The sequence below is a fragment of the Anopheles cruzii genome, chromosome 3 (genome assembly GCF_943734635.1).
Source record: "Anopheles cruzii chromosome 3, idAnoCruzAS_RS32_06, whole genome shotgun sequence".
In the NCBI taxonomy this organism is placed as follows: Eukaryota; Metazoa; Arthropoda; class Insecta; order Diptera; family Culicidae; genus Anopheles; species Anopheles cruzii.
This window is the reverse complement of record NC_069145.1, coordinates 21737168-21852096: the sequence shown is the minus strand read 5'-3', so window position 1 is coordinate 21852096 and position 114929 is coordinate 21737168. Positions and strand designations below refer to the sequence as shown.

Sequence of the window (114929 nt, the reverse complement as noted above, 5' to 3'; positions counted from 1 at the left end):
CATACAAGACAACGCAATTTGCCGATCCGCACTTTCATTTCCCGAACGCACGTCTGCTGTCTGCAGTGTGCTTTACGGTACGGAACGGAACGGATTAAAGACTCACTGACAGTAGGATGAACTCACAGTCACCCATTCAACCGAGGTTCATGCGCTAGAGATACCCATGCGTTTATCAAATACTTCTAATTTAAGTAAACAGCTGACGCGATTCAAAACGTGGTTGATTTTTCGAGGCGAAAGCAAACATTTTTTTAAATTATGTTCAACGATTTATAAAAAATCTTGCCATAGACTGAAATGTGATCGGAGACTAATCAACCTGTTGAGAACGCGACGAATTCCAACATAGCATCACAAGCAATAAAGATAGGCAAGTTCTACGAATTAAAAAAAAACGTTACTGGGGGGCCACACGAAGCGTAAAAACTCGATTTGACACTAATCAGTAATGTCAAATCGAGTTTTTACGCTTCGTATGGCCCCAGCTTTAGGTCCAAGCCGTAGAACACAATCGACCAAGGGGGTTTCAGGAATCCTAAACAAATAGATGTTAAACCGCGCGACTCCAGCTTGCATTCAAGAATGCATTGCAGACGAGAAAGCAATGGGAGCAGTACGATAGATAAGCGTAGGAAATGCATGGCCACAGCAAGGGACCGGAAATAAACCCAAAATTGGGCCGACCAGAACCGATAAGCGATGCTTCGAAAGAAAGAGACGAAGATAGCTTAATCATACTGCCGTGCCACACGGCACGAAACAAACGATATAACAGCCTCCAACCGCGACAATTTTGACAGTAAAGCGATCAGTAGGTGTCAAAAGCTTTGTGGGTCTGCAGACCCTGCAACAGGGCGCATTACAGACGAAAACAGAGGTTTGTTTACAAACAAACGAAAACAGAGGTTTGTTACCCTGCGTCCACACTTACAGTAAATGGGGAAAAATGTATGTAGGCCCAGCAAAATTCACTCATTTTTGTTGGACATCCGTGAGCTACTTTGAGTTGCCGTTGAGTTCCTCTTGCTTATCGGTTATTTGTACCGATTCGGGTTGAGAGGGCATATTTTTCAATTTGACAGTTGGTACGGGCAACTTATTTCGCTGTCCAAATTTTTGGACAGCATTTCGAGAGCGGATCAGATTATGACAAAAACGGCAATAGAAAGAGAAGGAAAACATCATTTGTTATTATTTGTAAACGTAGTTTAGTGTCAACTGTTGTTTACGTTGATTGCAAGTTTGTGAATTTGAGAAGTAAGTGCAAATTGTCCTCGGGAAAGATATGTGCGAAATGCGGAAAATAATTTGAAGAACAATTTGGTGAACAAGAAAAAGTCGTTGTTCATGTTATCCGCAGAAAAGAATGGCGAACCATAACGGAATTGTTGAGGAACCACTGTCCAGCTATAGCTACCAATGGAAGCGGTGCGCCAAAAATCTGTTGCGGTCAATCGGGTGAAATTCCGGAACCCTATTCCATCGTTCAGCTGGTCGATTAAATGTAATCCGTGGTGTGAAGCCTCCGCGAAGAGCTCTCGCGTCCAACAACGTCGTGATACACGCTCAGCATCCAAATACTAAGCGTATGCAACAAGCACAGACGCACCAACTAAACACATTTTTCGCGATTTAGATTTGTTTTTATTATTTTTAAAAGACATTTTAATATTCGAAGAAGCCTATTCGCTGCAAAACTACAATTGGCAAAAGAATGAAATGGTGAACTGCCAAATTAAAAACATAAACAAACGAACTGTCATTTCACTCACTGGAGCTCACAGATTTGACGTCTAGAATTGCTAGTGTGACAGCAAAAAGTTGGCCCAACTTGCTGCAAGTGTGGACGCAGGGTTAACAAGCAAAGATTTTTATTTGTGATGTTATTTTGAATTTTAACTATAAGTTTATCTCCATTTCAGCAATAAAATGGGTAGCAAACCGGAGCAAAAAAAGATACGTAAAACTGGTAAGTATGTTTCGGATAAATGCGTAGTGAGCTTGGTTATCCGGAACGCTCCGGATCCGGTGGACGGAACAATTAGTTATGAACACAACTAGTTGTTTCTGTTGCTGTAATATTAGACCTGCCACACGGCACGAAACAGATTTGACACCAAGTTACATGTTGCGCGTAACTGTTTCGTGCCGTGTGGCACGGCAGTTTTACTATTGGACCGTTTGATCCCGCTCTCAGGTACCCTGTCCGTCCCAGGTCAAAAGAGTCGATTAACAAACAGTTTTAGGGTGTTGACAAAAAGATCAGAACTGGTCAGTGTACGCGAGAACACCTCGGACCACGCTCCTTCGCGCGTTAGGTCCGCTCCGCAACACAACCTAGATAATACTAAACATTCGTACGCAAATTTTCCATTATTTTATGTTAATGTTAGCCAAGATAAGTTGGCGATTACTCTGAGCCGAAAATACGTCTACGAATCAAAACTTGTAATTTAAATGTTTTGTTGTAATTTAAATGTTAAACCCACATTTTCTTAGTGAAACAACGTCTAATATGGAATAGTAGAGTTAGTATAGGTATAGTGTTGCTAAATCGTTCGATCGTTATACAAGAAAATGAGTTTGAAGAGATTTGGTGAGTTATTACGAATGTTCTACAGTTTAAATACTTACTCCAGTGCATCAAACACACAAAGCTAACTCAAAAGGTATGTTTAAACAATTTTATTTGAAAAAATATCAGTTCACAATCAGTTGTTCGAAACATGAGAGCATCAGTTTCATCCCCTCTGCTACGACTCTCACCCCTACTACATTGCTTCTATTGTCTAAAACATCAACAGCAACAATAAAAAGTGTTGTAGTTTTTGCCTCTTCACACACACGCAGATACCCCAGGAGCTACTCCCTAAATAACGCAACGTAAAAAGGCTAGACGCTAGACTCGCTTATAATGCTTTCTAGGAATGGCAAATAAGTACATAATTTTTCCTATCGTTTCCTGCCGCACGTTCTTCTAACTGCCTATAAACTACCTAAAGCTAAGCCTGGCCACTACCTCGCTAGTTTGTAAGTTTCGCACCACATATTGTGAAATAAGATTTTTATAACGTTTAGAAGCAGGAAGCTCTTATGTAAAGGCTACCCCGTATTGTACTGAGAAACGGGAGGTTACAACAAGTTACCGTTGTACTTGGCAAAGGCATCGTCCCAGAACCTTAACCTTAGCGTTTCGGGATTGGTTTTGCTTTCGAGCGAACCTTCGATGTTGAGGTACGGCAGCTCCGCCATCGTGTTCGGCACGACCGATGGCCAGTTGATGCCCAGCAACAGTTCGTCCTCACCGAAAGGGGTTGGATTACTACGCGAGAGAGAAAGAGAGAGGAATGCAATAGCAACGAGAAACAATGAGACTAAATTATGTAAACAACCCACACAACCCCAATTAGATTTCAGCTCTAGGGGGACTACTGGGCGGTACATGCAGGACAGATCGTTAACGACGGTGCACTTGACACCCAACCCATTGTGGCTCAGCTACCAGAATTGATTGGCTCATCTCACACCACGACCTCTTCTGCACCTTCCACGCCACTCTTCGTACCCGTCGGTGCAGTCATTAAACTTTGCAAACATGTGCCCATTCGTATGCACCGCGTCTAATCAACACGTGTGGCCGATGAAACCCGTGGCCATGCGGCCAGCCATCAATCAAAGCCCTCGTTACGGCGGATCCATCGCAAAGCAGCGTCTCGGGGGACTTCATCTTCAGTTACCACGCGCATCCCACGGCTCGGAATGGTGCTCTTTTGGCACGCTAAACGTATCCAAATCGAACGAAGCCACAAGTCTGCGCATTGTGTTTTTCGTTTCTTTCGTTTGTAACACATTTTACGGCGAAGCACCCTTGCGCGGGTTTTTTTACGACATCACCTTTGTGTCCCTGTGGCCGTTTCCTGCTCCTCAAAGCCTGTTAGCACCCGCGTGGACGACGGTAGCTGACAAACTAATCAGAGTGTTGGGCAAAGGCTCCACTTAAACTGATTTCGCCAATTGACCATAGTGAAAATTGTTTAACGTTCCACCGGCGACCTTATTATCCTTTGGCCGCGCGCTAGGCGATGTGTAAATGCGGTTTCTTCTGTTATTTTGTGCTACTGTGGTTACTGAAATCGTAACCTGCGAGAAACGGTCGGCGTTGTGGTATTGTTAGGGGCTAGGAACTACCCCCTGCACATGGCTAGCCGGAAGGGCCAAACGGCTAGAGGGCAGGCTGTTTCGAAAAACACTGCTACGAAGCTATGCTGAGCCGGTTCTACGGGGGACATGGGGAGTGTACAACATTGCCTATTTAGCGAGACGTGGACCCTTTGCGACCCATGGACGGACGACCGCAGTTCGAGGGCGATCGTTGTGCCGCTTACCGCCAAGCCCGTGTCTCGACGTGTGTGTGTCTGTTTTAGCGATCCGCGAACGACGCCAAACACGCGCAAGAGCCCCCCTGTTAAGGTGTTACATAAATGCAGAAACAATCCAAACATTTACAGCACTCTTTCTGCACGCCGGCAATCAGCACCGACTGCACTGGCAAGAAGGTGTCCATTTTTGGGGTCCGTGCGTGCACGGTGCGTACCTATAGTGGCCGCACCGGTGCCGCCGCCGATGTTGCTTTTTGGCGTTCATGTTCGATCTCACCAATCGACCGGCTCTTATCGCCGGCGTACTGGTTCGGCCCGGGGCCCGGTCGCGTGGAGCACTTCTTTGCATAACCATTCAACCCTACACGCAACCGGTGCGCGAGTGATCGCTGGAGATCGCGCCTGCGTGATCTGGATGCGGTTTCGGAAGCGTCGGCCGCAGGCAGTACAATTCAGATCGGCAGGTTTCACGGCTTTGCCTGTGGTCGTTGCTTCGAGACACTATATGGGTGGCGTGAAAAGTCAAGCGCCCTCTTTCTTGGGCCGAAATCACCAACGGGTTGTGCCGCGATTGTTCCCTAGCAGCATCAAATGTGTGTCACGGTGGCTTTATTATGAAGAAATGGTATACGCCTATACAAAAAAGTTATTAATTCTGATGAAAACATAACCAAAACGTGTGTCGTGTAAGTTTTAGTAACTTAAAAACAATTTTTCTCGATCAACTGAACTGGGTTCAAATATGGACAGTAGTAAAACACTTTTTTTATAAAGCGCCTATCGCATCAGCTATGTGACATGCAGCCCAGCAGCATTTGTACCCAGAATTACAAAAACTTCAAATGATACCTTTCTTATAACTTCACGCCAGCAAATACCATTGATATTACAATTTATGTTTAACGGTTAGAGAGTTATATTTCGATTCACCATATTTTCATTTTACTGGCAAACAAATATCCAAAACTCGTGTGAAACAAATGCTTTCCTTTGCGCTGCAGTCGTTTGGATTCTTCATTTGTTTCGGAAATGTTACGCGACCTTAACACTGCTCTGTCCGTTTTAATAATAATAAATAAAATAAATAACGTCGCGCGAAGCCATCGGCCTCTGTTGGACGTTTTGAGGTCTTCAAAAGCTTGTTCAGGAACGCACTTTCACCCACGACCACACGGATACCGAAACCCGAACAGCAGCCCAAGAACTTCGCAAAAATAACCCGGTTGGTTTTATCTTTGCCAAACCCGTCATGCCCCGATTTCCATCGGATTTGAGATTTGTTTTTTGCAAACGCACAAACATTCCTGTCTGTCCACATCCACGGAAGAAGATTAAAATCATCAAACAATCTAAAATATGTTCATTGGACACTCCCGTTATGATAAAGACGGGATAAGGTGTCTTAGGCGAAATACATTCCGGGTGTGCGAAAAGCTATCCAATGAAATTTGTCCGTATTTCAATCCATTGTAAAAGAAATCTATATTTGAATGGGTGGTTTTTTTGAGTATTTAAATAAACTCCGATATCTTTTTCTTCAGTGACCAGTAGTCTTTTTGAAAGTAGTTTCAGCATGCCTCTCGTACAGAAACGTTCGAGCCCAGTAACAAAACAACTGGGACAGTCGGGTCGGGACACACAGGATACACTTGAGACCAATTTTTACCAGCAAAATCATTCTCCTCAGTGAGAAAAAAATTATAATCACGCAATGCCTGTCCGATGTGGCGTTGCTCTGCTGGAGTACTACTTTTCTTCTATTCATGAACATTGGCCACGGGTGGTTCTGGGTTGGGCTCAAGAGTAGGGTTGTTATAATGAGAGAAAGATGGTCCAATCGCTGACAACGCGGGTCAAAATTCAGAGTTTAGCCAAAGAAATAAGTCCGTGTTAGCAACAGATTGCTGTCGGTGGCGATCACCACCGGTCACACGAATCGACCACGATCGTGCTCAGTTGGTGTTGTCGCAAGTGACCCACTGTTTATCACCATTGATATTCTGCCCCAGAAATGCAGCTATATTTTGCAATCCCAACGGGATTCTCACGTCCAGATACTTTCACTCTTGGATTTTCCAAATTGATTTTGCATGATTCCACCCCTAACTGAACTGGTTTTCGGCAAAATGGCATTTCAAAGCGCGGCGCATGTTCAAGCCGTCTAGCTTGCGGTTTCTCCATTTCTGAGAAAAAAACCTATGGAGAAGGTCACCTTTTGTCTTTGCTGGAGATGCGCGTAAAATATCAGTGACTCGAGTAATTCGAAAACTTTCTGAGAGGATTTGGTGGTTAGAAAATCTTAACCACATTTGGCTGTTGGGATAGCAGTGGAATAGGTTAGTTTCATCATTTTTTTGTTGTACTTTTTACAAAAACAATATCAAGTAACATCGAAACTCGGATCGATCAAGCTATCGAAATCCACCTAGGTATCCAAAAGCGAAACGGAAAGTAAGAATGGCACATTTTATTGACAGCAACCTGTAGGCTGAAAGGAGTGAAACGATCGCCGCCGTCGATTGCCGGGCCGATTGCCGGGTGCGAGTCACTCGGGGGGCGGTTTACTTTTGGGACGAAGGAAGGAAAAATGAGGTCACCCTTTACCGGTTGATTACGGGGCAATGGCGGATAATTTATGAAAGTATTCGAAGCTCCAACCGGGGCCGCCCGTTCGCTGATCATAATTTTCTCCCCGGTCCGACCACCGGTTACATATGCACACGGTTCATTAAACCGATGACAACGTCAAAAGCGCGTAACTTTTGCTTGGCATCCTCTTCACCGGGAGCCCTTACGGTCAGTAGGTAGGTCCGCCAATGCGCCCACTAAAACACCCGACCGGCAGCTAACAGACGAGCCCTCAGCGCAATCCAGCGTACGGTCGGGATCGTTAGTTCGGTTTTGTAACTTCTCCTCTGTCGCCGATGCACACAACCAATTGAGGTCCCGCCGCCGGTCGTCGGTTTCGCGCCTCGGATTGCACCATCTCCGGGTCGGGCAGAAAACCCTGACCTTGCGAGACCGCGCTGCAAAGTGATGCAGGTCGTTACGGGCCCAAACGCGCAAACAACCGTTCTGCTGATTAGTATGCGAATTTCGGCCTAACGGTATCTGGCCTGGGCCCGTTGGTTGTCTCCCAAATGTTGAATAATCAGCTTCCCGCGCTGGCTTGGGCGTAAAAAAACCCGACGCTCATTTTATCACAGGGTCATAAACACGATCCAAACGTCGATCGGGGGCCCATAGAGATCCGACGAGAACGCGATGGCCTAGCCCGGTAACCTAACGTCACCAGAGACGCTACTGGTCCGCCTTGGTCCAGCGCCGTGTGGCACCATCTTTTAATCTTTTTTTTGTTTCCTTTCACTAGCCGCATCGCCGGAGCCGTCGTGATCCCATGGCTTGACATTTTGGCAACCGCAAGAGTATTGCAAGAGAAGTGCGCGTTGCAAGAGCGTCGTATACCGAAACGCTCACGTTGCAACGGCAACCCCGTGTTCGTTTAGTTTGCGACCGCGTTTGTAGTCGCCCAGTGTGTGCAATAATGTCTCCGTCTCGGTCGGCACTTACCCGTACTTGGCGAAATTCGTCCACATCCGGGTCATCTTGTGCATCACCTGCAGCTCGGGAGACGTACTGTCGAGACGCAGGTTCAGAAAGCCGAAGTGGAACAGATAGCCCAGCTCGTCACCGTGGCAGGCGCCGGGCCAGTTGATGCCCAGTATCCGCTTGTAGATACCGAGCGCCCCGTCGTACCCGAACCGGAACACCCAGGTCGAATTGAGCCCGTTGTGCGACGCATGCAACCGGGCAAAGTCCGTGATGCCGTGCAGGAACATCACGTCCGACATGAGCTTCAACAATGGAGAAATTTGGCTAATTAATGATAGGTTCGTTTCACAGACGCCAACCCGCCGTGCCGACTTACGTTCATCATCTCCTGGATGGTCTCGTTCGACACGTGCCTATCGCCGAGGTAGAACTGTTTCATCTTGCCCGCGAACTCGCGGCCCTCGTCCGACTCGCGGTCCAGGTGCATGTTGAGCGGGATCAGCCGCTCAAAGTCGCCGTCCAGGGTTTGCAGCAGATTGGGGTCCTTTCGTACTCCTGGGGAACGAGCACGAGTGGGTTATCGGCCTGCGGCACGTGAGGGAGATCCTCCGAACTTACGCCTCAAAAAGAGCATCGCTTCGTGGGAGTTGAAGCCAACCATCAGGGGCACGTGGTTGTAGCGGCCACTCTTGAGCAACTCCAGCGGTTCCTCGGTGATGAGCGGCTCATCACCGTCGCTGGAAGCATCCTCGCCGGTCCAGCTCTCCAGCGACGGCACAAACGGGAGCCCGATGCTCTTGCGCACATCTTCGGCGGTCAGGGTTTTCAGGGCGGCATCCACGATCTTCTGCGGGGCCGCTCGGCGCAACTGCGCCAACAGCTCGCCCGTATCGTTCGTCCGGATGCCGAGCAGTTGGCCCAGGTAGAAGCCACGGGCCTTCGTGTCCCGGGCGATGGCCCACGGGTTCAGGACGGAGCCACTCTGGGCGATCGCCTTGTGGAAGAGGCCCTTCGCGATCGGGGCCAGCGTCAGCAGCTGCACCGACACCGACCCGGCCGACTGCCCGAAGATGGTCACATCGTTCGGGTTGCCGCCGAACGCCGCTATGTTGTCCTGTACCCAGCGCAGCGCCAGCACCTGATCCTTGAGACCCGCATTGCCGGGGGCATCGCGACCGACGCTCAGAAACCCGAGTGGCCCCAGCCGGTAGTTGAACGTCACCAGCACGACCCCGTTCGGCACGAGATAGTCCGGCCCGTACAGGAACGCGTTGCCGGAGCCGAACGAGAAGGCGCCACCGTGAATCCACACCATCACCGGCAACTGCGGATTGTCCTCGCCGACGGGCAGCTCCGGCGAGTAGACGTTCAGGAACAGGCAGTCTTCGTTGCCCTTGAAGTTGTCCAGTATCATGTTGCGGTGAGGGCAGACCGATCCCTCCTGGTGCGCACCCCGGATGCCCTTCCACGGTACCTCCGGTTGGGGAGCCCGGAACCGCAGCTCGCCCACCGGCGCCCGGCCGTACCGGATGCCTTTGAACGCGTAGAAGAAGCCTGCCCCGCCACCCTTCACCTGCTGCAGCCGGCCGTCGAGGGCCCCGTTCTTGGTGAGGATGATGGCACGCGACTCGCGCTTGAACGAGCTGACCACGTCACGCACGAAGCCCATCGTCGTGCGCGGTATGGCCCGGACCAGCGAGTTGATCGAGTCCGAGTCACGGGCGATTCCGGTGAACGTTTTCCAGGCGGCCGTTTCCTGTGCGGGAGGCGGAATGGAAGTTTACGTGTCAACGACGCCGACTTGATTGATCAGTTCACCGGACTCCTCATCTGCCGGCCATAACTGTCTAATGCACTTCCTGTTTACGCCAGCCGGTACGTGAGCGATCGCGATCGCGGATACAGTCACGGTCAAACATTGTACACAATAGGGTTTAGAGGACATCGAACTCCAGCAGAGAACGCATGATAAGGGCAACTTTTTGTGATCCAATTCACGGAGTAAGTAACTTTCTATTGCATTCGGGGCGTTTCGCTGATGGAAATTAGTTTTGTTTATTTAAATCAAAAGCTTGTACAATCACACAAGGGATGAGTTCGAGCCGGTGTGTAATAGCTTTGGGACGCGTGTCAGTCTGAAACCATTTTGTAAAGTGGTGACAAATCTCGCCCCGGAACAACAGTCGTTATAGATGTTAGCGGTGCCCCATCGGAGGACTAACAGGTATTAATTGCAAGTTGGTGGCCTAGACTTTTGGATTAATTGTTTTGATTTTCAAAATGGATGAATAGTATGCTTGTCGAGAGGCGTTGTCGAGCAGCAGAGATTATCAAATGGAACTGCTCCATTATCCAGAATATACTTTTCGATGCCAACCACTGTTGCTGTCATCGCTCCACATAGCAGTTGGTTGTCCTCTAGAGCCGTTTGTCTAAAACTACAAGACATCTGCTTTGGTAATGGATTTTCAGCGAAATTTGGAAGACACCGGCAAACGAGTGCACCTGTCAATAGGTCTACCTTTTTAAGGTACATTAAAATCTGTTATCTCGTGAGGTTTTGCAACTAAATACGTTGTCCCGAATGGTACTATTTACGCCGCTAGTTCCGGATTGACGCCAATGCCACAAGTAAGTTGAAAAAATGTTGATGTAATGATCACTTGCGAGCTTGTAATGTTTGCTAGTGGCCGTTGGTTTGTTGAGCTAGGGCTGATGTGTCCAGCCCGGTAGAGATTTGTTTTGTTCGATTTCACCATTTGCACTGCCACATGCAATTGTGAAAGGTGTGGAAAATTCGCGATGTACTCCTCTCCAAGGAATGCTGTTTATGCTGTGACCGTATTGGAAAATTGTTTTTGATTTAACATCAAATTCGAGGATACGAAAATTACATACCTCCGGTATTATCATTCAATTCAAATTAAATTCCACTTAAATCGACAAAGTTGCTTAAGTATAATTATAAGCAACGGTAACTGCATCTCGACACGATCGTTTCTGATCGGCGAAATCGTGCGGTAAATTAGAAAACCAGTCGCCAATCGGCGATCGCTAATGGTGCGCAAAAATTAGTACGCCACACACGCTTGTGGAAAACATTTTTATGACCCCACAGGCCACCTCACTTTTCTCGGGGCAAACGTTTTCTTTTCGGTTCTTATTCGACCTTGTGCCCGTACACAGCACCTGGTTCCGCGCATAAAACATAATGCGACCAGCAATACACAATTATACCATGCAGGCAATGCATGGGCGCTGCACTCAGTCACCTCGAACTGTACGAGAGCAGAACCAGGTTAACCTTGCCATTGACTTGACGAAGGTTTCTCGTGACTCGGGCGCATAGCGACTCTCGATGGTAATGAAGATGGAAGAATTTCTCTATTTCGGATCAACCGGCGTCCTTGGTGCGTGACGAGTCATTCTTTTTTCCTGATTTGCGAACAATGAATGAAGGAAGATGTGTCGTCAGCCACCAATTTACCGGTACTCGTCTCAGCGGATCGATGCCGTTTGGCCGTTGCGTGTTCAACCGGTGACCCTGGTGACGGCTTAGGATGATGGCACACAAAAAATAAGGCGCGCGGGCGCGAAAGGAACGAGGTGCACTGTGCTCACTAATGTGACTTTCGTGTAGTGGCTCAATTTGGCTAATGTGCGCAAACACCATCATTACCGTGTGTGTTGTCGCCTGTGGCAACGCCGGGGATCGCGTTAACCGTTTAGAGAGAGAGATTAGGCCTTTTTTCATAAGCTTCGCAGTTGAACGCCGTTCGGGAGGCCTTTTAGGTGCGGTTTAAGGGACAAAAAAACTACTTTCGATGGGGCAATTTGCCCTTGAGCCCTCCACATGATCACAATGGGGAGACCCTTCGCGAAGACAAGGTTATGAGCGCGGGCACTAATCAGTTTGAGAATTCTTTGAGCAGCAAGGGCAGTTCCATGGTCGCCTCAAGCCGTGTTACAACTCGCCCTACAACTTCGAAGCCAGTTGAACCCGTGACACGGTGAAGTGGTCTTAATTGATGTCGTTACCACCACGCTAATCTGGCAGAGCGACCTGTGGAAGTGAAAGCCTTCGCACCTTGGGCCATCCGAGACAACCGCCCCATTGTTTGTACTAAATCAGCCGCGGACGTTTGTGTTGGGGATATGTATTCCTGTTTTTAATGTAAATGCTCATATTTGGCCACTTGCAAGCCAACGTATTATTTTAAATTTAAATTTAACATTCAAATGCAGAGACACGCACATGGCCAAAAACACTCAATCCGATCGATACGAGAAGATGTGAATCACTGTCTGGCCGACAAACGAAAAACATCAACGGTCGAGAAAGCGACGAACCTTACCTTCAGTTTGTTGGAAAACTGGCCGGCACTGGCCAGCGCCTCTCCGAACGTTGACGGTGGCAGGGCATAGCTCGAGTGTGCTCCGATCGAAAATAACAATAGAATTAGGGCACGAATCGCGTACATGTTGTACGCGTTATCCGGTGCCGCGGGACGATGATAAAAACTTCGGTTCTCGAAATCGATCGACTTGTGGCGGAATAACTGATTCGTTGCTAAATGCTGTACAAATGGGGCAAAAGAAACATTTATTATAATACTTCTTCACGCGTGTCAATGGAACGCAAGCGATTTCGGACACAGTGTCGAAGATCGTAGCCCCAGCGGCCGGTCGCAAGCGAGATGAGGACACCACGAACCGAATGAGCACACACAAAAACACACAGGGCGCGTGGACGGCCAGAAGGAAGGCCTTGCCGATATCCGCAATTTCGTACACATGTCGCTACCGCGCACCCGGAGTGCCGTCGAGAGCATACGGCATACGTCGCTATCAGCCGTGTCCAGTGTTGCATTCGCGAGGCCTCGTTCCGGCCTGGCACGGCTCGGTTTGCCCTAGAGATCCTCTATCTTTCACGCGTACGATCAAGCACTGGAGCACAGCATCAGCAGCGGAAAAGGTCCGAAATGCGCCACGGAACGATAGACAGTGACATTGAGCCGTCCTTCGTCCGATCGTATAGGATGTTCCGCCAGACATACCGTTTGTGCAACGACCGAACGAATACGACTACAGACTCGAAGTCAATTTGTTTGCTAACGAACCAATCGATTATTTGCCTGTTTACACACTCTTCTCGTAATGTTCGCCAACGCCGAGCCACTATATTGGGATCACGTCGCTTGGCGTCTCTCTTGTTGCGAGTGTTACTCAACCGTACGAACTCGATTTGCCACCGACAACGATTGCAAACAGTGTTCGTTCCCTCCTTTCTGTTTCCTCCTTGTAAACTAGGACCATTGGTAACACATTAATCGATGTCCGGGCTGAATGGGACCAAAAATTCAAATTTAAGCGCAGGCAAATATGAATATTAAACTGTTTCGAGTGGTTGCGGGAGCGGCCATTCCACAAAAATGTGGCCCCTTCAGCTCTACACTCACACCGATCACCGTATCCTGCCACGCGATCTTGCGACACGAGCTGCCCGTTTGACACGCGTAAGGCAACACGCGGCGATTCCGTCGTCGAAGCGAACACCCGAACACTAGCGTCGTCCGAAAGCGACTGATGCTGAAGCTCGACTGAAACTGAAAGCTACCAGAGGAGTTCGCGGCGCCCGATAGTAACCCCTCCATGGGGTTCTGCGCGGCCATTGCATAATGGCGGTGTGGGTAGCGGTGGCATCTGCTAGCCGCACGCTACTGTGGCCCAAAGGGGGGCTCGCTCGTGGGCCACTTGAGAGCCGTGTTCTCACGAACCGACATTTTCCGGTAGCTCCGCACACGAGCTTCACGAGGACGTGAAAGCCAATGAAATAGGAAAAGAATTTTAAAAAGGCTTCGGAATGCGAGAGAAAACACTTTCTAGTCCACCGTAGTTCACTTGTCTCTCAGACTCGTGACTACAATGGCCCAAAAGGGGGCGCGATCGCGCACATGATAGAACTGGTTTCAGTTTTTGACCCGCTTAATGGTGTCGCTGCGAGATGGGCGCTCAAACTGTATCCTCCCGCAGGCTTGGCCCCTTCGATTTCGGAGCCGACCTGATTCGGAGTGATCGCGGGTCGGCTAAACGTGTGATATTTTGGGACTGGTCTGCAAGCGGCTGGTAGACGCGGAAAGAATGATACGAAACGGTTACTTTTAATTTTTACTACATTCATTTCATTTTGTTCGAGGGCTCGCACCAGGCGACTGATGACCTTTACATGGTAGCAAACGCACAAACGCATCCAGTCAAAGGATGTCCGCGAGCCGGTTCTTCGCTTTTTCCTGGCCTGTAAGGGCAGCGGTAACGTTCGCTGACCCCGTTGATCGATCGATCGGTTACGAAAAGTGAACGGTGCTAAAAGATGTTCTCACACTTTTGCCGGTGAACAGTAAGTAATGTTGAATGATTTTTCTTTTATTATACTATATCAGAAAAAAAACCGCTTTTGCTCGTAGGTGTGTGTGTGTGTGTTGGTTCGTATTGCAGATGGAGTGTGAAACTGTTCTCGGGGGAGGTGAAGTCATTCTTGGACACCACTGCGTTGTTCTGCATTGCTTCCGTAAATATAGGTGTTATTTTATGTCTGAGTGTGTGTATATAAATACAATAGAGAATAATCTTCTAAACGTCCGCGGTCTCGCTACGCTTAGTATTTTCAATCGTCAACGCACTCGAACGAGCACGCGCGTTATCTTCCGATTTCCATCCGGCTGTAGACTGAATGCCGCGCCGATGCTCGCGATCGCGATCAAGTTTGTTTAGCAACTTACGCCAATTCCACTTTCTTTTATCGACACTTTGTGCTACCCACAGAGGCTGCTGGTAAGCCTAGTTCCGCTTTCGCGTTCTGCGGGTGGACTTTGCTTGAATCGCGTCGCGCGCAAAGTTAAAATTAAAGTTACTAATTGGGGCACTACCCATTAACCAGTGTGGGCTTTTACGAGGATACAACACGGATGCTCAACAACCCAATCCAGCCGATCGTCCCGACGGGACTGCCCGAGAGTTTGGGGTGAATGAGACGTCCGAGTTGGATAAAAAATAAACGTCCTACGTACTCGTCGTTCGCTAAATGGACGTTCGAAAAATGAAATATAAAACCCCCTTATGCGTTGGATGATTGTTTATATCGTGTATGTTCTTTCGACACATGTGGCTAAATGTTAATTTCAATCGAAGATCGGGTTCCCTACGGTTCCTAGTTTTTAGCCAGTTGTGGGGTTCGTGGTGTAATTTCTATCTTGAGGTGTAAGTCAGCGGTTTTCTTGCTCTTGCGTTCTCTCTCTTTCTCTCGCTCGCTCGCTCTCGGTCTACATGACTCTCGTTTGCTCTTATTGTTTGTATGAAACTGATTTAGTAGTAGAAACGTTCTTAGTGACAAGGGATGATGGTACTACTACTGGCACTGTTTTCTTTGCTACTGCTGATGACGATAGAGCTGTTCAAGGTAGTTACAAAGACACAGAGCCATAGGGTCCATGGTTGATATCGTTGGTGAAGAATTGTGACATTCAAAAGAACGAGCCGTGGGAGGCTCTCTTACTCCACTAGCAATGCGCCGTTTCTTTTTGGCACTCAAAACCTTCTACCGGAGGATGGTGGCCCGTAGCCGGATACAGAGCTGCGGTACGAAGGCGGTGCAGAAGATGCTGCCGACGCACTGCTGGAAGTGCAATAGATAGAGGGAGAGCATGCTATCATCCGGTGCGCCGAGGAGAAGAGGATGGTGGGGCCGGTCCGCTTACCGATATCCCGACGAGCTGCCACCCAAAGCAGGATAGGATTGACTGTAATCTGTACTCTGCCCGGCGGTACCACCATCCACCGGAGCCGAATAGCCGCTAGCGTAGGAACTACAAGAGACACAAAGAAACAACGAAAATGAGAGAAAGGTCGGGAGGGGTCAAGATACCGTAGACGGAGCATCACGTACTAGCTGTCAGCGGCGGCAGCCGACGATGTTGGCCACCGTTGGTAGCTCGACGAAGCTTGGGTAGTATCGTATCCGTAGCTGCTGTAGCCATCGTAGCTCGAGTAACCATCGTAAGAGCTGCCGTATGCTGCTCGGCTTTGATCGGTCGGGTAAGACGGTAGCGTGAAACCACGACGGTCTTCGCTGCTGGAGTGACGAGTGCTACCGTAGCCACCTCCATTGCTGGTGTACCCGTAACCATACGCGCTGCTGGAGGAACTGTATCCGACATCATTCCTGGAATACGAAACATATGGTTTCAATATCAACGGCTCAGGTACACTACCCATTACCACCGGCCTACCTGTAGGTACCACCCTCGTAACCTCGGCTGCCAGTACCGTAGCTTGCACGTGTTCCATAACCTCCCGGAGTGCGTGCCGTTCCATATGAACCGTACGGCTGGGTTCGCATTCCGCCTCTTGACCCACGCATCGGGCCAGCTCCAACGCGGCCGCGTGCACTATCCATACCGACTCCGCCCGGGGGTCTTTCGCGAACGCGGCCCCGCTCGACCACAATCGTAACGCCCTTGAAAGTTGTATTGTGCAGTGCCTGGATGGCGCTCTCGGCCATATCCTGATTCTGCATGTGCACGAACGCGCACCGATTCATGACATCGCACTCCGTTACCACGCCATAGTTCTCGAACAGCCGGCGCACCTCCTCTGGCTTGGTCGCTGGGGGCAAGCTGCCGACAAACACTTTGGTTCTCTGCTTGTTCCCGATAGGGGGGGCACCAGCGCGAACGGCAAACCGGCGGAAACGGATGCGTAGCGAGCCCGTTAGTGAAATCCATGTGGCGGGGCGAAGGGAAATAACAGAATACACACCATTAGCATCTTTTCTGCATGGTTGTGAGGGTGACCGGATGGCACCGGAAATGATACGCCTCACCACAAACAACAAAACAACACTTACCGGAATCATCTCATACGTCTTTTCGGTGGCTCCGGCTTACTGCTACACTAAGCTAAGGCTTACGGTGGTAAACTAAAACAAAATTATAACGGAACAGAACCAGGATGATGGGAAAAAACAAAAATATTTTGCTGTCTCTCCCAGGTTGCGCCAACGTTCCAATGGCGTCTGCGGGGCGAATAGATTTCACTTTTTGATCGATGACAGCGTTTGACGTTTAGGGTGATGCGCGCTAGCCGCTTCTCGTGCATCGGAACTGAACCGGTTCGCTCAACGAAGAACCGGTGCGGTTTGTTCCACATTTCTACCGTGCTGCCCGGTCTTATGCTGGTGTGATAAAACTTAATTTCCAAAAACAAAACCGGCAAATAACAAGTAAAACACCTTCTTCAAGATTTATTTATTAGAACTGCTTCGAAATGTTCAGCTAGTTTTTTTGTCACTCAAATATTGACCGGCGATCTCAAGCATCTACGACGCAATCGACGATACTTTGATATCGAAACTACTAGTACGTAATATAAGTATTAATTCATCAGTATTCCCACATATTTAAGAGATTCAATTCAGTTTCTGACGAATTTGAATGTTCTCTTATTAGCTCCAGCTTAATTCATGCCTTTCCTTCTGACGTTTCTCTGACGGTGCTGAAGCGCGAAATGGCTTGAGAAACACACCTCTTGGTAGTTTGTTTCACGTTGGGTTTATAGAATTCTTGAATAGTTTTTGTATCTCGTAATCAAATACCACGCAGCATACGATAGACAGTCGCCGTAGAATCTTCGCATGCAAAATCATTGGATTACCGTTGCGCGAACAGCTATTACAACCATGGTAAATAAACTTTTCATCGATTTTATCAGAGAACGGAAACGAATTCAAAGATTTTTTCGCATGTTTCAGGAAACGAAGTCTCCTTACTTTTCTCCTAAAAAGACTCGCAATTTTTCTAAACAGCACGGACAGACATTGCTGCAAAAAGTAACCAACCAGTCCAGCAAGATAGCGGGAGAAAAAGACACCAAACCGAAAGCCGGGCGCGTTTCTAAAACAAAACCGGAACCAGAACCGACAGCAACCACGGTTGCTTGTGAGCCTCGTAAAGGACGTAAAAGAAACATTCGCATCGATGCAAACCCCTTTGCGGAAGTGAAAATAAAAGTCGAACCACTGGAAGAAGCGATACCGCAAGTTGGGTTCGCAATCAACGAAAAAACTCCGGTGAAACGGGAATCGACAGAAGAACAATCTCCAGTGAAAGATGAATCTGTCGTAGAGCAGCCCGGTTCTAGTTCAGAGCGCACCATGAAGGAAACTAAATGGGAGCCCGTCGATTGGCGCCAGATGCTTGAAAACATTAGGCAAATGCGCAGAGATACTCCAGCTCCGGTTGATACCATGGGGTGCGGCCAGTTTGCGTTGGATGTGGAAAACAAAATTCCGCGGGAAAAACGCTTTCATTGCCTAGTTTCGCTAATGCTGTCGAGCCAAACCAAGGACGCGGTGAATTATGAATGCATGGCCCGCTTGAAGAAGCATGGGTTGACCCCAGAATCAATCATAGCAACCGATGCCGCAGTTCTGGAGAAACTAATCTATCCGGTTAGTTTCTACAAGGTAAGAATCTTACTGCACTTTTCCTCTTATTCTTGTCTCGAACAATTTATTACATCTTACGTGTGCTACGGAAAAACAAACGCAAAGAAACCACAAAGCAACAGTACACAAATATACACCCGACTTCTATCTGGATTCACACATTTTGACCCTTTTTCGCCAACATTTCGGTGGAAATTTTCTCCAAATCGTCGAGGCTAAGCTGATACAGCATTTTTTGCTCGAAATCGTCCATGAACTTATCGGTAAGCTGTTGAGATTGTTGTTCCTCTTGTAGGAAGCGTTTGAAGTGTCGAAAGATTACGTCCCGCAAGGGATCCGGTTTTTTCACAACCAACGTTAGCTTTGTGCCGTCAGAAATGTTACCATAGGAAGCAACCGTTTTCTCGTCCGTTAGCGCCTTGCCTACGAGCAGCAGCTTCTGATGCTCGACCGGGATTGCACTTTTCTTTTCAATCTCTTCCTTGATCTGCTGTATCGTGGAATCTTCGGTAGTCTGTGGAACGTGGCGCAATGAGCAACAGTCCGCAAGTCATAATTTTGCTTCCGTTTCTTACCTCTACAATGTATTCTTCCCCCTTTAATATTTTTATCGTTAACTTCATCTTGGAAACGAAACAATTGACGATGGAGAAGAACTAAGCTTCTGCGATCGCTAAACACATTTGCTCGGTTTTGATTTTGTGTTTGTTTTGGTCTTTGCATTTGCTGTCATGCGGTGGTGAAATGTTCGTCCTAGTGGTGAAATATACAAATGTCATATTCGTTCGTTAAAAAAGTTCGTTCTTCCGTTTCAGAACAAAACCAAATTCATCAAACGGGTTTCGCAGATCTTAATTGACCAGTATGGCGGGGACATTCCCGATAATATCGAAGGACTGTTGAAACTACCTGGCGTTGGAAAGAAGATGGCGCACCTTTGCATGGGCTCCGCTTGGAACATTGTTACAGGTATCGGTGTTGATACCCATGTTCACCGTATTTCCAACTGGCTCCGATGGGTTCCGCAGGAGACAAAAACCCCCGAAGACACGCGGGTAGCGCTGGAGAAATGGTTACCGTTTGAGCTTTGGGACGAGGTAAATCATTTGCTTGTTGGATTTGGCCAAACGATTTGCACTTCCACCTATCCTCGCTGCAATGACTGCGCGAATGCACCGATTTGTCCAGCACGAGGTAAGCACGGCATCCGCAAAACACCGATCAAGAAGGAGATTAAAGCGGAAGATTTGGAGTTTTGATGGGGCAGCGGCAGTATTGCTTTATTTTCGTAATGCCCATTATACACGGAGAGTACAAATTTTCATAAATTATGTTTGTTTTTGTCATTTTGATGTGAATGAAAATACATGCATTTTAATTTCGCTAATGGTCCGACCAAATGTAAATGATCTTATGGCCTATCATCGTCCTCATCTAACCAGTGCTTTGGCTTCCAGACTTTTCACATGCAAAAATACTTCTTTTGAACAGAACACGGATTTCCGACACGCTACACTCGTTCACACAAAAATCTAGTGACTCTAAGCGCGAAGGTACAACCGTTCCATGTCCATTCTATTTCGCTGCTTGGCAATGCAAACCATCGCCAAGAGGACCACCACCGAAGCGGAAAGAGTCAGAGCGATTCCAACCACAACACCCGGGTTCCCACTGAGATTTGCCTCTACGTACGTCATGGTCAGTATTGAGCGTTTGCATTCGTTCGTCCAATCACTCGGCAGGATGTCGGAATAGATACTGAACATATCATTTAAGTTGCAACGTAGCCCGCAGCCAGGAATGGACAGTTCAAACGGTTCGTCGGTCGTGTTTTTGTAAAACACTTGCACGTACGGTTGTCCACCGTCCGCTGGTTGGCGTAACTCCAGCATAATGCAAGCAGTGAACGGCGGATTGTGTGGTTCGAACATACCCATCGCATTCAAAAGACTCGCCACGGTTAGGTCGTGCGCACTGTAAATCCACAACGACCGATTGGGTTTGAGTTGTCCTCGTGCCTTGGCACGGAACCGTTCCAGTATCTCTTTCACCAGTGGCCCCTTTTTGAGGCGCGCCAGTGTCGTGGTGTTTGTTTTGACGGCGAACGTGTTCGCAGAAACGGTTGCAAGCGGTTCCGGGTAAACGGATTTCGTCCAATCGGGTAGTGTGAAGTTGTTCAATTGCTCAATCGTTAGTACGCTGTATAAGTTCTGAACCATCGTCATAGAATTGAATTTTTGGCCCGTGTGTTCCGTGAGGTAGTCATACAGCGACGCGAGGGATCGATTGTACGATTGGTACGGTTCCGATCGGCGGTACTCTTTTAGTGCGTGTTCGAAAGCCGGGCATCGCTTTTTAGATGCCAACACATGGTCCATGTCTTCTGGGACCGTGTGGACTGGAATCGGTTGCCATGTGATGGCGGAATCCCACACATCCGCACCCTGTGGAGGGTAGAGTCCGGCCAGGTGGGCCTCCGCACTCATCAATGTTCGATCGACATCGGTAGAACGGACGTATATCTCGTCGTTGCTGTACGTTTTCTTCAACAAAGTGTCGTACCGGGCGCAGATCCACTGGCCCAACTGGTAATGGTGCATTTTGCCAGGCTAGACATGAGAAGAAGGGAAAAGTATAACAAAACGATACTCGGGTGCTAGTGACAGAAATCTGCTACTTACATTGGTTAACTCTCCCCATCCGACCGGCCAATGGCTATGATCCTTCCAAGGATCATTAGGGTAAGGATCGATTGGTGTGCGGTCTCCGTGACGGAAAAGCTGTGAAAAAATTAAGCTTATCAATTACAATCCGCCTACTGGCCGCCGCGAAGACTTACCACATGTGCAAAAATTAGTTTGTCTTCTTCCTCCTGGGCGCTGCTGCTGTGGCCGCACAGCAACAGCAATCCCATCAGTACCGCAAGCATTGCGATTGAAGATCTTGAGCGGCCATCACTCGTGGTCACCATTTTATTTTGTTGGAACCGCCTTTTCCAGCAAACTACAGATTCGAGCGACTACAGTTTTTTCTACCTGGCGGCCCGGCTACTTTCCATATGGCAGGGGAAAGTTTTTTCAGCACATTGCACTTTTTTCTGAACCGTTGTCAATTTTTTATTTCTTTAGCAACCGAAATGCGTAGTATTGGCCAAAATCTATCACGAAACAGATGCGAAAACAAAAGGTGATTGGCTCCTTGCTGATAAGAGGACGAGCTGCGATAATTGAACACAGCGGTAACGTCACGTCGTTACACGTTTTACCTGTTGCCGCCTATTGCCGCAAAGTGCAAAGGTATTATTGCCGGCCCAAGACCTCCGCAAAGAATGATTTGCGGGTCTGTATGGGTGAACGGTATCCCGGAGTTGAAGAAATGGCTCCGAGACTCGGGATGTCTTTTCTGCGGACAAAACGTCAAATGAAGTTTTCGAATCGAAATGGGCAGTTTTCAGGAATCAAAAAGCTGGTGGCTTAACAAAATAATTAGTGTATGAATTGAAAATATGTCCAAGACGCGATTGAACCTTATTTTCACGCGAAAAGACACACCAAAACTTAATGCTGTTCACCAGCTCGCAGCTAAATCAGCACCATCTAGTAGCAAACGCAAAGGCGCCATCACGTTTGTCAGTTTGACAGTGCCTGCGCAAAAAAGAACAAAAAGAACAGGAATATTCTTCACTCGGTCTTCGTGGTGCACAAAAGTTCTCTCGTTTGCACATTTTCGCTTCCCGCGTCACCGCTGGTTTGTGTCGTTCCTAGAAGTTTCTTCCTTCGCTGGTGGCGTAATAAATCGCGTAAATCGATGCCTTTGCACACCTTGCGGGCCGTCCCCGGTGGGCTATTGTTGTAGGCAAACGAGGGCTAGCGTATGGCCAGCTGTGCTTGGCTCCGGTTGACAAAACCCATGTGTTGTGGCCCAGAAGTTCCACATCAACGCGTCTGCAGCAGCTGGTACGCTCGTTGCATCGTTGCGAGATAAGCGACCGACAAAATGGCCAACAACACGAACGATGGTAGTGAAAACTTTTGGCCCGCGAACCAGCAGCCACCGCACCATTATCTTCCGGCGCACGCTCAACAGCACCAGCAGTGCCAGCAACCACCGGTGACCCTATTCCCCGTCTCGCAGCACACGCTTCCGCCACACCTGCAACCTGCGCATCATCCCCAGCATCCATACGCGCTGCCGACGGGACCGGCGCACGGCTTCTATCTGAACGCTGGCGTTCCAAACACTGGACCTTCGTTGGGCGGGGAAGGCTTTCCGCCAGCCAACGCTAACAACGGATATGCACCTCACGTCCCTCAGCACCCACCGATCGAGGATGAGTACACGGTCACCGATGCGTACGGTCAGCTACTGAAGGTGGTCTACAAACCACAACCGCAGGTGGCCGGCGGCGGTGGAGGAGGAGGAGTAGGAGCGACAGGAATTGTGCGTCCAACAGAGGACACTAACCATCCCTTCAATGCTCCGCAGACGAAGCAAGAGTATGAGTTATTTTCCAGCAACAACAGCTTCATGTCGGCCGCTCCCGGCTTTGGATTCATATTCCACCACCAACAGCAGCAGCAGCAACAACAACAGGAACAACAACAGCACCAGCAACAACAGGAACTGCCACCGCCGTTGGCCTCGATTGCTCAACAGCCACCGTCGCCGGTACCGACAGCACGCAATGTGGTTGAGAATGGAACTGGCAGCAGTATGTTGATCAACCAGATGGTCGGTAACCTGGTACCGACCATGTCCGGCCATTATTTACCATTCGGTGGAAGTGCTGGACCGTCTCTTATGACCGAAACGGCAACGCTCATTAACACTGCACCGGTGAAAGACGGCAATCTGAAGGCATCGCCCGTCAAAACCGCTAGCACCGTATCGAAACCGATCGTCAACCCAGTGCCACCGACCATTACTAGTACATCCAGCACTGCCGTAAGTGCGCCACCACCGCCACCTTCGTCCTCGCGCCTGTCCAACGGAAACCGAGGATCGACGAACCCCACGATTGCTCCGGTTCCAACGACCTCGACCGCGACGGCCGTCTACAACCAGCAGAACGACGATAACTCGGCCAAGTTGGATCAGAATGTCAACAAAAAGCAGCGCATCGTGGCGGAGGTGAAACCGATGCGCATGTCGTACTCGGATGTGCTGAGCAAGAAAGTGAGCGGTGCTACTCCGGCCAGCAACGGCTTACCGAATGCCGCTTCGAATGTTGTTCCGAACGGTGGTGGTCACAGTAATGCCACCGCGGGCGCTGGCTTACAGAACGGAACGAAAGCTTCAACTGCGAATGGTTCCGGGGGACACACTTTCTCTAAAGGCGGATCAAAGGCAGAGAAACGGGAGGGTAAGAAGTCAAACGGAAACGGCGGCGAGCGTAAAGCGGCGAACATCGCTCCGGGAAATGGCACGAAAGATCGTTCGGGTGACGCTTTGGCTAGAAAAGCGGGCACCAATTCTGCAGGCTTGGGTCTGTTGGGTCCTTCGCCTGGGGATGCCAACAAGAGTGAAGGTGCCGGTAGCGGTATTGCGTCCACGCTTAAGCTGACCCAGGAGAAACCGAAAAAGAATCACGATCACAAAACTATGCTGAAAAAGGATAAAGGCACACGCAATGGAAGTGGCACTGAAGGTGCGGACGTCAGCAACAAGAAGGGCCGTAATCGGCGAATAGATGAAACGAACAGTGCAGACGGTGGCGGTGAACCTTCGAACGGTCCCGGGGGAAGTGATGAGGGTGCCACAGGGAACGACGAAACCGAAGAAGATTTTGACGAAGAAGACTCGGAAGAGTACGAACAGGACAGTGTGGCCACGGATCAGCAGCAGCAGCAACAAAAGTCGGGCCCAAAGGAAAATGGCCATCAGCAGCAGCAGCAGCAGCAACAGTTTGTCTACAATGTGAAGAAGACCGTCGGTGCAAATGACACACATATCGAGAAAATCGTGCAACCCTCGCGTGGTGCAGCGACGACCGCGACATCGTCTGCTTCCTATCGGAAGGCCGGCATTCGCAACAATTCCGCTCCTCACCGCAATGGGCCCGGTAAGCAGCAACAGCAAGACAAGGCACTCGGCAACCTACCCAACGGTGGCAAGCGTTCCGTGCGTTCGCGCAAGAACCAAAAGTACGCCTTTGCCGAGAAGCTGCTGCAGAAATGGCTCGAATACATGGTGCTGGTAGTGCGCTGGCTTTGGTCGCTCGTGAGCGATGTGGTGTACCTGAGCGTCCGGCTGGCGTGGGACTATGCCCTGGCTGGGTACCAGTACTGCTGGCAGCACGCCTGCACTATAAGGCAAGATTTTCGTAAAAATTCTGCTCGCCCGGGCGTCTGGTTGCGGGGCGTTTGGAAGTCGTTCGATGCGCGCTTCGACAAGGAGTCTCGCTGGGCGTTTTGGCGTCACTGTCGGCGAACCAAGGCCACGGCTGAACCGGCCACGGGTCGAACCACGCATCACCATAACAACAAGGACGGTCGACTGCCGTCGACGGCGGACGAAGCGATGTCCTCGCTGCTGAACTGTAAGGGAAAGGACGCGTACAGTATTCTAGGTGTCAGCCCGGACTGCTCGCAAGAGCAGATCCGCAAGCACTACAAGAAGATTGCGGTGCTGGTTCACCCGGACAAAAACAAGCAACCGGGCGCGGAGGAAGCGTTCAAGGTGCTGCAGCGTTCGTTCGAGCTGATTGGCGAAACGGAAACGCGCAAGGAGTACGACCAGAGTCTGGCCGAGGCACTGAACGCCGAGAAGGCATGGTCTGAGATTAACGATCTACTTACGCAGCTGCACACGAAAATATCGGAAGCGGCCAATACGATAAGGTACACCTCGTTGTAGAGTAGTTTGTTGGAAAGTTGTTCACGAATCACGGTGTTCGATTTTTTTGGTGCAGATGTAGCAGCTGCTGCTTGAGGCATCCTCGCAAACCGACCGGTCGGGCGCATTATGCTGCAAGAGAGTGTAGCTCGTGCAAAATCCGCCACCCAGCCAAGGAGGTAAACGTGTAACGGTCAGTCAGCTCAGCGATTGCAACTACAGCCATTTCCTTTGTTCCCCAGGGCGACATTTGGGCCGAAACGAGCTGTCTCGGGTTGCGCTGGAAGTATCTCGCCATGATGGAGGGCAACGTGTACGATATCACGGAGTGGGCCAACTGCCAAAAAGGTGCCCTGTCGCACCTGCAACCGAACTCGCATGTCGTGCAGTATCGTATCGTGCTCGGTAGCAGCAGTGGTAGCACGCAGCAACAGCAACAGAACGTGCAGCAGGACAAAGAATCGCTGGGCCGATCACGAAAGGAACCGACCGTTAAGTAAGTGCGAATTGCACCGAACGAATAGTTGCTTATATTGAAGAGATTTATTGCTTTACTTTAGTGAACCAAATTTAGATGACTTCCTGAACAATATCTACGCCGGACAAAATCAACAAGCTTCGTCGCAGACTGCTTCTTCACGGCGACGCTATCGTAGAAACTAAACAACCCCCGTGCAAGCATTTTGCTTACGTCCGGTTCTTGAGATTCTGTGCACACCGAACCGACAAACACCGTTTTACTCCACTACAGTGGTGCTCCCCGAAGAAAGAGTGTTCCGCTCAACTTTGTGACCCATTTCGCTCTTCCGTTCAAATCTCACTTTTTACTGCAGTGTGAGCACCGTCACTCGAGACCACCATATCTCTACAGTATCCGGTCGGAGTAGAGACAAACAACAGTACCGACGAATTAAATTAGTAGTGCTTGGTCGGGAGATGTATCTCATTTTATCGCCCTATTGGTTTTTTAACAGAGCAAATATGCCACAAACTGAAGAACGAGAAACGAAGGAAAAGAATATTAGTGGAACCAATCGCAGTACAAATCGCGCGACAAATGCGCCATCTTGGCTTGGCTTGGCAATGCTAGAGCGAGGGATAATGCACTAAACCAGCCACGCGCAGGATTCGGTAAAAACATGAACAAAAGCAAAATTAATCTATAACTACTAACCGATTGAACGCCAGAGTTATCCGACAAAAAATCCAATGTTTATCCGTCAGAAATAATCATGATGTCTAGTATCGAGGGCGAATATAAAATTATCCACCTTTTCCCCTATGTCGAAGCGCTCGAAACGAGCCCCAATCCGGGGGACGGGAGCGGCCAACATGTAACACGTAGTTTTATGCATTTTCATCGCATATATGTACCCAAACAATAGAAATAAAAATCATCAACCCTACCTAGACTACGCAACTCGGCATGTTAGCTTAGGTTGATCCTTAAATGGTAAAATAAATGCATTGTTGCGTCTGCCACCGAACGGCGGCGAACAAATGGTTTGCTTTGATATGAAGTTTCATGGGGCGCCGGGTTTTTTTTGCAACGTACTGTGTAAATGCGCTTGTTGACAGCCGCCTTTTATGCCACCTGGGCACATTGCTTGGGCCGTATGTTTTGATTGCGGAAGTGTGCAGTACCACAACAATACGCAGAGGATGGCAGAGGAGGCAATTTTCGAGTTTTTGCATTCCGAAATCGTGAATTACACTTTAAACAAAGAAAACGGTAAGGTATGTGTCGTTCCTGTTTCTAGTGTCACTATGCTACCGGCTCAGTAAACATGTCTCCTTGATCGAATACATTTTCTAGGAAAATGATCTCTCCACGCTAGAATACATCGGGTACACGACCGGTTACCGAATAATCGAACGCTTAACGCGAGAATGGCCCCGATTTAAGGACGAACTCGATACGATGAAATTCATTTGCACCGACTTTTGGAGCTCCATCTATCGGAAGCAGATCGATAACCTACGAACAAACCATCAGGGAGTGTACGTGCTTCAGGACAATGCATTTCGCTTTCTAACCCGCTTGTCCGCTGGTTCACAGTATTTGGAGCATGCACCAAAGGTAAAAGGCTAGCCAGAACAGCTAGAATGATAAAACCTATTAATGAAAATTGACTTTCAGTTTGTAGCGTACACCTGCGGTCTGGTGCGAGGCAGTCTTGCCAATCTGGGAATTACGAGCACCGTTACCGCCGAAGTTCAGACAATGCCATCGTGCAAGTTTCATATACAAGTAAATCGTACCTAGAATCTATCTTCCGAAACAAAAAATACAAGAGGAAAATCTTTAAGAATAAAGAACAACAGTTGGTCCATTTCCTCAAAAAGGAATGTACAGCATTTGTTTTTTGCTACTTTGATGGAAGTATTTGTTTACTGTTTCGCTAGAAACGTCAAATCAGGACGCATGTTTCACAGTGCGCCTACTAAATACGGCAACGAAATGAGCGGATCGTGGAAAAAATATGTGCTTTGGTTTGCCCAAGAACACGTCGACTTTCGCCAAGCGGTAAACCATCATTGTGTAAGCTACAGTTGAATGGAACATTTAATTTAACATATTCGCTTCACAAACCCCTGCAGGAAATTACTTCACTGTTGCGAATATGCAACATTCAAATGAAAACTTGCTCGCCAACCCACAATCCGGAGCGGCCGTTCTGGATCGTAGAGTTACAAAACGACGAAGCGGCACGAAAGCTGGCTTCTCGGTCGATGTCGTTACGATGCATTTTCGAACTTTGGGCCCACTCGGCCCTCGGACTCAACGCATTCCACCAGCAGCTCCGTGACCACATCGCGTTCAATCGGGCACTACTTGAACAACACTTTCAGGCGGACAAAACCTTCAAGGTAACGGTCGAAACGTACAACAAACGCTTTAGCCAACGGGAAAAGGTGGAGAAAATCGAAACAATGAACTACCTGCCCATCGAGGGTCAGGTTGATTTGAGGAATCCCGACGTTCCGTTTTGGTACGTCGAGTATTGGGGCATGGATCCGACGGACGTGCCGGACCAACCGTACGATGTGCTGTTCGGCCGATGGATCGCCGATGGTAGCCGGGATATGATCAATGAAATATCCTTGAAGAAGAGAAAATTCATCGGCAACACGTCAATGGATCCGCAACTTTCATTGCTGATGGCCAATCAGGCATTGGTTCAGAAGGGCGATCTGGTGCTGGATCCATTCGCCGGTTCCGGATCACTGTTGGTCGCAGCGGCAAAGTTTGGAGCTTACGTGATCGGAGGCGACATCGACTACATGATCGTGCACGGAAAGTCGAAACCGACACGAGTGAATCAGAAAGTGCGCGAGAAGGATGAAAGCATTTACGCGAACTTGCAGCAGTACGGCTGCGGCGGCCAATTTGTCGATGTGCTGATAGCAGATTTTTCGCGCAGCATCTGGACGAACAATTTCGTTTTCGACAGTATTATTACCGATCGTGAGTAGCTTCAATTCGGTTATGAAATTAAAAGCTCCGTTTTGAGAGTTGTTTTGTCTTGATCCAGCACCGTACGGTATTCGCGAGGCCACCGAAAGGATTGAGTTCAAAACGAAACGAAAGACAACGGTTATGACGGAGGACGCGGTTCATTATCCTTCAACCTCGCCGTACCAATTGTGCCAGATGTATCGCGATCTGCTACAATTCTCTGCGCAACATCTGAAGCTCGGCGGGCGTTTGGTAACCTGGTTTCCCACACTGAAGTAAGTGATCTCAATATAGAACCGCTTTCGTTGCGTATCGTCTGCTAGGCACGATTTGTATAATGTACTCGATTCGCTTTAGGAAAGATTACAGCGCCGATCTGCTTCCTCGTCACAAGTGCCTCGTGCTGGTTGCAGACTCCGAGCAACCACTTTCGGGCTACAGCTCCCGTCGGTTGCTTACGTACGAGAAGGTATCGGAAGACGAGAATGGTCTGGATGCGTTCGAAATGCCCGGAGCGCTGGTCGAAAACTATCGTGAGCGATTCTTCACTCAGCTGCTCGAGGAAAACGGCACGCGGAAGGAACGTCGCCTTGCGATGCGTGAAGTGGGGCGCAGGGAAGCGATGGAACGAGGGAAGGAGCAGCAACCGGATGGCAAGTGGCGTTTTCCGGAACGGAAGCCGGACGAGTGACGTTTCAGGTAAACTTACACGATCAATAAAAAATAATAAAATTTTAATCGATTAAGGATTGTTGAAAGTGCCTCACAGTTGTGGACAAGATTTGTTTTATTTCATAATCTCTAAGTTGTGCTTCCTTCATCTGTTTGGAGTGTGGTAGCTTTCGTAAGACGTGGATGTGTTCAATTGATAATCATGTCGCTAATGGCGCAAAATTATTCGAAACAATTGATACTAACTTAGTAATTAATGCATTTACTCGATCGACGTTTACAGAAGATATCCATAAACCTTTCTCCCCCGTTCTACATTCTGGCAACGGTAATCTTCTGTCTTGGTACTCTGAAGAAAGAAGAAAAACAAAATCAATGCCTGGTCAAACGGTCTCAGCATAGCATTCACGTACCTGATGTGGATTACCCTTCGCCGATCACTTGGATGAATAAGATCCAGTTTCTGACTCCACTCATACTCTTTCCAATCCTCTTTTCTTTTCTTCCGGTCAAAGTAGGCAATCACACAGCTTACCGGTATCCAGAAGAGTGCCGTGAGCATTACAACTGCCACTGTCGGAATAGGTTGGAAATCACGAATTAGCCACAGTTCCATTTGTTCTCCGCGTTCATGCTACTTACTGACAATGTTGTCACGCAAAAAGCGCAACACCTTGTTGATGTTGATTTCCTCGATAATGTCCCAGAATCGCTCCACCACGTCTTGGATCGTCTTTTCGCACATCCCTTTGTTGCAGAAGCCCTGTATGCAGGGTGTTCCGTCCGGCAGCACGTCGGGAGGTTCAACCGGGAAGCACGTTTCGTTGATGCTCTGTCGGCAGCAGCGTTTACACGCGTCCGCTATGATGTCACACATGCAGCTCTGCAGGCCTTGTGTCTCGCAGTACGGGACGCACTTGCCGTTACGGCATTGGCCCCTCTCCTGACACATCGTGCCATCGCTCATCGGCGGACTTTTCGGACACTCGGCATGATTACCGGTGCAGCGTGCTTCCTGCTCGCAAGTTGCGTACTGTGCCTCCCGGCACTTGACGCCTGCCATCATGTACTGGCAGTTCTGGCAGCAGGGTGAATTCTTGTCGCTGCACACCGCGCCCTGATTGCGGCGTAACTTGCAGTTCTTATCGCAGCATGCATCATTATCCTCAGTCCCCAGCAACCCTGCGTCGCACTGCTCGTCGCCCTCCACGCGCAGATTGCCGCAGAACGATTCCTCTGGCTCCGAGAAGCACCGTCCCGATTTCGCTTGCAGCACCTTACGGATCGAGCGTAGCGAGCATGGCGAAAACTTCTTATTGTTCACATCGTACCCACTGACCGAGTAGGTGTACATGAGGAAGCTGCCCCCTTGCGAGGCGCTCGGGGAGCACTCCGGTATGTCGGGATCGTGCTCCGAGCCCCAATTGTGGCCGAACTCGTGAGCCGTCACCAGATCCGCCTCGCGAGTAATGACACGTTGGCCGTAGTGGTTGCGCGAACTGCTCAGTCCGGAGTTCAGATAGAGGGTGTAGCCATTTTTGAAATATTCTATTCGATAAAAAGAACAATACAAAAAATTTAGGTAACATGTTACAATGTTTAAAATCTCTGAGCTTTGGGTGCGACGGCGAAAATTGGAAAAGAAATTGGTGTTAGTAGCGAGAGAGACCTGGCGTGCAGATGCCTCCGACGGAATTACGGCGCGGCGAACCTACGTAGGCCAGCCCGAGGATGCCACCTTCAAACTTTAGATCCGTGAAAAGGTGAGCCAAACAGAAGTCCTTGTGGCTGTACTCACGAGAGAAGACCTTTGTTTTATTTATTAGTTTGTTATTTAAACCGATTACCGATACCCGTTTTCCAGTTTCGAACGAATCGAGGCAGCATTTTAAAGAGTGAATGCACATTAAAATGAATAATTTTGGGATATTTTTAAAGAATTCTAGTGTGAAAATTTGATGAATTATTTCTAAACTATGCGCAAATCTTACCTCAAGCAAGTTTCTTACATCCCACTTCTCTCGTACCATATTGTAGTGCGCCTCTCCGCCACGCACTCTAGTCGGTTCCGAGTGGACCACGATTTTCTTGATCACGAAACCCATTCCCTTGAAACCTTCCTGATCGGAACGGTCTTGCCAGATGGTATCGTTGTAGATCTTGTGCACACGATCGATGAGACTTATCTAAATTCGGAATAGTAAGTTTAGTATGCTGCCTGCAAGTTATTGGCGTTCACCGATTTACCAGATAGTTGATAGTGGTTTTCGTGTTGCTTCCTCCCATCTCTTGGAAGAATCGGTAATCCGCGACGAGGAGCAACGGGCAGCGGGTTTTCGTCGGAGTGTACTCATACTGGTCGGCCTGTCTTTTGTGACGCTTTAGTTTGCTTTCACGTGGAGCATCCTCCGAATGCCACACCGATTCCGGCGTGGGTTCACTGTCGAATTCACCAGCATGTTCGTCGCTTTCGTCATCCTGTTCGAGCTCCAGTCCTTCCTTTACGTATCCACAGGTCCTCGGCACTCCGCCCAGTTCACCACCAACCGAATCGATGTGGTCCCAGCTGAACTTGATATCCGACGCGCGGTACGCAATCATGTGGCGTCGATCGGTCTGATGTGGCAGATGACGCCAGGACGGTTCAATGTGGTACGTTTCCTCTGGCAGTACGACCGATGCCGTTAGCACACCATCGTCGATGTGGGCACTGACGTGCGATTGCATTTCGCCAAACACACGTCCCTTGAAAAAGTTACTTCGATCGAGGTGTACGATCGATTCGCTGCCGTTACCATCGACTGAGTAGGCGCGAAAGTTGCTGTGCAGCACGGATGCTTGCGGGTGCAGAATGAGACGAAAGTTCTTTCCCAACACCCGAAACTCCACCTCCTTGATGGTGTTGAACGGATGGTTACTGTGCTTGGCGCCGCGCTTCTCTATCCGATGTGACAAGTCGTTTGCGTGCAGCGTTTCGTAGTACTTGAGGTTTTTGTGCAGTTGGCCTGTGGAAGCAGAGGTACACCTTTGAGCAATGGGCTCCAACCATAGTCGGCCATTGTTTACAAATGACTGTGGCACGCAATGATGTTTGGCTGTTCGAGGTAAGGCGTAAACCAACGATTGTTACCTTTTAATGGAGTGATTAACACTACAAACGATACCACAAGCACCACGGCCACGATGGCGCCAGGGGAAGACATCTTTACACGGTCCAAGCCACTGGTTGTTGGCAGAATCTTTTCCTTATTTCCAGATCCTGTGTGCAAAAGCGAAAATCTTTCCTTTTTTGCTTTTACACTGTCAAGTTGACAGTACTTTGTTGATGCGTTGTGTGAGTGGAAGAAAGCATGCCCATTTCCGTCCTGCTCTACGGAGCATGTCAACTGGAATCAGCTGATTTGCGTGGCTGTGTTTTATCTCGTCGATGCACTTATTCAGATGCAGCTCGTGGCCAGTTAATGTGGATTAGCTAAGTTTCCGGTTAGTGATACCCTGCAACCGAGGTAAAATGGTGACACGGTGGATTTTTTCTCGGGGTTTTGCTTCTCAAATGAAGCACTCATTCGTTACTACGCCGATTTTCTACGTGAATGCCGGTAAGTTTGTCTCAGTAAACGGTCAAGACAACGTTTTTGAGTTCTAGTTTTCTTTCTCAACTCCTTTAAGCGCCGCACATTGGGCACCTTTACTCGGCCGTGATTGCCGATGCTGTGCATCGGTTTAACCGCATAACTAGTCGCGGAGCGCCAGAAAGCTGCTCTTTAAGCACTGGGACCGACGAGCATGGGATGAAAATTCAACAGGCCGCTGTGCTGCACTCCACCTCCACCGAAGACTACTGCAATGCAATATCGGCAAAATACCGTGAATTGTTCCGATGTTTCCACATCGATTATACACGCTTCATTCGTACGACAGATGTGGACCACCGGCATGCGGTGCAAGCATTCTGGCGTACTTTGGCCGATTCTGGCAGCATCTATTCGGCTAGTTATGCCGGATGGTATTGCGTGCCCGATGAGACCTTTCTTACCGACAGCCAGCTGAAGGAAAACGAACGTGGCGAAAAGTGTTCCGTCGAATCAGGGCATCCTGTCGAATGGACGGAAGAGCAGAATTATATGTTTCGATTGAGTCAATACCAGGACGAGGTGCGGTACTGGGTGAAAGGCCTTAAGGAACGTGTACAACCGGAAAAATTCCAACGCATTTTGCTTGATTATCTCGAAGACCCATTGCCGGATATATCGATTTCTCGACCTGTAAGTCGCGTTTCATGGGGTGTGCCAGTACCGACGGATCCTTCTCAGTCGGTCTATGTGTGGCTAGATGCGCTGGTTAACTACCTCACCGTGGCAGGGTATCCAGATGAAGGTTTCCGTACACGGTGGCCACCGACTGCACAAGTGCTTGGAAAAGATATACTGAAGTTCCATGGAATCTACTGGCCAGCGTTCTTGATCGCGGCTAAACTGGAACCACCCCACCAACTGCTGGTACACTCGCACTGGACGGTTGACAACCAGAAAATGTCCAAAAGCAAGTTTAACGTGATCGATCCCCACGAACGTGCCGAACTGTACACGCATGAAGGGCTTCGGTACTTTTTGCTGCGTGAAGGTGTCGCACACAGCGACGGAAGTAAGTGTACTGCACATTTCTTTGATGGAAATAATAATAATTATTCGGGCCTTTACAGATTATAGCGATACGAAAGTGGTACGCATTCTCAACTCCGAGTTGGCCGACACACTAGGAAACTTACTTTCACGATGCTGCGGAAAAGCGTTGAATCCGGCATCCGTCTATCCTGCGTTGAATGAAGAGGCTTTCGAGCAACTAAAATCAATTGATATAACGAACCGATTGTTAGAGGTGTTGATGGAAATGCCAGGTAAGCTCGGAATAATGTTCCACCTTAGGGATAACTCACGTTTGCATTTTCTGCTTTCCAGATAAAACGTTTCAACATTACAAAAAGTACAATTTTTACCTAGTCGTTGATACTGTTATCCATTTGCTGCACACCGCCAATAATTTCTTTGAGGTAACGGCTCCATGGAAGCTGAAGAAGAGCGAGAACCCGAAAGATCGAGCCAAACTGAATGCCATCCTTTCTATCACAATGGAGGTGCTTCGTCAAGTAGCCATCGTAACACAGCCCATCGTTCCGGTGCTAACGGACCAGTTGTTGAACAAACTGAGTATTCCGACATCGGCGCGAACGTGGGAACACACCAAACTATCGTTCCGAACACAGGACATCTCTTTGAGTGACCAGGAAAGCATTCTATTCCGACGTATCGTTCCTGCGACCGAAAAGGAAAACCGACAGGAAAAACGTGCGGTTAAAAAACGGTAGCAAACTTCCTCGTTTCAGTGAACAAGTAGAGTAATATTGCCCTGAATTAGAATAAAACCTTCTTGAAGCTCATTTTATCATTAGCCACATTCATTGACGAGAAAAACGGCAATTTGATGCAATTTCCCTTTTTTCCAATTTCCTTTATTCCTCTTTTCACGTACGCAAACGTCAGCAAACGTCAAACGTCAAACCGTGCTCCAAAAATCGGTCATCGAGATTTTGTGGGAGTTTGCCAACCCGTCCATTGCGTGTGGAAATAACAAAATTTGTTTCGGTTATCTTTCCGACCTTGCGATTGCTTTGGAGTAACCCTGTTCAGCAATATTTCTATTGGCAGTTAAAGTTTTGTTTCTGTGAAGTAATCCATTGCATTTTATGTTCTTAACGTCTCCTAAGTTCCGTGTATTGCACAGCCTCTCCCGTACACGGGCAGCACAAAGCGCCACAATTGCATTCAACCACGTTCGAGATTAGGCGAAGAGAAAGTGTTTGATTTACCACAAAAAAGAGAAAATATAGGCAGCTAGTTCCCAAACCGAGTGCGTTGATCGTGCATTTATTTGCAGTGTCTTCCCATAAGCGAACAGCGTAGAGAAAATACAACTCTTTCGCCGACGCAAGGGTTTGTTTACGTGTTGTTGCAAAAGTGCTGGGCGCCGCGAAAGCGAATTGTGATTTGATAGTGTTTTGCATACTGCAGTGCAGAAAGTACCCCGTTTGCCACTGAACGCCGACTCCCGTTTGGTGAAGTGCATTGTGTGACGTGAATTACAAACAATATTTCTCCATAGAGTCTTGCAATGGCTTCCAGTGCGGCGAATGGAACCGCGAAAAGTGACACGTCACGACGACCTCCGGCGATAAAGAATCCACTGCTAAGCTCCCAGGTTACGGGATTAACGTTGGACGATTTTGCACCGGTTGCCGTCCTGCCACCGGCTGCACCCTTGCCCCCCATTGCGAGGGAACCGTCGGAATCAACAGGTCAGTACAAGCCGATGCACAAGGTTCAACTTTTACTTTCAGTGCGCCGATAGACAAGGGCGAAGGTTTGAGGACGTGGACGTATCTGTTATTTTATCAAATAACGTTTATTTTTATCGCGCATATTGAGAACGAGCTCATTATTGGGGCTAATCGCAGTAGCCCTGCCTAGCGTACAACTTGCTTAATCTACGGCGAGGAAACGCATAACAATAGTGAAATCTAACTCGAGGAAAACTTACAAAACAAAACACGAGGACGAAAGGTGGACAACACTTTCTTGAGATATGCCGGTTTGCTAAGGGGTGGTTTCCCATCACTTGGTGCGTCGCGTACTGAGCGGTTCGGCGCCTCGATAAATCGGCAACTCTTTCGATTGCCGTCGCTTTCGGATGCAGTATCGCACGAGCAGGACCAGTAGAATGACTAGGGCAATGAAGAGTAATACTCCGAGCACTACGGCCGCGATGCCCGCCTCGTTGAGCCATATGTCGGTCACATCTAGATTGAGACTGCGAACGTTCCGGCTGACATCGTACGCCGTCACGGTAACACGCGGTTGACAGCAGGAAGCGGTGTAACTGGCACGCACCTCATCTCGCGTACCGGCCGTGAAGGGCGTTTTGTAGAGTAGCCCCGCCGGACTCGAGGAGATGCGCATCAGACCCGTTTCGTAGTCACGAGCCATCACCTCCAGCGTCCAGAACGCTCCGGTACAGGTGGCCGGCGTGGAGCGATACTCGCAACGGCTCGAGTAGGTGTACCACAGCGACGGACGGGTTGTGTCCGCCAGGCCTGCCGAATCCGAAACGGTCACCCAGGCCGACTGCGATACCTGATCGACGCCAGTTGTGGAGAAAGTAACTTTATCGCGGCTCCCGATTTCGGCCGCCGGTGCTACGACCAGCGTGACGATCACGTTAATCGATTGACCGGGGCTCAGTGTTGCTCTGTCCGAAGGAATTGAAGGAAATGATAAATTTTGCCATCAAACCCTTCCGACGTACTGTCCCAATCGACTTACTGTCCGGGATTGAGTGAGCGCAGAAATGCCAGTTCGTCTGTAACGCGGAAAAAATATGTGATCGGTGTCTGGCGGTAGTTGGTCACCTCGAAGTACAGCTGCAACGTTTGGCCTCGAGAACCGATCAGCTGCGAGTTGACACCGACATCCACTTTCGTGATCGCCTGTATTGAAGCGCGCCCACTGATGATGCCGCTGTCCTCGTCCGTTAGCTCGGTTTGCCGAGCGAAGCGGTGCTCTTCACCACTTGATCGCGGTAGTTTCGAACTACGAAGCGAAACACGAGGCAGTGAGTTATTATGCGCAAATGCGAAGAATTGGTTCACTCAAAAATCAAAAATCCATACCTTCCACCGGAACTGCGCTGAAGATGGGTCTCTCCACCTAAATTGTTGCTGAGCAGTTCCGTTCCTTCGTGCTCCCATCCGTGCGCCATAGCTGGGTCAGGTTCGACATCTGCAAACGATGAAATGCGTAATGGATTAATTTGAGTCACGCTCTTTGTTTTGTGTTTCAAGCGAATAGATAGACGCATTTCTCGGTTCCTGGGGTCCGATGAATCATTGCACGAATTGTTCCGTATTCCGTAATCTTCTCCGGTCAAAGGGCACCCGTCTTGGATGTGACCAGCTGCCAGACAATCTGCTCAACGGCTGACTGATATCAAAGTTCATGTGGTGAGACAGCACCAGCTGGGCCATAGTCATAAATATGGAGCGAATGAAAATTATACCACTCTTTGCATGCATCATTGCCACCGTTCGTTAACATAATGCAACATTTTTGTCGTGACCAACAATTATTGCGGGTGGAACCGTTAGTGGGGGGGCTGGAAAGGAACTGCTTCTTTGTCTTCCTTTTGCCGCTGCCACCTACATTTTACGGATCGTCTTATGCTGCTGCCGTCTGTCTCCGAGTGGGCCGTGCGATGAACGCACTGTGCTGTACATTACGCTCTCACTCTCACCCGACAGTGCGAACCGGACACACCGGGGGCTTGGTCGTCTGCGAGAGGTCGGACAAAAAAACATAAACATTTTCTACTCCACCGCTCGCTCGCTCGTCAGTCAGTTGGAGGCAGCGTAGCGAAACGGAACGAAGCAAACAGCTCTCCACGGTGGATCAGTGATCCTCGTAAGCCAGTTCAGTTCGCGATTATTGCTTTTTTTCGACCTCCAGTTACGTTCCCCGTTGCGCTGACGATAACCCCGTGACTCGCGCACGTTGTTCGTCCGCCGTGAAAGGGTCAACTTTAGAGTGTGTACTTGGCCCACCAAAGAAGGTTAGTTAAACGCGAACACAATGTCCCACAAATCTGGTCTTCATCGTGAGTAACGGCCGTCTCGTAGAATGTGTTTTGGGGTTTGTGTTGTGAGCTATACAGTATTGTTTTCTTCGGATTCGGAGGCGGGAACACGGAGGTCACAAATTGCTATGGCCGTTGTGCCGGAAGATTATGCACATGGGAATGGGTTTTACGGTGCCACTGGCGCCATTGGAAAGTGCGTTCAATCATCTTATTGAATATCAATTATTTAGTTCTGTTCCGTCAGCAGGATAGATTTTTGTATTCGTACTAAATTGAAGGATTCTATCGGTTGGCTTTGCTTTGATCGACCGCTGAGGGTTGGGTTTTTGTTTTCTGTTTGTACGGCGCTTATCAGAACGTAGCGCGGACGTCCTGATGATGGATCGTGTGAGTTTTACGTCAACCGCCATGTGCTGCATCGATCACGGACCATCTAAACGGAGGCTCTCTTTCGGTGTACGGGTTAAGGAAGTTCGCTCGCCTCCCGATTCGTGTTTGTAGACCTTTTTTGTGTAATTATTTTCCGTTCGTACGTACCGTATGGAACGATGCCGAGCCAAATGGCTTCTGGTGTTTTCACGGCCACACTGTAGCCCGTGGGATCGTTCGATGATATGTTCAACCGATAGACACCCGGTCCGAGGGTTACGTTCAGGTGGCACAAGTAAATTGGTAGCCGATGGGCGAGTGCGGTTGATTCCGTTGGTTGACCGACGGGTGATGGACTACCGCCCCGTTCTAGCCATTTGCACTTATGTTGCGTACCTTTGCGTAACAAATCCAGCACAACGATGGAACCTGTGTCGTGTCAAAGAAAGAGAAAAAATTTATTATTACGTTTGTTTATTGACGATTGACGGTAAACGATGAAAACGATTCCTGGATGCTGCCGGGATATGAATAATATAAACATTATTCTTAACATTTTCCGAGACCCTCTGCTGCAATCCGACACAAGGTCATCCTGTTTGACGGCTGTAACGTACGTTTGTTACACTTTAAATGTGTCGAAAAGGTCACAGTAAGTCCGCGAGAGCAGTTTGATAAGAGTAATTGAAAAACAAAGAACCACAAATCCAAAGGGTAGAAACAAACGCCTACATCTTGCCACTGACGAAATACGAAAGGGACAAAGCAAAACGGATTGCGTTTCCATAGGTAATGTGTGTGTGTGTAAGTGACCGACAATAAAGAAGCAATGGGAAATGGTACGAATGAGAGTAATTAAACTCTTCCAGAAAACCTACAGCAGAACGGGAAGGGAAGAAGAGAAAACCAGCAACTGAACAGCACTGTGAAGCCGTAGGAGTGTATGGTATGCCAGGGGGATATAAGGGGGAGTGTCGTGTCGGAGGATAAAAACAGCTGGGTTTGTTTACGATCGGTGCACAGTGAGCTACGCGAATGCGAGACGGAGTGAGGATGAGCTGAACGCAACGTGCCGTGAGCAATAGTTTGTTGCGCCCCTTGTGCGTGAGATGAGCGAGTGAGAACGGCGGTGGATTGAGCGTGAGTGATGAGGTGCGAGAGCAACGTGCCAGATCTGCTGCGACTTTGTTTACGTTTCCTTAAAATGTATGCTTTTCGCTCGTTCCTTATAGTAAGGGGTCGTGCTGCACTATGTTTGCTTGCGGCTTGGGACACAAAGGTTAACGATAACCGGTGGTGCCGTTAAATATGGGACCGATTTGTTTACGCCAGGCCCCTCTGCTAAGCTACGCCAAGTGCGGTTTGATAGTGCTTGGAGCGTGCCCTCAAAGAACTCTGTTTCGGTATACCTGGGAGGTACAATAATTACGATTAATATGTAATATTCTATTCAAAATCATAATTAATTTACGCCTACAGCATGCAGCCTCTATAATTGTCGTTCTCACGTTGCCTCAACACGTTTTAAGACCACAGACCGCAAAAAGATTCAATTTTTCATAGTGCACGACGTTTCAATTCGTTGTTCTTTAACTAGAATGCGTCAGCATAATGCTCCTGTGCAATTATGCCTCAAGCGTACTCTCCGGTAGGTGATGAAGATAAAAAACATCTTCACAATTCGGGAATGCCTGTGGTCAAGATAAGCGAGATGAACGGGAACCGGTTTCTCTGGCTCCCTATAGCTGCGCGGGCGTACACACCCATTTCCGCTTCGCGCGAGAACGAGGGAAGCCGGAGAAGTTGTGAAACAGATACCGCCTCCCACTGAGACCTTCTTCAAAAAGCCCTCCAATTGCGTGGGTCGCTATCATCTTCGAAAATGGATGAGTAATTAGTTTTACGACAGTGGGTTAGTGTTACACTCTGTTTGAGTGCAAAACTCGATTGATGAGGTCATTTGATAGTTTATGATTTCACATTAATGATCAAATTGCTGCTGAGAGATGTTTGAGATGATAAGTGAGCCTATAATTTCAGGAAGCAATTGTTAGGTAATAAGAAATTGTCCGTTAAAACCATTAACCTATCGTAATTCTCTACTTCATTGTCAGCATATTTGCTGCACTCCCAGGAGGGGTGAACTGCAGGCGAACATCAAAAGTATAAAGCAACGACTCGCGGCTTCACGATAAGAGCGAAACAAATTTCACTTTCCGTATTACCTCGGCAGCAGCAACATCGGAGTGCGTTGGCCACCATTTTTGATGGTCACTGTTACTCGCATAGCGCGCAGCGTATCTCGTACAGTATGCTGTAGGCGTTTGGTCGATCGAAGCATTGACGCCATTCCAACGAGTACACACGCCTGTGAGCCAAATTCATAGCCATGTTTCGGTTCAGTGGCCTTAAAGAAGTGTGCAATTTCTACGAACGAATTCGCGCCGTCGCTCTTCAGCTTTGGTGGGTGTAGTTTTTTATGTGAGCACGTGTGTGCACACCCCGATCGCTCTGCCGATCGTCGGCACAGATGGTCCGCGTCCGCGCGCTTTTGTTTTCGTCTGCTCCCCACTCGCAGTGAGTAACGCTGACGTCATTTCACGTGCGCGTTCTCCGCGCAATGGTGAGAAACCGTGGCTGGCACAACGCCAACGGAGAAAGCAATAGAGCGCGAGCGAGAGAAACCGAACATCGTGAGTCGTGTGGCGTGAGCTATGCTCGAGCTCGTGCTGTCACAGGCGGCGAAAACAAAAAGGCAAAAGCAGGATGTACAGCGTTTCAGTGATGTTTGCAAGCCGAGAGCGTTAGAAGGTTTCGAATAGTTCGCTCGCTTCTGGCGAATCCGGCTCTCCGTCACAGCTCGGCCCCGACTGGTCAGTGTGTGGGGTTTTGTTTATCGAATCGATTAGTCCCGGACAACAGAGGGAAAATTTAACGAGAAACAGTTTCCATTGTGAATAGTTTTCCATCGGTTCGAAAGGTGACCCGCGATTGATTTTCGCTTTGTTACACCACGCCGAGAGCCCCACTAGGTAAGTTAGTGTGTGTGGTGAACGAGTAACATGTAGCATGTAGCTAAAGGATGGAAAACGGTGGAAATAGAAAAGCGTACATGAATCCGGGGAGTGATACTTTCGTCGTTATAAGTTAGTACTTGGAATTTTGTTGCTTAAGCAATTCTACGATTACGTAGCAAAAGCTCAGAACCTCCTAGATTGATTGGGCAGTAGCGCTGCCCATGGCAACGGTCGCAGTGAGTTGACTGGGAAAATCTATGAAGCTTTGGAAAATTTACGAACCATCTGACAGCTCGGCGATGAGCTCATTTGTTTGACCCGTGGTGAGCATTGTGAGTGAGAAGCGAATGAGAATAGGCGAAGAAGGAAATACTCCTTAAGCGCGCGAGATTTTGCGCAATTTGTTTTGTTCGGCTCTCTTCGATTTCTCTTTCTTCTCGAAATGCCGTGGATGGACGCGAGTGTGGTCAGCGATGAGAGCGAATGTGCGAGAACTTACGTGTACGCGAGTGAGTGGTGAATGGTGGTGGTATGGATGGTGAGTATGGATGGTGAGTATGGATGGTGAGCAGATGAAAAGCGCGTGCGGCATTTTGTTGTTTTGATCCACACCGATGATATGGAAATGAGAACTGTATTTTCAATTAACCGTAAAAGTTCCGTGATTAAAGGTCCGTTCGGCTGATAGTGATCAGGTTAAGGCGCGCTCGATGAAGCGAACGTCAGTGTTCGCAAATGTTGTTTGCCAGTGGCGCCACAGGCGCTGAAATGTGTTGTGTTTGTAGGGCGTAAAAAACAAACACGTGCAGAACCTGTTGGTTGAATCGTGCAAACGCGTCATAGTGAGGTTCAAGGTTAAACCGTGAAACGGATGGGCCAAGCCAAGGGGGCAGGACTATTTAGGAGCGCCGACCGGCTTCACTTACCTCTGCAAGCCGTCGGCGATGATAGCATCATAGTACACTTTGCAGTTTGCATGAGAGTAAAGCATTGGAATGTTCTGTTCGAACTGATGAAGTGGAATTTAAATGTGGATTGAGATAGCTTTTGAAGTGAACATTTTGGTTAGAACATCTGTGATGTTTTCGGTTTTAATTGCGGCAAAAACAACACGAAATTCGAAACACAAATAATGAACGCATTCGCATAACGACGGACGAACACAGGAAGCTGTCTTAAAAGTGAAGGTGAATACGATTAGCGATCACAAACGTAACATATTCCATGAGCAGACAAATCACAAAAACCCAATGAAGCCGGAGCCGGGTGACAAAGATGAATTGTTTTTCTTTCTTTTCTTCAATTATTTACAACAAAACTTATCGAGTAATGTTAACACGTAAAAGAGAGAGGGTTGTCTTACAAGCTATGCACTTCGTTCCGTTCGTTTGTTTCGTATGTGACATGTGGGTTTACTTGTAGTCATTCGCGCGGTTCCTCTCCGAAAGTAGTCGTTGGTGGATGGTATGAAACTTGAGATTAGCGATTGCAGCCCGAAAGAAGGCAAATGAGAAATGGTGTTGAATGAAAGCTTAGACCAATAACGACAGTCGTGTGATTTTGGCTCGATCAACTTTGTCCTTCGGCGCGTGGGACACAGTTTGGCGTTCCGTGTGTAGTATGTACTGTCCTAGGTTTTGCTGCTTCTCGAGAACGGGCGTACCGAACCTAGCTTCCAGTGAGCTTACTTAACGTATAAGATATTTGTACTTGCAAACATGGGAAAACTTGGGTCGGCTAACGAGCCCCGGGAGCCGCCGGATGTTGTCCTCCCGCGGTCAGGTTCTAAAGTGCGCACTTGCAATGGTTTTGGGACAGCCGGTGCGATGTTTTGCGACGTTTTTTCGTCTCGCATTGCCCGCTCTACATTGCGTGCCATCTTGCGTACAACTGCTAGAGCACTTGCACGCAACGCTCGAAAAAAGGGGGTTGTTTGAAAAGTTCATAGGCATTTGGATTGCTGCACCAGGAAGGTGAAATGAAAATGTTCACCAAACTTCACAAAAGAGATGATAGATTCGAGTGAAGTTAGGTGTAGAACGTTCAACAGAACGTCTCCCTCGAGGAGCTTGTGGTTGTATGTGTGTGTGTGTGTGTTTGTGTTGAGTGTGAAAGGGTGTTTAGTCACCGTGTGGAGCTTCCAGGGTGGCTTTGTCCAGATGGCCGCGCATTTTGAAGTACAAACTGCTCACGTCTTCGCCGACGCTGATGGGAATCGATTGGCTACCGTGCAGATCTCGAGCGAACGTAAGCGTAGTCTAGAAGAGACGAGATAAATAATTGTCGTGAGACAAGATGGTTTGAGATGTTAATTCCGACCGCGACTCACCAAAAGTGGATTGTTGCCAAAGTACCGGTCAATGTCAAAGTGTATCACGCGGCCACCAGTCTTGTAGGCCAGCTCGTGAAGGGCCGTTTGGTTGTCCAACCGTTGGCTGGTGTCCATTTCATCGCCGAACCAAATGATGTACAGCTGCAGCGGATACACGATGCGCGGATTAATCGATTGTTCGCAACGGGGCGTTAGATGAAGGACTTACCCGAATTCGCTTTTTGAGCAACGCGATGGCCGCCGTGCGGGCCTGTTGTGGATCGGATGTCGCCTTACTCGTGGCCAGGAAGATGGCACTGTCGTACGGGACTTCCTGAGAGGTACGACAAATCCCGCTGTACTCGCTACCGCCCCGATTATAGATCGGTTTCAGCGAGTTAACCGCGTCCATCAGACTCTTGGTGTTGCGGAAAGCATTCGAGTTGGAGACACCTGAATGGTGATCGGGGAGGAAGTTTCTGAAGAATTAGCACATATGCGCCAGGGTGTTATGTCGACCATCGTTTTATGCGCTCCGTAATAGGTTTAGCAGACACTACGGTTCATGTTTTAGGAAGCGTATCATGAAATGAGCACGCCAAAAGATAACTTCCTCCACGCTGAGGTGTGAACTGTTGTTTTAGTCCACCGCGTGGTGTGGGACATGCCCAAAAAGCGCGACCCACGGCCAGATTCGTGCGGTACGTGCGTGTTGAACCCAAGGGGTTCGCGGCAGCGTACGTGATCAAGTGACCCCGAACGCCACTTCTTGAGGCACTTACCGGTTCCGTTGTAGCTCATTAGAATGGCGTCCAGGGGCGTCTTGGGGACGAGCGACACGTCGAGCACCCGCTTCGTGAAGGCAAGCGAATCGTTCGAAGCGTCGACGAGGAACGCGATCGGCATCCGCAAGTTCCTGTCACCGATCAGCCTCGCCAGGAGCTCGGTTTTGGAGATTTTACTATCATCGATCGACGGGTAGGGCGACGGCTTATGCGGGCCGCTTCCCCCGGCTACAGGAGGCTCTAGTTCCGCCCCGAACGAGGATCCGGTCGTCGTGGCGATCGCTAGCGTTTCCTCTTCCTGCGAGTCGTCTTCCACACTGTTCTCGTCGTCGCTCGCATCGGACGAATCGAACCGCCGGGACACGTCGCTGCCCAACTGTTCCGAGCTTTCGTTGGCCACCTGCCCGTGGTGGTGATGGTCGTCGCTGGTGCCACTGTACAGGAAGTTGGTGGCCTCGGAGGGCGCTTCGTGCGAGTGGTGGTGATGTTCCAATGACCGACTGCCCAGCATTGGTTCCTCTTGCGATGGCCGGTGGTGCGAACGATCGTCGGATGCCGAAGCATCGTCGTTTGGGCGATCGCTGAGAAACGCGAGCGGAACACTGGCCCGTGCCTCGTGGTCCGCGGGCGTCAAGCGGGTCTCTTCCGGTTGGTGTTCTGCGCTGTCGTTCCGTTCCGTAAACACCGCACCCTCCACCGCGCTGGTGGTAAGGTACAGATCGTCACCGGTCACTTCCGAGCTGTTGAAACTGACACCAGCACCGTTGACACGTTCCTCTTCACTACTGCTACCGCGCACCGCCACTGGCGCGGCGTAATCTTCCGGCAGTTCCTTCGGCGGGTGTTGATAGTAGACGGTAGCCAGCAGCACGGCCGGAGCCTGCAGTTCCGGTGCGCCCACCGTGACACCAGTTACTGGCTCTTCCATCGCGCCGGTGCTGCCGTACCCGAGCAGTGACCCGGTGCCGGCGTAGGGACTAGAATAATCGTAACTTTCACGCCCATCCACGTCCTCCTGCAGCTCCAAAGCCGACGTCTGGTTGCAGATGGACACTAACGCCAGCAGCAGCACTAGGATTGGGGGATACATTTTCGGTTCGGTTCGGTTCGATTCGAGGTACGGTTTCACAGAACGCAGTCTCTTTCACCAAGCGCAGGACCCTCGCAGGGAACTAAGGGTACTGTTTTGCAGCTGTCACTTTCCCTATCGTTGAGACTGTGGCATGTGGCTGTGGATTGGTTGCACTACGCTTCTAACGGCACACTTGCTGTTTGCCGGTGACATTAAGCATATCAAAACTGCTCGCTGAGATTCGAGGTTCGCTGTGTACGGGAGAGAGAGAGAGAGAGAGGCGATATTTAGTGTTTGTAAGAGAATACCACAAGATGTAAGGTCCGTTCTCGAACTCGGTCGGTGAAGTTCTTGGCCTGCGAATTCGATCCCAGCCACCGGACTCTAGATTCTAGAACTCGGTGGTTGTGCCGTCGCGAAACCCACTGACCACCGAGGGTTGTGTGTGTGGGTCCGCTCGCTCTGGGAACCACCTTCCGTCAGGCACCGTGGTGTACTGAAAATTAGTTGTACACCTTGAACGTGGTCGCGCCCGACTTGCGCGCCCCAGAGAAGGGTCCGGTTTCGTTCGGCGAATGGCGGTGGTGGCCGCGTGGTGTAACGCGCTGGCCAACTCCGTGACTTCCATTGACCGCTTGCTTTACAAACATAAACACCGCGGACGCTGAGGGAGCCACTGGCTGGTGCCTGTATTTCTGTCGCCCACTTCTCGTCCCCCCGCGGGTTGACTATTTTTATGCGTCGCGTCCCACCTAACCGTCGACTTAATCATATGGTCGGAGTCGCGCGTTGCGTCTGGCGCTAACGACGGTCGACACTCCATTGTCGAAGGGCCGCCCAGGGTCTACGCAGACGCAGGAGAGCCCGGACCGGCCGGTCGCCAACGTGGTTGGTTAATCGCCAGCACTATAGGTGGATGATAATTAATCAACGGCCAACGGTGGCCACCTGCGAGGTCTGCGTCTCGTCTGATGCTGCAACCCGACCGACCGGCCGGCCGGTCGAGGATTTCCAAATGTCGCGATGCTGCCGAATGTTTTGCGTCGCAGAGATTCGGTGGTTGGTTTCATTACTATTTGGTTGCCGACTGCATGGAAACTGCAACACATACCTCCGTCGGTGTAACGGTGAGAACGGTCGCACGTCGCGAGAGATTGAGGAAGCGACCCGTCGAACTCGTCCGCCATCCGCGTAGACGCGGTGTGCCGGAAGTGGAAACAATGCGGCAGTTCCTTTTCACTGGCTCGTTGGGCAACGTAACCCGCCCCCGGTTCGATCTCCGGTGGGCCCGGGACTGCCGCGAAACACTTCCCTGCCAGACGTGTGAATCTTGCGTTGATTATACATGTCTGATATGGCGCTCTGGGTCTGGGTGCACTCTGGCGGCTCTCTCCGGACTCTTGACGCCCCGTGGCTCTGGAGTTCTATTGATCGTTCGTTTCATTATTCATGCACCACTGGGCAGGTTTGACTCCGGTTGTGGCCGCTGTGTGAGACCAGAAAAGGTGCCAACGGTACCAGCTGAACGACGCCTGAACGACGGTACCAGCCCTCCCCCCGTTATAGACCTACAGAAGACCACCCGTGCCGAAGAATTATGTTTTTCGTAATGGGCCGTGTTCGCGATCGTATTGCGAAGCGGCGCGGGGCCGAGGAGGAGGTCACACGTGTGGTGTACTCTGTGTACTCTGGCGCGTTGTTTCACTTTTGAGTTATGTTCTCCATGATTATTGTTATTCAGCCACGGCCAGCTCTAGATCCCCACGCGGTGGGTGGTTTATGTAGCAACTCCTCGGTGGTGCGGTGGCCCTGGAGAACAAAGCGAGACGGGTAGATGCCGCTAGACGGCGTTCGGGGCCATGCATTTGCATTCCACAAAACCGGCCAGCACTCCAGGAGTCGAGCCGGGCACGACGCTTCCGCAAATAGTTACGCTCTCCCGGGCTGATAGTGGTGGTAGGACAACGAGGATCGCGCTGCCCCCTTTACCGTTGATTTGTGTCGCCAGGCGGACAGTGACAGTGGCGCGACACCTGTTCTTTACCGGTGACTTGGGCACATGCGGGCGCGCACGATGTTGCACGGTTTTATGGTGCATTGTGCGGTCGTCCCGATCGATGGGTGTATGCGTATTTGTATGCGGTCGCAGACACGTTGCCATTTCACGTTAACGGATCGGCATAATTGAGACACAGAGTCTGGGCTGGTGAAAGCCTGCATGACTTGACCCTAAGACCCCTGCCCTACGGGTTTTTTGACTATCTTGGGATTATGTTGTTCTTAAAATTGAATGCATCTGTCTCCGGATTCAGCGGACTGCCTACAAGTCCTCCGAGACACGCGACCTACATCTCCGGCCGGCGAGCCGCGGCCGACCGACCGACTGGCTGGTGGCCAGTTGGTGTGTGTAATCGTGATTAACAGCCGAACCCGCGCCCCTGTGAAAGGTGTGACCTTCGCTGTGGACGCAAGCATTAAAAGCGAGAAAAGAAAGGTGGCCGAGCCCCGGAGACGGTCCTAGACCGGACCGGGCAGAGGTGAAGCGGTGGTGTTATCTTACAAACTGCTGGCTATCGGCAGGGTTAAGTCACCACCGCTGCCTCCAGCCGCTCGGTAACATGGTGGTTAAATAATTGACCGTCGTTGTTTGTTTCTTCTTTCGGGTCGATCTGGTTCCAATCTTCTCTTCTTTAATCACAACCCGCAATCTGCGGTGGTCACTTTGGCTTCTGTTGGACATTGTTTTTGCGTCGTTTGTTTTGTGTATTGTGATTTCGGTGTGTAAATAATGCACGGCGTCACCTGTCGTCAGGTGACGTGTGACAGCAGTGTGACAGTGAAAAAACCGGGAATCGGGATAGAAAAGCTGGCCTCAACCCGACCCCACCGTGTGTTGACAGCAGATTTATTGCGTAAGTGTTGCGTTGTGCGCTCTTATAAAAACGGACACTACACTGGCCCATCGCGTGGTCGATTGTGTCACCCGGTGCCTTTGAAAATAATTTGTTTCGTTTTGGGCAAGGAAATAGGAAAGAAACAAGAGTATTTTTGTTTACCACGCTCACCACGGTTGTTGGCCCGTCTCCGGAACCGGAAGTTGGCGGCTCGCCGTTGGACCTTTTTCTGGTCACCCCAACCGGTAGCCCCTGTGCGCGCCGGTTGTTCTCTTCGGTTGGCCATGGTCAAAGCGACCGGCCCGAATCAATATGGCGAACCGCAATCGGCGATTGCCCTTGCGGTTGTCGCATTAGTTTCTGAGCACGCCTGTGACTGTGACATTCTGTGGTGCTACCTGCCCCCAAACCCAACCCGACCAGCTCCGGATCGACCATGTGGCGGATGTACTAATTCTTGTGTCTTTGCGCGCTGGCCGCCACGGTCTGGCGTGATATTTTGCATTCTCACGTTGCCGACGGTGCAGTACGGCATTTGTGGCCGTATTTTGTCGTCAGGACGATGGGGGTGCTTAACGGTGCCCCCCCCCCCACGACCTCTAGGTGTGATGTAAGAAAGGGCTGCAAAAACCCGTCCGCGAGTGGCGAGCGGAATTCGGAAGCAACTCTGTTTATGTCCGATCACCACGGAGCTTGGCAACTTTTATGCTTAAATGGCCCCTGGCGACCTTAGAACAAAGTTGGGAATATAAAATGGTGAATTCGGGTGGCACATATTAGTCGAAGCGCGGTAATTGGAACCACTTAGGTGTCTCAGACAATGACGGCGTAGGCTACAAGAGGGAAACGCCTGAAGCGCCCAATTTGCTGATTCTTACGGAGCGATGTCTTGACGGCGACTTGACAATCGCTGACCGTGAGCCCGCTGTGCGTGATAAAATGGGGCGTGGAGCAGGGCTTTCAAGGGAATGGTAGCGGTGAGTGCCGTCTTCTGTTCTCACCTCGAACAAAAAACACACCCCCGACAAACACGCTGGTGGAGGTGGCGCTTCTGTGGCGTTTATTCGGTGGGCCTTCCCCCCGGGCCGGATGCTAACTAGTTTGCAAACATACCGACCAATAAATTTTGGCAACCATTTGGCTATGGCGTGCACAATTAAAGCCAGCGAGAGGGAGAGAGAGAGAACGACTCCGGCGTCCCCTCTAGAAAATGGCAATGGCAATAATGCGGCCACCTGCCATTGCGCGACCAACACTGTCCACAAGATGGTCCGAAACGAGTTTTTGCTGACGATTGCGCTGAGACGATGCACGGGAGAAGTATGACAAATGCTTGGCAATCCTCGACCACCGGTGGTCCTCCGGTGGACGCGATAAACAACAATGAAAAGTCCCCAAAAACCGGTCCAAACCACGGACATGACGGGCGTGACAGACGCATGCCACCGCAGCCTCGATTCTCGGTCGGTTTGGGTTTTAGCTCCGTGGTTACGTTGCGGGTGTGGCTCGTATTTCGAAGGGTAACATCTTGTGATTGTTAAGGTGTTTGCAATAATTGTTCTGGAATGGCGAAAAGTTCGGCCAACAAGACATCCATCCGGCGTGTTCCGTCAAGGTGAAGAAGCTCCTCTTTTCGAGCACACCTTTATCGTCTTAGGCGCCCGAACACACTTCGAATGTACCGGGTTTGCTACCCCCTTACCCGGAGTGTGTCTATGTTGCAAGTTCTTTATCTGCGCCTGTCATCTGCGCAAGATTTGGCCCAAAGATGGGGGATCTCTGCGCGCGAAAGAGACCCTCTGGTATTTTCCAAACCGCCCGACCCGCTCGCTGTCACTTGGCGTCGCGCTGAGTGGCATTTGAATGTTGAAGCGTTTCAGGTGCATTTCAGGTGGTGCGCGCACCCATCTAAGGCTTCGGTTATCGGGGAAACGTCAATGTCGAAGGTTAGGATGCTATTGATGGATGGTGTGGCAGCTACGGACGGGGCAAGCGATTAATCTTTTGTCCCCCAAGACGCTTGACGAAGGCTGATGCCAAGCAACGTTTGCTCATTGCGGGATCACATTTGTCTTGTTAACCTGCTGACCTTGCCACGATCACGGTGATCATCTGTATAAATCTCCCCAAAATTGTGTCCTTTAAATTTGTGGAATAATGTTGGAATTCCAAAAATCCGTTGAAATCACTTCATAGATCGCCATCATTATCCTTGGCATCGTCGCCCTCTTTTGCCCTCGCTGACACTTTTTGGTGGTTCTTGTGGTTGTTGAGCGAATAGGTATTTCGACACCTCGAACAAATACCCATGATAGAAGTCAACCGATTGGTCGTTACTGAAATATTTCATCAATTCTGACGCGCTCTGGGAACGCAGTGTTTGCGGTCCCAGGTGTGCAACAAACCTGCGCCTGGTTGGCTCGGAACCTGACACTAGAAATCGAAAGTAGGACCGGTGGGGGACCCACTGCTTCAGCTCGTGTTCTACGGCCCACTGTCAGGTGCTTCAAAATGTAAACAACACTCGCGATGGTCAAAGCTCAATGTGCGATCAACGGCGTGTGTGATTAACCTTTCGGCGCGAGGATCATGGGATCCTGGCGACAGACCGCGCCGCACGGCACGGTACGGCAGCATAATCATGATCATATTTAATTCCACACCGGTGGAGATTCGCACACGAACGAACCGGTTGCTCAACCGCGAACCCCGCGGTACATTGTGGCGCTCCACCAGACTCTTAGTCGCGCGCGCGCGCGGATCCCCACGCTCGATGATGCTGCGGGTAGAGGCCAAGATATGACTTGTTGGGTGAACTTTGTAGCCGTGTCCGTCGCGGGCCCGGCCGCGAGGTTCCGCAGCAAAATAATTCTCTCACGAATCGGTAGCCACCGCCGCGGCCACCAGCGTGACCATGCGCACACGCGGTATTTTCGGGGTCTTATACCGACGGAACGCACGGCGCATTTTTCCCTTTTTTCACACCATCTGCGGAGCATTGATAGGGGAATCCTCCGATCGGGGAGTGGTACGTTGGAGAGTTGAGGCGATGCGCCGCTCTCATGGCCCATGGCGTGTAATTGATCTTTTCTTGGCTGGCTCGGCTCGGCCAGAGCCACGGCAACGAACGTCGTCGTCTCGACGAAGCCACACACACACCACATCCAAAGTGCGCGATAGTAATGATCCGCAGGGCACCGCGGCGGCACTGCCTGCCTCTAGACATTACGTAAGGACAAGTGTATTTACCTCGCCCGCACGTCTTGCGTGGTGAGAAATGGGTGAGACCCCGGCGAGAGGGGTGTTGAAAAGAATGTACACAAAATATGCGCGCACCATTCACACCTTGGGAAAATGGGCGTTACAAAGCAAAAGCCTTAACGCAGGCGCAGGCGTGCATCTCGCGCTCGGCCGACGATGTCCTTGGAGAGAAATCCACAGCGTGCGGCACTTTCTCGCGTTCCGCGCGCCGTGAAGGAGCATGAAATGTGGGACGCACTAGTCGAGAGTCCACTTTGCGGTGCGGATTGATAGTCTGAGGGACCACAACAGTAGCCACCAACAAAAGGGCCCGTAGAGCGCCACTTTTGAGCACTTGGCCCCCTTTTTGGGACCTACCGAAACATCCCGCACCCGGATGATCTGCCGGTCCGAGGCCGAGTAGACTCGGGCGCTTTTCGGACTCGTTCTTCTCGTGAGCACGTAAACAACGCGTGGACGACGGGCACGGGAACCGGTTGGTTGGCGTTGGCTTCTACGAAACAATTAACAACTACGACCGCGCACGGGCCGCGTGAGCCGCCGCGAGGGCTTCAAGAGGTCGGCTTCAACTGGAGCAGGGAGTTCGTGTCAATACTCCGTTTCGATCCATATTCAGATTTCGGGAATAGAAGGACACGGCGGCCGGTCAAGCCTGAGGATTGGCGAGTAGCGCACTCTGCGTGTGATCTGTCGCGATCGATCGCCGCATAAGCCGGATCGACAGGTTGGCTGCCAGCCGGCCAGTCAGCCAGCCGGCCAAACCGGTCCCACCGCCAGGGGTTCGCCAGCAGTTTGTACCGCCCAAAAATAAACGCGACCAGTTTTTCGGTCCGCGTTTCTGGTGTGTCCGATGATACCGGTTGAGCGCTGCGCGTGTGTGTGTTTTGGGTGGCCGTTGGGTCGCGCCCGACGAGTTCATACGTTTCCGGAGGCATCCCGCCGCGGCACTGGACGGCCTCTCCCGGTCAGATGCCAATCAAAGGTGACCTTAATTATAAAATCAATCTCCACCAAATGATCGCTCTCTCTCGCTCTCGGTTGCGGAACGAGGTGTCACGTGTGCGCAACCTTTTCTCCGGTCCACGATTGCGCGATTTGGTGTCTACAACACCGACGGAGCCCTTTTGACTGTTGACACTCCCGGTGCCCGGAGGGCACATCACCGTTGAAGGTTCGAGGAGCCGGGCTGTCCGGTTTTTTGGTGAAAAAAGGCGAGCGAATTGCGTGAACACTGGAACCGGAATAGCGGCATCATAACGGACACCTCCCGGCCGATGCGTCATCGTCATTTGATGCGTCCAACTTGTTTGGTCCTTCGACGTTCGCGCGCTCGAACCGGTATTTATTGCGCTCGCGCACGCGCCCAAGGGGCGTTCACCATGTGATCCTCGGAAGGATGTGTCCATCGGCGGGTGTGGTGCGCACACCACCGATTCTTACCTCGGAATCCGTTTCTGCGGGCCAAATTGCGCCAAAGATCCGACGCAGAGGGAACCAGAGAGAGAGAGCCGAAGGTCCCAGTTCCAAAAGGAATGGAATGTACCGTAACGGCGGGGGGAGCGACCCCCCTTTGTTTTTGTAGGCATTTTAGGGCCACCAAAAAACCGTTCTTTTTCTGGACATTCCGTGCCCGGGGCGGGCATTTGGATGATGTCCAAATGGGTTTTTGAAAGGTTTGCCTCGGGAAGAGGGAAGCTGTGTTGTGGTTGGTGTCCTTTTTTGTTGTGGCGCGAAAGTCCCTCTGCGGAGTCGCTGGTGGCCATCATTTACCCACACTGCTGGGTCCGCGGCACTGTATGGGTGCGCGTTTCTCGTTCTGTCCCGAACGCTGTGTGTGCATTAATGATTTCGTTTTTGGCCGATGAGTCGCTCGAATGGCTTTTAGCGCGACGTGGCGCGGGCGCGTGCGAGGCTTTATGTTATTTTTGCGACGGTGCCCTGGGGAGACGACGACGCACGAAGACGTACCGACACATCAGAAAACCGGTCCCCGGCAGTGCAGCGTGTGCCGAGTTTGGGAAAGCAGCAGCAGCAGAGCACGTTGACGAAAAAGATTACACGCTGTTGCTTCTGCTAAACCGGTGCCATCCGGTGTGATAGGGCCAGCGTGAATTTTACGACTTCCCAAATATTCCGCGCTCCTTCCCGAGCGGAGCGACACAAAACTTTCAAAAAAAGGCCACCAAGACGAGACTGGTGCGAATTGTGCAGCGCGGCGCGGATATGTATATATGCAAGGAATGCGCACGGGGACCGACGCGACTGCCCGTGGCCGCGCCACATCCGAAACCGCTGCTCGTGGTTGCCGCCGCCGCCGCCGCGTAGATCAGATCTCGCTCGTATTGCCAATTGTTGTGTGCTGGCCGTCAGCCACAACCGGCAAGCTGCCTTTAAGGGCACCCACGCGACCCATCCACCCACCCAGTGCTGTCAAGTGCGCCGCTCCAACCTGAGACGGATGGAGGACCCTGTTGCGGTGCGGTTTAGAAGGCGCACACCGGTTGCGGCCCACTGACTGGTCGTGTTTTCGATCGATCGGCTCGGCTGGGATATCGATTGCATTCCGATTGCGCGCGCGGTGATCGAATGTGGTCGATTTGTTCGAGGCACCGATCAAAAGCCTTCGCCGACCGAGCTTGACAGCTGTGCGCCCCTTGTGCGTTCTGACCACTGCCCTTCCTTCTGAACGCCCCTGCCACGAGCTGCAGGATGGATTAAACTTAACCACTTTACAAAAAGCCTACAAACTGTACTCAAAACCGCGCACCGCAATCGATAACAGCGCACACACACACCTTGGCACATGTGGCACCTTCATGCCGCCGGAACGCCGTGCTGAATGCTGCTGATTCGTTTCGTCCGCTTCGACAACACGGAAAACACTTCTTTTGCTGCTTTTCGGGGCTGGAATGTGGGGGCCTCTCTTGCTCTGTTACTGCCGTAGCACTTTGACCGCCGGGGCAGCTGTCATTTTTTTGTTTTGACACGCGCCCAATAACACTGACCCAGTAAGGTAACGCTCGTAACGCCCCCCAGGGCGTGACAGGCCAAGATTTGATCTTCCTCGATCGTGCGATCGGATTCAGTTAATCATTCTAGTCAGCGATACAGTCCGTCGCAACACACACGCGGGCACACGGCTTGCGATCGACGTGCACGGTTCGATTTCTTATTCGATCGTCGTCCTCTTTCACCGCTGCTGCGAATGTGCGAGAGCAGCTGCAACCGGGGACCCTGAGTCGCGAGCCGACGATGGCGTTGATGGCGAGAAAACACTTCCACTCCGAGCGGGCGCCAAAATGAAACTGAAAGCGAACGCCGCGATATTGAGCAGGAATTTTCTGTTCTGTTGTTTTGCTTCGCTCGCTCGCGGGCCCGCGCGGGCCACCGTTTTGCCCCGGCTGTTGTGGAGAGGTCCCCATCTCACCGTTTCGGTGGTGGGGTTCTTCGCGTTGCTTGGCTTGGCTGACCTCCCGGCGATGGTGGGTTCATTCGGAGCATATCATTCATCCGCAACTTGGCCCAGGCACCGGGTTCATCCGTGCGTGTGTTCACTCGCTGTGCAAGGTTTGTTTGTGGCGCTGATCGGCGCGGGGAGACCGTGACTTAAGGTTAAAATTGTAAAGTAATTTAAGCGATTCCCATTAGAACACCGGAACCGGATCGTGTTAGCCGACCAGCTGGAACCAGGAACAACCTGCCATTGTCACGGGGTTTGTGAGACCGGCCGACCGACCGGCACACTGCAATCTGGCAGCACACTGTTCTCGCTTGATCCTCGCCACTTCCCGATAGGTGCCAATTGCCCTATTGCATCATCTGCCATCGGGGGCTATAACATTTTCGGCGGTACAAAAACGCAAACGCCGAGCATATCGAATCGTATCGCATCGTTAACACCATTAGGGTAACGTCGTTAAACATGTTCCTCCGTAGCAGATACGCCGGAAAAGGGTACCAATGCCACTCGCTGGTGGCCGCCTTGGGGTCGTCGTCGTCGACGCTTCCTTCGGCACCGAAAAAGGGTTCTTCAAAGACACTCACAAATGAGCCGCGAGTTGCGTGTGTTTGCTCATTGATAACAGTTCGACACAACGCACTTCCGGTTCGGTGTTCCGGTGGTTCACGAAAATGTCATAATCGGTCGAGCTTTTGGCTGTGCTTAGTTTACGAGTACGAGTTTCCTGTTAAGCGCTACGCAATTTGTGGGCCATTCTTTCTCTCTCTCGCGCTCTGCCGGATGACGATCGGCTTAATTAAGCAAATCACGATGAGCGATGACGACGACGCCCTCTTGTCCTTTCTCAAATTAAATGACCACTTCGCAATGCTGCCCACTGATCCACAAAAACCGCTCCAGATATCTACTTGTCAAGCATCATTGGCCGGCCGGCCGCCCCGGAGCGAACCGGTTCGAGCGGCTGAGATCCGATCATAAGTCCTCCGAATTATGGTAATGCGACTTTGCGTGAATCGCGCTGTGGTGGATGATGATGATGATGATGATGATGGTACTGGCGCTGATGAGGAGGCTGTTCGTACGTTTGCATCAAGATCAAGATCGTTCCGTCGGCCGCGTTCGAGGGTCGTTCGCATCGGGTAGTGGGAATGGGGCTTTGCGAGCGACGGCAAGATTTAATTACGATCTCCGTTCTCCTGCGCCACTCGGCTCGTTGGCTCGGGGGCCGTCGCTGGCCGTCCGAGTTTGAACAGTTTATTGGGGATTGGTTTTGGTTTTTTGCGTGTACATTTTTTCGGTGTTGCGTCCGGTGAGATTCCGTGGGTCAAAAAGTAGTGCGGCTAAACGACCAACAAGCAACTGGCTTTTCTTTCTCAAAGAAATTGCACATGATCAAGGAAATCTTTTGCGTGGCTTGTGCAATGCCTTTTCAGAAGATATGAAAAAAATTGAACTCAAATCGTGATAAACGATCGAAAATGATCGTACAATTGAATATCAGAAAGCTGGCGGTAAAGAAAGTCTTGACACATCGATAGAATGATGCTGAGATTAGAGATGGATTTTTGTGCATTTTCGTTAACTTGGAACGTGACTAGAACGAACACACATCAATGAATTGTTGTACGTGTGCTACATTCACTCTATGTTAGTTTTAGTGTATTTAGCTTAACCACTTATTGAGCTGCGCGATACTCGAGAGTCATTCGTTTGTTTTTTGCGTTCGTAATATTATTTCGAATTAACCGGTTAAAACGGGGCTGACCCGTGCAAGTAGCAACCGGCTCTCTGCTTCACGTGACGACGTTCCTATCGGCTACCATTCATTAGCGTGTCCGGTACGATAGTGCCCCGAGAGCAGCGGTAATTGATTTCAATAGCACGTGCAATTAGTCCGCCGACCAGAGAGAGAGAGAGATTGGAGCGAATCGGTGTGATTTATGGCCAGTTAATGATGGCAATAGAGATTTTTTTTCCCAAAAGGTTATTACTAACGCGCGAACCCTTTTCGATGATGTTTGACATTTATTAGATAAATTACATTTATAATAAATTGTCGATAGTTTAGTTCGAGTTCGAGAAGCACAAGCGAGATGCGAGCTGAATGATTCCGAATTTCCAATTTCACAGTGCGACCTACAGCAAATGACCGGACCCAAGGTCTGGGTGACAGTAATTGAACAAAACCGAGAACCGGCAAACAGAGTATGTCACAGTGTAATTCTCCACTTAACCCCTGTGCACGATCGGCGACAACGTTGCCCTACCTCAACAACCATTTTGGGCAAAATGTCCCGCACAGACAGACACACAGAGGTCCGTTCGCGTGAGATGACGCTAAACAATAGCTGGGGCCGGTGAGAGGAAGTGGTACACAATGACTGATAATGGGTGCGATTAGCGATGTTTAATGAAGCATTAGCGACACACGGTGGCGCGTTGTTTGTGATGTACGAAAACTAATGAGCATCGGTAGACAACTGAAAGTCGTTCAAATTTTAAGACCGTACAAACTGTCCAATTACTACAACGACCCATCCCAACTGGTAGTAAACAACTCTCCAGTAAGCACATGCACATAGTAACGCTGACGGGTGACGCCACGGGTGAGGCTTCTAATTTTGCACTGTTCCCCACCCGGGCTCCCGGGGACTGGTTGCACCTGTATGCAAATTTGGCCGCGGCAGCTCTTCTCTTAAGCGCACTGCGGTGGGTGACTTGCTAATTGCCGTCCGCGACGCGCAATCCGGACTACCGGTCCGATGATAGGCGCCGATAGGAGCTGGCGATAGGCTGCTGTCAAACGTTTTGTTTTATGTAGAACGTGCATCATTCGCTACGCTAATGGATGGCAAACGACGATCGTTTGTCTTGCCGTGTTTCGTGCGTTCGAGTGCGCCCCGTGACGGAACTGGTTGGGTTTGAATCGGTGAATTTGTGGCCGGCCGGCCAGATAAGAAGGGTCCGTTTTTGTGTGTGCAATTTTATAGTAATTTTTTTGTAAGAAATCGCACTGAATCGTGAAACTGTGTGTGCCGACCGACAATAGAACGTTTCTGTTCTTGCCGTCGGATAAAACCGGTAAGACAGCGCAGGCAGCGAGAGAGAGGACAATGGTCCGGAACTGTGTTCGCGACTGTGAGGCAACTGTGTGTTACATAACTAGTAAACGATCCGTGGCAATTGTGAAAGGTTCTACATTATGGAACGGTGCACCGCGCACGATTATTATGGGGAGGGCGCCACTCTCGTCAGGCGGGGAACGCGCGGGGAACAACAAGAAAAAAGGTCCTCTCATAAAACTGTACTTACGATGAACCACAGGGCCCGGGGTAACCGGAGTAAGCCTCAGCAATCCTGCCCACACTTCGCCTCGGAGGGTTCGTCGCTTTTTAGAAATGAGTCTTTCGATTAGCGTTCCGAAATGGCGCACCGTCGCTCTCCGAACACACTTCACTTTTGCTGCCTTCCGGTTAGTGCGGGACCGCGCGGGAAACACTACACAATCCAATCGTACCGCGGGTGGAACGGTTTTTTTCTTCCCCGGAACGCTTGTGTCCGGCCCGGACAACGATCGATCACAAACTGACTTCCTTGGCGCTTCGGGTGATCTGTTTCGAGCACCGTTCCTTCCCAGCAGCGCGCCCGTCCACGCCAATATGGGCCGCAGCACCGGCACCCGGTTAAGGGTGGGTTCCTTGTTGGTTGATCAAACAAAAGAAAAACAGATTTCAAAACCACCCTCTTCCCCGGTTGGGGGATGACGCAGACCCGCCCGAGCGAACGGTTGTTGTGCGCACTGATTATGGGCGCAAAGTAAAATCTGGGTGTGCGCCACCGGCTTGTCGATGCGCAAACCACTCTGCGATGGATAGCTGATAACAAGTTTAGCATTGAAAGGTTTTTCGGGGTCCTAAATGTTGCGTAAAGTGACACGTGGAATATATGGGCGGACAGACGGAAAACACCGTGGAAAGGGTTGAAGGCGCTCCATTCGAATGATACGATACGAACGATAAGGGCAACTCCCGGGTGACATCACCGGAAGATCACGGTCTGTTCCACGAAGGTGGACAAACTATTTGAGGTACCGTGACGCGCAGTGAATAATGTCGCTCGCTCGGAACAAGGCTCAAGTTCCGGCGTATGATGACGGCAGTCACCCTGCAAATGATGCGCTAAACGAGGCATGATGGGCTGTTGACTCGAGTGGATGAGTGGTCCGCAGGGAGTGGAGTGTCCTTACGGTACTGCATTTCTCTCGTCCGGGGACCCTCGCGATGCATCGCTCACGGTCAGCCGCCGCACAATAACGAATTAACGGTGCCACAAGAGGTCACTAAAGCAGCACAGCAGACGACGGCGATCGCTGACGCCAGGTTCGTATCGAGTGGATCGTTCAAGTCATCTACCGGCTGACGTCACCGTAATTAGGGAATCATGGTGCGCACGCCGTGGTACGCATTTTGTGAGACACATCGTTAAGAGGCGTTTGGGACAAAAATTGGTGATTCTCGCCCCTTTTTTGCTCCCCGTGTATCATAGAGGTCGGTGATGTCCTTGGGGCTAACTAATGAGACCAACCGGCCGGCCTGTCGAAGCCCGGAATCGATGGCATGGCCACAAAAAATTACCATGAAAGCCAAAATTCTCGAGCTCTCGGGTTTGGAAAAGAACTGAGGCTTGCATTCTTTCAAACTAATGATCTTCCACGATCTTCGACCGATCGCTGCGCCGGCCTGCCACATTCCCCGAAACCCACCACACGGGGGCAGCACGGTCGACGGTAGCTCCTGGAGAAGAAGGGGGCTGGCGAAAATTTATGCTTCCATCAAATCGTAATCAAATCTGTGGAATGCAAAGCGGATTGGGAGACATACGCGCGAGACACGGGCCGCCGGCCGGGTGTGTACCTTTGGGCTCGTTCATTCTTTTCCAACCGAACCGTGTTCTTATGTTGCTTTCGCGGTTGCCGCCCCGGTTTGAGTGTGGTTCTGCGGGTTTTGTTCCGAGGACGAAAGAATTAAGAAGAAACCCTACCCCGGGGGCAGACCAGGGCAGAAACAAAAGCAAATATATGTGTGCAACCGAACCAAAACCCCTCGCCTTGGGCCATCGCCATGGCATGGAAGGTTAAGCATATTTTGACTACCGAATTGACCGCTCTCGGAAGCGCTTAATACTCGTATTTCTTGTCCGTCGCCCGTCTCTCGTGTCCTGTCCGCGTTCCTGTCGCTTGTCTGTCGACGCTGCTACTGCTTATTTATGCGGCTCAGTCCGCGGCGGATCTCGGACACACTTCGACGACCCTTAAAACAAGAACCTACACCTGGCACTGAAAGTATTAAACCGGCTAGGACTGGAATTAGAGGCCCTTGCGCGCTTGTGCTTGAGAAACGATTGATTTATTTTATGATGCTTTTTAATATTTGTGTGAAATTGAATGTAAAATAGTAATCAACTCAAATAGTGTGTCCTAAACTACGTCGCCGAGATTATTTATAGTGAACACTGAACTCATCCACGATGTTGTTTGGGACTGACAGGTCATTTTTATCGTCAGTACATGATTAGTTGTTCAAGCGACAAAAATTGACCATCATGAGGCTAGTTGCTTCGTTTGCATATTTCTGCCCATCGGTGTATGTTCCTCTCATTTCTGACGCGCCTGCCATTTCGAATTTGTGCCCGTGTGTGTGTGTGTGTGTATATTCCTTTTAACAAATGTTGTGCTCCTGTCCTGTCGTTTGCGGCAACCGGTGTTGCCGGTCGCCAAAGGTGCAGGAATAAAATATACGCTTTCTGGCCACGCCATAACTTAAACAACATTTCTCCGCCGTTTTTCGCACTTGCTTCGGCGCGAATGGTGGAGAATAACCATTGACCACAGCAGCAGAAGTGTAGCTCGTGCCCGTGATCCGCCCGGTTCAACTGCCCTTTTTTTTTGTTTTTGGGCCGACTAACAACTTGGCCAACAGCTGCCGCCTCCCGGTGGAATTTTACCGTGCGGACCCCGTGCGTTGGCTCGGAGTGAAGGATTGCGCGGCGTAGTTGGGCCGACGGCCGACGGGGAAGGCTTTTCGCGGAATGTATGCTAATGTTTTCTAATATATTATTATGTTGCTCCTTGCCATCCGGCGGATGGAGAAACCTTTTTTGTGGTGTAGCCCAAGAAGGTGTTGTTTTCTGCTCGCCAAAGATCATTAAATTTTCATTGAATCCAAAACAGAACAGAACGAAAATGTAAAACAAAAAACAATCTCTGCTAGAGTCGGAAAAAGTTAACGAAATAACACACATACTTGGGCCGTTATGGGCCGGGTCCACCCGCGGACTGACTTGAAGCGAAATGTTGGTAACCTTTTACCATGTTGTCATGCATATAATTAATGTTTTTAAAATTGTATAACTATTGATATTGAAGAGTTTTATTAAATAAATTTTAGAAGCTGCACTGAGGTTGAGCTAGACGGTCACTTTTGAATAGAAGTATTCAGAAGATGTTAATTAATGTTTGTCAGCCGTTTGCCAGCGTTAAGGTACCCAAAATACAATCCTTAGTTTTGAGAAATAAATTAAAACAATATAAAAAGTGTGTTTCTGTAAGAGATAGTAGTTTTTAAGCATTTGCTTAGACATGTTACGTCGCAAAAGCACGTTCGCAGCGACGGCAGCGCAGAACAAAGTGCGTCAGGAACCCGTCAGGAACCCGGGAACCGGGCGAGCAGCAAATTGAAGGGAAAGAAAACAAATCAAAAAATTTCGCCCATTTCTGTTTTAATTTCTTCTTCGCCACATTTCGCTCGCTTCACAGCTTCCCGGTGCCGGCCAGCAGGACAGGATTGTTGATATCTCTTTCTTATGCTTTATTTTATTTTATTTCACCGTCATTCTTTTTGTTTATTAACTGGGCTGGGTCGTCACCTGGCAAACTGCACACGATTTCTGGAATATTTGGCTCATTCCATTTGCTCGCGTGGCAAATGGCGTGTTTGTCGTCTTCATCTGCGGCAACGACGGGAAGACGCTGCTTGTGCCTTGCTTTCCTGAGGATCTGTGCAAATTGGTCCAACAGCCCGAATGGTGCGGATTGGCAGGATGCTTGGTTAAGATGCTATTAGTTATGGCAAAGATATTTTCATTCTGTAGAAGAATCGATTAACGAGAGAATGGTATATTGCGACTACATGGAAACCACAGAAACACACTATCAGCATCTTCTCTGAGCGTAGTTTACATGTGGCAAATGTAGATCTGTTTTGTATCGACCATCTCGCAAGATGAAGTTTTGTCTCAGATCCAAATATTGGGTGTTATGCTTAATGTTATGCGGATAGCGAAATGATGGTGTTGACGCCTTTCTCATCGCGATTGATTCCTCCTAAACAAAACGGTCATTTCGTGGTGGAGTAAACCTTACGCTGTCGGTGTGTGCAGCCTACGTGTACACCCCACCAGGCTGCTCCATCTGTTTGGGGGCACAATCGGAGGACACTTTTTGTGGGAATCGCCATACCCGACGTAGTATGCCCGACTTCCGTATGAACTTGACCCTATGTTTCTGTGTTACGGTCTGCCGTTTCGCAAACCGCCCGCGCACGTGTGCCCCGTAAAGTAGAACCAAGAATTCGAGTGTGCATAAATTAATAAAGATGCTGCTGACCGACCGCAGTGACGGCGCCATCCGTTGGCTGGCGGCCGCTGAATTATGTATTCCGATTAGCATGTCCCGAAGCGGTGCTGCTGTGCGAATTGCCAATGCATGACTTGGTTGGTTGTTGGGGTTTTTTTCTGGACGTTTGTTTTGATTAAAACTTCGTTGGACGTGATCTGCACGCGGACAATGTTATTGCCATCGGGTTTATTGCTCGCATATTGTGTTCTGTTTTTTCTGCAAGACATTGTGCTAGTTTGGTTGGTCGCTCCACACACCTAATGGCAACTAATGACGAAAGCGCTCCAGTGCCAAAATCGTACTTTTACTTCCGTTTCTCTTGTTGCTTCGTGTCGACCTTGAACTCACAAATTGGACACGAAATAATGTCCGTGATGCAGCTGCTGTAAGTCTGAGCGGTAGCAGTGTTGAGTTAGCAACGTTACAACGTAGTGATATGAATATTGTCACACAGTCCCAAACCAATTGGTAACCTATCCACCGAGCATTCGCGGCTTTGGGGTATCGCGCGTGTTGAAATGCGAACGCGCGGTGTTGGTTATCGCGATCGAAACCGTTCCGTCGGGGCTTGGCTTCGGCCTTTTCGGTGGAAACGTAAACTGCAACCGAAATACCTGCCGCAAACCCGCAAGTGAGAACTGTTTCGAGACGTTGTGACTAATTTCGTGAAACACAGGGTGTGTGGTCCCTGTGAGTGGTGCGCTTATTGATCGTAATGCACCGCACGATCGCCACTACGGCGAACTGGGTAGCATTTTTGTGTTGTCGAAGGCAATCGGCAACACTTCGACCCGTCTTCGAAGTGAGACCAACAGCGAGAGCGGAGGAAATAGTGCGATCCGAATCTGACGATCCGCGTTTCTGAAGTTATTGACTTTTGGAACCCTCGATCCCGATGGGGCGCGCGAGACATTGATTCAATGCAAATCAAGCGGCCGCGCGGACCATCACACCGCACATTTTGCATATCGGCTGCAATCGGACTGTGTGACTTCATCGGACATGTGGGGCTGCTTTTTTGGAAATTAATAATAAACCCCGGGACCGGGCCGACGGTCGCCACATGGCCAGCAGGGCCCGTCGTGAAGGTAAACCTCTCACCATCGATGGTGGTGTGGTTGTTGAAGTCAACGTACGGTTTCGGTGCCATTTCCGGCTTTGGAGGATCGATCGTGGCCCCGTTTTAAACCCTTATCCGTGTGGCGTAGTGATTTATGGCATCTTGGGCCAGTTTTTTCGGAGAGCAGCCTACAATGTTGTAACGTGGTGTGGTTAACTTTTATTGGTGCCTGACCGACCCCACAATCTTCGTTCCACCTAAAGATGCATTTTGGAAATAAAACAAACGCTCATTAAGGCCAACATGTTTACGTTGTTTGACAATGTTGCCGCTCTGCTCTGCGCCGATAATTAAAAAGTTTAAATACAAAATTAAAAAATGCTGAAGTTTTTCCTTGCTTTCGTGGGACTTATCATTATTGATCAGTACATTGGTAACGTTTTTACCTTTTCTCACTGCATTCAGTCAAATATCCGATACGCCTATCTATTGAGGGTCATTCTGTTAAGACCGGGTTCCGACGACGTTTAATCGAGGATTGACGGACGATTTGAAGTAGTGCGAGTCAATTTTTGGTGGCCAGTTACAAGACTGAGCTTGTCATTTAAAAATTAAGAGCACTCCAGAGTCGGTCAAGCTTAGTGGTGGGGTAGGTTGTAGGTTGCAGTGGACGTAGCCCTTGACTAGGCCCACCCACAGGTGACCCTGTCGGCAACTTCACACCATCGGGTTAGGTTGACTGAACGTGCGACGTAACCTTGAGCGGGCTGTGAACGAATGGGCAAACAAAATTCCCTTTTTCTCCGGTTGGGGTATTGCACAATAATGCCTCCGCTGGAGGGCTACGGTGCGGTAGAACAACGCCCCTTTCGGCGGGCGGTTTGTTTAGTGATGAAAAACTGCATACCTTGCGGGTGCTTGTGCGGGGTAAACTATATTTAAAATGCTCGTCCTCATGTGCTAACAACGTTTGACGTGCGATAATGGCAGCGTTTGTCAACTTCCGCGATAGTTTATGGCGCAAAATATGGGAAGGGTTTCCAACGCTGCGACCCGGCCCCACAGCAACAGCGGTGCTAGGGCCGGGTTCCGTGCCGGTCTATAAGTTCCCCTCGGTGGCTGGCCCCTAGGGGCCTCCTACACCTACACTCTCGGGTGGCTCAAGGGCTTGCGGAAAGATGTCTTTAGCGGGGTGTTGCGTATTGCGCGTCTTGGAAGCGGCAGCAAATACACACACCCAGCACGTGCGGCAAGCTCGGGGCACTCGGGAATGGAATGTGCCAGGTTTTAGCGCGAGTCCACCACCAGGCAGACAGAGAGTGATCATAAATCATCGTGCAAGGGTTCTAAATTTAAATTCTACAAGTATGCAGCGGGCCGCCACAGGTAGGTAGCCCACATACAGTTACAATGTAACACAACAATCGCGATCTTGCGGAATTGATAGGTGGATAGGCTGGCAAACCCACGGGCTGGCCCATTTTTGATTGTCTGGGCCGTCCTTTCCGTCAGGTTATGAAACAAAACCCCGTTCGGTGGAACCTTGCGACAAAAGGGCGTTGCAACAAAACCGGACCCACGCTGTGTGGACATCCCCAAGTAGGACATCATTGCTATGCACTGCGCCGCCGCGCATTATCTTACGCAGAAACACCGTTCTGTTGACGGACGATCGTCGATTGTCTAACGCGCATCGCTCGCTGACTTTTTTATATGGATTGCCGTGATTACTGATTACTGTTTCTTCACACTCTCTCTCTCTTTTCGTCGGTAGGTCCCGCCAAGCCGGCCATCTTCAGTTCGCAGCCAGCGGAAAGTGGCGTCATACCGGATCTACCGCAGGACACGGACAGCTTTAGCGAAATCGATCTGAGCGCGGCTAGCGAGCCGGCCGGCCTATCGTCGTCGCGGCCACCGACTGCAGCCGACTACAACCCGCTGGAGGACTTGGAGGATTCGGAATCGCGCCCTCTGCTACCGGGCACCGACGGTGGTCCGTCGTCTTACCTGCAGCAAACTTCGTCGCTGACCGCGCAGTTCGCGGCCCAACTGCCCACCGTTGCCTCAACGGTATTTTCGACCTTCAGCCGGGTCATCAAGGGCAACTCGCCGGTCGCCAACGACCAGCAAACGGCAGCGTACGGGTCGTTTAATGCGCAACCGGAATTCCAAAATACGATCCATCCATTAGGGGAAGCATCGTCGCCGTTCCTACCGTCGGCACCGTCGCTTCCACTGGCCGTGACGCCATCGTTCGGAGGGCCATTAATAAATTCAGCCGCGTGCGAACCGTTCCCATCGAACGTTGGCGATCAGCCACTGAACGCGCAGCTAGCGTCACCGCCACCGCCAACGTTCTACAACCCCGACCGGGTGGCTTCCGTCGCGTCGTGTCCGGCACCACCACCACCGGCAGCTGGGAGCGGACTGTCCAACACCTACCGATTGGGAGGGAGCAAAAAGAAAACGTACGCTCACATTCCGGGCCTGAGCACTACCCACCATACTGGCCCCGGTCCGCTCGGGAGTGCGGCGCAGACCCCGGCACCAGTTCCGTTCGGTGTACCACCTTTGCCGACACCGCCGGTCGCACAACCATTCGCGGACCTACCGGTTCGTTCGGATCCGGTATCGCATGAGGTAAACCAACCAGAGGATTCGGCGAAGAGTAAACCGTCGCTCTTCGGATACCACCTTCCAACGAATCTGCTTGACAAGCTACCGAGTCCAGGTTTCGGCGGCGGTGCTGATCAATTCGTCGATCAGCCGTTGTCCCCTTTGGTGGTACCACCGACCGAAAGCAGCTCATCATCGGCGACCGCTTCGGTTGGTTCCTTTTTCGCGCCACCAACAGCCTTTGAGCCATCGGCTGCCATCGGCGCCCCAGCGGTCACTCCGTACAGCTCACTGTCAGCTCAATCCTCGCTGGTCGGTGACCAACCTCCACCGACATTCTATACACCCGGTCAGATTCCTTCCGTTCCAGTCGCTCCGTCTACGTCGTCCGTCGCGTCGAGAAACAACCCGTACAGCTCGGCACGTCGAGCACCGGGTGTCGGTCCGTACAAAAATCCGCTTGTCACCGCACCGGTCAGTGGTCCAGTCTTTCTACCGAACCAATTGCCACCGACCGCCGCCCAAAAGCCCGAGTCTGCGGTGCTTGCTTCCCCGCCGAACATTTTTGCACCACCACCACCACCGGCCAGCGTCGTGCCTGCGTTGTTCGACCCTGTCGCCGAGCCACTCGTTTCGTTGAACGAACCAATCGAATCCACCCCACAAACGGGAGTTCTATCCATCTTCTCTCCAGCACCGGTGGCGGAACAACAAAGTGTCCCGGAGGAGCAAAAGGTTGTTAATTCGTTTGTCAAACACGCAGCGGTTGGAGCTGATTCACTTTTTCAACCACTGTCGGCTCCGCCTAAAGAACCGCCGGTAGTGCCATCGATCCACGAACCGCTGGCCACGCCGGTGCAACATCATCCGATAGGAGGGTTACCAGGGTTTGGGCCTAACTCGCAGCTTTCGGGAGTGTCGGGAGGTGTCGATGAGCTTAGGACCGCCTCTGAGCACATCGTGACTCAACCGAACGTGCCAACCCTACACAGTGCCCCAGCTGCACAGCGCGAGTTCACGTCATTTTTTGACAGCGCCCCTGAGGTCACCTCGGGCGCCCCCAAAACGATCGTCGACAGTCGGTCCAAGTCGAGCGAGAACGTTCTTTCGCCACCGCCGCGACCAAACTCGAACCTCAGCGAACCGGCCACCATCTTTCCGGGAGCGGTGCCACCGGCAGGAATATTCCTTCCGGATACGGTTCCTTCGGCCGTCCCGCCCATTGTGCAACGCCAACAATCCCAGGAGCAGCAACCCACAGAAATCGACGGTAACGCAAACAGTCTGTCAAGTTTCTTCGGTCAAACCTCGACGCCCGTCAGCCTCATCCCGAGCCAAACCGTGCCGGAGCCTACGTGGAACGGAAACGTTTGGCCACCGGCACCGGAGCCAGCGCTCGAGGTACCGACGACCAACCAGCTGCCTGAGCCAGCGCCGGCGATCAATCCGTCGGATTTCTTCAACAGTAACACCGTTCTGCCGCGAGGTAGCGAAAGCGACTCCAAAACGGGTCAGCACATTTCTTCCGTACCCCTGTTTAGCTTCTTCGGCCAAGCGGCCAGTCCACCGGCGGCAGCACTACCGCCGGTCCCGCCACAAGAGACCCTCGAAGCGAACGATCAAACCGACGGCAAAGACGAGGCGGCAGAGGAGCAGGAGCGCTTCGTCGGTGTGCTCAACGAGCCCATTTTTAGCAGCGACAATCTGTTTGACTTCAAACCTTCCGCCTATCAGGACGCGGGTCCCTATTCGCAGCGCCAGCCGAAGCCGGGTGATCAGAGCAACGGACTGGGCGGAGAAACGAGCGCCAGCGACAGTATGGCAGCGATGGCGGCAACGAGTGTTGGCGGGCTGGACACCACCACGGCCCCATCCGTAGCGGAATCGAGCACAAACGTTGCGTACCGTCCGACGTACAATCACTGGTTCTACAAGCGGGAGGTCGAGGGTAAAGTTCTCTGGTCACCCTTCACGATGGCCGACTCGTTGGCCCTCGAGGACGCGTGGAAGGTGGAGATGGCGAGAGGCGCCGCTACGGCTGACGACCCACTACCGCCAGCCGTAATCGTCCACACGGACGGAGGGCGGTGGGACGTTTCGATCCGCGACCGTACACGGACGCCCGTCTACTGGAATGGCGCGGCGAACGAGGTACGGCGCTGCTCGTGGTTCTACAAAAATCTCGATTCTCGCTTCGTGCCGTACGAGGAGAAGGTAGCGGAGCAGCTGGAGGGCGAGTACAAGGACGCGGCCACGACAGGCGAATGGCACCGCCGGGTGACGATCCCGAACGGGGAGACGGTCGTTTTTCACGGACCGTCGGTGATCGTGCACTTTTTGAAAACGCAAAACCCGGACACGTGGGGCGGCAGCTCGCCGGTGCCGTCGACCACGAACCGGCCGCGCGTCGTGAAGCGGGGTATCGACGAGTTCAACATCGACGACGACGAGCCGGAGAAGATCGATCATCTGATGTTCATGGTGCACGGCATAGGGGAGGCGTGCGATCTGCGCTTCCGGCGCGTCGAAGAGGTGGTGGACGAGTTCCGAAGCATCTCGGCCCAGCTAGTCCAGAGTCACTACCGGTCCGCGTTCGATCGGAGCGACATAGGGCGGGTGGAGATACTGCCGATCTCGTGGCACGATGATCTGCACTCCGAGGAATCGGGCGTGGACGAGAAGCTGAAATCCATCACGCTGGAGTCGATTCCGAAGCTGCGTCACTTTACCAACGACACGCTGCTGGATGTGCTGTTCTACACGAGTCCCATGTTCTGTCAGAGCATCATCGACGCCGTGGGCAACTCGCTTAACCGACTGTACACACTGTTCTGCCAGCGGAACCCATCTTTCGCCGGAGGAGTATCGTTGGCCGGCCACTCTCTGGGTTCGCTGATTTTGTTCGATCTGCTCTGCCATCAGAAGAAGGCCACCGATCCGAAGCCGATGGAGACGGAAAATTCGGTACTTACCTTGATCCCGAAGTCGCCCCCCTGATGATCTTCTGACTGTGCTGTTGTTTCTTCTCTCCTTCCAGGAAAATCCTGATGCCGATTCCGTGCCACCGTTGCCACAGCACGCCACCGTTCACCATCGGCCGCTGGTGCGCAAATGTTCGCAGCAGATAAATTACGAGGTCGGGCCTGCCGGCACGGGCCAACCGTACATCACTTACCCGCAGCTATTGTTTCAACCGAAAAAGTTCTTCGCACTCGGCTCACCGATCGGCATGTTCGTCACGATCCGGGGGATCGACGCGCTCGGGCTCAACTTTGGTCTTCCCACGTGCGACGGATTCTTCAACATCTTCCACCCGTACGATCCGGTTGCGTATCGAATCGAAGCCCTGATCAATCCGGAACTGAGCTCACTGCGACCCGTGCTGATACCGCATCACAAGGGCCGTAAACGGATGCATCTCGAGCTGAAGGAGACGATGGTGCGCGTCGGAAACGATCTGAAGCAGCGTGTTTCGGACGTGTTTCGCAACACGCTCGACACGGTGTACGCGCTGACGGCACTGAACTCTTCCCGGCCCGACCCGAAGGCGATCGAGAAGGAAGTGAACAAAGTTATACAGGATCAGCTCAAGTTCGAACAGTCGGGCTCCACGTCCAACTTGGCCGGGGGAAGCGATGTGGACAACGGTGAAACGAGTATACCGCTCGGGCGCCTCAATCAGTCGCGCCGCGTCGATTACGTGCTGCAAGAAGCACCGTTCGAATTTATCAACGAATATCTGTTTGCACTGTCTAGCCACGTGTGTTACTGGTAAGGATCGGGCAGAGGCCCATGAATTATTGATCCGCGCAGTACCTTGGCCTTATCGTTGCAATTTATTTTTATCCTTCACAGGGACTCGGAGGACACGATGCTGTTTTTAATGAAGGAAATCTACAGCACCCTTGGGGTGCAGGCGGACATACAGGTGCCGCAGCAAACGATGACCATCGAGCGGCCACTGTCGTCTACTAGTCCGGACGTGGGACAGCGTGGCTGTTCGCCTAACAATAGTTACAACCTTTTCCCGCAGCCGCAACCGTCAACGTCGATGAACGCACCGAGTGCGACCAGTAGTCGATAGGCGGGTGACCGTTCCTTAGCTTTCCCAATTCCCATTTTAGAGCACATCCGGGGTGCAGTCAGACACAATACCGCCCCGGCACCGTAGTGTAATGGTTTTAAATCGTTTACCTATTAAGTTATGTTTTAAAAACAAAGATGTGTTGCCTGTTGTCCTTTTCGTTTGATCATTTCTTAGGTTTATCCCACAAGTGGCCCCGAGAAATCAGACGTTGTTTCGCGGGAAATGTTCCTGTTGGTTGTTATCGGTTGGAAAGCGTAAAGAACGTAAACTATGTACAACGCAAGGCACGTGGAGAGAAGAATAAATTAGAATGAGAGCAATGAATGAATAAAAGTATAAATTAATTGAAGTTAGGCATGATGTTTCTTTCAACCAACTACTGCTGTTGAAGAAGTGCTTTATTACAATAAACAACGTCACATAGCACCGCCGGGCAAATCAAATTTTCAATTGCGCAGACTTGGTAACGACCTTGTCCCCGTACTGGGCGACGATCGGATCAACCTCTTCCTGTACAAACTCCACCACCTGATCGGCGGCTCGGCCGGTGAACGTTTTCGGATCAAGAATTTTATCGAGCTGCCCCAGAATGGGCGCAAAGTAAGCATCGGCCTTGATTCGATCGACCAGATCGTTGTCCTTTCCATGTTGCTTCACCTGCGCCCCGGCTTCGTGCGAGAGGACACGTATCTTCTCGTGGCACACCTGCCGATCTCCGCCGGCCTTCACCATGGCCATGATCACGTTCTCGGCCGACATAAACGGAAGCTCCTGGGCAATGTTGCGTTCGATCACCTTCGGGTAGACAACGAGCCCCTGGGAGATGTTGAGCAACGTCAGCAGACAGGCATCCGCTGCTAGAAACGCTTCCGATAGCGTCAGCCGCCGGTTGGCCGAGTCGTCTAGCGTCCGCTCAAGCCACTGGACGGCCAGCGTGTTGGCTGCATTCGCGTGCATGCTTATCATGTGTCGGGCAAGCGCACAGCATCGCTCCGAACGCATCGGGTTCCGCTTGTACGGCATGGCCGAGCTCCCGATTTGCGTTTGTTCGAATGGCTCTTCCAGCTCTTTGCGGGACGCGAGCAGCCGCAAATCGGAACACATTTTGTGCACCGTAGCGCCGAGACTTGCGAGAGCCGACACGATCTCTAGATCTACCTTCCGGGAGTACGTTTGTCCCGTGACGGCATAGTATCGCTCGAAGCCGGCCAGTTTGGTGACGGTGCGATCCAACTCGCGAACCTTACCGCCATCGCCGGCAAACAGCTGCAAAAACGAAGCCTGCGTTCCGGTCGTTCCCTTCACACCGCGGAAACGTAGGTTCTCCCGGCAACCACGGAGCGCTCGCTCGTCCATCAGTAGATCCTGGACCCACAGCGTGCAGCGCTTACCGACGGTGGTCAGTTGGGCCGGCTGCAGGTGAGTGAACCCGAGTGTTGGCAGTTCGCGGTACTGCATGGCAAACTGAGACAGCTGCTTGATGACTCCGACCAGTTTCGGTAGCAACTGGTCCAACGCTTCCCTCAGCACAATCAAATCCGTGTTGTCGCCAACGTAGCATGAGGTCGCTCCGAGATGTATGATTGGGGCTGCCAGTGGACACTGCTGTGCAAACACGTGCACATGAGCCATTACATCGTGTCGAGTTAGCGCTTCCTCGGCCGCGGCAGCCTTGAAGTCGATGTTTTCTACGTTGCGTTCCATCTCCCGGATTTGCTCCTCGGTTATGCCCAAGCCCAGCGACTAGGTACAAGATGAAGAACGCAGTTTTAGGAACACAGAATAGGTGATTGCCAAGTGATTCCTACCTTCTCCGCTTTCGCCAGCATGATCCATAACTTGCGCCAGGTGGAAAATTTGTACTGATCGCTAAATAGGTACTGCATTTCCTTACTGGCGTAGCGGGTGCTCAACGGCGAGCGGTATCCACGAAATTCGGCGTTTAATTCCGTCATTCTGTTCGTTGCTTTGCACTAAAATGTCTCACGATACACAACCGGATCGTCTGATCTTCGAGTCAACACTGTTAGTAACCGTCCGAGCTGCGGATCGCGCCCTATCTGATCAGATAGTTGGACAAGGCCTTTACGTCGGCCGGGTTTGTTTATTTCGTTGCGTGGTGATAAGAGCTTGCGGTGAATGCGCACAAACTCATGTGGTCTCCGAGGATTGTTTTTGTGTTTTTTTTTGCCGGCACCTGACAGTTCCGATCGACGTGGCGTGCAAGATTGTAGCTAAAATGCGCGCTTGCACGCAAATGAAATTGCCGGGTGAACCGGTTCGAAACGGTTCAAAATATTGTTGGCGCAAATTTAATTCTTCGGAAAACGTGTCGCATGTTGAGTTGTTTGAACGTTAAAGACAATTTACTATACTAATTGCTTGATTGACATTTTGCAATTTGTTCTTAAAATTACAATTTAGCATTGCTACCAAACACACCGATGGTCTGTATATGAGCTTAAATCTGTTTTTAATAGGAAATGTTTTACACGGATTTATAGATTGTCAACCGTGATACGGTTGTGGAATTATTTCTGTAATGTTTTCGTTTTAAACTTCCAATATCAACATCTAACAGATAAGAACTATGAAGAGTAAGCTCTCGCAGTTCGATCCAAGTTTCGAAGTTGCCCTGAAGCTGCTAAAATGTTTTACTGCAAACCCGTTTTTGTTATCATGATTAAGTGACAAACTCTTAGGTTGGCTAACGGTCAACAGCTCAACAAATCGAAACTAACAGTATGGGGGAGGGATTGTAAAGTTCCGTCGGTTTATTTCCACGGTCGGGTCACATTATGGATGCAATACTTATTTCACAACATTTTGCCAATGGCCGTGGTGTGTACCGGAAATCGGAAGTGCTCTCAATGTGAACGGTCACGCCGCGAAGACAACGCTGCACAGGAAAACTAGTTTTGCAGGTGAGACCGGTTTTCGCGGTTTATTCCATTTAATCCAACTCGATTGATATCCGAGGAGAGTATTCAAGAAGAAATTACTGTACACTGCTCTTTGACCAACCACAATCAACTCGTTCTTGCGGACGACAGCATGAGGAAGTCTGAGCTGCTGTACGTCAAGGACGCGTAGTCTAAATCTATGAAGCTTCTAGCAGACCGCGAATCCACGTGCTTGCGTTTGTTTGTTGAATGAATTAGAGGTGTACTTAACGCAGGCACTACTGCAGTGCGCCCTACACGTGTCACTACTACCAACAGCGTAGCCGGTCAATGATCCAGTAAATCAACGCGCACAGAGAGCGCACATTGACCGGAGCAGAATTGCGCAAATGAACGGTGCTAGTAGAGCCGCTCGGTGATCGCTGGGGCTACAAATCCTCACTGGTTTTATGTCTAGCAGAGTAATGGTAATAAACCTGGCTTGTTCATAGAAATTTTATCACCGAAATGCCGCGTGCTGACAAGTGCAGAAAAGTGTGTATTTCCGACTACACCAATTAGGAGCACCACGGAAAGGACGCTGTTTCATTCGAGCAGACGAGCATCGTTTTCATCGAACCGCTGTTTTACTACCTCCGTAATCGTTACCAACCGAATCAATTCCGAATGCGCAAAGCCAGCGATGCGTCGTGAACTTGTCCTTGCTTGATCCGGAGGTACGCCGCGCCCGGGCAAGGACGCCACGCGAAGCTTGTAGGGGCTTTCGCTGGCTTGCGGTGAACCGGCACCGCGGTGGCACAGCCCAACACATTCCGTCGGCACAGCACAATTAACCAGTAAGTCATGGCCGACCGTTGTGCGCCACAAGTTCAGCTCAAGCACTCCGGCTACCTTTTTGCCACGTCGTCTGCGCCGTGGATGCTGTCCGCCGCCGTCGTCTTAAGGAACGGAAGCAAGGCAAAAAGCGGCGCCGCAAGTCTCTGTTTTTAGTGTACGCGCATTCGGCGCGCCGCCATTGTTGCCCCGTGCGTTATTTTCTCCCTCAGCCGAGACACTACCACAGAAGCCCAACGGGGGAAGGTCCGTTTCTTCAATTTATCGCTCCAGCCAGCGGCTAGGTCGTGTCATCAAGGTCGAAGGTCTCGTTGCGAGTTCTAAGTGCCTTGCCACATAAAATTGACTCTGCCGCTGTACCGCTCTGCCGGGTCTCGGATGCGCGCGCAAAACTCCGTCGCCGTGATAAGGAATGTTCCGGATCATTTTTTCTTTCGCGTTCGCACGGCGCGAAACTGTCGAGGGGGAAGATCTTGTTGGAAGGGGGTGATCATCGTCAAGTGAGGATCGGGGGGTGGTGTCGCTAGCCTGCTCACACGCCGCCATGCTTGAACAGCGATCGAGAGCCTGAAGCGCGCCGGATTGCGCTGTCCGCCAGTCGAGCGGTGGCTTGCGAACGAATCGGATCTGCGAGACGGCGGCTTCGTGTGTTGATCGCGATAGCGCACACAGAGGAACGCGTTTTACAACTTCCAGCGTCTACTAGCGAACGGGATATTCTGCCCAAGTTCCATCCCTTAGGCAGTGTGCACACACTGCAGTCAGGGTAGTTATTTGCGCCCAAACGGAAACCTCGGTGAAGCTCGTTGTTAGACTTAGAACTACGGTCCTAGTGTTGAAGAACCGACGAAAATTCGAACCTCCCGCCATAGGATCGGATGTCTATGGTACACTGTGTGAGCGCCATCTAACGGCCAATTAGCATACTGATTAGAGGGATTACTCTCCGTTTGGCGTGTTTTATGTCTTGGACCGGCTCGTCCGCGGAAGGTAGCTTATCAACCCGCCGCGGCGTGACGCAATCGTTCGGGGCGAATAAGCAGGAAGCGAGACGCGCACTTGCAAGTGCAGATCGTTAGATCGATTGCTGCGGAGAGCGCGAAATAGCGAGTCGCCGCCGGGGAGTGCTAAGTGTACGCACACTTGCTGCTAGACCCTTACGTAACCTCCGACGCCATCGGGGGAAGTTCTCCTGCCAGCGCCTGCCAGCACCTGCCAGGTTCCCGGGTTCACGGGGTTGGAAAACCTACAGGTCGCGCCATCGTACCGCCATCGGTCGACGCTGCGAGGGAACTGCCTTGGGTCGACGGGCTGTCACGCTACCACGTCCACGTCCGTAATTGGTTTAATTGAATTGGTTTGCATAAAACTTTCTACCGGTACGCCCCGGCAACGACGGCACATACTACTATCGAAGCGTGCAGTAAAGTGTCCAACAAAGTTCAGTTCGGTGAAACATCGCGAAGCGTCCACAGACGATAGTTGTTTGACTTGCGCTCGCGCTCCATTGGATAATCGACGCCTGGCGGAGAACGCGCTCGACACTGGCGAAAGTGAAAATCCTCACCTAACGCCCGGTCTAGAGTGACTTGTGGTGGGCTTCGAGAATAAAACGGCACCCACCAACGCCCCATGGAGATTTGGTTGGTTTGTTTGGGGCTGCTGTTGCGGTTGCTGAACGTGCTCCTGAAACCGATCGTCGCGTTCGTCGGCGGCTCCAAACGGACTGCCCACTTTCCGGAGATTCGCAATGATATGCTCAACATTCCGGCCGTGGATCTGGCCGAACGGATACGGAACAAGGAGGTAAGCCCGGTACCGGTTGGCCTTGGCCGTCGAAAGGAAACGGCAGCGCGATAGCGCGCTTCGTCTCTTGAGCCTGGCGGTGGCGAGTTCAATCAACCGAACAAACGCGCGAAGTGAGTGGTACTTCGAATATCTTGCCTGACCATCGTTCGGTGGCGGTCAAGTGCAGATGCCGACCTCGCGGGGTACGATGGGCAATTTTCAAGGGTCGCTTTATGCTCTGGTTGGTGGTTCCAGATGCTGAACGAGCTAGTGCACATTATGCTGTCCTTTTCTGCTGGCCTCACTCTGGCCCCGGTGTGTACACAGCAGAACCGGTAGTATAGTAATGGTAGCGACAAAGGCAAACAATCAAACAAACAACCGCGTCCGGGTGGTGTCTGAGGGGCCGACATGTATGTGATCATCTTTTGTGTGCTGTACATAGCGTAATTATGCGTGGCGTGCGAACGGATGCAAGTTGAGTCCGATTATCGCCGTTCAGCAATCCGGAACCGTAAGATCCTGCTGTGGCACCTACCGTTCACTGAAAGCAGTCATCACTTAAAAGGCATAGATTTTGGTAAAGCAAATGTCTATGCTGTTGTCTATTCACATCAAAGTGTATGCCAAATTCTACTTCGTTCTAAGAACCCAGACGTTGTTTGTTTATCAAGTTGGGTGCTAATGCCAACAAATATGCATGTTTTGCCAGACGCGGATAATTCCAAGCAATGAGAAGGTAACGCGTTTGATGGTCGCACACCACCGGAAAACACTACGAACTGCTTCCAAACACTTGGGTGGTGGGCAAAAACAACAAGTCAACCTGCGAAGTGTTTTGCTTAACACTACGCAGATAAGTGGATAAGAGTGGAACTTGTTCAGACATACCCCCGGCAGCCCTTGTGACCCCCCGTCCACACTTACAGCAAATGGGGAAAAATGTATGTAGGCCCAGCCAAATTCACTCATTTTTGTTGGACATCCGTGAGCTACTTTGAGTTGCCGTTGAGTTCCTCTTGCTTATCGGTTATTTGTACCGATTCGGGTTGAGAGGCCATATTTTTCAATTTGACAGTTGGTACGGGCAACTTTTTTCGATGTCCAAATTTTTGGACAGCATTTCGAGAGCGGATCAGATTATGACAAAGATGGCAATAGAAAGAGAAGGAAAGCATCATTCATTCAGCATAGGTTTATGCGTCGGGAGAATCGGGAACATAAAAAGATGGCAGTACCTGCGGATTGGGACTTCCCAGGTTGGCTGTTCATTCTTTAATACCTTGTTTTAAGATCAGGTAAATGAGTACAGGTCGCAAAAAAAAATTAATTAGTTTGCAGCCGACCGTTGAAAGGGTTAGACCATTTCGTGTGTGTTGAACCACAGTCCGTTAAAAACAGTAAGACCATATCTGTGAACGTAGTTTGGTGTAAGCGTCGGCTGACTAATTAGTTCAAATTGTCCTCGGAAAAGGTAAGTGTGAAATGCGGAAAATAATTTTGAGAACAATTTGCTGAAAAAAGAAATAATCGTTATTCATGTTATCCGCAGAAAAGAATGGCGAACGAGAGTGCAATGGATGGACCGGAGCGCGTGGTCTGCGAAGGCGAACGAGTGCTGTGGACACGTAAATTAATGTTCGATGTTATTGATGCTGTGAAGGAGGAACCACTGCTGTGGAACCCCAAGCACGTTGATTATAAACATCGTTCGAAGAAGAAGGCTGCGTTAAATCGAGTTGCTGTCCTGCTAAAGTTACCAGAGGAAGCGGTGCGCCGAAAATGGGAAGTGCTGAAAACCTCGTACCACAAAAACCGCCGGCAGCTGGAGAACCAGCCAGCAAGTACGATTAGATGGTTTGCCTTCGACAGGCTATCGTTTTTATCTCCTGCTGGAGAGGTTTGCGGAGCCTCGGAGGTAACGGACGACCCAGAAAACAATGAGGTAATTTTTTTAAACCAATTTTTTGTGTATTTAAACCAATAGTATGGGTATTTAACGAAAATAACGCGAATTTAGATGATCTCTCCTTCCGGTGAAGAAAAGTAATCTTTAAATTTATTCCTAATTTCATTAACATTACGTGGCACTTGTCGTGGCACACTTTGAAGTTCGAGCATTTCATTGGAATTTGCATCGTTTCGCCAGGAGCCAAGACAAACTTCGTCACCTTGAATTCTGTCCATAGTTCCAGGTGGACAGTAATGACTCCTCGATTCATTGTCTCTGCGCAAAAAATTATGCAGGACAATGCAGGCAATTACAACCTGTTTCGCTTTTGCCGGTTGTAATCCTATTGGGCTAGCGAAAACCCTAAACTTTGATGCCAAAATTCCAAAAACATTTTCAATAACGATTCGAGCTCTGCACAGCCGATAGTTATATGTTGATTCTGATTGGTCTGTTGGATGTCCGGGATAGGGCTTCAACAAATGCTTCGATAAAGCAAATGCTTTGTCGGCGACCAAGACGTATGGTGTTGCGATGGATTGTCCTGGCAGAGGCTCGTCCTCAGGTAGGCCGGCAGTATTTGCTGCGATGTTGTGGTGAAGAGCCGTCTGCCTAAAAACACCGCCGTCGGAAATCCTGCCCTGAGCTCCCACGTTGGCATATATTATGTTAAAATGAGCGTCTGCTATAACCATCATTACTATGCTAAAGCATTTTTTGTAGTTATAGTACTCGCTACCACTATGAATTGGTGCTAATATTTTAACATGTTTTCCATCCAATGCTCCCAAACAATGGGGGAAGTGCAATTTTCGCTGAAATTCTGCAGCAACAGCTTTCCATTCATGTTGAGATTTCGGTGTCTAGTTATCAATAGAAAAAAAATGATGTTAGTTGATATCAATATTAACCACATATAATATTTTTACAGAACATGGAAGCAACATCCGTGGGATCACAAACGTTGACGGCATCAGAAAGAGGCACCGTCATCCCACCCACACCCACGGCATATGAAACACGACGGCCACGAGAGGGCAATCGTTACGAAAGGGCATTTTTTGAAAAGCTATCAAAAGTGATTGAAGATGGCTTAAAGACGGACAACAACGCCACATGGGCCGATGTCCTGGGGTCGTACGTCTCCCTGGAGGTGAAGCGTGCTGGCGAACGGCCAGACACCGAAATGCGGCAGCTGCATAGAACGCTCATGCGTGTGATGGAGGAGTTCCGAGGAGAAGGCGAGATGTATGATACGGAGGCCATCAACAGTTCTTATTTGAGTGAATAAAACCCTCAAATAAACCAGTTTTGTGTATTTACTCTTAACATACAACATAAAATGACGATGACACTGAACACACACATTAAGTAAAGGAAATTGGTACAAACCTTAATAAACTGGCGGCATTTCATTTGTATGGCCGCGCAAACCTCAGGTACAATCCGGGAAATGATTTGCTTCGAAATTTTGAAGGTGTACTGTAAGCTGGCGTAGGAGTTTCCCGTCGCCAGGAAATGTAGTACAACAATCAACCGCATGTTCGGAGGAATAGTTTGGCGGCATGTTGTTTCATTCGCGGCAATTTCGGCACCAACCATTCCAAGAAGCACTTCAAAGTCTGTTGGGGTCATCCGAGTAAAATTGTGGAACCCTATCCCATCGTTCAGATACAGCTGGTCGATTAACCTTAATCCGTGTTGTGGACCCTCCGCGAAGAGCTCTCGCGTCCACCAACGTCGTGATACACGCTCAGCATCCAAATACTGAGCGTATTCAACAAGCACATACGCACCAACTAAACACAATTTACGCGATTTTGCTTTGAGTTTATGTTTTAAACAAGCCATTTAATTATGCGAATAAGCCTGTTCGCTGCAAAACTTGGCAACAGAATGAAATGGTGAACTGCCAAATTAAAAACATAAACAAACGAACTGTCATTTCACTCACTGGAGCTCACAGATTTGACGTCTAGAAATTGCTAGTGTGACAGCAAAAAGTTGGCCCAACTTGCTGCAAGTGTGGACGTAGGGTGACAGTGGCAGGCAGTAATTAGTCAGGCCTGCGGCAGGTTGCATACTACCTCACGACGCCGAGAAACGCTGACTCATGTGGAAACATTGACCTCATCAAACGCGGTTTGGCTTCTGCTCGGTGATACCCTGGACCGATCGGAAGCCACCGAATCGGATATCGAGACTCTGATGTCAGAGTTGAGTTCTAGAGGGTGTAATGTTTGTTGATCGCCTGAGACCACCGAAACGCTCCTGAAGTTGGCCCAAACCTGTTGGTTTGCTTTCGACAAGCTGCGAGGATTGGGCGAACCGAAACCACTGATGCTCTTCTGCTCGGACAAGGTCAAGAAGGTGCTTAGAAATTTTAGTATGAAATTTAACGAAGCTGTCGAACGAATGAGAAAAACATCTTTCTCGATCGACCAGTTTTGACTATCTTTGTGCCGAAGCGACAGGACAAACCAGTTTTCGGACCAGAACGTTTCCGTTAGCATGCTGAAAACGGTACGTGGATTGGTTGGAACTGTTACTTGCAAGGAAATATTTAACATCTGTCTGAAAATGGAAGATCCATAATTTACCACAATGATTCGTTCGATCGTAACCTTGCCTATGCGACATTTGCTGTATTGATGTTTCTGGATAAAACTTGTTTCGATCGTTGATGCATATTTGTAATAACAGATGTTTTTTCTTTAATTTAAATAAACGACGAAGCCGCTTTAAGTGGCTTGTCAAACACAAACATTTACGGCCTTGCATCCTGTAAATATGTACCGCATATTGTCAACGAAGTTACAGACGCCGTCCGACCGGAAGTTAACCCGAGGATTGTACACTCCCTAAACAAAGGGAAGATTTTCGTGAATTTTGAATTTGAAAGTGGAACTGACAGGCCCATCAATAGCTGGAGTTACAGCAGCGTTCCATTGTTTTCAACGAATCAACGATCCGCGCCCGCTGATGCCGGCTGGTTTGTAAATAAATGGGCTCCCAATGCGTTGTTGGGGGTCGTTGGGCGAGGAACTAAGCACGATCTACGAGCGCTTGGTGCGAAACGGCGGGGGTAATGGTGGCGCAAGTACGCGTCGATGAGTTAAATGGCCGAAACATGATACCCGTTTGCGTGACTGGCAACGCATAAGGTGACACTTTAAGCCATTGCGCCGGTGACGACATTCTGGCGTGGTTCAATCCAATACGGCCGAAGTCAGAAAGAGGGCTAACAATATACCAATAGAAATGTCGCGTTGGTAAACGTTCGATAATAATCAGACAAATACAGATAACAATCACACTTACTCACAATGATACTGTTGTAGGAACCGAGCTTCATAGTTTTTCAAATTGCTTTTAAAATGAACAGAGTGTAAAAATTGTATTTAAATGATGGCCTGTATATTCATCAATTTAAGTTGATTTATATCTCTCAGATGCTTTTGCCAAATAGTTCAACTAATTTAACTCAATTAGTTGGAGGCATATACATAGTTTGCAGAGGCTTAGAAAAGGCAATCAAAACAATTTGTTTAACCAAGTCTTGCGTTGTCGGTTCCCCGAGAGATAAAACCGATCATAAATCAAAACAACTTGAAGCCACAGGCTCTTTATGTTCATTTTTTTTTCAATTGTGAAATGAAGAAGCCATTTGTCATGCACTTGAAAGGTTCTCGTCGGACTCGTTTTTGAAAACGTACCGTCCAGTTATGCTACCACCACCACAGCACTCTAAACAGCTTCCACATCGTATATCAGGATTCTTGTGTTTTTTTTCGGCCGGCCTTTCAAGTGGAGTTGAGTCTAAATGCAAAAAAGCTCTCCAAACTTGTATCTATAAAATCCTTATTCCTCATTCTAAAGCTTACTACTCCCACAAAGTACCCTAACCTGCATAATACAGTTCGTATCGGTTGGATTTAGATAGCACAAGCAGGAAGTTGTGTCCCTGGGCAGTAATCAATCTTTTTCCGGCCTTCTGCCGCATTGTAGGCTTTGACCCACTGGCCACACGCGCGGTTTTCTAATCACGAGCCATTAGCGCTACCGATCAGGTATTGCGTGGTGGCCATGCCCAAGGAGCGGTGCAAAAAAGAAAACGATGTCACGAACACACAGCACCACTCACAGAGCACAGAGCCACAATTAAAACGATCCTCGCAATCGAGGTGAGGCCACTGTGCCTCCCTCGTCCATGGGAATGGGCAGTGATTTAGATTCGGCTCACACCGACAGGCTCGCTTGCCTTTGGCCGGAACTGATCGAGTGCGCCAACAGTCGTTTATGTTCCCCACGCTTCGTTGCAGCTCCGGTCCGAGGATGTCGTGCGAGCCTACATAGAGAGGATCCGCGAGGTTAACCCGCTGCTCAACGCGGTCGTCGAGGAGCGGTTCGAGGCCGCCATCGAGGAAGCGCGCAAAGCAGACACGCTGATTGCGGAGACGCAACCGATATGGCTGATCAAGAACTACCCGCTGTTGGGCGTCCCGTTCACGGTGAAAGAGTCCTGCGCGTTACGGGACGCCCCCATCACCGGTGGGTCGCTGGCTCGCAAGGGTCTGAAGGCGACGGCCGACGGTGAGGCGGTGGCCCATCTGCGGACGGCCGGCTGCATTCCACTGCTGGTATCCAACACACCCGAGTACTGCCTGAACTGGGAGTCGTACAACCACATCACCGGACGCACGCTCAACCCGCACGACAGCCGGCGGACTGCGGGCGGTTCGTCCGGCGGCGAAGGAGCACTAATCGGGGCCGGCGCCTCGTTGTTCGGTGTGGGCAGTGATGTTGCCGGTTCCATACGGTTACCGGCACACTTTAACGGAATCTTCGGCCATAAACCAACGGCGGGTGAGTATCCTGTGTCAACTCGGCCACTTGATGTTGGGTACTCATGCCCGTACACCCCAGGTGCAATCTCGATCCGGGGTCACTTCCCGATGTCGACCGACGAAAAGTTCGGCCGACTGCTGACGGTGGGGCCGATGTCACGGTACGCAAAAGATCTGCCGACCCTGCTGCACATCATGGCCGGCCCGGGTGCGGCCAAGCTGCGGCTCGGCGAGAGCGTCTACACGCGGGACATCCGCATCTTTTACGCCGAAGATATGGGCTTCAATCCTGGCCACCTGCCGGTCGACGACGACATCAAGATGGGGCTTTACCGTGCGGTACAGTACTTCAAGGGGCACGGCCTAGCCACCGAGCGGTTCGAGTTCGACAACATGCCCGAGGCCATGGAGCTGGCGTTCAGTGTGCTCCAGTCCCTCAGCGACGTCCCGAGCATCTTTCACAATCCCGCCAACCCGAAGGCACCGCACAGCCTGGGCGTGGAGTTGCTGCGCAGTGTCCTGGGGCGGTCCCAGTACACCCTCGCCGGTATCATGTTCTATGTGATATTCAGTCTGAAGAACTTTTTCACCTCCGACCGGCTGGACGCGTACCTCCAGAAGGCGGCCCAGATGCGGAAGCAAATGATCGTAAGTTTGAATCCCCCTTGTGTCAAGGATGCGACCGACTAACTTCATCTTCTCCGGCACAGGACACACTCGGCACCGATGGCGTGTTTCTGTTTCCCACCTTCCCGACCTCGGCCCTGCGGCACTATGAGTCGTTCGGTCACATCATGGGCGTCGGCTACACGATGCTGTTCAACGCCCTGGGCCTGCCGGCCACTCACGTGCCGCTCGGCTTCGATCGACACGGACTCCCGATCGGTATCCAGGTCGTGGCAGCCCCGTTCCAGGATCGACTCGGCCTGTGCATTGCCCGCGAACTGGAGGCGGCCTTCGGTGGGTGGAAGGCACCCAAATGAGGTCCTCCCAGAGCCGGCGTTAACTCTTAACCCCGCGGAAGCCAGAATGGGAACAGACCATTGGTGGTCAGAAGTTTAACTCGAATAAATTAAAATCTACTTTGCTGCGTTCTTTGCTGCGTTTAATTGTATTTGTGCGTGTGTGTGTTTCTTTCGTTGTTTTTTATTCCGCCATGACCGTGTGCCCTCTGCTTCGTCGGAGGCAGTTGGGGTGAATTATTTTCGGTCCGAAACGCCAACCGCTTGCTATCGCCCCAGCCGGCCGATAAGGACTGTGGCTTCGGCGATGTTCCACCGAGCTCCAGCCGTACCTTTGGTCTCGAGCCGGTTTTGCTGATAGTGTGAGCGGTGCCTCGATTGATAACACCTCGTCCCACCACGAGCCCCGTCTGATTCGATACCCGCCTTGACCGGCCACATATGAGGTGGCGTACCGCAAAGTCTAAACTCAGTTAGCTACCGCCTGCCTGCGATTGCAGGACCACACAAGGCAAACACCACACGGGGTTGTCAGATCGTCGCGTTCGCACAGGAGAAAGGTCACGCCCTTAGAGGTGCTAGATTATAATCGTGAGCTCGTTAGCTGCCCTACTTCCTGCTCGTTCGGCCCACACAGCCGCAGCCCTAGCAATCCAGTTCCGTCGTCGAAGTTGGCAGTGACGTGTTGCACTAGTGCGCGAGTGCATCGGCGCGAGTAGAAGTCACCCTCGGGTGGGTCGATCGCGCAGCCTTCGAGCGACGGGCGCTCAGTCGCGATGGAGCTACTACTAAAGCTAGTGGCGCTAGTGATGCGCCTGGTGAACCTGGTGCTCGGTGTATTCCTGGCGTGGATCGGAGGTCCGCCCCGGTCAGAACCGTTCCCGGTGATCCGGGACGAGGTGCTGCGCATTCCGGCCACCGATCTGGCCGAGCAGATTCGGAAACGCCAGCTGCGCTCGGTCAACGTGGTCCGGGCGTATGTACTGCGCATCCGCGAGGTGAACCCCCTGATCAATGCGGTGGTCGAGGAGCGGTTCGAGGCCGCCCTGGCCGAGGCGGCGGCTGCCGACGAACGGATTGCAGCCTGCGGTGACGATTCCGGGGCGCTTGAAGAGCTTGCCAAACGCCAACCGCTGCTCGGAGTGCCTATGACGGTGAAGGAAAGCTGCTCGGTCCAGGGACTGTCGCTGGCCGGGGGCGTGGTGCGCCGGCAGAACATAACGGCGACCGACGACGGCGAGGCCGTCCATCTGCTGCGCGAAGCCGGTGCCATCCCACTGCTCGTGTCCAACACACCCGAGTACTGTATGGGCTTCGAGGCGTACAACAATGTGACCGGCTGGACGCTGAACCCGTACGATCCGCGGCGCAGTGCGGCCGGTTCGTCCGGCGGCGAGGGGGCCCTCCTCGGGTCCGGCGCCTCCGTTTGCGGTGTCGGAAGCGATCTGGCCGGCTCGATCCGTATCCCGGCCCTGTTTTGCGGCGTTTTCGGTCACAAACCGTCGGCGGGTAAGTAGGATCCAAACATCAAAAGGGGCCGTAGGGTCTTTAGTGTTGTGAGTACTAATTTTTAACACTCCACTGGGGCATGTGACATCAGTGTACAATCTGAAACCACATTTATGAGCGGATCCTCCTGAATCATCGTTTGCCCATTACTATCACTGTACGCCGGGCTTTTGGCAATAATCCATCGTGTCCTACGTGTAATCCGATCCGATCTCGGACTGTGGCTCGGGAGGCTTTATGATAGATTATACTTTTTCATATTGGTAACATCAGTACCAAAGGTCGGCTCCACGACTCCAGGTTACGATAAGAATGTTCCAACGGGAAGCAAACGCCTTATCGGTTTGTGGTTGTCCAGTCTGGTGTATGATGTAAGATTGAAGCGAAAGGCGAATAGGCAACCCGTGGTTAGAGCCGGATCTAGATGCACTTTGACACGGGACGAGCTTCTGCTATCGATGTTGGCGTACACGATCACGAACCACTTACAATCGCGTGAGGCAATCCTAGGAACAAATTTCTAACCCCAGACGAATCGGTTTGAAACAATTGATATTTTCATGTAAATCCAAATGTGATGATGCTTCAAAAGTTGATTCTTGTTACTAAATCTGCATATGGTAACCATATTGTTGATCAAGAGAGGCAACCAACAGGCTATTTGTATTTGCCGAATGTTTTCAAACATGTTGGGGTCGGCAGCTGCTATACATTTGAAAAATTAACTTCAAATCGTCAGGAACCTCTTAAAGAGTTCGTTGGAGTTAGCTAACAGATATTTTTAATTTCAGCATTCATGAACATTTTGCTAAACATTTTTTTATCATCACCGGAAACTAATTTTTCATATTTTGGGCCGAATTCTTACAATAAATCGAAGCCGTGGGGGCCATATTAAAAGACGTGTTTTATATCAATAATTTTACTTACGTCTTACGTAGTATTTTACTGTACTGTTTTACTTTAGTATTTTACTGTCATGTTACGAACGTCAATAAATTTGATGTGTTCCCATTCACAAATGCGATTATTTGATCGAGCATGTCTCTATTTGAAAATTTTACAGGATTGGTGTCTATCAAGGGGCATATGCCGGTATGCGGCGACTCTCATTTCGACCAGTACCTTGTTCTTGGACCAATGTGCCGCTACGCCAAGGATCTGCCACTCTTGCTGGAGGTGATGAGTGGACCGAACGCCAGCAAACTGCGTCTAAGCGAACCGGTCGATGTAGAGAAGCTGAAAGTATACTACCCACAAAAGCTAGACCTGAACGTCAATGCCGTTCCGATTGCTCCCGAAATTCGCGAATCTCTCCGAAGCGCGGTGAAGTACTTCCAGAACAAGGGCATCTACTCGGAGACGATTAATTTTCAGCACTTCTGCGATAGCATGCAGCTGGCCTCGACCGAGCTGCAGACGCTGCAGGACATGCCCAGCGTATTTTCCAGCGCCAAACCGAACCTGCTGTGGGAGTTGGTGAAGGTTATGACACGTCAGTCGGAGCACACGTTCGCAGCCATATTTATGTACTGTATAACGGCTACTAAAGGTGCTGTTAACGAAGCGCAGCGCAAAAAGTACCTCCGTATGTCTGCCGAGCTGAAGAAGGACATGACGGTAAGCATTGGGGGCCATTTGTCACAACCGAAGTACACCATATCTTAATTTTCCGTGTTGCAGGATAAACTAGGCACCGACGGTGTCTTTTTGATGCCATCCTTTCCGAGGCCCGCCTTGCGGCATCACGAATCATTTGGCCATGTCACTGGTTTCATGTATACGATGATCATCAATGCACTAGGACTTCCGGCTACGCAGGTGCCGCTAGGATTCAACCGCGACGGACTGCCGGTCGGTATCCAGGTTGTGGCAGGCCCGAACCAGGATCGTCTCTGCATGCGTGTGGCACAGGAACTGGAAAAGGCCTTCGGTGGATGGCAGCCACCGAAGTAGGAGTCACGCATTCACGTCGTAAATAGCATGTTTTTTGAAAACACTAAAGCGTTGAGAGAAGAATGACAGAATAGCAACGAAAGCATTTATGGACACGGACCGACCGACCGACCGTCAGCGACATTTGAAATCATTTTTATGCTTCCGACCGGAACACTTGAACTCTCTTATGATACAGACTGGGCTACGTCAGACTGGGCTACAGACATTATTTGCATTGCGGACTTCGCCAAGGCATTACTATCGAGCTTTCTTGTGAAATATCGTCCCAGATAAATGACGAAAATTTGTTTTTGCTAAAATATGTATTTTGTATATCAAGTTATGCGTAATAAACAAAAGTAAGTAATGAACAAAAATAAATTGAAATAAAACAATACTATGGCTACTTTCTTTTCTCAAAGATAAGAAAACGATAATCTTAGCTCCATGCCCCTGCTGTTTTAGTATGTTGGTTTAAACGCCAAACCGATGTCAAAAAGAAATGCGAATCTTGCTATACTTTCAACCTGCCTCAATGCAAACCGAACACGCAGTCGCTATGTCGGCGTTGAAATTAGACTTGTAAGGATTCCCTCCGTTGAACGAGTACCGTTGAGGCACGGATAACCAGCGCACTTCCACAAACGCACCATTGGCCAACCGTCACCAGTCACCGAACTCAGCGAAGCCTCATTAAGCAGGAAGACCGGGTTAACGGTGGCACAGCAGTATGGCCGTGCCTACCGTGCGCTCTAGTCATGGCCTCAAGAAGTTATAGGTCGTCCGATCAGCGACTGCACAGGCAGTGGGAACGGTGTGAGGCAAGTGGTGATGGCTCGCGCCAGTTGTCCCTCTTCTTTGCCACCCTGTGTGTGATCGATCTGTTCGGAGTGTTCCCGATCGTGGCGCTACCGAAGTCAATCATCTCCTGCGGCCTCTACGGGGTGCCACTGGTGTTGTTCGTCCTGACGCTCCAAATTTACACCGCCGTCGTGTTGGGGCGCTGCTGGACGATTGCCGAACAACTGGATCCGTCGATAGTGGCCAAAAATCGGTATCCGTATGCGGCCATAGCCGAGTTCACCTACGGCAAGCGGATGAGCGTGTTCGTGACGGTGCTGCTTGACCTGACAGTGTTCGGTGGGGGCATACCGAACCTGCTGGTGGCCGCCCAAAATCTTCAACTACTCGGCGTGCGCATCAGCGACGACTCGTTCCAGCTGTCGTTCTGCTACTGGCTGATCATTATCGGACTGTTCCTCTGTCCCATCATGTGGTTAGGAAGCCCCAAAAACATGCGCACTCTTGCCAGTGTGTCCGTGATCGTGTGCACTAGTGTGGCCATCCTGACGTGGATTTCGATAGGAGAAGATCAATCATCCGCGTCCGGCGCAAACGATTTTAGACCATTCAGTGGAATCGGCCTTGGTTTGCCTCCGGTTGTGCAGTTGCTGAAAGCGTACGGTATTATTGCCTTTCAGTTCGATATCCATCCGATGTTGTTGACTATTCAGGTTGACATGCAACACAAACGGCAGATCGGAAAGGCAGTGCTGTATGGTATCCTTGTGACATGCTCATTGTCCGCTGTTACAACACTGCTGACGGCTTATCGCTACGGAATGGACACCACGAGTAACGTGCTGCAGATATTACCTCGTAGCTGGTCGCTGTATATGACCATCCTGTTGGTAACGTTACAGCTATGCCTTTCTAGTGCGGTTGGAAACTCTGCCTTGTTCCAGCACATTGAAGATGTTTTAGGTGCCTCCAGAGGTAAGGAACGGAAAGTTGGAGAAAACCGCATCAATAAGAAACTAATTCCAAACGTTTTTCTTGCTTAAGATTTCACCATCAAACGCTGCATTATACGGTCTGTGCTTGTGTGGTGCGCTGTGCTCATCGCAGAAATACTACCGCGATTCGATCTGGTGATGGGAATCATCGGGGGAACCCTTACCGGTCCCCTGATATTCATACTGCCGCCTTTATTCTACCAGCGGATGCTGGAATTGGAACGAACCTACAGCCAGGAATTGAAGCGATCGTATTCATCCGGCTCGTCAGAATTTTCCGAAGAGTTGCGTACCAGCCACACGGACCTGGATGACGACGTTTTGTACTCTGAGCGCCTAAGTTGGTACGGATCCATAGGATCGATAGGGTCAGAATCAATTACAAAACTTCGTTCCGTAATCGGCGATTGTACCGCTTGGATGCGTGCCCAAATAACGCGGCTCTACCATGTCATGTATAGCGACTGCATTCTCGCTGGCTCGGTAATAGTCTTTGGGATTGCCGCCACCTTGGCATCAACGTATTACAATATGTTCGATGTCCGGGAATCACAGTTGTGGTTCTCGTGTCTAAGCGGCTGGAGACGATGAAAGGATTCGCACATCCTCTTCAGTAACAACGATATTATTACGAAGGACACACCAATAGAATAAGCTATGATTTTAAGAAATATACACAAACGATCAAATCAAAATAAATGGACCGTAACTTATATCGTAGTATATTCGAAATATTTCGCGAAATGGTGAAATATATCACATCACCGTTGAAAAGCGCTATGCCAGAAAATGTCAATCATCCTCGAGCGAAATACCAAACAAATAACAGAGGCAATGTCAACATTAGCAACACGCGGTGTTTTCGAGATCAAGTGCATGCCGATAATTCGATATTAAAATATCCTGAAGAACAATAGGAAATACTGCTCGAGCACAAACACGATGGATCCCGGTTTCTGCCCGGACTGCGGCACGATTTTGCCACTACTGCGAATGGCTAAGACGGTTTTCTGTTACAGCTGCCACAGTGAATACGATGCTTCGGGTAAGCAATATATAGATTTTATTTAACTTGTTGCATTTGTCACAGTATTTTTTACTATCTCTTCACAGCGTTCGGTACTATGGAAGTAGAATATACGATTCCTTTCAATTCTTATGAAAATAAAAAATCTGATCAAGCAGAACGAACGGCGGACGAAGAAGCCGACGGACCAATTGTGAATAGACAGTGTCCCAAGTGTGGAAACGATCAGATGTCGTACGCTACGTTACAACTTCGTTCTGCAGACGAAGGACAAACCGTGTTTTTCACATGCACAAAATGCAAGTGAGTATGGATTTTACCGGCATGGTGGAAACTTGTTTATGGGTTATTTGAATTTTGGTTTGTTTTGTTTTTAGGTTCAAAACTTCGGAAAATTCTTAAGATGTTGTTAATAAACTGCTTTTGCTCATAAACTTAGCTACTGAAAAAAAACATTTTAACCTTTACGATGACCGATAACCCGTGGGTGAAGTAGATAGAGCGAGCTCTGTAACTGACATTTCGCCCGAAGCCGGCTAGCGATTTTCGCCCGTGCAGGGCGAAGATATTGAAAAGGAAGCCGTCATTCGAAACTCGTCATTTTATTCTGTCGCTCCAAGCGTGTGGTTGTAAAGTGCGTGAGTGCGTTCATTTGCCAGGATATTGGGAAAGCAGCATCGATTTGTGGAGTGTTTTCTGCACATCATTTTGTGACTTGTACGCTTATTAACGATACGGTGCCATTGTTGGTGTGATTAGTGCGTGTTTGGTGGTACAAAATTGATTATCTACCAGCAAGCATGAGCGACAAACAGGACCCTCAAAATGGCGATCACCAGAATGGTCGCAATGACGATGATGTAAGTAGCAGGCAAAACGACTGCTTGGTTGTTAACTATATTGGAACAAAAAGATCCGTCACTTGTTAGAATGTTTCACAAACCATTAAATAGATGAAATTTTGTAATAAATACTCTAATACTTGGCGTGCGCTTGTTGAAATAAATGCTTCTCTGCAATTTACAAAGTGCGTTAGACGCCATGTTGAATTTAGTGAAAATAACGCTCTCAAGCGGCGGCAGGTCTATGGTTGTCTCTTTCCTTGCGATTAACAGCGAAGTTTTCTCTTTCTCACTGAAAGAGGCGAAGAAAATTTGGCTGACTGAGCAAATACAGCGAAGCCGGTATTCTGGTTTTCGGAGCATGTCGTTATACATTTTAGAAATGAAAAGACAAAAGATGCATTATTTATTACTCTGACTTGATATAAATGAATGGTTTGTTTTGTATCCTTCTTTTTTTCAATACTACGTCTCCTAACCCTTCAATGCATTCATCACGGTAGGCTGAAGTGCACTCCAACGTTAATGCGCAGTTGAATATAATTACAAATATCCTGTTACACTGCTTTGAAGCCATACTTTTTATGTGATAAGATGAAGCCATACAACGCAGAGACCATATTTGTACGGGACCAAGCCTTGCTTCTACGCAGGTTCAATGTTCCGAGAAGTGATAACTGAGCGGGCGAGCTGAATTATCATTTTTCGCCCTGGAAAGATGCTTTTTCAAGGTGCGCATGAAATGTATTCGGCAATGTCGTGAACGCGTGAATTCGTGGGTTTTTTTGATACGTGTCATATGATAAGAGTGTTCAAAAATAGCTTCGATCTTCGATTTGTTTGTTTTATGATGAGCTAACGTGTCAATCTACTTTCTTTTCTGTTTTAGGAAATCCGAGAACCGGAACACCTTCGGAAGCTATTCATTGGTGGACTTGATTACCGTACTACTGACGATACGCTGAAAGCGTACTTTGAAAAATGGGGGAAGGTAGTCGATGTAGTCGTCATGAAGGACCCGAAAACGAAACGTAGCCGCGGTTTCGGTTTTATTACCTACTCGAAGTCGTACATGATCGACGATGCCCAAGCCAACCGTCCGCACAAAATCGATGGGCGTGTTGTGGAACCCAAGCGCGCAGTACCCCGGCAGGACATTAACCGACCGGAGGCTGGATCGTCGGTTAAGAAGCTCTTCGTAGGCGGTCTTCGGGACGATTTCGATGAGGAGCATCTTCGAGAATACTTTTCTAAGTACGGCAACGTCATCTCGGCCTGCATTGTCACGGATAAAGATAATGGCAAGAAGCGTGGGTTCGGGTTCGTAGAGTTTGACGACTACGATCCGGTTGATAAAATAATCCGTAAGTACCTATGTGAGCATTGGTTTTTATAAATTCGACTTCTGTTTGGATTTGATTAGTTTGCTTGTGTACGCTACTCAGCTCCGGATTGTTCTTTGGCTCATTGGGATTCTCCTCTGTAATCGTTTCCTATCTGTTTTGTTATGATGTCATGAGTCGATGATTCGATGATCTTGTTTTATCTTTCGCAGTGCAAAAAAGTCACACGATCCAGAATAAGTTGCTAGATGTGAAGAAGGCTCTACCAAAGCAGGACATGGATCGGTACAAGAACGATATGGGCCGCGGTGGTGGCGGCGGTGGCGGTGGTGCCTGGGGCAACCAGCGCGGAAGTGGTGGTGGTGGGTGGAACAACCAGCGAGGCGGTGGTGGTGGCGGTTGGGGCAACCAGCGAGGTGGCGGGGCAAGCGAATGGAACAGTGGTGGGTTCAATAGTGGTGGCGGTTTCAACAATGGCGGCTTCAATAATGGCGGCAACCAATGGAACAACGGCGGTGGCAATCCATGGGACAATGGATGTGGCTCACAGGGCCAGGGCGGTTGGGGCAACAATAGTGGAAACTGGGGAGGGAACAGCAGTGGTGGTGGGGGATGGGGAGGAAACGAATTTGGGAATAACTATCAACAAGGATACAACGCTGGTCCCGTCCGTGCTGGTGGCAATTTTAATCAGCGAGCGGCGCCCTACGGTACCGACGGTAGCTATTATGGCACGTACTAGTCGAAGGCTAACCGTTTAACTTGCGTTTCCAGGCAATCAAGGTGCGGGTGGCAGCGGTTACAGTGGCAACGGGAAGTACGGAAGTAACCGTACATATTGATAAGTGGAAGAGGAAGAAGATGAATGATGATGATGATGATGATGATGATTATAATAAGGAGATCAATCGGATCAAAAGAGATTGAAAGTAAGGAATACGTTCTCTCTACCTTCACAACTAGAGTGTGTTGTACTCATTTTTGAAACTAAAATTGCTCTTACCACCTTTTTGCTACTTGTTGCGTGGACACATATCAAACGATCGATCGTGTTCCACACTCACACCATCCTGTGTTTGTTGTTCTCCGCTACGACCATTGTTATTCGCCCACCACTACCGTTCGTGTCCTTAACGAAATGCCTTACACCAACCACCACCAAACCACCGCCATCCACTCGTTTGTTCTACTCTCCATCGACAGCCCGACATCCCGGCAGGTAACTATATTAAACATTACCGTATTTTTCGCTTCCTGTGTGAATATTTCCCCATACGGCTCCATTTTGGTTTACAATTTTAGCCGTGTATCTCTTGCTGTACCCATTGTGCGATTATTATTACTTTGTTCATCTCAAGTTCACACCCACCATCCACGCGATTACGAGTGTGCCACCAGTGATTGTGTTGGATTATTTAATTATATGATCGTTGGGAATGCGGGATGGGTCGGGTTTTTAAACCAAATGAGAATTCGTTTTCCTCTTTGGTACTAACGAAGGTAAACGATCTTTTTCGGAATGGTTCATCAATCGAAATTACGGTATCTTTCGTTCGGTCGATCGGTTGCTTTCCAGGTGGAAGTGGGTGGTCCACAGTGTAGCGAGATGTATTTTCTGTCCGATATGCTGTTGCACCGTTTGGCGCCAATGCGTTATAGGCGTTTATGAATGATTCTACATTTTGTTGTGGTATGTCCTGATCGTTTTGTAAGATTTATTTTGTCCCATTCTCCCCTACTTCTATTCGATATTACACACACCTACATTTGAACACACACACATTGTGTCAGATTCTGTTGTTTTTTTTTAGCAAATCTACGACATTTAGGTAGCTTTCTTCTCCGATTGATTTATTGATCGTGGTTCACCAATCTAATGCAATCCATCTGTGTTTCTCTTCATTCTTATTAGGTACAATAAAGGTTTTAGAAAATGATAGCTAAAACGTAACATTGCAAAACTAAACACAGTAACTGAGGAAACCGCAGGATTGTCAGTAATGATGGCAGTGACAGAAGAAGATTCATTGCGAAGGGCATTCGGGAGACAGTGAAGGAAGGAAACAGTCATTCGTGGTAGACCGCAGCAGCACAGAGAACAACAGGCACAAGGATTGCAGGCGCGTGTCATCGTGCGCAAGTGGCACGGAGGCAGAAGGAACTTGTCTTGCGAGGAATCATGCATAGTGCATGGAAAGAGTGTCTCGTGCACAAGTAACAAGAATGCGATTCCTAGACAGATCATAAACCAGCAGCAGCAGCGCCTACTACAGCTTCACCCACTACTACTCCCTCTTCAGTTTGAACGGTTTTCATCTCACGACAAGGTCAGAAGGTGCCGAAGAGGTCTTAACAAAAATTCACCACACAACCGTAAAACCAACCGAGCGTGACAGTGGAAGGAAAAAAAGATCTTTCAGCGAATAATTTTTGTCTTTTCAATGATAGGAAACATGCATTTGAGAATGTTGCCGATACTGATAGTACATGTTGAAAGTAGTAAGTTGCCTGACTTGCAATGCTTCGTTCGGCGGCAAAGGAATGTAGCCTCACCTCGGTGTATAACCATTACGGGTTTCGTTCCCATCCCTTCCGTTAGCTTTGTATTAGAATGCTTTATATTGTTGACAACCCCTCAATAGATTCCTGGATTATCTAAGCACGGTCCAAATCGGTTTTGTATCTGAAAAAAACATTGACTTTTAAAATCATGAACGATAGAGAGGTAGAGAACGTGAGCGAAGAGAAAGAAAGAAAAAGAGAACTTATCAATCCGTCTGTTACTTGTAAACCGCTACAGAAGGACTACCCATCTCCTCCTTGCACGTTTGCGGTCAAACTGAGAAACAATTAGCAAGTAATAATGCTATACTTATTGGGTAATACTGAGTGGATAAGGGGAAAACTAGCGAGTAGTGTGTGCAAGAGACCTGAAAACATTTCTAATTACACATTACAATTTCCATAGGATCTAGGACAAGTTTTTATAATTATCATTACCCAAAGCAAAAAAATAGTACCCAAACTACGTGCTCACGGCACGTGAGCACAAGTGTGTAGATCAGTGTGAGATGAGACGAGGCAAAACTTTCGATTCGCCAGTAAAACCATACTCCCGAAGCAATGGGGTACGGCTTAATCTACCGCAGTAACACCCGAGGAAGTTAGGCATCAAAACTTATTTTCTCACCTTTCTTTTCGTCAAACCGATAGCAAAACTCTGATAGCTGATAACACAGTGTGCAAATGCAAAGTGTTTTAAGTAGCAATTTGTTTGTAGCAGAAAATAAATATTACAAACATTCAGTTACATAGTTCAGGACAAAATATTGCAGGATCAGGCTTTATTAATTTAGAAGAAAAGATGTCAGGAACGGACGAGTAGGGCTGTACAGACAGTCGGTCTTCAAATTCTCATTTTTTTGGAATGTATATAGATATGTGTTTTTGTAAGTTTCCAAATGTGTTTCATTTCATCTACTACTACTGATAGTGGCAATTGTGACGTAGACGAATTACTTTTCTTTTGTATTTTGACTTGTGGAGTGTAAGAATGTGAGCGTCTAAGGGTATCAATGAAACAAATAATGCACTTGCAAACTCGTCTCAGTTTTCAGTTATTATGTGTTGTTTTGTGGTACTAGCGTTCTGAAATTTTGTACGTGGACCTCTTCACACTGTGGAAATTCAAGAAAAGAACATTTTTTGAAAATAGTAATTGTTTTGTTTACCGTACAATAATAACACTGTCAGAGAGAATCGTTAGAGTTTTCTTTTTTTATTGATGAATATTATTTTACCTAAATCAAAAATGAAAACCACTCCTCTCTAACGGTTCACTAATTAAACAGTAGAATTTATTGGAGCTATGTCGGCAGTACGATAATACGAAAATAAAGAAGACAGTAATTCAAGTCACAGTATAAAGATCAATAAATCAGACAAAGAGCGAGCAGTTTCATTTTATGTATAATATTGTATTCCTCTAATATTCGTCGATTTTTGTCGAGCTTCAGATTGTTGGTTTTCTCAATAGTTTCGACCGCAGAATAATCAGAACTCCTACAGAGAAGCAGGATCGGTTCGCAGTGAAAGGAGAAAAAAGAAGACGGACGACTTTGAGAAAAGAAGACACAGCATTACACGATGACAGACTGCGGAAGGGGACCCCCATGAGTTATCAAAGTACAAAAAGGAAGAATGCAAGGAGGTCCATAATGTAGTCAAGAACTGTGCTTCGCCGGTGGTATAGCGTTTTTGGTGTGTAGTGGCTTCATTAGAAGGAACGGGAGAGTTTTCCGTTTAGATATTTTCCGCATTCGCTGCTGCAACGTTGGTTGAAGGTTTGTAAGAGTGTAACCATTGAAGGGAACAGAGAGACTCACTGTGCTCCCAGGCCCTTAGTGCAGGTGTAGTGACGATCGGTTTGGCGAGTTCGGTAGGTTCTGGCTTCCTCCAATTGGTTAACCATTTCAACACAAGTTTTCACAGGATACGACGGCATTTTCTCGAGAGCATTTTTAGACTGGAGGCATGAATGAATGAGTGCGCTGTGGTCATGAAAGATGATAATGTGTGGATGCTAATAGTAGATGCTAGTAGAATTATTTTGACTTGTCTACTCTTGCCGTGTTATACTATTTCCTTTGAGTCACTGTTTTACTTCCATGATTCTACAAACAAAGAAGCATCATCATTGGGCCAGCGGCGGGCTAACACTGCTGATTGCTTCACTTTGGTTAACAAACTCTTCAGATGTTAAACCCTTGTCAAATGAGATGCAAATCTTAATAAGCTACCGCAATTTGGGTGCAATAGTTAGTTAGTAAGTCAAAATTGTGGTATTAGTTTTTGTGTTGACAATTAATCTCTTTCTAGCTTATGTTTCATCATTTAAACCTATGTTTAGTTCACTTTTTGTTGTATTGGGGGGCAAGTTTCAAAGGATTTTTCGAATCTTTCATATGAATATGATTAAATGTATACATGATCCAGCATCTAGGTACTCACGATCTACCGCACAGAAGCCGCTGCTTGGAAATTGTAAGTAGAATAATTATTCGGTTTTTTCGTAAATTAGGAATTCAAAGGTGTTTCGTTGCCTGAAGACACTATGCTCCGTCCTTTGGGTGATTGGAGCGTAATGGTAAGTTTATGCCACCGTATCCTTCCTCAGGTTTTCCCAATAACAACACCATCTTAGTACTGGCAGTTTAATTCCACATCATTAAACTAATGTTGACTAACAGTATCGAAAAATATTATAGTGATATGATGAATGAGAAGTTTCAAATAAAACGTTTTGAAATAACAAAATACCAATTTGTCAATTTTCTATTCATTATGGAGTCTATACATCTAACATCCGAAGATTTTCCTTTTGACACGTGATTTCAGGTATGCGCACCATCCGCTGGGTCACTGATTAGTTGATCCTTGTCGAAAAATTCTCCTTGCATTGCATTAAAGTGTGTAGTAAAACTGTTTTCCAATACATAAACATTATTTTATTGTTGTATTTATTATCTATTAGTTTGACATTGTTTTCTTTATGTCAATGAAAGATTGAGTTCGGTTTGTCATTGCAAAACTGTTCGCTGATGAGACACTATTTCTTCGGTAGCTCTGTGTATTTGCCTGTTGAAACCGATGTCGTTTTCTTCATGTCGTTTCGGTGAAACATCCGGGGCGCTGCATGTAGCTTTGTTGGTAGCCGAAGCACTACTTTCCACGGTAGCCGAGGGCATCCCTACGAGGGGAGAAGGATGCAGTTGCTGCTGTAGATGCGCATGCTGCGGTTGATTGTGCAGGTGGATATGATGTTGGTGTGTTTGTTGATGCGTCGCCATTAATGCCGGATATTGCGGACTGAACGGTGTAAGCAACCCATTTACAGCGGCGAAAGCTCTACACAGATGAATTTTATCGTTAAAGTTATCAACCAATGACCGGTATATGGGTAGATTCCATCTTACCTACAATGTTGATCGATTTGAGCCTTTTCAATGCGTTTGTCCTTTGCCCGGCGATTCTGGAACCATATCTTAATTTGTGTCTCGGATAGCTTCAGCACTTCGGCCAGCTCCAACCGCCGACCGCGCGAGATGTACTCGTTCCGGTGAAACTCAACCTCAAGCCTTAACGTTTGCTCGCTGCTGAACGTCGTGCGCTGACGCCGCGGTCGTCCTTCCTTCTTTCGACGTCTGGCCACTGCAAAAACGGCAATAAAGTACTTGTTAGTAAAACTAATTGATTAAAGAAATTGTTAAAACTAATCTTAAAGAATATCGGGTCTTCATTACACGTAGGTTGGCTTTAGGATATTAGGTTGTTCCTACAAGTTTGTTTCAATGTGTGCGGAACAAATCGAGCACAAACCTTTCGGTAGCCCAAATTTTCTGTCAAAATACGAAAAATCGATGCTGCAGATATTCCCAATTCTGATTCCATGTATTTAAGCGATGATTTCGGCTCTTTTTTGATGAATTCACGCACAATTTCCGTGTTTTCTTCGTTCACAATATCTCTTGGCCGCCCCGACCGTTCGTCGTCTTCCAAGTCCTCCCGTCCCTCTTGAAAACGTTTAAACCACTCGTGAAGACGGCTACGAGATAGACAATCATCACCATAAACATGTTTCATCATTTGATGAGTTTCGGTAAAAGTTTTACCAAGTTTAACACAAAACTTAATATTGGCTCTTTGTTCAATGCTCATTTTTCGACCGACACAATAAATGTACTGTCACATTTGGCGCGATATCTCAGCTTGTATACATCCAAATGTCATAAAAATTTGACAGAACATTACTAATGGATAGACAAACAACCGATACAAATTTCAAAGAGATGGCGCTACTAGAAGATGGGAAATTATAAAAGTCCTGGAATTTTTGAATTGCACCTTGTAGGTTGGCTTTAGGATATTAGGTTGTTCCTAGAACATTCCTACGTTACACATGGTGTGGCAAGAAGAATCAAAAATGGAGTTCCCTTTATCCTCACATCCCTTATGCATGTTGCCACTGCAATTGCATGGAGGGGTTAGTTTTTAGGTCTGGGCTTTAAAATGGTAGAATTAAGAAGGTGTTGTTCAGTCCAGGTCGACTTTACCTTGAGCAGTTCAAAAATTATCCTTTCAAAGTAAAGTATTCGTTTTTGTTTAATTCAAACTTTACCTTTTTTTGTACAAATGGTCCAAGGTATCAAAATAAATAAGCAAGCAAAAAAACTCATTTGCGGTTTGAATATTAATTTCTTTATTTTGTTAATGTTCAATATTGAATTCTTTATTTTTGGTCCCACATTAATCGATCGTTTTTTCTACGGAATTCTAATTTAGGAAGTGAAATAACTCAGTCCACTAGAATCCATTTTTACTACACAGAAAAACTTCGTTGCGCAAAATGCCCACTGGTCAGACCTTTTCTTGTTGGCCACGACAGTTATTGCGAGCACTGAACAGTGTTGCGTTAGGCATCCGAATCATGATGCCAATAATAACGGTATAATGATGATGAAGATGATGTAGATAATGCTAGGATGAATGGAAACGGTGGGGCTCTATTATCTGGCGTAATTCCCGTTCGCATCTTGTGCAAGAATCCTGGAACGATATTTTCACCGTAAAAGATTACGTGCGGTGAAGAAGCGATAATCGCCGCAATAAGGGTGCGGCTACTTCTGCTACTCGTTTCTGTACCATGACGATTATCAAAATGATCGTGGGAGAATTGTAGTGATAGTAAAATGTGAATTTTATTGGAATTGTATTGCAGCACCGGAATGTAGCGAATCACGGTTGCGTTGGTCGGTTGCGTTGGTCGGTTGCGTTGGTACAAACTCATCACCGTTGCCGGTAGTTGGTTGCTTATTACTATGGACTTGGGTTCGTTCGTACCTTAGTTTCCGCATTTTTTACCGACTTAAATTTTGTTGCAAACCAAAGGATAAATAGTCTTCTACGGGGATTGAGATGATTGAGCCGTGCAAAAGCGTACGAAGCGAATCCTTTCTGCTTGGAAGCAAATTGTAATTGAAGCTGTGGAACGTCTTGAAATCTAAGGTATGAATAGCGTCGAAAACAAGGGCAAGAATCGCAGAGCTGTTATGCCCTATGGTAAACAATCGGGATCTTTTCATTCAGCATCTTACGCCACTGGGAAATTGTTTTCTATCAGACCAAGATTCACGATTGAAGGTAAATGAAGTGTAAATTTCATTGTTGCAAGGGGGATGCAGTTGGTAACTAATTTCAAGGTCCGGGAGAAACGAACTGAATCCGTCTGGATGCACAACATTTAATTGTTACCTCCTACGTACATTAGGCTTGTTGTATGTTTGATTTTGTTTGTGGTAATGGTGTAAAAAAAGAATGAATCAGTTGAAAGTTTGTGGATAGATAAGTACACTCTATCACTGTTTGGTCAATAAATCAAGAAACAAGGGAACATGGCTTGTAAATGAGTGTATTTTAGCCACTTATTATTCTCTTAGGTTGAGGTTGAAGTATCTAGTTTAATCTAACAGTATTCGAACTCGGAAAACCCAAATCATCAAAGAAAGGAATTAAATAATTATAATAGAATAGGTTAATTTAAAATTTTCCAAACTATAATAACAGAAATGTTAGTCTAATATTGCCTCCAATTAGCCTGATAGAGTTATTGATGTCAATAACACGCTTCAAAGCTTCCCGATTCTACCCTAGTTAGTGCACTAATCTCGGTCGGAACTGTTTCAGCTTCCGTCAGGATGCGACGGACAGTGACTATCCCGTTCCCTCACTGATCATCGTTTTCTGTTCAGCATCGCGAACCACCCCCCGGCAATAACAATCATCGGTCGTTTCGATTCAGGCTCAGCAAAGCGTAAAAATTATCATCTGTTTTTGCCGGCAGATTTTTCACACCCATCTCGCCGACTCGAGCCAAAATATGATGATAATTCCACAATCACGGCCGTTCGCTTGTGTCGCCAGGACAACCGAATCCCTATGTACGGCGTGGGTAGGGAACACGTGGGCAGCCAGTGCACCGGTCGGAAAACAAGTGGAAAATCCCGTTGGAAAAACGGTTGACTAAAGGAACGGTGAGGAGCGACGCTGGGTGTTGTCGCATGCGGCACTCCAGAACCATTGTTCAATTCCAACGATTCAGAAACACGGTTTTCCTGCGAACCATCCGATTTGACCGATTGTCGCCCGTCTGCGGTAGAAGCTCGTTTATTGTTGTCGCGCGCTATTTGTTTGAGCGAAACAAGAGAGAAACAGAGAGAGGGAAAGAGAGGGAGAGAAAGGAGATAATCTGCTCTCCGTGCGCTAGGAAAAACGGCGGAAAAAAACTAACTTTTTCCTTCCGTTGGCGTCCGACCCGTTCCGGCCGAGTTAGGGGTGTTAAAGCGGAAAAGCTTCCCAAAACACGCATCTCCTGTCCTCGTGGCCCAGGGGAGCGGTGCTTGTTTCGTCATTCGACTGCAAAATCGTTAAGCGAACCCCCGGCACCTGAAACGGGATGCTGTTATGCAACCAAATAAACATTATTACCGAAAACATGGCCGGCACCGATTTGTAGGAGGAGTCAACAACCAACAGTGATCTGTGAGTAGCGTGAAAATCTTTACGCGAGTAGGATTTGAACGCCCGGGTGATTTGTGTCCACACTTGCTTTCACGCGCCACGTGCCTATTCGTTACAAGATTAGTCTGTCCTGTCACGGTCCAAAACGCAGTTCTTCGGTAAAGAGATGAAGGAAGGTTCATGCTCAAAATGTCTCAAATGATGAAAACCACAAGTCGGCCTCGGCAATATGATAATTGTTTCGATAATTGTTAATAGCATAACGCATAGGTTTCTCGTGAAACAAAGTGGAAAGAAGATCACGCAAGCAATCTGGGTAAAAATGGTAAATTAAAGAATTTGAAAAATATTTACGTTTTTTCAATCAAAGTGCATTGACGGAGCATGTTGTTTTAGGGTTGAAATAAATATTAATGGTGGTTTATATCGTTTAGGAAGCCTTTGGAGTCAAAATATTTAGTATTGTAAATAAAGTTTACCTAGTATTATGAAACCGTTTTATCAGTTTCCTTCTTTTAATTCTATATTGCGAAATATCTTCATGTGGCAAAGGAAAACTGTTAAACCATTCGTTTTTACACATTCTTTGTACTTAATTTGTATTCAACTTGAACACATTTTGTAAGCATAGAACAAATGCTTTGGCATTTTTTGAATTCATCATTCCACTGCATAATGTCCTTGCTTATGATGATTACCAATAGCATTTCTTTGAGCATAGCTTTACCATTATCCTATTGCGGACAGTGCGCTTTGGAACATAAGCTGCACAGGATTTCGATGGAGATACAAGTGCACGGCTTTTTTTAAATTTCATCACCATTTCAACATTAAAATTCAGGGTCGATTTAAAAATTCGGAATCAATGATCGCCCAATGAAGATTACTTTAGAACCATCGGCGACCTTTGAAGTCAAAATCCGAAACACCTTCAATAAGCTGCTTAGTTCTTGTGCAGACATTCTGGATTGTTGAAGTTTTGAGAATAATTAGTTCAAAATGTTGGCGTTAAACAATTGTATCAATAGTCACAAACAAAACATTGTGTTATTGTTGATTAATGGAAAATTAATGAACCGTTAAAGTGCAAAATAACTTTAAATGAATGCGTTGATAGTTATTGTGACTAAAATGGACTGCCGGTAGGCTCAATTTATTGGGAACTGTACTCGATCAGTTCGGCAAGCCTGTTCGTTGAGTAAGTAAAAAATGGTTCGTAAAACAACGTTCGTTCTCTGCTTTCGATCATTTCCGATATCGTTCGCCAAGAACAACACCTTCCGGCACAGGGTCGGTAAATGGGAAGTTTAAGGTTGCCTTCAAGTTCACAGTGTCGGTGTGATTGCGGTAAAATCAGTTTTAAGTAATTCGATACTGCCGGAAGCTTTGATTTGTTCTCAGCCCCCGTAATGAAATCGCTAACCGAACAGATGCACACCCACAAGCGTCGCCCAAGAGGATGTTCGGCATTCCGTATGCGACAGCGATGTAAGGTTTCCTCGGTCGTCCTTTACGGTTTGTCGTTCACCTGAAGTACGTTCTGCCCCAAGGCTCATTGACTTCTTCGCCCTAAGAAGTTCACCTTACAGAACGCAGAGGTTCGCGTCAAGCTGTGGCACTCGGAAACCGATGTTCCGCAAAAGGGGTCGCTGAGTCCGTTTTGTGTAATCTCTTAATAAGCCATAAAAATTACTGCATATTTTGCAAATTGCATTAAACACCATATGGTCTGGGAAGCTCAATATCTGTCCCTCATATGGATACTCAAGGACGGCGCAATATGTGGACCCCTAATGGTGGTATTCTGTAATTTTTTGTGGTAAAACAGATTATCCATCGAGGAAGGAGCAGAGAAAGGGTAAACTTATCCATTACTAACAGGGATTAAACGATGGTCGAATGAAATGCGATGCGGTCGGTGACAAAAACCAGATCCGAGGGCAGCACGAAAGTACCACAGTGAGTCCCTAGAAACTTATGAAGTCCATATCGAGGGTATTGAGACGTTTAACGGTTTAATATAAAAGTTTAGGAATTGTAAAAATATGTTATTCTATATAAAATATTACAACACTTGAATTATAAAAACTAAATAGACATATCACCATGTTTATGGTAAGGCTTGCTTTAAATTCTTTTAGGTTGCTTTGAAAATGTGCATAGTTACGATCATTACGATTATTATGAGCGGCGGGCACAGTTCAGCCATTCAAATGTCGATTGTTTAATTTGTCGTTTTTAAAGCGCAGCAACAAAAATGTTCACTCACATGATCGCCAGTTAAGTCATTTTTCGCTATTTTGTGAACATCACATTGCGGTTAACCAATGTTTCCCGTAAAAAGTTTTTACAGACTAGCTGGTGCCAAAATGAAAACTCACGAAACGCAGACAATCCCGCCGGCAGTTGGGTGCCGTCTGGAGCCACACCAAAGAACGGCCTGAACGACGCTCCTCCATAGCTGGCGGTGGTAGGGAAGAACGAAGGTACAGGTACAGGTTGCTGTTGTAAGTGTCCATGTGTCGGTGGTGCCGGTGGTCCTGATGGCACTGATAAAACACTACACGGAGGAGAACTAGCGACAACTCCACCATAGCTGTGTTGCCCATCAGTAGAAGGCACATTGTAGTGCGAGTGGTACTGGTGGGGCCTGTTGAGCACTTGGTTGCGATCGTAATAGCGCGGGAAAACACTGGCACCCTGCGAAGAATCCTCTTCAATGTCCACGGGCGGTGAAGAGGAGCGCGGACTGGAAACAATAGAACTATGCACTGATACTGATCGGTTGGAATCACTAGAATGAGTTGGGTCCGCCACCGGTGGTGGAGAACGAGGTGCACTAACTCTATTTCCTATGTATGGGCTGCTGGAATGACGCGGTTCTCTATCACTAGGGGGGTTTTTCATGGAATGGTCATTTTCTAGGTGACCGTACAGACGCTCGAAAAACTTTCGCGGAGACAGTGGTTTACTTATACGCTCGCTTGCCGTAACGGCGATCGCAGGTGATCCGGGTTGGAGGTCACCATGGTACGATACCGGAAACTCGACCGTCGAGTTGGGTCCATTTTCGGAAAGCATACCCCGAAACAATCGCAATATGTAATTCTCACGGCGTCCCGGCGGGTTTTCGGTGTAAACAGGACCAAAAGCAAATCGAGACTGATAGTTGCTCAAGGATGGATGGCCAAATTTATGCTCGTTCGTCCCGGCGTAACAGAATGCACCGCTTCCGTGCGGTGCATGGAGATTTAATGGCTTCCGGTGGCAAAGTGTAACTTAAGATTTAATAAACAAATGCTGCCATTGGTGCCCGTCCTGACCAATCAGGATCCTTCACGGTATGATGGAACCTGAATCAACGATTTTTGCGCACATGCGCCGTCCAGCGAAAGCTCGGGATGTAAATCACGTAACATATTGAGACAATTTAAAGTGATTTTCGAATTGGTTTGGATTATCAAATGGTTTCTTTTTCTTGTACTTGTTTAGCTTTTTCACATTTCATCCAAAAGACATGTGGCATGCTTAAAGTAAAGTCTTTTATTTATTTTATTCTCAGCCCGTTGGGATAGTGTAAGCATAGTAACACAGTAGATCACCACAAAGTAGTACGCATAGTAGACCTACACCACACAACAGCTTATTTATTCGCTACACAGAGCGTTCTTGTTCAATATCAATAAACTTTGTTCACGAATGCGCATCTTAACGGAAAACAGTTTTGAAAATTGCGCTTCAATTTGATTCACCCACAGCACAACTGACAGCACGCTTTTCGCCATCTCGCCGTGAACGAAAATCTCGAACGCGGTTACAAACCTGACTTTGAATTTTCGAACCTGACAAGTTACGAAAATCCCGAAGAGCGAAATGTCAAACTTGTTTACATTCCGTGTTTTGGCCCGAGAAAATAGTAAGTTGATTTCTGAGTAATTTTGTTTCGGTCTCGGTCCGGTGCGTTTTGATGTGTGGTGTGTGATTTGCTTAGGAATGTATGCTTCTTTTCATAGCATTTTGATACCCAACATATTTTCTCGCCCGGCCAGGACGCCAAGTTAACCGTGCGTGCGTCGTTGTTGCGGCGGAGGAAGCCACAAGCATGCGACGGCACGGACCGCGCAACGGACGACTCGCGTGAAGAAGTAGCTAGTAGCCGTGAGTAGTAGTAGTAGCTCCGTCGCACGATGGCGGACGCGGACTGGAAGCGGCGCGTCGGAATTGATATCAACTTCAGCTCGGACGAGGACAACGATGGCAGCGACGGTGGCGGGACGAGCTCTGGGTGAGTATGCAGCCGAGGGTGGGCTGGCCTGGTGAACATCGAATTGCTGTCGGACGCCGAAAAAAGCAAACATACGGAACCGGCTCACCGATTCAATTGACAGAGATAATTGCTAAACAAACACCCGAGTGAGGAGTAGCGACCCGCGGTGAATGGACATGAAACCGGGCTCGGCTGTTTCGGTGGTAAATGTGCGTGATGGAACGCAATAGAAGGGGAAAACGCGTAACGCTCCTCTCCCATCCCTTGGAATTCGGTTTTGTGCCACGGTTAGCATAATGAGTCGGCAATTCGACCGTTTCGACGGATCGTCACCGGTTCGCCGTTGGACTTTGTAACGGCAATGCGTTCCATTTCACACAATGAAACAAAAAATGTACTCGTCAGCAAACCTCATCAAAGTGCCATCGGTAGCAGTAGGGCGGCAGCGGCGCGGTCTGCAGGTGACTCTGTCGATCGATGTTATTTACCCCGCCAATTAGCAAATTCCGATCGGGTCGGAAAACGGGCGTCACATTGTCGCCTCGCCATTTGCGAATCTGTGTTCAATCACAGCCGTATGATAGTGCCTCATCGGGGATCGTGCCCGTGATCGTGATCGTATCGTGTGCTAGTGAAACGCAGAAAAAGGTCAGTGCCAGCGATGGGCGCAATCCGTTCCGACCACTTCAAGACGGCAGCATTAGGCGAGTTCTGATTTCCAAGCCACCTCCTCGCAGGTGCGATGGCCCCCGTGGATTCGATATCAGTTCGTGCGCAAGCCCATCTACCTCACACCGCAACCGACGGTCGTCGGGATTGGAGTCTATATTGTGTAATTAATGATAAGAACCCGGGATGAGCACACACTAGCTTTTTGTGCTGGAACTCGTTTCCGCGTGAACAGCCGATAAAGTGACACGATGGACACGTGTTGGCATGCGAACCCCATTCAATGGCGGTTGGTAGAGATTCTCTTGTTTTTTTTGGTCTGTTGGCAGGGGACGCAATCAAACTAGGTTGCCACAACTATTCGTCAACCGGTGGCGCAGTAGTACGACCATTAAATATGCGCGACACGTTCCACATCACATGCTTGGCGGCTCTTTGACGCCGCTTAGGGGCTCACTTTCCATCTGAAATGGGCGTCAGAACCTTCGACAACAACGTGAATGTGATGCGTTGCTTCGGAAAAGGGGCCTGTGATCGGATTACCTCAACGTCATACGACGCCGGTAACGGCAACGGTCCGACCACGAGCCCGTAGTGTGTGTACAGTGTGATAAGGGCCCATCATAAAGCGTGCGGAAGAGCAGAAAAAGTGTTTGGCTTTCGAAAAACACACGGATCTCTTTTTAATCCGTTAAAGCAATGGACATTATTCATCGCGGAGAAACGCAAGGGAATTCCTTGCGCCCTTGCTGGGTGCTTTGGACCACACGAACAGCGTGAACCGATGTTGGCGGCTATCGCTGCTGACCCGTTGAAGTGCGTGAAATATTTTTTACCACCCCCGATGTTCGCAAAATACAATTGATCGTTAGGTAAGGTCCGGCGAACGGGTTGCGGGGGGTTGGGCCGCGGCCGGCGGTGTGGGAATTACGACGCCGTGCTCTGATGATAAGATAAGAGTGTCTCGGTCGGCATTTTGAATGACCGTGCTCGAGAGTGGCGAAACAGTTCAGTTCGGATCGATGAGGGGCCATCAGCTTTCTTAGGAGTTTTTAATTTTTTGTCGCTCGAAGCGGAAGTGTGGCGTTGGCCATTTGAAGCTTTAGTGCCAACACGAACCGTCCCATAAATCAAAAGGTCATTCTCTTGCCCTTCGTTTAGCAAGAACAGCAGCAGCAACAACACCAACGAGACCGCAGCGCTACAGTTTCGTGACGACGTTTTTACGGACTCCACCGAATCGCAGGAGCTGGAAGAAACCCTTCGCGCATCGTCCATCGACGAGGTGCTCAATCAGTGGGCCGACCAGTATGGGAGTACCCCACCTCGGACACGCATAAAGAATAAATACCGGAGCAGCAAGCAAAGGATGTAAGTATTATCCCTGCGACCGAGCTGGAAACGGGGCTCCCCACGTGTTGTAGAACGGCCACGGCTGGAGGAAAGAAGCCAGCGACAAAGATTGAGATTGCGCCCTGTCCAGTGTTGCCAAATCATCACCGTCGCGGGTGGTTGCTTCACGCGGCGTGATTTGAAGTTTTTGGGCCTTTTTGGCACACACACACACCAGCAAGTATTGCTGTTTCGTGGCGGGTCCCAGATGAAACCGAAATTGCATTTTGTTTGATCAAGGGTTAGATCAACTTTTTTGCGCTTCTTATCGTTACTTTAATCACACCGATGTTGGTGTTGGTGTTACAAGCAAACGTTCGCAAACTTTTGCCTTTATCAACCGGCTTCGTTTACCGATGAGCTTCCCCTTAATCTAAGCAAGACACTGGTTGGCTGGAGCTTGGCCATCGCTATTTTGTTTCCCTTTCCATGCCAGTGACTAATTTAGCATTGAGCAATAGACACGGGAAAAAAGATCGTTTGATCGTTTGATAATTTCCGGACTATCATTTAGAGTTGAATGCAGCAATAAAACTTTCGCCCTCTTTTTGCTTTGCGCAGGGAAGGAACGGTTAAGATGCGTACGGGAGGGCGATTGGCGCGACCACGCGCTGACCGCCGAAATACCGTCGACTGTGCGATACTGAATCAGATGATAATGGAACCAGCTAACGGCGAGGATAAGGTACGCAGCGACAAACGTTCGACGCAGCTGCTCCGGGATTCGGAGCGTGACATGAAAATGTCGGCCGCCGCAACCATTCTGCCGATGCGCACGTCCGGGAACTATGGTGCCGCCCCGCAGTACGCACCTTCTGTTATCAACTCCCAGTTAGCTGTACCAGCGGCAGTGGCGCCCACGGCAGTCAACCAAGTATCGGGTCAACCGACGACGATGTATATGACGGAAGAGCGTGCCGAAAGTATGCCGTTGTCGGGCTTAGCTAGCGGTGTCCAGGCGCCACCAACGCTGATCGAATCGTGCAACCGGTTCATGAGTGTCGCATCGCGCCCGGTCGGATGCCGTATATCCGCTCCGCCGGCCGCTGCGTATCGCGATATCATCTTCGCTAGTCAGCAAGCGACGGTGTGCGGGGCTGCCGTGGCATTTGGCGCGGCTGCTGGTGCACGAACCGTTGATGCGATTCCCCAGAATCGGATACAATTTCACGAAACGTTTTCGGATCTGATAAAGCTGGGCAGCGTCGATAAGGAACGAGCGGCTCGCTCGGGAATCCCATCCAACGAGGAGCGCCTCTGGCAGACCCAAGTGAATGATCTGATCTGGCTCGAGCTGCAGGCTTGGCACGCGGATCGGTCGATCGAGCAGCAGGATCGGCTATTGTGTCAGGCGCGCCAGGAAATCGGCGATCTGTTGGATGAGATTATGAACTTTCGCTTTCAACGTAAGCTATCGCGGAGGACTAGCGAAATCAGCATGGCCACCGATAGTGGCTTCGGTTCGTCTGGCGCTACCACTGCATCTTCCGCTGGCAACGTGAATTCGGATGTATTTTGCTTCGGATGCCTTTCGATGTACTGCAAAGATTGCCTCGACATGCAGACGGCCGCGTTGCGCCAGGTGGAGGACCTACTAATGCGCCTTGAATCGAAAGAGTGCCTTTTCCCGTCGTCCCGTGCGATGGGCCTCGCGTTCCCGATGTACCAGTGTGAGCGATTCGTCAATCGTGTCAAGGCAATGTGTTTGTGGTACAACATGACCCGACAGCATCGTATGACGCTGCTCATCCTCGGCAAACTGTTGGCACGGCTGCAAGGACCGCTGAGGAAGGAATCTTCCATCAAGTGGCCAATTATGGAACAGAACCCAGAAAGTTCGTCGTCGTCATCGGTACACGAGGAGGGCGGTTCCAATGGCGGTTCATCTGGTCTGGAGTCGGCGAGCAACTCGTCGAAGCGAGTGCAGTTTATGGACAACGGGTGCAGCAGTGGTGGTGATGGTAGTGCAACGGAAAGTGTCAACAGTGACGAAACCGACTTCTCCGATCTATCCTACAAACGGCATGCATCATTTCCCGGTGATACGGAGTACGGGCGGTACATGAACAGCTTCAACTTCTACAACGTCCAAACACTGACGGAAATGGCTTCACAGTCCGCGCAAAACATGGGAAACGCTTTATACCGGTAAGCTAACGAGCGTTTGGCCTTTTATGTGCTGATGGAAATTTAAATAATTTTCTATGCACTCTTTCTATCGATTCGTTTTAGGAAATACATTGAAAATGTACTAAAGACTCGCGGACTGGGCAAATCTTTAACATTTCTTCATCGGCTGCATAATGTGGTGTTACGGAAGGCACAGTTAACACTGGAAAACCCGGCAAAGTTACAAGACGATGATAGTTTGTTCGACGAGGCGGACGTACCATGTATCGAGCCGCCTCTGGAGCGCGAACAAGAACTTGAACTTCGGCGCTACGGCGCGTGGAGTGCCGAAGCAAAGGAGCTCAACCTTCCGTCGTACGTGTCTGCGTTCCTTTTTCTCTCGCTAATTCCGCTGGAGGTGATACACGAGTTTCTAAAGATGCGGCTCGAGACGAGTCCCAAGCAACCGAACCCGCTAAGTCTCGAGCAACACATCAAGGAGCTAAAGGAGGGGCTGACACTGGCGATGATACACCGGGAGCGCTTTCAGAAGCACGTCAACACGGCCCTGTACGATCGGGAACAGGAACTGGACAAGTATATGCACGAAATGGAACTGTTTGATGGGACGGTGAGAAAAATTTTCGAACTCTATCTCGACATGGCCGAACAGTGGATCTTGTACACGGTGCCCGAGAGCCACCAGAAGGCAGCCCTAGATGAGGAGTGGCGCTTCACGAAGCTCATCTGTCCGATGATCCCTCGTCAGCATGGCCCAGCGGCCAAGCGTTACTGCAGCATCGTGGAACGCATTCTCGAGCGCACCGGCAGCGAAATGATGCGCCAGTTGAAGGAATTGATAGAGCGCAGCCAGCGTATCGAGATATCGACGGCCGATAAGAAGTGGCAGTTCTTTGCCATCTGCCGCGAAACACAGCAAATGTTTACGTGTTCTCGCGAGAAAACGCTCAAAACGATGGCCTTTGCAAAGACACTGTTTCGTGAGCTCGAGCACGCGGACTTTCATCGCGATCACTGCGAGGACGATTGCGATGGCGAAAGCGGTCTTGGCGGTGGCTCGAACGGCGAGGATGAGCTGGACGGGGTAGTGCTACGCGGACGGCCTCGATGTCCACTGTCGTTGGTGGTGATGAGCAACAGTCCGGTGTGTTCGGAGGTGGCGGAAAGTTTGCAAATCTTAAAACGGAATGCGCTGCTGCTGCGCAACAAGTTGTCGGCCGTGATCGAGGAACTGCAGTTACTTTGCTCACACACGAACATGGAGGAATTTGACGAGCCCGATCGGGTAGGGGCTTTGACACGCGTGCGAGAGATTCTGCACCAGGGTTACAAATTTGGCTTTGAGTACCACAAAGACGTGGCCCGGTTGTACGAGACGAAGCTGGACAATTGCCGCGACACCGAGTCCGAGCTGATGCTCGCGAAGGCAATCATTCAGTTCGCGAAGCTGTGGATGAACTTTGTGATGGAATGGTGCGAACGAGGGCGCGGCCTGCGACCTCGGTGGGCCAATCAGGGCCTAGAGTTCCTGATTGCAGCTTGTGATCCACTTTGTACCAGCCACCTAACGAACGAGGAATTCAATGATTTGAAACTCAAGATGGATGCCTGTATTTCGCACGTAATCGGCAACGTACGGGAACCGGAGCGCATTCGCAAATCGCCACGATCGCGCAAATCGTCACCTTCGCCAACGGTCGCCACTACCGGTCGTGCTTCGATTCCCACGATCAACCTCCCGGCGAAAACGTTCCACAACCAGATGAGCCTGCGTGAGGATGGTGTGACACTGCGTTCGAGCAGTCCCAGTATTGAACCCACCGATGTGATGTTCCGTAAGCAAACGTCCTATGACAGTGGCAACGATGTGAAGCTTCGTGTGCCAAGTTCTGCTTCGACATCGGCCTCCCCGACGGCATCGTTGGGTGGTGAAAGTTGCGTGCACGGAACACGCCCATTACGGCAGCTACGCGTGCGCGATGCAGTCAATCAGCTAGACTGCGAGCTGGACGATTGGCTGCGCGAACGCAACCTGATCGGCAACGTGAAGGAGATGAACTACCACAGCAAAACGTTGAACCGTGCCAGAAGCGTCAATTTTAGTTGGCACCGTGGCATCAAGATAGGCCAGGGGCGGTTTGGCAAGGTGTACACTGCGGTCAACAATTCGACCGGTGAGCTAATGGCGATGAAGGAGATCGCTATCCAACCGGGCGAAACGGCGGCCATCCGTAAGGTGGCGGAAGAGTTGAAAATTTTCGAAGGCATCAACCACAAGCACCTGGTTAAGTATTACGGCGTGGAGGTGCATCGGGTAGGTGAATTATTCTCGTATTGAAACTTAACAATACTAAGGTACAATTTGAATACCGACAGGAAGAGTTGTTGATCTTCATGGAACTGTGTCCGGAGGGTACACTGGAGAGTTTGGTCGAACTGAACGGAGGACTTCCGGAACCGCAAGCTCGGCGCTACACCAATCAACTACTGTCAGCTGTGGCCGAGCTGCATCGTAATGGGGTTGTGCACCGTGACATCAAGACCGCCAACATATTCCTTCACAAAGACGGAAACTGCCTGAAGCTAGGCGATTTTGGATCAGCCGTTCAGATACAGGCCCACACCACAATGGTTGGTGAGCTGAAAGGATACGTTGGAACCCAGGGTAAGGCGCGCTAATTCAGAGACTTTTAACACGCACCGGTCATCAATGTTGTTTCGTTTGATTTACAGCCTACATGGCACCGGAGGTGTTTACCAGAACTAACACCGAGGGTCATGGGCGTGCGGCCGACATCTGGTCTGTTGGCTGTGTCGTGATAGAAATGTGCTCAGGAAAGGTAAGTATTGAAACTCAAATTCATTCCTTTTCCTCTGCCCGGCCATGCTTGCATTGAGAATGCTTTGTTACTAATCTTAAATCAATATTATTCTTTCGCAGCGGCCTTGGCATCAGTTTGATTCGAACTTCCAGATTATGTTCAAAGTGGGTATGGGTGAATCGCCGGAGATTCCCTCGAACCTTTCCGAAGAAGGCAATGATTTCGTCAACATTTGCCTGCAACATGATCCGAAGGATAGGCAGAAAGCCGACGAACTGTTGCAGCATTGTTTTTGCAAGGTACGATTGCGAGGATGAATTTCAGCACAAAAAAGGGATTGGATTGTGATATGAGATTTTTGAATGCTTCCAGATCACCTACGTTGACACGGATGCCATGAACAAAAAGTTGCTTGGGACATTCCGTCGAAATCTTAGGTCTACTTCCTCCTCCGACACTAAAATGTAGAAGGGCCAAAGGACACCCTATAAACTCCCCACGAGGGCGATTCGACTAGGAGTAAATGGCCAGTGCTTAATGTTTACAAGTTGGACAGTGTTTAGAGAATAATGTATTTTACCAGACGATAAAGAGGCACATTGAAAGTATGCGCCAAGCGTGATTGTTATTAACGTTCCACAGCATCGATACCTCTCCACCATCGAGTCCGCAAGTAGCTGTAGTAGTCACGCATCTATAAGGGCGCCATTGATGATGAGTGCAAAACAGCTTATCGGTAAACGGGTTTCTTAAAGAAAATCGATTATGCCCTGTACACTAAATACTTACTGTAACACGCACGCACGCCTAGTGTACGTGCTCTTACCTCGTACTCGTATTCGTTCTATGTATGACTGCAGCGACAAATGTGTTGTGTTGTATTAAAAATACACCGGTGTATTATGTAAACTAAACATAATGTGGCAGTGTATAAGAAAAAATCCGAAAACAGATTCTTTCCAGCAAGAGCGAAACTCTTTGAACCCTAATTTGGGGATAATTCAAACGTCTATGGTTGTTTTATTCGGTTTCACTAAGTTATACACGTACCTTGTACCGATTTCGGTTGTTTGCAGCCGGCAGCGGTCTCCAAACCGGTGATATGTTGAGCTACAACGTATTCCAAGCGCGTAGATGCCAGATAGCACCACGACGCCGTACACAAGCTTTGTTCGATAGGCTCGATGGTGGCTCAAAGCACTATGATAATAAGTTTTGTGAAGCCTTTCGCTTCTACTCTATGTTGTGTAAAGCAATCACTAACAGTAATATTGATTAACCAGTTATTTGTCTTAGTAGATGTTTGGTTTCAGCTATGCTGCCTTGCGACTAGTGGCGCTGATTTACCAAAAACAAAACGAAACAATTGCTACGTAGCAATACATAGAATATACATTCGATAAACAGTAACATGTTACTTTTGCTATCAAAAGCAATACTCGTTGGGTTTCGGCGAGTGGTACGACTGATAAACGTCTCGATAGCCCTTTACCGGTTTTCTAGTAACAATTCGCTATCTGCAACCTACGCGCGGTGTCTTTTTGTGATTGCTTACGCCTCCCCATGCTCGTTCCCGGCCACCGTTGGGATTATGAGCTTGATCGTGGGCTTACGCTTATGCAATACTTTCTCAAGAATGT

The 114929-nt window shown here is 49.3% G+C and overlaps 20 protein-coding genes across 24 annotated transcripts; 12 read left to right on the top strand and 8 right to left on the bottom strand.

The window, feature by feature from the left end:
- Positions 1-2779: 2779 nt before the first annotated feature.
- Positions 2780-12415, bottom strand: LOC128273448 (juvenile hormone esterase). Its single transcript, XM_053011414.1, has 5 exons — positions 12290-12415; positions 8553-9690; positions 8311-8489; positions 7953-8236; positions 2780-3325 (listed from the first exon to the last, which is right to left on the bottom strand). Exons 1-5 carry the CDS (start codon positions 12413-12415, stop codon positions 3136-3138), a joined length of 1917 nt encoding a protein of 638 aa, XP_052867374.1. The 3' UTR covers positions 2780-3135.
- Positions 12416-14146: 1731 nt separating this feature from the next.
- LOC128271624 (RNA-binding protein 4B) lies at positions 14147-16989 on the bottom strand. Of its 3 annotated transcripts, none has more exons than XM_053009221.1 (5): positions 16837-16989; positions 16220-16632; positions 15877-16152; positions 15689-15796; positions 14147-15606 (listed from the first exon to the last, which is right to left on the bottom strand). In XM_053009221.1, exons 1-5 carry the CDS (start codon positions 16843-16845, stop codon positions 15519-15521), a joined length of 894 nt encoding a protein of 297 aa, XP_052865181.1. In that variant the 5' UTR covers positions 16846-16989; the 3' UTR covers positions 14147-15518. The 3 variants fall into 3 exon arrangements, with proteins under 3 accessions (XP_052865181.1, XP_052865182.1, XP_052865183.1); XM_053009222.1 differs by having other exon boundaries at positions 14147-15603; XM_053009223.1 differs by having other exon boundaries at positions 16220-16629.
- Positions 16990-17514: 525 nt separating this feature from the next.
- On the top strand, positions 17515-19798 carry LOC128275236 (endonuclease III-like protein 1). Its single transcript, XM_053013666.1, has 3 exons — positions 17515-17670; positions 17740-18453; positions 19251-19798. Exons 1-3 carry the CDS (start codon positions 17623-17625, stop codon positions 19692-19694), a joined length of 1206 nt encoding a protein of 401 aa, XP_052869626.1. The 5' UTR covers positions 17515-17622; the 3' UTR covers positions 19695-19798.
- On the bottom strand, positions 18474-19137 carry LOC128275237 (ubiquitin-like protein 4A-B). The gene is made up of 2 exons (XM_053013668.1): positions 19011-19137; positions 18474-18949 (listed from the first exon to the last, which is right to left on the bottom strand). The coding sequence occupies exons 1-2, from the start codon at positions 19056-19058 to the stop codon at positions 18590-18592; spliced, it is 408 nt and encodes a 135-aa protein (XP_052869628.1). The 5' UTR covers positions 19059-19137; the 3' UTR covers positions 18474-18589.
- On the bottom strand, positions 19688-21589 carry LOC128275235 (prostatic acid phosphatase). Its single transcript, XM_053013665.1, has 3 exons — positions 21275-21589; positions 21117-21215; positions 19688-21044 (listed from the first exon to the last, which is right to left on the bottom strand). Exons 1-3 carry the CDS (start codon positions 21404-21406, stop codon positions 19977-19979), a joined length of 1299 nt encoding a protein of 432 aa, XP_052869625.1. The 5' UTR covers positions 21407-21589; the 3' UTR covers positions 19688-19976.
- Positions 21590-22431: 842 nt separating this feature from the next.
- Positions 22432-26688, top strand: LOC128271422 (uncharacterized). Its single transcript, XM_053008955.1, has 4 exons — positions 22432-25274; positions 25346-25448; positions 25512-25765; positions 25830-26688. The coding sequence occupies exons 1-4, from the start codon at positions 22432-22434 to the stop codon at positions 25930-25932; spliced, it is 3303 nt and encodes a 1100-aa protein (XP_052864915.1). The 3' UTR covers positions 25933-26688.
- A 191-nt stretch (positions 26689-26879) lies between these two features.
- Positions 26880-27595, top strand: LOC128273432 (trafficking protein particle complex subunit 6b). Its single transcript, XM_053011395.1, has 3 exons — positions 26880-27006; positions 27086-27349; positions 27410-27595. Exons 1-3 carry the CDS (start codon positions 26932-26934, stop codon positions 27533-27535), a joined length of 465 nt encoding a protein of 154 aa, XP_052867355.1. The 5' UTR covers positions 26880-26931; the 3' UTR covers positions 27536-27595.
- Positions 27596-27730: 135 nt separating this feature from the next.
- LOC128270051 (tRNA (guanine(10)-N2)-methyltransferase homolog) lies at positions 27731-29420 on the top strand. Its single transcript, XM_053007453.1, has 4 exons — positions 27731-27796; positions 27871-28738; positions 28806-29004; positions 29087-29420. Exons 1-4 carry the CDS (start codon positions 27731-27733, stop codon positions 29418-29420), a joined length of 1467 nt encoding a protein of 488 aa, XP_052863413.1.
- A 137-nt stretch (positions 29421-29557) lies between these two features.
- LOC128272731 (ADAM 17-like protease) lies at positions 29558-32604 on the bottom strand. 2 transcript variants are annotated; one of them, XM_053010597.1, is made up of 7 exons: positions 32532-32604; positions 31649-32406; positions 31393-31587; positions 31071-31209; positions 30044-30949; positions 29815-29974; positions 29558-29750 (listed from the first exon to the last, which is right to left on the bottom strand). In XM_053010597.1, exons 1-7 carry the CDS (start codon positions 32602-32604, stop codon positions 29714-29716), a joined length of 2268 nt encoding a protein of 755 aa, XP_052866557.1. In that variant the 3' UTR covers positions 29558-29713. The 2 variants fall into 2 exon arrangements, with proteins under 2 accessions (XP_052866557.1, XP_052866560.1); XM_053010600.1 differs by having other exon boundaries at positions 31649-32426; positions 32552-32604.
- Positions 32605-32857: 253 nt separating this feature from the next.
- Positions 32858-34802, top strand: LOC128273124 (methionine--tRNA ligase, mitochondrial). The gene is made up of 4 exons (XM_053011041.1): positions 32858-33000; positions 33071-34045; positions 34104-34298; positions 34360-34802. The coding sequence occupies exons 1-4, from the start codon at positions 32913-32915 to the stop codon at positions 34764-34766; spliced, it is 1665 nt and encodes a 554-aa protein (XP_052867001.1). The 5' UTR covers positions 32858-32912; the 3' UTR covers positions 34767-34802.
- A 767-nt stretch (positions 34803-35569) lies between these two features.
- On the top strand, positions 35570-71194 carry LOC128274050 (proline-rich protein 36). The gene is made up of 4 exons (XM_053012135.1): positions 35570-35753; positions 65765-69570; positions 69644-70377; positions 70462-71194. Exons 1-4 carry the CDS (start codon positions 35570-35572, stop codon positions 70688-70690), a joined length of 4953 nt encoding a protein of 1650 aa, XP_052868095.1. The 3' UTR covers positions 70691-71194.
- On the bottom strand, positions 35885-54820 carry LOC128274051 (uncharacterized). Its single transcript, XM_053012136.1, has 9 exons — positions 54591-54820; positions 44566-45891; positions 44013-44236; positions 43802-43945; positions 43601-43730; positions 38624-38884; positions 37125-37233; positions 36778-37044; positions 35885-36703 (listed from the first exon to the last, which is right to left on the bottom strand). The coding sequence occupies exons 2-9, from the start codon at positions 45656-45658 to the stop codon at positions 36070-36072; spliced, it is 2862 nt and encodes a 953-aa protein (XP_052868096.1). The 5' UTR covers positions 45659-45891; positions 54591-54820; the 3' UTR covers positions 35885-36069.
- LOC128274052 (adenylosuccinate lyase) lies at positions 71074-72746 on the bottom strand. The gene is made up of 2 exons (XM_053012137.1): positions 72502-72746; positions 71074-72436 (listed from the first exon to the last, which is right to left on the bottom strand). Exons 1-2 carry the CDS (start codon positions 72646-72648, stop codon positions 71132-71134), a joined length of 1452 nt encoding a protein of 483 aa, XP_052868097.1. The 5' UTR covers positions 72649-72746; the 3' UTR covers positions 71074-71131.
- Positions 72747-75895: 3149 nt separating this feature from the next.
- LOC128272437 (fatty-acid amide hydrolase 2-B-like) lies at positions 75896-84052 on the top strand. Its single transcript, XM_053010247.1, has 4 exons — positions 75896-76236; positions 82492-83035; positions 83096-83664; positions 83727-84052. The coding sequence occupies exons 1-4, from the start codon at positions 76063-76065 to the stop codon at positions 83997-83999; spliced, it is 1560 nt and encodes a 519-aa protein (XP_052866207.1). The 5' UTR covers positions 75896-76062; the 3' UTR covers positions 84000-84052.
- Positions 84053-84754: 702 nt separating this feature from the next.
- On the top strand, positions 84755-87791 carry LOC128272162 (fatty-acid amide hydrolase 2-B-like). The gene is made up of 3 exons (XM_053009919.1): positions 84755-85487; positions 86554-87107; positions 87171-87791. The coding sequence occupies exons 1-3, from the start codon at positions 84755-84757 to the stop codon at positions 87441-87443; spliced, it is 1560 nt and encodes a 519-aa protein (XP_052865879.1). The 3' UTR covers positions 87444-87791.
- Positions 87792-88183: 392 nt separating this feature from the next.
- On the top strand, positions 88184-89812 carry LOC128270050 (uncharacterized). The gene is made up of 2 exons (XM_053007452.1): positions 88184-89201; positions 89271-89812. Exons 1-2 carry the CDS (start codon positions 88184-88186, stop codon positions 89810-89812), a joined length of 1560 nt encoding a protein of 519 aa, XP_052863412.1.
- A 252-nt stretch (positions 89813-90064) lies between these two features.
- Positions 90065-90686, top strand: LOC128273810 (DNA-directed RNA polymerase I subunit RPA12). Its single transcript, XM_053011855.1, has 3 exons — positions 90065-90266; positions 90335-90551; positions 90626-90686. The coding sequence occupies exons 1-3, from the start codon at positions 90164-90166 to the stop codon at positions 90648-90650; spliced, it is 345 nt and encodes a 114-aa protein (XP_052867815.1). The 5' UTR covers positions 90065-90163; the 3' UTR covers positions 90651-90686.
- A 189-nt stretch (positions 90687-90875) lies between these two features.
- Positions 90876-96347, top strand: LOC128275093 (heterogeneous nuclear ribonucleoprotein 87F-like). Of its 2 annotated transcripts, none has more exons than XM_053013481.1 (5): positions 90876-91108; positions 91980-92454; positions 92646-93143; positions 93208-93362; positions 94346-96347. In XM_053013481.1, the coding sequence occupies exons 1-4, from the start codon at positions 91049-91051 to the stop codon at positions 93273-93275; spliced, it is 1101 nt and encodes a 366-aa protein (XP_052869441.1). In that variant the 5' UTR covers positions 90876-91048; the 3' UTR covers positions 93276-93362; positions 94346-96347. The 2 variants fall into 2 exon arrangements, with proteins under 2 accessions (XP_052869441.1, XP_052869440.1); XM_053013480.1 differs by having other exon boundaries at positions 93208-93652.
- A 1665-nt stretch (positions 96348-98012) lies between these two features.
- LOC128270049 (homeobox protein rough-like) lies at positions 98013-105090 on the bottom strand. The gene is made up of 4 exons (XM_053007451.1): positions 104945-105090; positions 104391-104470; positions 98409-98643; positions 98013-98340 (listed from the first exon to the last, which is right to left on the bottom strand). The coding sequence occupies exons 1-4, from the start codon at positions 105088-105090 to the stop codon at positions 98013-98015; spliced, it is 789 nt and encodes a 262-aa protein (XP_052863411.1).
- A 1106-nt stretch (positions 105091-106196) lies between these two features.
- On the top strand, positions 106197-114161 carry LOC128275748 (mitogen-activated protein kinase kinase kinase 4). Its single transcript, XM_053014358.1, is given in 8 exon segments — positions 106197-106312; positions 108107-108316; positions 108899-110485; positions 110570-112781; positions 112844-113132; positions 113201-113307; positions 113409-113588; positions 113662-114161. Coding segments are annotated over 8 exon segments (4797 nt in total). The 3' UTR covers positions 113758-114161.
- The last annotated feature ends 768 nt before the right edge of the window (positions 114162-114929 follow it).

Coding starts and splice junctions, on each gene's coding strand:
- LOC128273448 (XM_053011414.1), bottom strand. CDS start 12,415: ATGTACGCGATTCGTGCCCTAATTCTATTGTTATTTTCGATCGGAGCA. Junction 9,691..12,289: donor AGTTTTCCAACAAACTGAAG/GTAAGGTTCGTC, acceptor CCTCCCGCACAG/GAAACGGCCGCCTGGAAAAC. Junction 3,326..7,952: donor ACGAATTTCGCCAAGTACGG/GTAAGTGCCGAC, acceptor TCTCTCGCGTAG/TAATCCAACCCCTTTCGGTG.
- LOC128271624 (XM_053009221.1), bottom strand. Junction 16,153..16,219: donor TACGAGGGTGGTACCTACAG/GTAGGCCGGTGG, acceptor TTCGTATTCCAG/GAATGATGTCGGATACAGTT. Junction 15,797..15,876: donor GCTGCCGCCGCTGACAGCTA/GTACGTGATGCT, acceptor TGTCTCTTGTAG/TTCCTACGCTAGCGGCTATT.
- LOC128275236 (XM_053013666.1), top strand. CDS start 17,623: ATGCAAAATCATTGGATTACCGTTGCGCGAACAGCTATTACAACCATG. Junction 17,671..17,739: donor GAACAGCTATTACAACCATG/GTAAATAAACTT, acceptor CGCATGTTTCAG/GAAACGAAGTCTCCTTACTT. Junction 18,454..19,250: donor ATCCGGTTAGTTTCTACAAG/GTAAGAATCTTA, acceptor CTTCCGTTTCAG/AACAAAACCAAATTCATCAA.
- LOC128275237 (XM_053013668.1), bottom strand. CDS start 19,058: ATGAAGTTAACGATAAAAATATTAAAGGGGGAAGAATACATTGTAGAG. Junction 18,950..19,010: donor GGGAAGAATACATTGTAGAG/GTAAGAAACGGA, acceptor CACGTTCCACAG/ACTACCGAAGATTCCACGAT.
- LOC128275235 (XM_053013665.1), bottom strand. CDS start 21,406: ATGGTGACCACGAGTGATGGCCGCTCAAGATCTTCAATCGCAATGCTT. Junction 21,216..21,274: donor AACTAATTTTTGCACATGTG/GTAAGTCTTCGC, acceptor ATTTTTTCACAG/CTTTTCCGTCACGGAGACCG. Junction 21,045..21,116: donor GATGGGGAGAGTTAACCAAT/GTAAGTAGCAGA, acceptor TCTCATGTCTAG/CCTGGCAAAATGCACCATTA.
- LOC128271422 (XM_053008955.1), top strand. CDS start 22,432: ATGGCCAACAACACGAACGATGGTAGTGAAAACTTTTGGCCCGCGAAC. Junction 25,275..25,345: donor GAAGCGGCCAATACGATAAG/GTACACCTCGTT, acceptor TTTTTGGTGCAG/ATGTAGCAGCTGCTGCTTGA. Junction 25,449..25,511: donor TCCGCCACCCAGCCAAGGAG/GTAAACGTGTAA, acceptor TTTGTTCCCCAG/GGCGACATTTGGGCCGAAAC.
- LOC128273432 (XM_053011395.1), top strand. CDS start 26,932: ATGGCAGAGGAGGCAATTTTCGAGTTTTTGCATTCCGAAATCGTGAAT. Junction 27,007..27,085: donor TAAACAAAGAAAACGGTAAG/GTATGTGTCGTT, acceptor TACATTTTCTAG/GAAAATGATCTCTCCACGCT. Junction 27,350..27,409: donor ATTTGGAGCATGCACCAAAG/GTAAAAGGCTAG, acceptor ATTGACTTTCAG/TTTGTAGCGTACACCTGCGG.
- LOC128270051 (XM_053007453.1), top strand. CDS start 27,731: ATGAGCGGATCGTGGAAAAAATATGTGCTTTGGTTTGCCCAAGAACAC. Junction 28,739..28,805: donor CGACAGTATTATTACCGATC/GTGAGTAGCTTC, acceptor GTCTTGATCCAG/CACCGTACGGTATTCGCGAG. Junction 29,005..29,086: donor ACCTGGTTTCCCACACTGAA/GTAAGTGATCTC, acceptor GATTCGCTTTAG/GAAAGATTACAGCGCCGATC.
- LOC128272731 (XM_053010597.1), bottom strand. CDS start 32,604: ATGTCTTCCCCTGGCGCCATCGTGGCCGTGGTGCTTGTGGTATCGTTT. Junction 32,407..32,531: donor GTTAATCACTCCATTAAAAG/GTAACAATCGTT, acceptor CTGCTTCCACAG/GCCAACTGCACAAAAACCTC. Junction 31,588..31,648: donor AAACCACTATCAACTATCTG/GTAAATCGGTGA, acceptor TTCCGAATTTAG/ATAAGTCTCATCGATCGTGT.
- LOC128273124 (XM_053011041.1), top strand. CDS start 32,913: ATGGTGACACGGTGGATTTTTTCTCGGGGTTTTGCTTCTCAAATGAAG. Junction 33,001..33,070: donor GATTTTCTACGTGAATGCCG/GTAAGTTTGTCT, acceptor AACTCCTTTAAG/CGCCGCACATTGGGCACCTT. Junction 34,299..34,359: donor GGTGTTGATGGAAATGCCAG/GTAAGCTCGGAA, acceptor TCTGCTTTCCAG/ATAAAACGTTTCAACATTAC.
- LOC128274050 (XM_053012135.1), top strand. CDS start 35,570: ATGGCTTCCAGTGCGGCGAATGGAACCGCGAAAAGTGACACGTCACGA. Junction 35,754..65,764: donor GGAACCGTCGGAATCAACAG/GTCAGTACAAGC, acceptor TTTCGTCGGTAG/GTCCCGCCAAGCCGGCCATC. Junction 69,571..69,643: donor CGATGGAGACGGAAAATTCG/GTACTTACCTTG, acceptor CTCTCCTTCCAG/GAAAATCCTGATGCCGATTC.
- LOC128274051 (XM_053012136.1), bottom strand. CDS start 45,658: ATGTATCCCCCAATCCTAGTGCTGCTGCTGGCGTTAGTGTCCATCTGC. Junction 38,885..43,600: donor CACCCTGGAAGCTCCACACG/GTGACTAAACAC, acceptor GACACGACACAG/GTTCCATCGTTGTGCTGGAT. Junction 36,704..36,777: donor CGCTCACTCAATCCCGGACA/GTAAGTCGATTG, acceptor TCCTTCGGACAG/AGCAACACTGAGCCCCGGTC.
- LOC128274052 (XM_053012137.1), bottom strand. CDS start 72,648: ATGACGGAATTAAACGCCGAATTTCGTGGATACCGCTCGCCGTTGAGC. Junction 72,437..72,501: donor TGCTGGCGAAAGCGGAGAAG/GTAGGAATCACT, acceptor TCTTGTACCTAG/TCGCTGGGCTTGGGCATAAC.
- LOC128272437 (XM_053010247.1), top strand. CDS start 76,063: ATGGAGATTTGGTTGGTTTGTTTGGGGCTGCTGTTGCGGTTGCTGAAC. Junction 76,237..82,491: donor AACGGATACGGAACAAGGAG/GTAAGCCCGGTA, acceptor GCTTCGTTGCAG/CTCCGGTCCGAGGATGTCGT. Junction 83,665..83,726: donor AGATGCGGAAGCAAATGATC/GTAAGTTTGAAT, acceptor TCTCCGGCACAG/GACACACTCGGCACCGATGG.
- LOC128272162 (XM_053009919.1), top strand. CDS start 84,755: ATGGAGCTACTACTAAAGCTAGTGGCGCTAGTGATGCGCCTGGTGAAC. Junction 85,488..86,553: donor CGGTCACAAACCGTCGGCGG/GTAAGTAGGATC, acceptor AAAATTTTACAG/GATTGGTGTCTATCAAGGGG. Junction 87,108..87,170: donor AGCTGAAGAAGGACATGACG/GTAAGCATTGGG, acceptor TCCGTGTTGCAG/GATAAACTAGGCACCGACGG.
- LOC128270050 (XM_053007452.1), top strand. CDS start 88,184: ATGGCCTCAAGAAGTTATAGGTCGTCCGATCAGCGACTGCACAGGCAG. Junction 89,202..89,270: donor TGTTTTAGGTGCCTCCAGAG/GTAAGGAACGGA, acceptor TTCTTGCTTAAG/ATTTCACCATCAAACGCTGC.
- LOC128273810 (XM_053011855.1), top strand. CDS start 90,164: ATGGATCCCGGTTTCTGCCCGGACTGCGGCACGATTTTGCCACTACTG. Junction 90,267..90,334: donor CAGTGAATACGATGCTTCGG/GTAAGCAATATA, acceptor ATCTCTTCACAG/CGTTCGGTACTATGGAAGTA. Junction 90,552..90,625: donor TTCACATGCACAAAATGCAA/GTGAGTATGGAT, acceptor TTTTGTTTTTAG/GTTCAAAACTTCGGAAAATT.
- LOC128275093 (XM_053013481.1), top strand. CDS start 91,049: ATGAGCGACAAACAGGACCCTCAAAATGGCGATCACCAGAATGGTCGC. Junction 91,109..91,979: donor ATGGTCGCAATGACGATGAT/GTAAGTAGCAGG, acceptor TTTCTGTTTTAG/GAAATCCGAGAACCGGAACA. Junction 93,144..93,207: donor TCAGCGAGCGGCGCCCTACG/GTACCGACGGTA, acceptor TTGCGTTTCCAG/GCAATCAAGGTGCGGGTGGC.
- LOC128270049 (XM_053007451.1), bottom strand. CDS start 105,090: ATGCTTTCCGAAAATGGACCCAACTCGACGGTCGAGTTTCCGGTATCG. Junction 104,471..104,944: donor CGAAAGTTTTTCGAGCGTCT/GTACGGTCACCT, acceptor TACCACCGCCAG/CTATGGAGGAGCGTCGTTCA. Junction 98,341..98,408: donor CAAATCGATCAACATTGTAG/GTAAGATGGAAT, acceptor TCATCTGTGTAG/AGCTTTCGCCGCTGTAAATG.